At 43.2% G+C, this 144179-nt stretch overlaps 1 pseudogene across 1 annotated transcript; it reads left to right on the top strand.

The window, feature by feature from the left end:
• The first annotated feature begins 82311 nt into the window (after positions 1–82311).
• Positions 82312–142544, top strand: LOC308609642 (ubiquitin-like modifier-activating enzyme 1; annotated as a pseudogene). Its single transcript has 21 exons — positions 82312–82455; positions 92378–92597; positions 120292–120426; positions 124958–125055; positions 125142–125288; positions 125412–125587; positions 125707–125811; positions 125902–125982; positions 126313–126468; positions 128908–129074; positions 129197–129393; positions 131022–131086; positions 131308–131503; positions 132165–132226; positions 132349–132535; positions 134169–134255; positions 134671–134763; positions 134887–135068; positions 135355–135456; positions 135561–135633; positions 142444–142544. The product of its transcript is annotated as a ubiquitin-like modifier-activating enzyme 1 (transcript).
• The last annotated feature ends 1635 nt before the right edge of the window (positions 142545–144179 follow it).

Here is a 144179-nt window from a genome sequence, read left to right as displayed (position 1 = left end):
TCCACGACCCTGTCATCACAATGTTCCCTGCCCTACTCTTGACAACACAACACACACTTGTCTTCAAAGTGCTCCAACATTTGTCATCCCAAAGCTCCATGACACTTGGCATCACAATGCTCCATGCCATTGTCATCGAAACGCTCCATGAAACCTCTCATCCCATTGCTCCATGCCCTTGTCATCAAAATGCTTCATGACCCCATTCATCACAATGCACCATGACTCCAGTCAACACAATGCTTCATGACTATTGTCATCACAATGGTCCATGCCCCCATCATCACAAGGCTCTGTGACCTTTGTCACCACAATGCTCCTTGAAATTTCATCACATTGCTCTGTGACACTTGTCATCACAATGCCCCATGCATTAGTCAGCACAATGCTTCATGACCCTTGTCATCACAATATGCCATGCATTCTCATCACAAAGCTCAACAACCGTGTCATTACAAAGCTCCATATACCATCATCAAAATGCTCCATGCACTTCTCATCAAAATGCTCTCTCACCACTGATATCACAATGTTCCATCAGTAGTGATCTCAATACTCCCTCATCCCTGCCATCACAATGTTCCATAACCCCTGTCATCACATTGCTACATGCCTTTATCATCCCAATGTTCCATGATCCCTGACAACACAATGTTCCATAACCCCTCTCATCAAAATGTTCCGTGACCCTTTGCAACACAATGATCCATGACCCCTGACACAACAAAGTTCCATATCCACTGTCATCAAAATGATCCATTACACATTTCAGCAAATTGCTCAATGACCCTGTCATCACAATTCTCCCTGTCCTTCACATCACAATGCACCACACCCTAGTCATCAAATACTCCATGACCTTTTTCATCACAATGCTTTTTGACCCTTGGCATCACAATGTTCCATGCCATTGTCATCAGAATGCTCCATGAAAACTCTCATCACATTGCTCCATGCACTTGTCATCACAAAGCTCCATGACACTTGTCATCAATATGCTCGATGTCTTTCTCATCACAATGCTCCATGCCCTTGTCATTACAATCCTCCATGACCCATGTATCACAGTGTTCCTTGCCCTTGTCAACACAATGATCCATGCTCACTCTCATCACAATAACCGATGAAACTTTTCAGACAAATGACCCATGCCCTTGTCACCACAATGCTCCATTACCGCTGTTATAACAATGATCCCTGAACCCTGCCATCACAATGTTCTACGGCCTTGTCATCACAAGGCTCCATGACCCTTGTCATCACAATGATCAAAGACCCCTGTAATCACAATGTTCCATGCCCTTGTCATCACAAAGCTCCATGGCACATGTCATCATAAGGTTCCATGGCATTCTCTTCACAATGCCCCATGCCCTTGTCATCACAATGCTCTAAGACACCTCTAATCACAATGATCCATGCCCTTGTCAGCATAAAGCTCCATGACTCATGTCATCAGAATGCTCCATTTCCTTCTCATCACAATGCTCCATGCCCTTGCCATCACAATGTTCCAAGACACCTGTAAACACAATGCTCCATGCCCATTTTCATCTCAATGATCCATGAACCTTCTCATCAAAAGGTACCATGCCCATCATCATAATGCATCATCCTATTGTCATCACAATGAAATCAGTATTCTCCATGACCTCTGTCATCACAATTCGACAAAACCTTGTGATCACAATGTTCCATAACACTTGTCATTACAGCGCCCCATGACGCTCATCATCACAATTACCCATGGTCTTATCATCACAATGCTCCATGACCCTTTGCATCACAATGATCCAAGCCCTTGTCATCCCAAACCTCCATGACACCTGTAATCACACTGTTCAGTGACGCCTGTCATCACATAGCTCCATGACACTTGTCATCACGATGCTCCATGCATTTGTCAGCAAAAGGCTACATGACTTTGTCTTCTCAATGCTCCATGCACTTTTCATCACAATGCTCCATGCCATTGTCATCACAATACACCACAAGCTTCTCATCACAATGCTCCATGACACTTGTCGTCACAATGTTCCTTGCCCCTTATCATTACAGTGCTCCATGACGCTCGTCATCACAATTATCCATGGTCTGCTCATCACCATTCTCCACTGTCTTGCCATCACAATGCTCCATGCCCTGGTCATCACGATGCTCCAAGCCATTGTCATTAAAATCCTCCATGACACCTGGCATCACAATGCTCCATGCAATTGTCATCACAATGGACCATGAAATATATCATCACAATGATAACTGACACATGTCTTCACAGTACTCCATGCCCTTGTAATCCCAATGTGCAATGCCCACTGTCATCACAATAAAACATGAAACTTCTCAGACCAATGCAACATGACCCTGTCATCACAATGCTACATGCCCTTGCCATCAAAAAGCTCCATGACACCTCTCATCACAATGCTCCCTGACTCCAGTCATTACAATGCTTCATGACCTTTGTCATCACAATGGTCCATGCTGTTGTCACCACAAGGCTCTGTGACATTTGTCTCCACAATGCTCCATGAACTTTTCAGCACAATGCTCCGTGACCCCTGTCAACACAATGCTCCATGACTCCAGTCTTCACAATGCTTCCTGAACTTTGTCATCACAATGGTCCATGCCCCCGTCATCACAAGGCTTTGTGACCTTTGTCACCACAATGCTCCATGAACTTTTCATTACAATGCTCCATGACACCAGTCATCACATTGCTCCATGCCTTTGTCAGCACAATGCTCCATGTGATAGTCATCACAATACTCCTTTACCATTGCCATCACAATCCTCCATTACCATTGTCATCACAATCCTCCATGAAGCTTGGGATCACATTGCTTCATGCCCTTGTCATCACAATGCTCCATGCTCCTTGAAATCAAAATGATCCTTTACCTCTGTCATCACAATGCTCCATAAACCTTGTCATCAAAATGCTCCATGCACTTCTTTTCAAAATGCTCTCTCACCTCTGATATCACAATGTTCCATCACTAGTCATCACAATACTTCCTCACCACTGTCATCACAATGTTCCATGACCCCAGTCATCACAATGCTACATGCAATTATCATCACAATACTCCATGACCCATGACATCACAATATTCCATAACCCTGTCAACAAAATGCTCCATGACCCTTTTCATCACAATTCTGCATGACCACTGACATCACAATGTTCCATAACCACTGTCATCAAAATGTTCCATGACACTTTTCATCAACTTTCTCCATGACCCTGTGACCAAAATACTCCCTGCCCTACTCATCACAATGCACCACGCCCCTGTCATCAAAATGCTCCATGACATTTGTCATCACAAAGCTCCATGGCCTTTGGCATCACAATGATCCATGCCATTGTCATAACAGTGCTCCATGAATCCTCTCATCACATTGCTCCATGCCCTTGTCATCACAAGGCTTCATGGTCTTGTCATCACAATGTTCCATTCCCTTGGCTTCACAATGCTCCATGACAGCTGTCATCACAATACTCCATGAACAGTTTCAGCCCAATGCTCCATGACCTTCTCATCATAATGCTCCATGACACATGTTGTGACAATGCTCCATAACCACTGTCATCACAACTCCCCATGACCCCTGACAACACAATGATCCGGGACTCTTTTCATCAAAATTCTCCATGACCATTGTTATCTCAATTATCCTGGCACTTGTCAGCCCAATGCTCCATGAGCCCTATAATCACAAAGCTCCGTGATGCTTTTCATCACAGTGCTCCGTGACCACTGTCATCACACTTCTCCAAGCCTTTGTCATCAAAATGCTACATGACCTTGTCATCACAATGCTCCATGTGCTTCTCCTCACAATGCTCCAATCCTTTGTCATTACAATACTCCATGACCCATGGCATCACAATGCTCCATGCAATTGTCATCATAGTGCACCTTGACATATATCAACACAATGCTAACTGACACCTGTCTTCACCATACTCCATGACCTTGTCATCACAATGATCCATGCCCTTGTCATCAAAATGAGCCATGCCCAATGCCATCAAATAATCCATGAAACTTGTCAGAACAATGTTCCATATCCCAGTCATCACAATGCTCCATACACTTGTCATCACAATGCTTCATGACCTTTGTCATCACAATGTTCAATACAGTTCTCAACACAGTGCTCCATGACACTTGTCGTCAGAATGCTCCTTGAACCCTATCATGAAAAGGCTCCATGCCTTTTTCTTCACAATGCTCCATACACTTTTCATCACAATGCTCCATGCCATTTTTATCACAATACTCCACAAGCTTGTCATCAGAATGCTCCATTACTTTGCCATCACAATGCTACATGACCACAGTCTTCACAATTCTACATGACCACTGTCATCACAATGCTTCATGATCCCTGACAACACAATGATCTGGGACTCTGGTCATCAAAATGCTCCATGACCCTTGTCATCACAATGATCCATGCCCTTGTCATCCCAATGCTCCATGACACCTGTAATCACAATGAACCGTGATGCCTCTCGTCACAGTGTTCCATGACACTTGTCATCACGATGCTCCATGCGATTGTCATTACAATGCTCCATTATCATTGTCATCAAAATATTCCATTACCATTGTCATCACAATCCTCAATGAAACTTGGGATCACATTGCTTCATGCCCTTATCATCACAGTACTCCATGCTCCTTGAAATCAAAATCATCCATGACCTCTGTCATCACAATGCTCCAAACAATTGATCGCAATGTTCCATAACTCTTGTCATCACAACGCTCAATGATGCCTGCCATCACAATACTCCATGCACTTGTCATCAAAATGCTCCATGACTTGTCATCACAATGCTCAATACACCTCTCAGCACAATGCTCCCAGACACTTGTCGTCAGAATGCTCCTTGAATCCTGTCATGAAAAGATTCCATGTTTTTTTCATCACAATGCTCCATGCCGTTATCATCACAATGCTCCATGCCATTGTCATACAATCCTCCATCAACCTTGGGATCACATTGCTTCATGCCCTTGTCTTCACAATGTTCCATGCTCCTTGAAATCAAAATGATCCATGACCTCTGTCTTCACAATGCTCCAAAGCATTGATCGCAATGTTCCATAACACATGTCACCACAACGCTCAATGATGCCTGTCATCACAATACTCCATGCTCTTTTCCTCACAATGATCCATGACCGTAGTCATCACAATGCTCAATACACATGACATCACAATGCTCCCTGACACTTGCCGTCAAAATGCTCCATGAACCCTGTCATGAAAAGGCTCCATGCCTTTTTCATCACAATGCTCCATGCCATTGTCATAACAATACACCACAAGCTGGTCATCAGAATGTTCCATGAACCTGTCATCACAATGCACCATGACCCCTGTCATCACAGTGCTCCATGACACCTGTCATCACAATGCTCCATGTCCTTGTCATTACAGTGCTCCATGAGGCTAGTCATCACAATCATCCATGGTTTCTCATCACCATGCTCCACGGTATTGCCATCATAGTGCTCCATGTCCTGGTCATCACAAAGCTCCAAGCCCTTGTCATCACAGTCCTATATGACACTTGGCATCACAATGCTCCATGCAATTGTCATCACAATGGACCATGAAATATGTCATCACAATGCTAACTGAAACCTGTCTTCACAGTACTCCATGCCCTTGTAATCCCAATGTACCATGCCCACTGTCATCACAATAATCCATGAAACTTGTTAGAACAATGCTCCATGCCCCCGTCATCACAATGCTCCATGCGATTGTCATCACAATTCTCCATTACCACTGTCATCACAATTCTCCATGAACCTTGGGATCACATTGCTTCATGCCCTTGTCATCACAATGCTCCATTCTCCTTGAAATCAAAATGATCCTTTACCTCTGTCATCACAATGCTCCATAAACCTTGTCATCACAATGTTCCATGCACTTCTCATCAAAATGCTCTCTCACCACTGATATCACAATGTTCCATCACTAGTCATCACAATACTCCCTCATCACTGTCATCACAATATTCCATGACCCCAGTCATCACAATGCTACATGCACTTATCATCACAATACTCCATGACCAATGACATCACAATGTTCCATTACCCTGTCATCAAAATGCTCCATGACCCTTTTCATCACAATTCTGCATGACCCCTGACATCACAATGTTCCATAACCACCGTCATCAAAATGTTCCATGACTCTTTTCATCAAATTGCTCCATGACACTGTGACCACAATACTCCCTGCCCTACTCATCACAATGCACCACGCCCCTGTCATCAAAATGCTCCATGACCTTTTTCATCACAAAGCTCCATGACTCCTGTCAACAAAATGCTCCGTGACTCCAGTCAACACAATGATTCATGAACTTTGTCATCACAGTGGTCCATGCCCCCGTCATCACAAGGCTTTGTGACCTTTGTCACCACAATGCTCCATGAAATTTTCATCACAATGCTCCATGACCCCAGTCATCACAAAGCTCCATGCCTTTGTCAGCAAAATGCTCCATGAACTTGTCATCACAATGCTTCATGCTCCTTGTAATCAAAATGATCCACAACCTCTATCATCACAATGCTCCAAACCCTTGTGATCACAATGTTCCATAACACTTGTCATCACAAAGTTCCATGATGCCTGTCATCACAATACTCCATTACCTTGTCATCAAAATGTTCCATGACACTTATCATCACAATGCTCAATACACTTGTCATCACAAGGCTCCTTGATACTTTTCGTCAGTATGCTCCATGAACCCTGTCATGAAAGGCTCCATGCCTTTTCCATTACAAGGCTTCATGCACTTTTCATCAGAATGCTCCATGTCACCTGTCATCACAATGCTCCTTTCCCCTTGTCATTACAGTGCTCCATGATGCTCGTCATCACAATTTTCCATGATATTCTCATCAACATCCTCCACGGTCTTGCCATCACAATGTTCCATGCCATGGTCATCACAATGCTCCATGACACTTACTATCACAACGTTACATGCTTTTGTCATAACAATTCTCCATGCACTTGTCATCACAATGCTCCATGACACTTCTCATAGCAAACTCCATGCGACTGACATCACAATGCTTCACGACCTTGTCATCAAATTCCCAATGTCCCTTATTGTCACAATGCTGCATGCCATTGTCATCACAATGCTCCAAGCACTTGTCATCACCATCCTCCACGACACCTGGCATCACAATGTTTCATGCAATTGTCATCACAATGGACCATGACATATGTCAAAACAATGCTAACTAACACCTGTCTTCAGAATACTCCATGAACTTGTCATCACAATGCTCCATGAACCCTCTCATCACATTGCTCCATGACCTTCTCATCACAATGCTCCTTTCCTTTGGCATCACAATGCTCCAAGAACCCTGTTATCACAATACTCCATGAATATTTTCAGCCCAATGCTCCATCACCTTCTCATCATAATGCTCGTGACTCTTGTCGTCACAATGTTCCATAACCAATGTCATCACATCGCTCCATGTCCCCTGACAACACAATGATCCAGGACGATTTTCATCAAAATGTTCCAGAACGCTTGTCATCACCATGATCTTGCCCTTTTCAGCCCCATGATCCATGACACATGTATTCACAATGCCCGGTGTCGCTTGTCATCACAGTGCTCCGTGACCCTTGTCATCACAATTCTCCATTCCTTTGTCAGGAAAATGTTACATGACCTTGTCATCACAATTCTCCATGTGCTTTTCATCACAATGCTCTATGTTCCTTGGAATCAATATGATTAATGACCTCTGTCATCACAATGCTCCAAACCCTTGTGATCACAATGTTCAATAACACTTGTCATCACAATGCTGCATGATGCCTGTCATCACCATACTCCATGTCCTTATCATCAAAATGCTTCATGACCTTTTTCATCTCAATGCTCAGTACACTTGTCATCACAATTCTCACTGACACTTGTCAGAATGCTCCTTGAAACCTTTCACGAAAAGTCTCCATGCCAGTTTCTTCACAATGCTCCATGCCCTCTTCTTCACAATGCTCCATGTCATTGTCATAACAATACTCCACAAGCTTGACATCAGAATGCTCCATTACCTTTGTCATCGCAATGCTCCATGCTCCTTGAAATCAAAATGATCCATGACCTCTGTCATCACAATGCTCCAAACCCTTGTGATCACAATGTTCCATAACACTTTTCCTCACAATGCTCCATGATGCTTCTCATCACAATACACCATTAGTATTGTCATCACAAACCTCCATTACCATTGTCATCACAATCCTTCATGAATCTTGGGATCACATTTCTTCATGCACTTGTCATCACAATGCTCTATGAATTTTGTCATCACAATGCACAATACACTTGTCATCACAATGTTCCATGACACTTTTGGTCAGAATGCTCCTTGAGCCCTGTCATGACAAGGCACCATGCCTGTTTCATCACATTGATCAATGCCCTTGTCATCAAAATGCTCCATGCCATTCTCATAAAAATGCTCCATGACCACTCTCATCACATTGTTCCATGCCATTGTCATCACAAAGCTCCATGACTCTTATCACCACAATGCTCAATGCCCTCATCACAATGCTCCATGACCTGTCATTACAATGTTCCATGAACCATGTGTCAAAATGTTCCGTGCCATTCTTATCACAATGCTCCATGACCCTTTTCATCAAAATGCTCCAAGAACACTGTAATCACGATGCTCCATGCCCATCATCATAATGCTTCATGTCATTGTCATCACAATGTTCATTGCCCCTTATCATCAAAATGGTCCTCCACACCGCTGTATTCACAATGTTGCAGGACACTTGTCATCACAGTTTTCCACGCCCATGTCATCACAAGGCTCCATAATCTTTGTCATCACAGTGCTCAAAGAACCCTGTATTTACAATGCTCCAATCCCTTGTCATCACAAAGCTCCATGACACATGTCATCAGAATGATCCATGGCATTCTCAACACAATGCTCCATGTCCTTGTCATCCCAATGCTCCAAGACACCTGTAATCACAATGCTCCATGCCTTGTCATCACAAAGCTCCTTGACGCATGTCATCAGAATGATCCATCGCCTTCTCATCACAATGCTCCATGCAATTGTCATCACAATGGACCATGAAATATGTCATCAAAATGCTAACTGACACCTGTATTCACAGTACTGCATGCCCTTGTAATCCCAATGTGCCATGCCCACTGGCATCACAATAATCCATGAAACTTTTCAGAACAATGCTCTATGCCCCTGACATCACAATGCTCCATGCCCTTGTCATCAAAATGCTCCATGACCACTGTCATCACAATGCTCCGTGACTTCAGGCATCACAATGCTTCATGACCATTGTCATTTCAATGGTCCATGCCTTCGTCATCACAAGGCACTGACATTTGTCACCAAAATGCTCCATGAACTTTTCATCACAATGCTCCATGACCCTAGTCTTCACAATGCTCCATGCCTTTGTCAGCACAATGCACCTTGCACTTCTCATCACAATCCTCCATTACCATTGTCATAACAATGCTCCATGCTCCTTGAAATCAAAATCATCCATGACCTCTGTCATCACAATGCTCCAAACCCTTGTGATCACAGTGTTCCATCACACTTGTCATCACAATGCTCCGTTATGCTTGTTATCACAATACCCCATGCCCTTGTCATCACAGTGCTCCTTAACCTTTATCATCACAATGCTCAATACACTTGTCATCACAATACTCTTTGACCCTTGTAATCAGAATGCTCCATGAACTCTGTTATGAAAAGGCTCTGTGACTTTTTCATCACAATGCTCCATGCACTTTTCATCACACTGCTCCATGCCATTGTCATCACAATACTCCACAAGCTTGTAATCAGAATTCTCCATGAACCTTATCATCACAATGCTCTATGACTCCTGTCATCACAAGACTCCATGACACCTGTCATCACAATGCTCCTTGCCCCTTGTCATTACAGTGCTCCATAACGCTCGTCATCACAATTATCCATGGTATTCTCATCACCATGCTCCACGGTCTTGCCATCACAATGCTCCATGCCCTGGTCATCACAATGCTCCAAGCTCTTGTCATCACAGTCCTCCATGACACCTGACATCACAATGCTCCATGCAATTGTCATGACAATGGACCATGAAATATGTCATCACAATGGTAACTGACACCTGTCTTCTCAGTAATCCACGCCCTTGTAATCCCAATGTGCCATACCCACTGTCATCACAATAATCCATGAAACTTGTCAGACTAATGCTCCCTGTCCTTGTCATCAGGATGCTCCATGCCCTTGTCATCACAATGCTTCCTGACCTTTGTCATCACAATGTTCAATACAGTTGTCATCACAATGCTCCATGACACTTGTCATCAGAATGCTCCTAGAAACCTGGCATAAAAAGGTTCCATGCCTTTTTCATCACAATGCTCCATGCCATTGTCATTGCAACACTCCACAAGCTAGTCATCAGAATTTTCATGACCCTTGTCATCACAATGCTACATGACACCTGTCTTCACAATGCTACATGACCACTGTCATCACAACGCTTTGTGACCCCTGACAACACAATGATATGGGACTCTAGTCATCAAAATGCTCCATCACCCTTTTCATCACAATGATCCATGCCCTTGTCATCCCAATGCACCATGACATCTATAATCACAATGTTCCGTGACACCTGTCATCACAGTGCTGCATGACATTTGTTATCACGATGCTCCATGCCTTTTTCAACAAAATGCTACATGATCTTGTCATCACAATGCTCCCTGCAATTGTCATCACAATGCTCCATTTTCATTGTCATCAAAATACTCCATTACCAATGTCATCACTATCCTCCATGAAACTTGGGATCACATTGCTTCATGACCCTCTCATCACAATGCTCCATGCTCCTTGAAATCAAAATCATCCATGACCTCTGTCATCACAATGCTCCAAACCGTTGATCAAAATGTTTGATAACACTTGCCATCCCAATGCTCCATGATGCCTGTCATCACAATAATCCACGCAATTGTCATCAAAATGCTCCATGACTTTGTCATCACACTGCTCAATACACTTGCCATCACAATGCTCCCTGACACTTGTCGTCAGAATGCTCCTTGAATCCTGTAATGAATAGGCTCCATGCATTTTTCATCACAATGCTCCATGCCGTTTGTATCACAATGCTCCATGCCATTGTCATACAATCCTCCATGAAATTTGGGATCACATTGCTTCATGCCCTTCTCATAACAATGCTCCATGCTCCTTGAAATCAAAATCATCCATGACCTCTGTCATCACAATGCTTCAAACCCTTGTGATCACAATGTCCCATAACACTTGTCATCACAACGCTCCGTGATGCCTGTCATCACAGTAATCCATCCCCTTGTCATCACAATGCTCCATGACCCTTGTAATCACAATGCTCAATACACTTGTCATCAGAATATTCCCTGACATTTGTCGTCAGAATGCTCCATGAAACCTGTCAGAAAAGGCTCCATGCTTTTTTCATTACAATGCTCCATGCTCTTTTCATCACAATGCTCCATGCCATTTTCATCACAATACTCCACAAGCTTTTCATCAGAATTCTCCATGTCCCTTGTCATCACAATGCTCCATGAACCCTGTCATCACAATGCTCCATGACACCTGTCATCACAATTCTCCATGACCCTTGTCATAACAGCGCTCCATGAGGTTCCTCATCACAATCATCCTGGGTTTCTCATCACCATGCTCCACGGTATTGCCATCCCAATGCTCCATTCCCTGGTCATCACAATGCTCCAAGTCCCTTGTCATCACAATTCTCCAGGTCCTTCTCATCACAATGCTCCATGACACTTCTCATCACAATGTTACATATTCTTGTCATCACAACCTTCATGCATTTTTCATTGCAATGTCCCATGACCCTTTTCATAGCAAGCTCCATGCGCTTGGCAACAAAATGTTTCACGGTCTTCTCATCAAAATTCTCAATGGCCCTTGTCATCACAATGCTCCATGCCCTTGTCATCAAAGTGCTCCTAGCCCTTGTCATCACAATACACCATGACACCTGGCATCTTAATGCTCCTTGCAATTGTCATCACAATGGACCATGACATATGTCAAAACAATGCTAAATGACACCTGTCTTCACAATACTCCATGACCTTGTCATCACAATGCTCCATACCATTGTCATCACAATGTGCCATGCCCACTCTCATCACAATAATAAATGAAACTTCTCAGACCAATGCTCCATGCCCTTAACATCAAAATGTTCCATGCCTTTGTCATCAAAATGTTCCATGAACCCTGTCATCACAATGCTCCGTGACTCCAGTCATCACAATGATTCATGTCCTTTGTCATCACAATGGTCCATGCCCTCGTCATCACAAGGCTCTGTGACAGTTGTCACCACAATGCTCCATGAACTTTTCGTCACAATTCTTCATGACCACTATCATCGCAATGCTCTGTGACTCCAGTCAACACAATGCTTCTTGACCTTTTTCATCACAATGGTCCATGCCCTCATCAACACAAAGCTCTGTGACCTTTGTCATCACAATGCTCCATAAACTTTTCATCACAATGCTCTCTGACCCAAGTCATCACAATGCTCCATGAACCGTGTCATCACAATACTCCATGAATATTTACCGCCCAATGATCCTTGACCTTCTCATCATGATGCTCCATGACTCCTGTCGTCACAATGCTCCATAACCAATATCACCGCATCACTCCATGACCCCTGACAACACAATGATCCGGGACGCTTCTCATCAAAATGCTCCAGGACCATTGTCAGCACAATGATCTTGCCCTTGTCAGCCCAATGCTCCATGTTCCCTGTAATCACAATGTTCCGTGTCGCTTGTCATCACAGTGTTCCGTGACACTTGTCATCCCAATGCTCCATGCCTTTGTCAGGAAAATGCTACATGACCTTGTCATCACAATGTTCTAGGCACTTGTCATCACAATACTCCATTACCATTGTCAGCACAATCCTCCATGAACCTTGGGATCACATTGTTTCATGCCCTTGTCATCACAATGCTCCATGGTCCTTGAAATCAAAATGATCCATGACCTCTGTCATCACAATGCTCCAAACCCTTGTGATCACAATGTTCAATAACACTTGAAATCACAACGCTGCATGATGCCTGTCATCACCATACTCCATGACCTTGTCATCACAATCCTTCAGGACCTTTGTCATCACAATTCTCAATACACTTGTCATCACATTGCTCACAGACACTTGTCATCCGAATGCTCCTTGAACCCTGTCATGAAATGTCTCCATGCCTTTTTCTTCACAATGCTCCATTCCCTTTTCATCACAATGCTCCATGCCATTGTCATAACAATACTCCACCAGCTAGTCATCAGAATGCTCGATTAAGGTTGTCATCACAATGATCCATGACCCTTGTCATCACAATGCTCCATGACACCTGTCATCACAATGCTCCATACCCTTTGTCATTACAGTGCTCCATGACTCTCGTCATCACAATTATTCGTGGTCTCTCATCACAATGTTCCACGGTCTTGCCATCACAATGCTCCATGTCCCTTGACATCAAAATTCTCTATATCCTTGTCATCACAATGTTTCATGACACTTTTCATCACAATGTTACATGCATTTGTCATCACAATTCTCCATTCATTTGTAGTCGCAATGCTCCATGACACATGTCATAGCAAGCTCCATGCAATTGTCATCACAATGCTTCACGACATTGTCATCAAAATTCTCAATGGACCTTGTCATCACAATGCTCCATGCCCTTGTCATCACAATGCTCCCAGCCCTTGTCATCACAATGCTCCATTACCTTTGTCATTAAAATGGACCTTGACATATATCATCACAATGCTCCCTGACATCTGTCTTCACAATAAACCATGACATTGTCATCACAATCCTCCATGCCCTTCTCATCACAATGCTCCATGCCATTGCCATCACAATGGACCTTGACATATGTCATCACAATGCTCCCTGACATCTGTCTTCACAATAAACCATGACATTGCCATCACAATCCTCCATGCCCTTGTCATCACAATGATCAATGACCCCTGTCATCACAATGCTCTGTGACTCCAGTCATCACAATGCTTCATGACCTTTGTCATCACAATGGTCCATGCCCTCATCATCACAAGGCTCTGTGATCTTTGTCACCACAATGCTCCATGAACATTTCATCACACAGCTCTGTGGCACTTGTCATCAAAATGCTCCATGCCTTTGTCAACACAATGCTCCATGACCCTTGTCATCACAATGCTCCATGCGCTTGTCAGCACAATGCTCCATGAAACATGTAATCACAATGTGCCATGTGATTGTCATCACAATGCTCCACAAACTTGCCATCACAATGCTCCATAAATTTTGTCATCACAATCTCCATGCACTTCTCATCAAAATGCTCTATCACCACTGATATCACAATGTTCCATCAATAGTCATCACAATACACCCTCACCCCTGACATCACAATGTTCCATAACCCCTGTCATCAAAATGTTCCATGACTCTTTGCATCAAATTGCTCCATGACCCTGTCATCACAATGCTCCTTGCCATTCTCATCACAATGCACCACGCACTTGTCATCAAAATGCTCCATGACTTTTGTCATCAAAACGCTCCATGTCCCTTGGCAGCAAAATGTTCCATGCCATTGTCATCACAATGCTCCATGAAAACTCTCATCACATTACTCCATGTGCTTGTCATAACAAAGCTCCATGACGCTTGTCTTCACAATGATCGATGCCCTTCTGATCACAATGCTCCATGCCCTTGTCATTGCAATCATCCATAATCCTTGTATCACAGTGTTCCTTGCTCTAGTCATCACAATGCTCCATGCACACTCTCATCTCAGTAATCCATGATACTTTTCCAAACAATGTTCCATGCCCTTGTCATCACAATGCTCCATTACCCCTTTCATATCAATGCTCCATGACCCCTGCCATCACAATATTCCACGGCCTTGTCATCACAAGGCTCCATGACACTTCTCATCACAATGTTCCAAGACACTTGTAATCACAATGCTCCATGCCCCATTTCATCTCAATGCTCCATGAACCCTGTCATCACAATGCATAATGACCATTATAAAAATGCTTTATGCTATTGTCATACAATGAAATCAAAATGCTCCATGACCTCTGTCATCACAATGCCCCAAACCCTTGTGATCACAATGTTCCATAACCCTTGTCATCACAACGCTCTATGATGCTCGTCCTCACAATTATCCATGGTCTTCTTATCACAATGCTCCATAAACTTTGTCATCACAAAGCTCAATACACTTGTCGTCACAATGCTCCCTCACACTTGTCATCAGTATGCTCCTTGAACCCTGTCATGACAAGGTTCCATGCAGTTTTCGTCACAATCATCCATGCCCTTTTCATCACAATGCTCCAATACACCTCTAATCACAATGCTCCATGCCCATGTCATCACAGAGCTCCATGATGCATGTCGTCTGAATGCTCCATGGCATTTTCATCCAAATGCTCCATGCCCTTGTCATCACAATGCTCCAAGACCCCTGTAATCACAATGCTTCATGCCCCTTTTCATCAGATTTCTCCATGAGACTTGTCATCACAAGGCTCCATGGTATTCTCATCACAATGCTCCAGGACCTTGTCATCACATTGCCCCTTTCCCTTGTCATCACAGTGCTCCATGACCACAGTCATCAAAATACTCCGTGAACATTTTCAGCTCAATGATCCATGACCTTCTCATCACAATGCTCCATGACCCCTGTCATCACAATGCTCAATGAACACTGTTTTCACAACGCTCCATGACCCCTGAAAACACAATGATCCGGGACTATTGTCATCAAAAGGCTTCATGACAATTGTCATCCCAATGATCCACTCCCTTGTCATCCCAATGTTCCATGACACCTGTAATCACAATGCTACATAAAGCATGTCATCACAGTGCTCCATGACCCTTGTCATCACAATGCTCCATGCCTTTGTCAACAAAATGCTCCATTCACTTGTCATCACAATCCTCCATGAAACTTCTGATCACATCGCTTCATGCTCTTGTGATCAAAATGTTCAATGCTCCTTGATATCAAAATACTCCATGACCTCTGTCATCACAATGCTCCAAAGCCTTGTGATCACAGTGTTCCATAACACTTGTCATCACAACGCTCCATGATGCCTGTCATCACAATACTCCATGCCTTTTTCATCACAATGCTCCATGCGCTTTTCTTCACAATGTTCCATGCCATTGTCATCACAGTGTTCCATGACCCCGGTCATCACAATGTTCCATGACACCTGTCATCACAATGCTCCATGCCCCTTGTCATTACAGTGCTCCATGACGCTCGTCATCACAATACTCCATGAATATTTTCAGCCCAATGATCCATGACCTTCGTATCACAATGTTCCATGACCCCTATCATCACAATGCTCCATGACCCCTGTCATCACAACGCTCCATGAACCCTGAAAACAAAATGATCTTTGACTCTTGTAATTAAAATGCTCCATGACACTTCTCATCACAATGATCCATGCATTTGTAATCCCAATGTTCCATGACCCCTGTAATCACAATGCTCTGTGATGCTTGTCATCACAGTGCTCCATGACATTTGTCATCACAATGCTCCATGCCTTTGTCAGCAAAATTCTACATGACCTTGTCATTACAATGCTCCATGCACTGGTCATCACAATTCTCCATTACCATTGTCATCACATTCCACCATGAACCTTGGGATCACATTTCTTCATGCCCTTGTCATTACAATGTTCCATGCTCCTTGAAGTCAAAATGATACATGACTTCTGTCATCATAATGCTCCTAAACTTTGTAATCAGAGCCTTCCATAACACGTGTCATCGCAACGCTCCATGTTGACTCTCTTCACAATGCTCCATGAGCTTTGTCATAACAATGTTAAATACACTTGTCATCACAAAGCTCCGTGACGCTTGTCATCAGAATACTCCTTGAAACCTTTCATGAAAATGCTCCATGCCTTTTTCTTCACAATGATCGTTGCCCTTTTCATCACAATGCTCCAAGCCATTGTCATCACAATACTCCACAAACTTGTCATCAGAATGCTCCATGACCCTTGTCATCACAATGCTCCATGACCCCTGTCATCACAATGCTCCTTGACACCTGTCCTCACAATGCTCAATGCCCCTTTTCATTACAGTGGTCCATGAACCTCGTCATCACAATTATCCATGGTCTTCTCATCACAATGCTCCACGGTCTTGCCATCGCAATGATCCATGCCCTAGTCATCCCAATGCTGCATGTCCCTTGTCATCACATTGTTCCATGACATTTCTAATCACAATTTACATGCTCTTGTCATCACATTTCTCCATGCACTTGTCATCGCAATGCTCCTTGACAACTGTCGTAGCAAGCTCCATGTGCTTGTCATCACAATGCTTCACGAACCTGTCATTAAAATTCTCAATGACCCTTGTCATCATAATGCTCCATGACCCTTGTCATCACAATGCTCCAAGCCCTTGTCACGACAAAGGTCCATTACCTTTGTGATCATAATCCTCCATGACACATGACATCACAATGCTCCATGACATTGTCATCACCGTGGACCATGACATATGTCATCACAATGCTCCCTGACACCTGTATTCACAGTAATCCATGACCTTCTCATCACAATGCTCCATGCCCTTCTCATCACCATTCTCCATGACCCGTGCCATCACAAATCTCCATGACTTCAGTCATCAAATTGCTTCATGATCTTTGTCATCACAATGGTCCATGCCCTCTTCATCACAAGGCTCTGTGACCTTTGTCTCAACAAAGCTCCATGAACATTTCATCAAAATGCTCTCTGACCCTTGTCATCACAATGTTCCATGCCATTGTCAGCCCAACGCTCAATGCGCTTGTCGGCACAATGCTCCTTGACCCATGTCATCACAATGCACCATGCACTAGTCATCACAATGCTCCACAACCATGGCATCACAATGCTCCATAAACCTTGTCATCACAACGCTCCATCGACTTCTCATCAAAATGCTCTCTCACCACTGATATCACAATGTTCCATTACTAGTCATCAGAATACTCCCTCACCCCTGTCTTCACAATGTTCCATGACCCCTGTCATCACAATGCTACATGCACTTATGATCACAAGTCTCTGTGACCCCTGACATCACAATGACCCATGACTCCTGTCATCAAAATCTGCATGACACTTTTCTTCACAATGCTTCATGCCCCCTGACATCACACTGTTCCATAAATCCGTGATCAAAATGTTCCATGACAATTTTCATCAAATTGCTCAAAGACCTGTCATCACAATGCTCCCTGCCCTTCTCATCATAAAGCACCATGCCCTTGTCATCAAAATGCTCCATGACCTCTGTAATGACAAACTCCATGAACCTTGGCATCACAATGCTCCATGCCATTTTCATCACAATGCTCCATAAACACTCTCATCACATTGCTCCATGCACTTGTCATCGAAAAGCTCCAGAACGCTTGTCATCAGAATGTTCAATGCTCTTCTCATCACAATGCTCCCTGCCCTTGTCATTAAAATCATCCATGACCCATGTATCATAGTGTTTTGTGCCCTTGTCATCACAATGCTCCATGCCCACTCGCATCTCAATAATCCATGAAATTTTTCAGACCAATTCTCCATGTCCATGTCATTACAATGCTCCATTACCACTGTCATAACAATGCTCCATGACCCCTACCATCACAATGTTCCACGGCCTTGTCATCAAAAGGCTCAATGACCCTTGTCATCACAATGCTCCCAGACCCATGTAATCATAATGCTACATGCTCTTGTCATCATAAACCTGCAAAACCCCTGTAATCACAATGCTCCATGCCCCTTTTCTTCCCAATGCTACGTGGACCCTGTCGTCACAATGCACCACGCCCATCATTATAATGCTTCATGCTATTGTCATCACAAGGAAATCAAAATGATTCATGACCACTGTCATCACAATGCTCTAAACCCTTGTGATCACAATGTTCCATAACCCTTGTCATCACAACGTCCCTTGACAATAATCATCACAATTTTCCATGGTCTTCTCATCACAATGCTCCATGACGTTTGTCATTACAATGCTCAATGCACTTGTTATCACAATGTTCCCTGACACTTGTAATCAGTATGCTCCTTGAACCCGGTCATGACAAGGCTCCATGCCTTTTTCATCACAATGATCCATGCACTTTTCATCACAATTCTCCAAGATCCCTGTAATCACAATACTCCATGCCTTTGTCATCACAAAACTTCATGACACATGTCATTAGAATGCTCCGTGGCCTTCTCATCACAATGCTCCTTGCCCTCGTCTTCACAGTGCTCCAAGACTCCTGTAATCACAATGCTCCATTCCCCTTTTCACCTCAATGCTCCATGAGAATTGTCATCACAAGGCTCCATGGTCTCCTCATCACAATGCCCAGGACTTTGTCATCACAATGTTCCATTTCCATGTCATAAAGATGCTCCATGACCCCTCTCATCACAATACTCCATGAACATTTTCTGCCCAATGCTCCCTGACCTTTCAATCACAATGCTCCATGACACCTGTAATCGCAATGCTCCATGACCACTCTCAACACAGTGCTCCATAACCCATAACAACACAATGATCAGGGACTCTTGTCATCAATATGTTCCATGACCCCTGTCATCACAATGATCCATGCCCTTTTCATCTCATTGTTCCATGACTTTTATCATCACAGTGCTCCATGACACTTGTCGTTACCATTCTCTAAGCCTTTGTCAGCAAAATGCTACATGACCTTGTGATCACAATGCTCCATACGCTTGTCATCACAATACTCCAATACCATTATCATCACAATCCTCCATGAACCTTAGGATCACACTGCTTCATTTCCTTGTCATGATAATGCTCCATGCTCCTTGAAGTCAAAATGATCCATGACCTCTGTCATCACAATGTTCCAAAACATTGTGATCACAATGTCCCGTAAGACTTTTCATCACAATGCCCAAAGACGCTCGTCATCACAATTATCCATGGTCTTATCATCAAATTGCTCCATGACCTTTGTCATCACAATGCTCAATAAACTTGTCATCACAATGCTCCGTGACACTTGTCATCAGAATGCTCCTTGAACACTGTCATGAAAAGGACCCATGCCTTTTTCATCACAAATCTCCTTGCCTTTTTCATCACAATGCTCCATGCCATTGTCATCACAGTACTCCACAAGCTTGTCATCAGAATGCTCCATCACCCTTGTCATCACAATGCTCCATGACCCCTGCCCTCACAATGCTACATGCCCCTTGTCATTACAGTGCTCCATGACGCATGTCATCACAATTATCCATGGTTGTCTCTTCACAATGCTCCATGGTCATGCCATCACAACATTCCATGCCCTGTTCATCAAAATGATCCATGTCAATTGTCATCACAATTCTCCACGTCCTTGTCATCACAATGCTCCTGGAAACTTCTCATCACACTGTTACATGCTCTTGTCATCACAATTGTCCATGTACTTGTAATCACAATGCTCCATGACCCCTGTCATAGCAAGCTCCATGTGCTTGACATCACAAGGCTCCATTACCCCTGTCATAACAATGCTCCATAACACCTGCCATCACAATTTAGCACGGCCTTGTCATCACAAGGCTCCATGACCCTTGTCATAACAATGCTCCAAGCACCCTGTAATCACAATGCTCCATGTCCTTGTCATCACAAAGTTCCATGACGCATGTCATGAGAATGCTCCATGGCCTTCTCATCACAATGTCCCATGCCCTTGTCAACACAATGCTCCAAAACCCATGTAATCACAATGTTCCATGCCCCTTTTCAGCTCAATGCTCCATGAAGCCTGTCATCAAAATGCACCATGCCCATCATCATAATGCTTCATACTATTGTCACCACAATAAAATCAAAATCCTCCATGACTTCTGTCATCACAATGCTCCAAACCCGTGTGATCACAATGTTCCATAACACTTGTCATCACAATGCCCAATGACGCTCATCATCACTATTATCCATGGTCTTATCATCACAATGCTCCATGACTTTTGTCATCCAATGCTCAATACAACTGTCATCCGAATGCTCCATGACACTTGTCGTCACTATGCTCCTTGAACCCTGTCATGACACGGCTCCATGCATTTTTCATCACAATGATCCATGCCCTTTCCATCACAATGCTCCAAGAACCCTGTAATCGCAATGCTCCATGCCCTTGTCATCACAAAGCTCCATGACACATGTCATCAGAATGCTCCACGGACTTCTCATCACAATGCTCCATGCCTTTGTCATTACGATGCTCCAAGACCCCTGTAATCAGAATGCTCCATGCCCCGTTTCATCAGAATGCTCCATGACACTTGTCATCACAAGGCTCCGTGGACTTCTCAACACAATGCTCCAGGAACTGGTCATCACAATGCTCTATTCACTTGTCATCACAATGTTCCATTACCCCTCTCATCACAATACTCCATGAATATATTCAGCCCAATGCTCCATGACGTTCCCATTACAATGCTCCAAGACACCTGTCATCACAATGCTCCAGGACCATGGTCATCACAACGCTCGATGAACCCTGACAACACAATGATCCGGGACTCTTGTCATCAAAATGCTCCATGACACTTGGCATCACAATGATCGATGCCCTTGTCATCTCACTACTCCATGACCCCTATAATCACAATGCTTCGTGACGCTTGTCATCACAGTGCTCCATGCTTTTTTTCATCACAATGTTCCACACACTTATGATCACAATTTTCCATAACTCTTGTCATCACAATGCTCCATTATCTTTGTCATCACAATCCTCCATGACACTTGGTATCACAATGCTCCATGCCATTGTCATCACAATAGACCATGACATATGTCATCACAATTATCCCTGACAACTCTCTTCACAATAATCCATGACATTTCATCACAATGCTCCATGCCCTTTTAATCACAATGCTCCTTCACCCATGTCATCACAAGGCGCCATGTGCTTGTCCTCACAGTGCTCCACAAGGTTGTCATCACAATGCTCCATAAGCATTGTCATCACAATGCTCCATGCACTTCTCATCGAAATACACTCTCACCACTGATATCACAATGTTCCATCACTAGTCATCACAACACTCCCTCACCCCTGTCATCACAATGTTCCATGACCCCTGCCATCACAATGCTACATGCCCTTATCATCACAATGCTACATGACCCCTGACATCACAATGTTCCATAAACCCTGTAATCAATATGCTCCGTAACCCATTTCATTACAATGCTCCATGACCCTTGACCTCACAATGTTCCATTAAAACTGTCATCAAATGATCCATGACAATTTTCATCAAATTGCTCCATGACCCTCTCATCACAATGCTCCCTGCCCGTCTCATCACAATGCACCACGCCATTATCATCAAAATGCTCCATGACCTTTGTCATCACAAATTTCCATAACCCTTGGCATAACAATGCTCGATGCCCTTCTCATCACAATGCTCCACGACATTCTCATTACAATCCTCCATGACCCATGAATCACAGTGTTCCATGCCCTTGTCATCACAAAGCTCCCTGCCCACTCTCATCACAATAATCTGTCAAATATTTCAGACTAATGATCCATGCCCCCTGACAATACAATGATCTCGGCCTCCTGTCATCAAAGTGCTCCATGACCCCTGTCATCACAGTGATCCTTTTCCTTGTCATCCCAATGCTCCATGACCCCTTTAATTCCAATGTTCCGTGATGCTTTTCATGACAGTGCTCCATGAAATTGTCATCACTATGCTCCATGGCTTTGTGATCAAAATGGTACATAACATTGTCATCAAAATGCTCCATGCTCATGTCATCAGAATCCTCCATGAACCTTGGGATCACATTGCTTCATGCCCTTGTCATCACAATGCTCCATGCTCCTTGAAATCAAAATCATCCTTGACCTCTGTCATCACAATGCTCCAAACCCTTGTGATCACAATGTTCCATAACACTTGTCATCACAACACTCCATGATGCCTGTCAGCAAAATAATCCATGCCCTTGTCATCATAATGCTCCATGAACTTTGTCATCACAATGCTCAATACACTTGTCATCACAATGCTCCCTGACACTTGTCATCATAATGCTCCATGAACGCTGTCATGAAAAGGCCCCATGACGTTTTCATCACAGTGCTCCATGCTCTTTTCAGCACCATGCTCCTTGCAATTGTCATCACAATACTTCACAAGCTTGTCATCAGAAAGCTCCATGACACTTGTCATCACAGTGCTCCATGACACGTGTCATCACAATGCTCCATGATACCTGTCATCACAATGCTCCACACAGCTTGTTATTATACTACTCAATGAAGCTCCTCATCACAGTCATCCATGGTCTTCTAAACACAATGCTCCACGGTCTTGCCATCACAATGCTCCATGTCCTGTTCATCACAATGCTCCATATCCCTTGTCATCAAAATGCTCCATGACACTTCTCATCACACTGTTACATGCTCTTGTCATCACAATTCTCCATGCACTTGTTATCGCAATGCTCCATGACACCTGTCATAGCAAACTCCATCTGCTTTTCATCACAATGCTTCACGACATTCTCATCAAAATTCTCAATGGCCCTCGTCATCACAATGTTCCATGCTCTTGTCAACACAATACTCCATTACCATTGTCATCAAAATCCTCCATGACAATTGGCATCACAGTGATCCATGCCATTGTCATCCCAATGCACCATGATATATGTCGTCAAAATGCTCCCTGACCAATGTGTTCACAATAATCCATGAGCTTGTCATCACAATGTTCCATGCCCTTGTCATAAACATGTGCCATGCCCATGTCATCACAATAATCCATGAAACATGTCATACCAATGATCCATGCAGCTGTCATCGTAATGCTACATAACATTGTCATCACAATGCTCCATGACCTCTGTCATAACAATGCTCCGTGACTCCAGTCATCACAATATTTCATGACCTTTGTCATCACAGTGGTCTATGCCCTCGTCATCACAAGACTCTGTGACTCTTGTCACCACAATTCTCCATGAAATTTCCATCACAAAGCTCTGTGAACCTGCTCATCACAATGCTCCATGCCTTTGTCAACACAATGCCCCATGACCCTTGTAATCAAAATGCTCCATGCGCTTGTCAGCACAATGTTCCATGATCCGTTTCACGACAATGCTCCATGCGCTTGTCTTCACAATGTTCCACAAATTTGTCATCACAATGCTCCATAAAACTCGTCATCACAATGCTCCATGCACACCTCATCAAAATGCTCTCTCACCACTGATATCACAATGTTTCATTACTAGTCATCACAATACACCGCCACCCCTGTCATCAAAATTTTCCATGACCCCTGTCATCACAATGCTTCATACACTTATCATCACAATGCTCCATGACCCCTGACATCACAATGTCCCATAACCAATCTCAACAAAATGCTCCATGACTCTTTTCATCACAATGCTCCATGACACCTGACATCACAATTTTCCATGAACCCTTTCATCAAAATGTTCCATGACGTTTTTCATCAAATTGCTCCATGAAACGGTCATTGCAATGCTCTCTGCCCTTCTCATCTCAAAGCACCACGCCCTTGTCAACAAAATGCTCCATGACCTTTGTTATCACAATGCACCATGCCATTGTCATCCCAATGCTCCATGAAAACTCTCATCACATTGCTCCATGCCCTTGTCATCAAAAAGATCCATGACACTTGTCATCACAATGCTCAATGCCCTTCTCATCACAATGCTCCATGACCTTGTGATTACAATCCTCCATGACCCATGTATCACAGTGTACCGTGTACTTGTCATCACAATGCTCCCTGCCCACTCTCATCGCAATAATCCATGAAACTTTTCACACCAGTGCTCCATGCCCTTGTCATCACAATGTTCCATTATACCTGTCATAACAATGCTCCATGACCCCTCCCATCACAATGGTCCATGGCCTTGTCATCACAAGGCTCCATGATTCTTGTCATCACAATGCTCCAAGACCCCGGTTATCACAATGCTCCATGCACTTGTCATCAAAAAGCTCCATGATGCATGTATTCAGAATGCTCCATGGCCTTCTCATCACTATGCTCCATGCCCTAGTCATCACAATGCTCCAAGATCCCTGTAATCACAGTGCTCCTTGCCCCTTTTCATCTCTATTCTCCATGAACCCTCTAATCACAATGCACCATGCCCATCATCATAATGCTTCATGCTATTGTCATCACAATGAAATCAAAAGGCTCCATGACCTCTGTCATCACAATGTTCCAAACCCTTGTGATCACAATATTCCATAAAAATTGTCATTACAACGCCACATGACGCTCATCATCACAATTATCCATGGTCTTCTCATCACAATGCTCCATGAACTTTGTCATCACAATGCTCAATGCACTTGTTACCACAATGCTCCCTGACACTTGTCGTCAGTATGCTCCTTGAACCCTCTCATGACAAGCCTCCATGCCTTTTCCATCACAATGCTCCAAGACCCCTGTAATCACAATGATCCATGCTCTTGTCATCACAATGCTCCATGACGCATGTCATCAGAATACTCCATGACATTCTCATCACAATGTTCCACGCCCTTGTCATAACAATGCTCCAAGACCCCTCTAATCATAATGCTCCATGCCACTTTTCATCAGAATGCTCCATGACACTTGTCATCACAAGGCTCCATGGTGTTCTCAACAAAATGTTCCAGGAAATTGTCATCAGAGTGCTCCATTCCCTTGTTATCTCAATGCTCCATGAATATTTTCAGCCGAATGCTGCATGAATTTCTCATCACAATGCTCCTTCTTTGAAAACTGTCATCACAATGCCCCATGACCACAGTCATCAAAAAGCTCCATGACCCCTGACAACACAATGATCCGGGCCTCTTGTCATCAAAATGCTCCATGACCCTTGTCATCACAGTGATCCTTGTCCTTGTCATCCCAATGTTCCATGACCCATGTAATCACAATGCTCCGTGAGGCTTGTCATGACATTGCTCCATGAATTTTTCATCACTATGTTCCATGCCTTTGTGATCAAAATGGTACATGACATTGTCATCAAAATGCTCCATGCTCATGTCATCAGTATCCTCCATGAACCTTGGGATCACATTGCTTCATACTCTTGTCATCACAATGATCCCTGCTCCCTGAAATCAAAATCATCCATGACCTCTGTCATCACCATGCTCCAAACACTTGTCATCACAATGTTCCATAACACTTGTCATCACAATGATCCATGATGCCTGTCTTCACAATACTCCATGCCCTTGTAATCAAAATGCTCCATGACCTTGGTCATCACAATGCTCAATAAACTTCTCATCAAAATGATCCATGACACATCGTCAAAATGCTCCCTGAACCCTGTCATGAAAAGGATCCAAACCTTTTTCATCACAATGCTCCACACCCTTTTCATCACCATGCTCCATGCAAGTGTCATCACAATAGTTCACAAGCTTGTCATCAGAATGCTCCATGACCCCTGACATCAGAATGCTCCATGACCCCTGTCATCACAATGCTCCCTGCCCCTTGTCATTACAGTGCTCCGGGACACTCGTCATCACAATTACCTATGGACTTCTCATCACAATTCTCCATGGTCTTGCCAGTAAAATGTTCCATGCCCTGGTCATCACAATGCTCCATGCCCTTGTCATCACAATACTCCATTACATTTGTCATCACAATCCTCTATGACACTTGGCATCAAAATGCTCCATGCCATTATCATCACAATGGACCATGACATATGTCATCACAATGCTCCCTGACACCTGTCTTCACAATACTCCATGAACTTGTCATCACAATGCTCCAGGCCCTTGTCATGACAATACTTCACAAGCTTTTCATCAGAATGCTCCATGAAACTTGTCATAACACTACTTCAGGATCCCTGTCATCACAATGTTCCAATACACCTGTCTTCACAATGCTCCATTCCCCTTGTCATTACAGTGCTCCATGACGCTCATCATCACAATTATCCATGGTCTTCTCATCACAATGTTCCAAGTTCTTGCCATCACAGTGCTCCATTCCCTGGTCATCACAATGCTACATGTCCCTTATCATCACAATTCTCCACGTCCTTTTCATCACAATGCACCATGACACCACTCATCACAATGTTACATGTTCTTGTCATCACAATTCTCCATGCACATGTCATCACAATGCACATGACGCCAGTCATAGCAAGCTCCAAGTGCTTTTCATCACATTACGTCAAGATATTGTCATCAAATTTCTCAATGGCCCTTGTCATGACAATGCTCCCTGGCCTTGTCATCACAATGCTCCAAGCCCTTGTCATCACAATCCGCCATGACACCTAGCACCACAATGCTCCATGCAATTGTCATCACAATGGACCATGACATATGTCATCACAATGCTAACTGGCACATGTCTTTACAGTACTCCGTGACCTTTTCATCCACGAACCATGTAATCACAATGTTCCATGCCCTTGTCATCACAAAGCTCCATGATGCATGTCATCAGTATGCTCCATGGCTTCTCATTACAGTGCTCCATGCCCTTGTCATCACAATGCTCCAAGACCCATGAAATCACAATGCTACATGCCACTACCCATCTCAATGCTCCTTGAACCCTCTCATCACAATGCACCATGCCCATCATCATAATGCTTCATACTATTCTTATCACAATGAAATCAAAATGATCCCTGACCACTGACATCACAATGCTCCAAATCCTTCTGATCACAATGTTCCATAACACTTGTCATCACAACGTCCCATGATGTTAGTCATCACAATTATCCATGGTTTTCTCATCACAATGCTCCATGACCCTTGTCAGCACAATGTTCTTTGCCATTGTCAGCAAAATGCTACATGACCTTGTCATCACAATGCTCCATGCGCTTGTCATCACAATCCTCCATGAAGCTTGGGATCACATTGATTCATGCCTTTTTCATCACAATGCTCCATGCTCCTTGAAATCAAAATGATACATTACCTCTGTCATCACAATGCTCCAAACTCTTGTGATCAAAATGTTCCATAGCACTTGTCATCACAAGCTTCTTGATGCCTGTCATCCCAATAATCCATGCCCTTATCATCACAATGCTCCATTACCTTTGTCATCACAATGCTCAATACACTTGTCATCACAATGCTCCCTGACCCTTGTCATCAGAATGCTCCTTGAACCCTGTTATGAAAAGACTCCATGCTTTTTTCATCACAATGCTCCACACACTTGTGATCACAATTTTCAATAACACTTGTCATCAGGACGCTCCATGATGAATTTCTTCACAATAGTCCATGCCCTAGTCATCAAAATGCTCCATAACCCTTGTCACCACAATGCTCCAAGCCCTTGTCATCACAATACTCCATTCCCTAGTCATCACAATGCTCATGACCCTTGTGATCACAATGCTCCAAGCACTTGTCATCACAATGCTCCATTACCATTGTCATCACAATCCTCCATGACACTTGGCATCACAAAGCTCCATGCCATTGGCATCACAATGGACCATGACATATGTCATCACAATTCTGCCTGACACCTCTCTTCACAGTAATCCATGACCTTGTCATCACAATGCTCCATGCCCTTGTCAACACAATGCTCCAGGCCCCTGTCATCACAATGCTTCTTGCCTTTATCATCACAATGCTCCAGCACCCATGTCATCACAATGTGCCATGCACTTGTCACTACAATTCTCCGCAAGCTTGTCCTCACAATGCTCCATAAACATTGTCATTACATTTCTCCATGCACTTCTCATCAAAATACTCTCTCACCACTGATATCACAATGTTCCATCACTACTCATCACAATACTTCCTCACCCCTGTCATCACAATGTCCCATGACCCCTGCCATAACAATGCTACATGCCCTTATCCTCACAATGCTTCATGACCCCTGACATCACAATGTTCCATAAATCCTGTAATCAAAATGCTCCGTGATCCATTTCATCACAATGCTCCATTACCTTTGACCTCACAATGTTCCATTAAACCTGTCATCAAATGGTCTGGGACCCTTTTCATCAAATTGCTCCATGACCCTCTCATCGCAATGCTCCCTGCCCTTCTCATCACAATGCACCACACCCTTGTCATCAAAATGCTCCATGACCTTTGTCCTCGCTAATTTCCATGACCCTTGGCATAACAATGATCGATGCCCTTCTCATCACAATGCTCCATGACCTTCTCATTACAATCCTCCATGACCCATGAATCACAGTGTTCTATGCCATTGCCATCTCAATGCTCCCTGCAATCTCTCATCACAATAATCCGTCCAACTTTTCATACTAATGATACATGCCCCCTGACAACACAATGATCCCAGCCTCTTGTCATCAAAATGCTCCATGACACTTGTCAGCACAGTGATCCTTGTCCTTGTCTTCCCAATGTTCCATGACCCCTGTAATCACAATGTTCTGTGACGCTTGTCATGACAGTGTTCCATGAAATTGTCATCACAATGCTCCATGTATTTTTGATCAAAATGGTACATGACATTGTCATCAAAATGCTCCATGCTCATGTCATCAGAATCCTCCATTAACCTTGGGATCACATTGCTTCATGCTTTTGTCATCATAATGCTCCATGCTCCTTGAAATCAAAATCATCCATGACCTCTGTCATCACAATGCTCCAAACCCTTGTGATCACAATGTTCCATAACACTTGTCATCACAACACACCATGATGCCTGTCATCCCAATAATCCATGCCATTGTCATCACAATGCTCCATGATATTTGTCATCACAATTCTCAACACACTTGTCATCACAATGCTCCCTGACATTTGTCCTCAGAATGCTCCTTGAAGGCTGTCATGAAAAAGCCCCATGACATATTCATCACAATTCTCCAAGCTCTTTTCATCTATATGCTCCATGCCATTGTCATCAAAATACAACACAAGGTTGTCATCGGAATGCTCCATGACACTTTTCATCACACTGCTCCATGACAGGTGTCATCACAATGCTCCATGACACGTGTCATCACAATGCTCCATACCCCTTGTCATTATAGTGCTCCATGACTCTCGTCATCACAATTATCCATGGTCTTCTCATCACAATGCTCCACGGTCTTGCCATCACAATGCTCCATGCCCTGGTCATCACAATGCTCCATGTCCGTTATCATTACAATTCTTTATGTCCTTGTCATCACAATACTCCATGACACTTCTCATCAAAATGTTACATGCTCTTTTCATCACAATTCTCCATGCACCTGTCATTGCAATGCTCCATGACACCTGTCATAGCAAGTACCATGCACTTTTCATCACAATGTTTCACGACTTTCTCCTCAAAATTCTCAATGGCCGTTGTCATCATAATGCTCCATGTCCTTGTCATCACAATGCTCCATTACCATTGTCATCACAATCCTCCTTGACAATTAGCATCACAATGCTCCATGCCATGGTCATTACAATGGACCATGATATATGTCATTACAATGATCCCTGACACCTCTCTTCACAATAATCCATGATCTTGTCATCACAATGCTCTATGCCCTTGTCATCACAATGCGCCATGCCCACTGTCATTGCAGTAATTTATGAAACATGTCAGACCAATGCTCCATGAAGCAGTCATCACAATGTTTCATACCCTTTTCATCACAATGCCCCATGACCGGTGTCATCACAATGCTCCTTGACTCCAGTCATCAAAATGCTTCATGACCTTTTTCATCAGAGTGGTCAATGACCTCGTCATCACAAGACTCTGTGACTCTTGTCACCACAATGTTCCATGAAAATTTCAACACAATGCTCTGCGAACCTGGTCATCATAATGCTCCATGCCTTTGTCAGCACAATGCTCCATGACCCTTGTTCTCACAATGCTCCATGCGCTTGTCAGCACAATGTACCATGACACATGTCATTACAATGTGCCATGTCCTTGTCATTACAATGCTCCACAACCTTGTCATCAGAATGATCCATAAACCTTGTCATCAAAATGCTCCATGAACTTCTCATTAAAATTCTCTCTCACCACTGATATCACAATGTTTCGTTACTAGTCATCACAATACACCCCCACCCCCGTCATCACAATGTTCCATGGCCACTGTCATCACAATGCTACCTGTCCTTATTATCACAATGCTCCATGACATGTGACATCACAATGTTTCATAATCCCTCTCATCAAAATGCTCCATGACCCTTTTCAACACAATGCTCCATGACACCTGACATCACAATTTTCCATAAACACTTTCAACAAAATTTTCCATGACCCTTTTCATCAAATTGCTCCATGACACTGTCATCGCAATGCTCCCTGCCCTTCTCATCACAATGCACCACGCCCTTGTCAACAAAATGCTCCATGACATTTGTCATCACAATGTTCCATGCCATTGTCATCTTAATGCTCCATGAACACTCTCAACACATTGCTCCATGCCCTTGCCTTCCAAAAGCTCCATGACGCTTGTCATCACAATGCTCGATGCTCTTCTCATCACAATGCTCCATGCCCTTGTCATTATAATCCTCCTAGACCCATGTATCACAGTGTTCTGTGCCCTTGTCATCACAATGCTCCATGTCCACTCTCATCAAAATAATTCATGAATCATTTCAGACCAGTGATCCATGCCCTTGTCATCACAATGCTCCATTACCCCTGTCATAACAATGCTCCATGCCCCCTCCCATCACTACGATCAATGGCCTTTTCATCACAAGGCTCCGAGAACATTGTCATCACAATGCTCCAAGACCCTGTAATCACAATGCTCCATGCACTTGTCATCACAAAGCTCCATGACACGTATCATGAGAATGCTCCATGGTCTTCTCAACACAATGTCCCATGCCCTTGTCATCACAATGCTCCAAGACCCCTGTAATCACAATGTTCCATGCTCCTTTTCATCTCAAATCTCCATGAAACCTGTCATCACAATGCACGATGCCCGTCATCATAATGGTTCATGCTATTGTCATCACAATGAAATCAAAATGCTCCATGCCCTCTGTCATCACAATGCTCCAAAACCTTGTGATCACAACGTTCCATAACACTTGTCATCACAATGCCCCATGACGCTCGTCATCACAATTATCCATAATCTTCTCATCAGAATGCTCCGTGAACTTTGTCATCACAATGCTCAATGAACTTGTTATCAAAATGTTCCCTTAAATTTGTCGTCAGTATGCTCCTTTAACCATGTCATGACAAGGCTCCATGCCTTTTTCTTCACAATGATCCATGCCTTTTTCATCACAATGTTCAAAGAACCCTGTAATCAAATATTCCATGCTCTTGTCATCACAATGTTCCATGACGCATGTCATCAGAATGCTCCATGGCATTCTCATCACAATGCTCCCTGCCCTTGTCATCAAAATGCTCCAAGAACCCTGTAATCACAATGATCCATGCACTTTTCATCAGAATGCTCCATGACACTAGTTATCACAAGGTTCCATGGTCTTCTCAACACAAGGCTCCAGGAGCTTTTCATCATAAGGCTCCATTCCCTTGTCATCACAATGCTGCATGACCCCTGTCAACACAATACTCCATGAATATTTTCAGCCTAATGCTCCATGACTTTCTCATCACAATGCTGCATGAACCCTGTCATCACAATGCTCCATGACCACTGTCATCAGAACGCTCCATGACACATGACACAACAATGATCCAGGACTCTTGTCATCAATATGTTCCATGAAACCTGTCATTACCAAGATTCATGCCCTTGTCTTCCTAATGCTCCATGACCCCTGTAATCTCAATGCTCCATGACGCTTTTCATCACAGTGCTCCATCACCCTTGTCATAACAAGGCTCCATGCTTTTGTCAGCAAAATGCTACATGAAATTGTCATCCCAATGCTCTATGTGCATGTCATCACAATCTTCCAAGGAACTTGGGATCACATTGTTTCATACTCCTGTCATCACAATGCTCCACGCTCCTTGAAATCAACATGATCCATGACCTCTGTCATCACAATGCTCCAAACCCTTGTGATCATAATGTTCCATAACACTTGTCATCACAGCTCTCCATGATGCCTGTCATCACAATACTCCATGCCCTTGTCATCACAATCCTCCATAAATTTGTCATCACTATGCTCAATACACTTGTCATCACAATCATCCATGACACTTATAGTCAAAATGCTCCTTGAGCCATGTCATGAAAAGGATCCATGCCTTTTTCATTACAATGCTCCATGCCCTTTTCATCATAATGCTCCATGCCATTGTCATCAAAATAGTTTACAAGCTTGTCATCAGAATGTTCCATGAATCCTGTCCTCAGAATGCTCCATGACCCCTGTCATAAAAATGCTCATAACACCTGTCATCATAATGCTCCATGTCCCTTGTCATTACAGTTCTCCGTGATGCTCGTCATCACAATTATCCATGGTGTTCTCATCACAATGCTCCACGGTATTGCCATCACAAAGCTCCATGCCCTGGTCATCACAATGCTCCATGTCCCTTTTCATCAGGATTCTCCACGTCCTTGTTATCACAATTCTCCATGCACTTGTCATCACAATGCTCCAAGACCCCTGTCATAGCAAGCTACATGAAATTGTCATCACAATGCTTCCCGAACTTCTCATAAAAATTCTCAATTGCCCTTGCAATCACAATGCTCCATGCCCTTGTCATCACAATGCTCCATGACCCTTGTCATCACAATGCTCCAACCCCTTGTCATCACAATACTCCATTACATTTGTCATCACAATCCTCCATGACACTTGGCATCACAATGGACCATGACATATGTCATCACAATGCTCTCTGACACCTGTCTTCACAATACTCCATGAACTTGTCATCACAATGATCAAGATCTTGTAATGACAATACTCCACAAGCTTTTCATCAGAATGCTCCATGACCCTTGTCATCACACTACTTCATGACCCCTGTCATCACAATTCTTCATGACACCTGTCCTCACAATGCTCCATTCCCTTTGTCATTACAGTGCTCCATGACGCTCATCATCACAATTATACATGGTCTTCTCATCACAATGTTCCAAAGTCTTGCCATCACAATGCTCCATTCCCTGGTCATCACAATGCTACATGTCCCTTGTCATCACAATGCACCATGACACCTGTCATCACAATGTTACATGTTCTTGTCATCACAATTCTCCATGCATTTGTCATCAAAATGCTCCATGACCACTGTCATAGCAAGCTCCACGCGCTTGTCATCACAATGCTTCACGACCTTGCCATCGACATTCCCAGTGGCCCTTGTCATGACAATGCTCCATGCCGTTGTCATCATAATGATCCCAGAACTTGTCATCACATTCCCCATGACACCTGGCCTCACAATGTTCCATGCAATTGTCATCACAATGGACCATGACATATATCATCACAATGCTAACTGATATCTGTGTTCACAATACTCCTTGACCTTGTCATCACAAGGCTCCATGCCCTTATCATCACAATACGACATGGACACTGTCATCACAATAATCATTGAAATTTGTCAGACCGATGTTTCATGCCCCTCTCATCACAATGCTCCATTCCCTTGTCATCACAATGCACCATGACCCCTGTCATCGCAATGCTCCTTGACTCCAGTCATCACAATGCTTCATAAAATTTGTCATCACAATGGTCCATGCCCTCATCATCAGGAGGCTCTGTTAAATTTGTCACCACAATGCTCCATGAACTTTTCATCACAATGCTCCCTGGCACGTGTCATCAAAATGTTCCATGTTTTTGGAGTCACAATGCTCCATGACCCATGTCATCACAATGTGCCATGCACTTGTCCTCACAATGCTCCACAACCTTGTCATCACAATGCTCCATAAACCTTGTCATCACAATGCTCCATGCACTTCTCATCAAAATGCTCTGTCACCACTGATCTCACAATGTTCCATCACTAGTCATCACAGTACACCCTCACCCATGTCGTCACAATGTTCCATGACCACTGTCATCACAATGTTACATGCCCTTATCATCACAATGCTCCATGACCCCTAACATCAATATGTTCCATAACCCCTGTCATCAAAATTCTCTATGACCCTTTTCATCACAATGATCCATAACCCCTGTCATCAAAATGCTCTATGACCCTTTTCATCACAATGATCCTTGACACCTTACATCACAATTTTCCCTAAACACTGTCTACAATATATTCCATGTCCCTTTTCTTCAAATTGCTCCATGATCATGTCATCACAATGATCCCTGCACTTCTCATCACAATGCACCACACCCTTTTCATCAAAATGCTCCATAACATTTGTCATCACAAAACTCCATGAGACTTGGCATCAAAATGCTCCATGCCATTGTCATCACATTGCTCCATGAGCACTCTCAGCACATTGCTCAATGCCCTTGTCATCACAAAGATCTATGACTCTTATCATCAAAATGCAGGATGCCCTTCTCATCACAATGCTCCATGCCCTTTTCACTACAATCCTCCATGACCCATGTATCACAGTGTTCTGTGCCCTTGTAATCACAATGCTCCATGCCCTCTCTCATCCCAATAAGACATGAAACTTTTCAGACCAATTCTAAATGCCCTTGTTATCACAAGGCTCCATTACCCCTCTCATAACAATGCTCCATGACCCCTCCAATTACAGTGTTCCACGGCCTTGTTATCTCAATGCTCCAAACCCCATTTAATCACAATGCTCTATGCCCTTGTCATCACAAATCTCCATGATGCCTGTCATCAGAATGCTCCATGGGCTTCTCATCACAATGCTCCCTGCTCTTGTCATCACAATTCTCCATGACACATTTAATCACAATGTTCCGTGCCACTCTTCATCTGAATGCTCCATGAACCCTGTCATCAAAATGCACCAGGCCCATTATCATAATGCTTCAGGCTTTTGTCATCACAATGAAATCAAAATGCTCCATGACCACTGTCATCACAATGCTCCAAAGCCTATTGACCACAATGTCCCTTAACACTTGTAATAACAATGCACAAGGATGCTTGTCATCAAAATTATCCATGGTCTTTTCAGCACAATGATCCATGACATTTGTCATCACAATGGTCAATACACTTGTCATCACAATGCTCCCTAACACTTGTCATAATATGCTCCTTGAACGCTGTCATGACAATGCTCCATGCCTTTTTCATCACAATGATCCATGCCTTTTTCATCACAATGCTCCAAGACCCTGGTAATCACAATACTCCATGCACTTATCATCACAAATCTCCCTGACGCATGTCATCAGATGTTCCATGGCCTTCTCATCACAATGCTCCATGCCCCTGTCATCCCATTGCTCCGTGACCCCTGAAACCACAATGTTCCGTGATGCTTGTCATCACAGTGTCCCGTGACCCTTGTCATCACAATGCTCCATATCTTTGTCAGCAAAATGCTACATGAACTTGTCATCACAATGCTCCATGCTCTTTGTCATCACAATGCACAATACACTTGTCATCACAATGCTCCCAGACACTTGTCCTCAGAATGCTCCGTGAATTCTGTCATGAAAGCATCAATGAATTTTTCATCACAATGCTCCATGCCCTTTTCATCACTATGCTCCATGCCATTGTCATCACAATACCCCACAAGATTGTCATCAGAATGCTCCATGACCCTTGTCATCACAATGCTCTGTGACCCCTGTCATCACAATGCCCCATGACACTGGTCAACACAATGTTTCATGTCCCTTGTCATTACAGTGCTCCATGACGCTCGTCAGCAAAATTATCCATGGCCTTCTCTTAACAATGCTCCTCGGTCTTGCCATCACAATGCTCCTTGCCCTGGTCATCACAATTCGCCATGTCCCATGTCAGCACAAATCTCCAAGTCATTGTCATCACAATGCACCATGACACTTCTCATCACAATGTTACATGATCTTGTCATCACAATTCTCCATGCACTTGTCAACACAATGCTCCGTCACCCCTGTCATAGAAAGCTCCATGTGCTTGTCATCACAATGCTTCATGATCTTGTCATCAAAATTCTCAATGGCCCTTGTCATGACAATGCTGTATGCCCTTGTCATCACAATGCTCCAAGCCCTTGTCATCAAAATGCTCTGTTATCTTTGCCATCACAAACCTCCATGACACTTGGCATCACAATGCTCCATGTCATTGTCATCACAATGGACCGTGACACTTGTCATCACAATGCTCCATGCCTTTGTCAGCACCATGCTCCATGACCCATGTCATCACAATGCTCAATGCACTTATCATCAAATTGTTCTCTCACCACTGATATCACAATGTTCCATCACTAGTCATCACAATACACCCTCACCCCTGCCATCGCAATGTTCCATGACAGCTGTCATTACAATGCTACATTCCCATATTATCACAATGCTCCATGACCCCTGACATCACAATGTTACATAACCACTATCATCAAAACGCTCTTTGACCCTTTTCATCACAAGGCTTCATAACCCCTGACATCACAATGTTCCATAGCAAATGTCACCAAAATGTTCCATCTTCCTATTCATCAAATTGCTCCATGGCCCTGTCATCACAATTCTCCCTGCCCTTCTCATCTCAACGAACCACACCCTTTTCATTAAAATGCTCCATGACATATGTCATCACAAAGCTCCATGACCCTTGTCATCACAATATTCCATGCCATTGTCATCACATTGCTCCATGAAAACACTCAGCACATTACTCCATGCCCTTGTCATCACAAAGCACAATGACGCTTGTCACCACAATGCTTGAGGCTCTTCTCATAAAAATGTTCCATGCCCTTGTCATTACAATCCTCCATGACCCATTTATCACAGTGTCCCTTGCCCTTGTCATCACAATGCTCCATTACCCCTGTCATAACAATGCTCCATGACCCCTGCCATCACAATGTTCCACGGCCATGTCATCACAATGCTCCAAGACCCCTGTAATCACAAGTATCCATGCCCTTGTCATGACAATGATCCATGGCGCATGTCATCAGAATGGTCCATGGCCTTCTCATCACAATGCTCCAAGAACAATGTAATCACAATGCTCCATGCCCCTTATCATCTCAATGCTCCATGAACCCTGTCATCAAAATGCACCCTGCCCATCATCATAATGCTTCATGCTATTGTCATCACAATGAAATCAAAATGCTCCATGACCTCTGTCTTCACAATGCTCCAAACCCTTGTGATCACAATTTTCCATAACACTTGTGATCACAACGCCCTATGACACTCGTCATCACAATTATCCATGGTCTTCTCTTCACAATGTTCCATGACCATTTTCATCACAGTTCTCAATACACTTGTCATCACAATGCTCCCTGACACTTGTCGTCAGTATGCTCCTTGAAACTTGCCCCGAAAAGGCCCCATGCCTTTTTCATCACAATAATACATACACTTTCCATCACAATGCTCCAAGACCCCTGTAATCAAAATTCTCCATGCCCTTGTCATCACAAACCCCATGACCCATGTCATCAGACTGCTCCATGGCCTTCTCATCACAATGCTCCATGCGTTGTCATCCCAATGCTCCATGACCCATGTAATCACAATGCTCCGTGACGCTTGTCATCACAGGGCTCCATGACCTATTTCATCAAAATGCTCCATGCCTTTTTCAGAAACATGCTACATGACCTTGTCATCACAATGCTCCATGTGCTTGTCATCACAATTCTCCATTACCATTGTCATCAAAATCCTCCATGAACATTGGGATCACATTGCTTCATGCACTTGTCATCACAATGCTCCTTGCTCCTTGAAATCAAAATGATCCATGACCTCTCTCCTCACAATGCTCAGTACCCTTGTGATCACAAAGTTCCATAACCCTTGTGATCACAAAGTTCCATAACACTTGTCATCACACTGCTACATGATGCCTGTCATCACAATACTCCACTCCCTTGTCATCACAATGCTCCATGACCTTTGTCATCACAATGGTCAATACTCTTTTCATCACAATCCTCCCTGACACTTGTCATCAGAATGCTCCTTGAACCCTGTAATGACAAGGCTCCATGCCATTTTCATCACAATGCTCCATGCCCTTTTCCTCACAATGCTGCATTCCATTGTCATCACAATTCTCCACAAGCTTGTCATCAGAATGCTCCATGACCCTTGTCATCACAATGTTCCATGATACCTGTCATTACAGTGCTCCATGACGCTCGTCATCACAATTATTCATGGGCTTCTCATCACAATGCTCCATGACCCATGTCATCACAATTCTCCATTACCCCTGTTATCACAACGCTCCATGATGCCTGTTATCACAATAATCCATGCCCTTGTCATCAGAATGCTCCAAGACACCTGTAATCACAATGGTCCATGCCACTTTTCATCAGAATGCTCCATGAAACTTGTCATCAAAAGGCTCCCTGGTCTTCTCTTCTAAATGTTCCAGGACATTGTCATCACTATGCTCCATTTCCTTCTCATCACAATGCTCCATGACCACTGTCATTACAATACTCCATGAACATGTTCAGCCCTATGATTCATGACCTTCTCATCAAAATGCTCCATGAGGCTGTCATCACAATGATCCATGACCACTGTCATCACAACGCTCCATGACCCCTGACAACAAAATGATCCTGGACTCTTCTCATCAAAATGCTCCATGACACTTTTCATCAAAATGATCCATGCGCTTGTCATCCCAATGTTCCATGACCTCTGTAATCACAATGCTCCTTGATGCTTGTCATCACAGTGCACCATGACCCTTGTCATCACAATGCTCCATGCCTTTGTCAGCAAAATGCTCCATGACTATGTCAACAAAATGCTCCATGAGCTTATCATCACAATCCTCCATGAAACTTGGGATCACATTGCTTCATGCCCTCTTTCATCACAATGCTCCAAACCCTTGAGATCACAATGTTCCATAACAGTTGTCATCACAATGCCCCATGACGGTTGTCATCACAATTAAACATGGTCTTCTCATCACAATGCTCCATGACCTTTTTCATCACAATGTTCAATACACTTGTCATCACAATGCTCCCTGACACTTTTCGTCAGTATGCTTCTTGAACACTTGCATGACAAAGCTCCATGCCTTTTTCATCACAATGATACATGCCCTTTTCATCACAATGCTCCAAGCCCCCTGTAATCAAAATGCTCCATGCCCTTGTCATCACCAAGCTCCATGACACATGCCATCAGAATGCTCCATGGCCTTATCATCACAATGTTCCATGCCCTTGTAATCAAAATGCTCCAAGAACCCTGTAATCACAATGATCCATGCCCCTTTTCATGAGAATGTTCCATGAGACTTGTCATCACAAGGCTCCATGGTCTTCTCATCAAAATGCTCCAGGACCTTGTCATCACAATGCTCCATTCCCTTGTCATCACAATGCTCCATGAACATGTTCAGCCCAATGATCCATGAAATTCTCATCACAATGCTCCATTACCCTTGTCATCACAATGCTCCATGACCCTAGACAACACAATCATCCCAGACTCTTGGCATCAAAAACCTCCATGTCCCTTGTCATCCCAATGATCCATGCCCTTTTCATCCCAATGCTCCGTGACCTCTGTAATCACAATGCTCCGTGAGCTTGTCATCAGAGTGCTCCATGACGCTTGTCATCAAAATGCTCCATGCGTTTGTCACAAAAGTGCTACATGACCGTGTCATCACAATACTCCATGTGCTTGTCATCACAATACTCCATTTCCATTGTCATCAAAATCCTCCATGACCCTTGGGATCAAAATGCTACATGCCCTTTTCATCAAAATGCTCCATTATCCTTGAAATCAAAATGATCCATGAAATCTGTCATCACCATGCTCCAAACCCTTGTGATCACAATGTTCCATAACACTTGACATCACAATACTCCAGGATGCCTGCCATCACAATGCTCCATGACCTTTGTCATCACAATGCTCAATACACTTGTCATCTCAATGCTCCCTGACACTTGTCGTCACAAAGCTCCTTGAACCCTGTCATGAAAAGGCTCCATGCCTTTTTCATGACAATGCTCCATGCCCTTTCCATCACAATGCTCCATGCCATTGTCATCACAAAACTCCACAAGCTTGTCATCAGAATGCTCCAAGACCCTTGTCATCACAATTCTCCATGATACTTGTCATCACTATGTTCCAAGACAACTGTCATCACAATGCTCCATTCCCCTTGTCATTACAGTGCTCCATGAGGTTTGTCATCACAATTATCCATGGTCTTCTTATCACAATACTCCACGGTCTTGCGATCACAATGCTCCATGCAATGGTCATCACAATGCTCCATGTCCCTTTTCCTCACAATTCTCCCCGTCCTTGTCATCACAATGCTCCATGACACTTTTCATAACAATGTTACATGCTCTTGACATCACAATTCTCCATGCACTTGTCATCACAATTCTCCATCACCCCTGTCATAGAAAGCTCCATGCGCTTGTCATCACAATGCTTCATGACATTGTCATCAAAATTCTCAAAGGCCTTTGTCATCAGAATGCTCCATGCCCTTGTCATCACAATGCTCCAAGCCCTTGTCATCACAATACCCCATTACATTTGTCATCATAATCCTCCGTGAAACTTGGCATCACAATGCTCCATGCCATTGCCATCACAAAGGACCATGACATATCTCCTCACAATGTTCCATGCCCTTTTCATCACAATGCACCATGCCCCTTGTCATCCCAATAATCCATGAAACTTGTCAGACCTATGTTCCATGCCCCTGTCATCAAAATGTTCCATGCCCTTGTCATCACAATGCTCCTTGACTCCAGTCATCACCATGCTTCATGACATTTGTCATCACAATGCTCCATGCCCTTGTCATCACAAGGCTCTGTGACCTTTGTCACCACAATGCTCCATGAACTTTTCATCACAATGCCCTGTGACCATTGTAATCACAATGCTCCATGCCTTTGTCAGCACAATGCTCCGAGTTCCTTTTCATCACAATACTCCATGCGATGATCACCGCATTGATCCATGACCTTGTCATCACAATGCGCCATGCGCTTGTCATCACAGGGCTCCACTACCTTTTCAACACCATGCTCAATAAACTTTGTCTTCTCAATGCTCCATGCACTTCTTATCAAAATGCTCTCTCACCACTGATATCACAATGTTCCTTCACTAGTCATCACAATACTCCCTCACCTCTGTCATCACTATGTTCCATGACCCCAGTCAACACAATGCTACATGCGTTATCATCACAATGCTCCATGACCCCTGACATCACAATGTTCCATAACAACTCTCATCAAAATGTTCCATGACACTTTTCATCAAATTCCTCCATGACCCTGCCGTCACAATGCTCCCTGCCCTTCTCCTTACAATGCACCACACCCTTCTCATCAAAATGCTCCATGACACTCTCATCACAAAGCTCCATGACCCTTGGCATCACAGTTCTCCATGCCATTGTCCTCACAATGCTCCATGAAATCTCTCATCACATTGCTCCATGCCCTTGTCATTCCGAAGTTCCATGACACTTGTCATCACAATGTTCGATGCAATTCTCATCACATAGCTCCATGCCCTTGTCATTACAATCCTCCATAAACCATGCATCAGTGTTCCTTTCCCTTGTGATCACAATGCTCCATGCCCACCCTCATCACAATAATCCATGAACTTGTTCAGACCAATGCTCCATGCCCTTGTCATCACAATGCTCCTTTACCCCTGTCATAACAATGCTCCATGACCACTGATATCACAATGTTCTAAGGCCTTATCATCACAAAACTCCATGACGCATGTCATCAGAATGCTCCATGGACTTCTCATCACAATGCTCCATGCCCTTTTCATCACAATGCTCCAAGACCACTGTAAGAACAATGTTCCATGCCACTTTTCATCTCAATGCTGCATGAACCATGTCATCACAATGCATCATGCCCATCATCATAATGCTTCATGCTATGTCATCACAATGAAATCAGAATGCTCCATGACTTCTGTCATCACAATGCTCCAAACCTTTGTGATCAAAATGTTCCATAACACTTTTCATCACAACGTCCCATGATGCTCGTCATCACAATTATCCATGGCCTTCTCATCACAATGCTCCATGTCCTTTGTTATCACAATGCTCAATACACTTGTCATCACAATGCTCCCTGACAATTGTCATCAGTATGCTCCTTGAACCCTGTCACGACAAGGCTCCATGCCTTTTTCATCACAATGATACGAGCCCTTTTCATCACAATGCTCCAAGACCACTGAAATCACAATGCTCCATTCACTTGTCATCACAAAGCTCCAAGACGCATGTCATCAGAATGCTCCATGGTCTTCTCATCAAAATGTTCGAGGCCCTTGTCATCACAATGCTCCAAGACCCCTGTAATCACCATGGTCCATGCCGCTTTTCATCAGAATTCTCCAGGACACTTGTCATCTCAAGGCTCCATGGTCTTCTCATCAAAATGGTACAGGACCTTGTCATCACAATGCTCCAGTTCGTTGTCATCACTATACTCCATGATAGCTGTCATCACAATAGTCCATGAACATGTTCAGCACTATGTTCCGTGACCTTCTCATCACAATGCTCCATTACCCCTCTCATCACAATGCTCCATGACCAGAGTCATAACAATGCTCCATGACCCCTGACAGCACAATGATCCGGGACTCGTCTCATCAAAATGCTCCATGACACTTGTCATCACAATGACCCATGCCCTTGTCATCCCAATGCTCCATGACCCCTGTAATCACAATTCTCCGTAACGCTAGCCATCACAGTGCTCCATGCCCCTTGTCATCAAAATACTCCATGCCTTTGTCAGCAAAATGCTACATGACCTTTTCATCACAATGCTCCATGTGCTTGTCATCACAATCCTCCATTACCCTTGTCATCACAATCCTCCATGAACCTTGGGATTCCATTGCTTCATCCCAATGTCATCACAATGCTCCATGCTCCTTGAAATCAAACTGCTCCATGCACTCTATCATCACAATGCTCCAAACCCTTGTGATCACAATGTTCCATAACACTTGTCATCACAATGCTCCATGAAGCCTGTCATCACAATACTCAATGTCCTTGTCATCACAATGCTCCATGAACTTTGTCATCACAATGCTCAAAACACTTGTCATCACAATGCTCCCTGACACTTGTCATCAAAATGCTCCTTGAACATTGTCATGGAAAGGCTCCATGCCTTTTTTTATCATAATGCTCCATGTACTTTTCATCACAATGCTCCATGCCATTGTCAGCACAATACTCCACAAGCTTGTCATCAGAATGCACCATGACCCTTGGCATCACAAAGCTCCATGACCTCTGTCATCACAATGCTCCATGACACCTGTCATCAAAATGCTCCATGCCCCTTGTCTTTACAGTGCTCCATGACGCTCCTCATCACAATTATCCATGATCTTCTCATCACAATGCTCCACTGTCTTGCCATCACAATGTTCCATGCCCTGGTCATCACAATGCTCCATGTCCCTTGTCATCTTAGTTCTCCAGGTCCTTGTCATCACAATGCTCCATGACACTTCTCATCACAACGTTACATGCTCTTGTCATCATATTTCTTCATTCACTTGTCATCGCAGTGCTCCATGACCACTGTCAAAGGAACCTCCATGCGCTTGTCATGACAATGCTTCACGACCTTGTCATCCAAATTCTCAGTGGCCCTTTTCATCACAATTCACCATGCCCTTGTCATCTCAATGCTCTATGACCCTTGTCATCACAATGCTCCAAGCACTTGTCATCACAATGATCCATTATTTTTTTAAACACAATACTCCATGACATTTGGCATCACAATGCTCCACGTCATTGACATCAAAAAGGACCATGATATATGTCATCACAATGCTCCCTGACACCTGTCTTTACAAACTCCTAGACCTTGTCATCACAATGCTCCTTGCCCTTGTCATCACAATGTGCCATGCCCATTGTCATCCCAATAATCCATGAAACTTGTCAGAACTATGCTCCATGCCCCTGTGATCACAATGCTCCTTTCCCTTGTCATCACAATGCTCCATGTCCCCTGTCATCACAATGCTCCGTGACTCCAGTCATCACAATGCTTCGTGATATTTGTCACCACGAAATCCATGAACTTTTCATCACAATGCTCTTTGACCCTTGTCATCACAATGCTCCATGCACTTGTTAGCACAATGCTCCATGACCCATGTCATCACAATGTGCCATGCTCTTGTCATCACAATGCTCCACAACTTTGTCATCACAATGCTCCATAAACCTTGTCATCACAATGCTCCATGCACTTCTCATCAAAATGCTCTCTCACCAATGATATCACAATGTTCCATCACTAGTCTTCACAATTCTCCCTCACCCCTGTCATCACTATGTTCCATGACCCATCTCATCACGATGTTACCTACCCTTATCATCACAATGCTCCATGACCCCTGACATCACAATGTTCCATAACCCCTGTCTTCAATATGTTCCTTGACCCTTTTCTTCAAATTGCTCCATGAACCTGTCATCACAATGCCCCCTGCCTTGCTCATCACAATGCACCATGCCCTTCTCATCAAAATGCTCCATAACATTTGTCATCACTTAGCTACATGACCCTTGGTATCACAATGCTCCATGCTTTTGTCATCACAATGCTCCATGAACCCTATCATCACATTGCTCCATGCCATTGTCTTCACATAGTTCCATGACGCTTGTCATCACAATGCTCGATGCCCTTCTCATCACAACATTCCATGACCTTGTCATTACAATCCTCCATGACACATGTATGAGAGTGTTCCGTACCCTTTTCCTCACATGGCTCCATGACCCTTGTCATAACAATGCTCCATGACCCACAGTGACAGTAATCAATGAGAAAGTTCCCATGTGTTAGTTCTCATAATGATAGTTCTTGTAAGAGTGCTTATGTTGGCAGTGCTAGTGGTGACAGTGTTCTTGGTGACAGTGCTCATGGTGGCAGTGCCCATGGTGGGACTACCGATGGTGACACTCTCCATGGTGACAGTGCACATGGTCATGGTGCATCTGGTGGTAATGCAATATAGTGACAGTCCTCATTGTGAGATTGCTCATGGTGATAGTGCCCATGGTGTGTTCCCATGGTTACAGTGCTCACGGTGACAGTGCCCATGGTGACAGTGAACACTGTGAGACTGACCTTTGTGGTTGGGCCCTTGGTGATACTTCTTATCATGATAGTGCTCAAGGTACCAGTTTCATGTTAATAGTGCTCATGGTAGCATTGCCCACAATGAGAGTGCCAAGGGTGTGAATACAGACTTTGACAGTGCCCATGGTGACTTTTCACTCTGTGACAGTGCCCTTGGGGACAGTGAGCACGGTGAGATTTCTCAAGGTGATAGTGCCCATTGTATCAGTTTTCATAGTGACAAGATCCATGGCGTCAGTGCCCATCATGGCATTGCTCACAGTAATAGTTCTCACGATGAGAGTGTCCATGGTGATATTACCCACGGTTACAGTAATCAGTGATAAAATGCTCATGGTGACAGTGCCCATGGCGATAGTGCCCATGGTGAGAGTCTGCACATTGATAGTGCCCATGGTGGCAGTTCCTATTGTGAAAGTGCTCCTGATGACATTGTCCATGTTGGTAGTTACCATGGTGACAGTGCTCATGGTGATAGTAACCATGGTAACAGTGCACATGGTGGACGTGTCCATGGTGACAGTGCCCATGATGACAGTACTCATGGTGATAGTTCTCATGTTGAAAGTGCCCATGGTGACATTTCACATGGTGGCAGTGAAAAATGGTAACAGTGCCCATGTTGACCCTTCTCATTGTGACAGTGCTCATGGTGAAATCCCATGCAGACAGTACTAACGGTGACAGTTCTCATGGGTGCAGTGCCCATGGTGACAGTGCTCACAGTGATAATGCCCATGGTCGCAGTGCCCATGGTGACACTGCCCATGATGACAGTTCCTATGGGGACAGTGCCCATGGCACCATTGCTTATGGTGACAGTGCTCATGGTAACAGTGCCCATGGTGTCAGTGACCACGGTGAGAGTGCTCACAGTGAAAGTGCCCATGGTGAGAGAGCTCATGGTGCCAGTCCGCATTGTGCCAGTACCCATGGCGACAGTGCTCATGGAGACAGTGAGCACCGTGAGAGTGCTCACGGTGATAGAGCTCATGGTAATAATGCAAATGGTGATAGTGCAAATGTTGACAATACCCATGGTGACAGTACTAATGTTGAAAATACCCATGGTGGCAGTTCTCATAGCGACAGTTCTCATGGTGACAGTGCTCATAATAGCAGTGCCTAAGGTGGTGACAGTGCTAATGGTGACACTGCTCTTGGTGGCAGTTCCCATGGGGACAGTACTGATGGTGACACTGTGCCTAGTTACACTGCCCATGGTAACCGTGCTCACGTTGATAGTGCACATCGTGACAGTGCCCATGGTGGTAGTTCACCTGGTGACAGTGCTAAATAGTGACAGTGCACATGCTGACAGTGTTCATGGTGATAATGCCCATGGTGACAGTGCACAGGGTGATAATGGGCACTATTACAGTGTTCATGGTGACAGAACCCAAAGTGGCAGTGTCTATGGTGACAGTGCTCACAATGACAGTGCCCATGCTGACAGTGCCGACAGTAACAGTGCCCATGGTGACACTTCTCACGGTGACAGTGCCCATGGGGACAGTTAGCATGGTGAGATTTCTCACGGTGATAGTGCCTGTTGTTACAGTGCTCACAGTGACAATGCCCATTGTGCCAGTGTCCACAGAGACATTCCGCACGGTCATATTTTGCACGGTGATAGTGCCTATGGTGATATTACCCATGGTGACACTGCACATGGTTGCAGTGCAAAATGATGACAGTGCCCATGGTGACATTGCTCATGGTGACTTTGCTTACTGTGATAATCCTTACGCTGAAAGTGCCCATGATGACACTGCACATAGTGTCATTGTTCATGGTAACAGTGTTCACGGTGATAGTTCCAATGGTGAGAGTGGACATGGTGACAGTGCCCATAGTCACAATTCTCATGGTGTAGTGCTCATAGTGACACTGCCCATGGTGAAGTTATGCAGGGTGACAGTAATCAAGGTGACAGTGCTCATGGTGATAGTGCCCATGGTGACAGTGTCAATGTTCCCAATTCTCACAGTGATAATGGCTATGGTGAGAGTACCTAGGGTGACAATGCCCATGGTGACAGTGCCCAAGGGGCCATGCCCATGGTGACAATGCTCATCGTGACAGTGCTCACATTGGCAGTGCCACTAATAAACGTGCTCATTGTGGCAGTGCTCATGGTGTCAATGCTCATGGTGACAGTGCCCATGTTTTCAGTGTTTATTGTGATAGATGTCACGGTGTCAGTACCCACAAGGACAATGCCCATGCTGACAAAGCCCATGGTGATACTTCCCATTGTAAAAGTGCCCATGGTGACAGCGGCCATTGAGACAAGTCCCATGGTGACACTGCTCATGGTGACAGTGCCATTGGTGAGAGTGCCAAGAGTGACAGTGCTCATGGTGAAACTGCCCATGGACACATTGTCTATGGTGATAGTGCTCATGCTGACAACCACACGGTGACAGTGCCAATGGTGATAGTCCCAGTGGTGACAGATCTTATGTTGAATGTGACCATGGTGAGATTTCTCATGGTGACTGTGCCTATGGTGAAAATTCTCATAGTGACAGTGCTCATGGTAACAGTGCTCATGGTGATATTACCCATGGTGACAGTACTCATGGTAAAAGTGCCCATGGTGACACTGCACATTGTGGCCATGCAAAATGGTGACAGTGCCCATGGTGATATTGATCATGATGACATTGTGTGCGGTGAGAGTCCTTACGGTGATAGTGTGTATGGTGAAACTGCACACAGTTACAGTGCTCATGGTGACAGTGTTCATAGTGAGAGTGCCGATGGTGAATGTGTCCATGGTGACAGTGTCCATAGTCACAATTCACATGGTGTAGTGCTCACGGTGACAGTGCCCATGGGGAAGAAACAGAGTGTGACAGTATTCATGGGGACATTGCTCATGGTGATAGTGCCCATAGTGAAAGTGACCATGTTCACAGCTCTCACGGTGATAGTGCCCATGGTGACAATACCCAGGGTGACAGAGCACATGGTAAAAGTGTTCACGCTGACAGTGCCCATGGTGACATTACCTAAGGTGAAAATTCCCATGCTGAGAGTGCTCATGGTAACAGTGCCCATGGTGACAAAACCCAGGGTGTCCTGCCTATGTTGACAGTGATCATGGTGACATTGCTCATATGGACAGTGCTATAAGTGACAGTGCTCATTGTGGCAGTGCTCATGGTGACTGTACCCATGGTTACAGTGTTTATGGTGATCGATGTCACGGTGGCTGTGCCGATGGGGACAGTGCCCACAATGACAAAGCCCATTTTGATACTTCCCATTGTGACAGTGCCCACAGTGACAGAGCAAATGGTGACAGTGCCCGAGATAAGAGTGCCCATGGTGAGAGTGATAACAGTGACTGTGCCCATGGTGACAGCACCCAGTGTGACAACGCCCATTGTGACAGTGCTCATGGTGGCCATGCCGATGCTGACAGTGCCGATGGTGATAGTGCCAATAGTGAGACTGCTCATGGTGAAACTGCCAATGGAGATACTGCCCATGGTGATAGTGCTCAACGTGACAACCCCTCGGAGGCAGTGCCAATGGTGAGAGTTCTCGTGGTGACAGTTCTCACTGTGAAAGTGACCCTGTTGAAATTGCTCATGGTGACAGTATGCATGGTGACAGTGCTTAAGGTGATACTCTCCATTTTGACAGTGCCCATGGTGACTGTTCTCATGGTGACAGTGCCTATGGTGATAATGCTCTTAGTGACAGTGCTCATGGTGACAGTGCCCACGGTAGACAGTAACCACGGTGACTGTTCTCACTGTGATAGTGCCCATGGTGACAGTGTTCACGGTGACACTCTGCATTGAGGTTGTGTCCGTGGTGACAGTGTTCAGGGTGATAGTGCTCACAGTGATATTACTCACGTTGACAGTGCCCAAGGTCACAATACCGACGGTGACAGTAATCATGGTGAAAGTGCCCATGGTGGCAGCTCTCATAGTGACAGTTCTTGTGACAGTGCTCTTGTTGGCAGTGACTATGGTGAGACTACCGATGGTGACACTGCCCATGGTGACAGTGCACATGGTCATGCTGCATCTGGTGGCAGTGCAAAATAGTGACAGTGCCCATGGTGATATTGCTCATGGTGATAGTGCCCATGGTGAGAGTGCCCATGTTTACAGTGCTCATGTTTACAGTGCCCATGCTGACAGTGCCCCTGGTGACAGTGCAGACCGTGAGAGTGCTCATGGTGGCCATGCCCATGGTGACAGTTCTTATCATGATAATGCTCACGGTAGCAGTGTTCATGGTAATAGTGCTCACGGTGGCAGAGCCCACAATGAGAGTGCCAAACGGGAGAATACTGACTGTGACAGTCCACATGGTGACATTTCTCTCTGTGACAGTGCCCTTGGGGACAGTTAGCATGGTGAGCTTTCTCATGATAAGATCTGTCACCATGGGCACGTCCACCAAGCGCACTCTCACGGTGTACACTGTCACCAGGGGCACTGTCACTATGGGCACTGTCACCATGAGCATTGTAACCGTGGGCCCTTTACCATGGGCATTATAACTATGAGCAATATCACCATGGGCACTGTCACTATTTTGCACTGCCACCAGATGCACCATGACTATGTGCACTGTCACCATGGGCAGTGTCACCATCGGTAGTCTCACCATGGACACTACCACCATGAGCACTGTCACCCACAGCACTGTCACCACGAGCACTGCCACCATGAGCACTTTCACCATGATTACTGTCACTTTGGGCACTGTCAACTTGAGTACTATCACCGTGAACACTATCACCCTGAGCACTGTCACCACGGGCACAGTCTCAATGCGGACTGTCACCATGAAGAGTCACAATGGACACTATCACGGTGAGAACAGTCAACGTGGTTACTGGCACCAAGGGCACTGTCACTGTGAGCACTGTCAATAAGAGCATTATCACCATAGGCACTGTCACCGTGAGAACAGTCACCATGTGCAGTGTTAACATGGAGACTATCACCTTGAACACTGTCACTATGAGCAGTGTCACCATGAGCAATTACAACAGGGTCACTTTCACCGTGAGAACTGTCATCACCGGTACTGTCACTATTGGCACTGCCTCCGAAGGGTTGTCGCGATGAGCACTATCACCATGGGCAGTGTCTCCATGGGCAGTTTCACCATGAGCACCCTCACTATTGGCACTATCACCATTGGAACTGTCAACATCGGCACGGTCACTGTGAGCACTCTCACAATGGGTGCTGTCACACTGGTCGCTGTCACCATAGGCACAGTCACCATTGGCAGTTTCACCATGGACACCGTGATCTTGGGCAATGTCACCATGGGCTCTGTCACCGGGGCACTCTCACAATGGGAAATATCATTATGGGCTATGTCAGCCTGGGCACTGTCACCGTGGGCCATGCAACCCTGACATCTATCACCATAAGCTCTGTAAACATGGGCACTAACACCATGGGCACTGTCACCATGAGCACTACACCATGAGAATTGTGACTATGGGCACTGTCACCATGGGCACATTCACCATCGGCACTCTAGCCGTGAACACCGTCACCATGAGCACTGTCACTGTCTGCAGTTTCACCATACACACGATCACTGTAAGTACTATCACCATAAGCAATGTCAACATGAGCAATATCACCATGGACACTGTCACCATTTTGCACTGCAACCATGTGCAGTGTCACCATGGGCACTTTTACCATGAGTACTGTCACCATGGGTAATATCACCATGGGCACAGTCATTGTGAGCACTGTTACTATGATAATTTTCACCATAGGCACTGTCACCGTGAGAACAGTCACCATGGGCACTGTCAACATGGAGACCATCACCTTGAGCAAAGTTACCATGAGCACTGTGACCATGAGAAATGTCACCATGGTTTCATTCAACATAAGAACTGTCACCACGGGGACTATTACCATTGGCACTGTCTCCATGGGGTTGTCACCATGAACACTATCACCATGGGCAATGTCACAGAGGTGTTGTCACCATGAGCACTATCACCATGGGAAACGCCTCCATGGACAGTTTCACCATGAACACTGTCACCGTGAACACTTTCACCATGGGCCTTGTCACACTGTGTGCTGTCACCATGGGCATTCTCACCATGGGCAATGTCACAAAGGGAAGTATCACCATTGGCTTTATCTGCGTGGGCACTGTCCCCGTGGACACTGACACCTTGACATATATCACCATAAACACTGTAAACATGGTCACTGTCACCATGAGCACGGTCACCATGAGCACTGCCACACTGAGCAATGTTATTTATGGCACTGTCAACATGAGCACTGTTACCATGGGCATGACACCATGGGCTCTGTCACCATGGGCATTGTCACCCTATGTACTCTCACCATAGGCATTAGCACTGTGAGAATTGTGAACATGGGCACTGTTCCCATAGGCATTATCACAATGAGCACAGTCACCATGAGTACTGTCACCCTGGGTATTCACACCATGGGCACTGTCACTGTGAGCACTACACCATGAGAATTGTGACTATGGGCACTGTCACCATGGACACTCTCACCATGGGAACTACCACCGTGAACACTGTAACCATGAACAATGTCACTCTGTGCAGTGTCAACATGCGCACTGTCACCGTAAGGACTATCATGGTAAGCAAATTCACCATGAGGAATGTCACCATGGGCAATGTCACCATTTTGCACTCCAACCATGTGCATTGTCACCATGGGTAATATCACAATAGACACTTTCACCGTGAGAAATGTGATCATGCAGAATGTTTCTATAAACACTGGCACCATGGGCATTGTCACTGTGAGAACTGTCACAATGGGCACTATAACCATGACAAATTTCACCATGCTAAATATCCCTATGGGCATTCTCACTGTGAGAAGGGTCACCATGGGCATTGTTACTGTCGGCACTGTCACCATGGGCACTGTCATTGTGGGCACTGTCACCATGTCTACTGCCACCTTGGGCTCTGTCAACATGAACACTCTAACAATGCCCATTATCACCATGTACACTGTCACCATGGGCACTATCACCATGAGCACTGTCAGCATGTGCATTGTTACTATTTAACACTGTCACCAGGTGAACTACCACCATGGGCACTGTCACAAGGTGCACTATCACCATGAGCACAGTTACCATGGGCACTCTAACAATGCAAAGTGTCATCATTGGTACTGTCCCCATGGGAACTGCCACCAAGAGCACTGTCACCATTAGCACTGTCACCATGTGCACTCCAACTTTGGGCACTGCTAATATGAGCACTGTCACCATGAGTACTGTCGCTATGAGAACTGCCATCATGTGTATTTTCACCATTAGTACTGTCATCATGTGTATTGTCACCATTTGCACTATCACCATGAGCACTATTACCTTGAACACTATGACGGTGAGCACTCTCACTGTGGTCACTGTCACCATGGGTACTGGCACAATGTGGACTGGCACCATGAGCCCTGTCACCATGGGCACTATCACTGTGAGCACTCTAACCGTGGTCACTGTCACCATGGGCACTGTTACCATAAGCACTGTCACCATAGGAATTGCACCATGGGAACTGGCAACATGGGCACTCTCATCATGGGCATTGTCACCATGGGCACTGTTACCATGGGCACTAGCATCAATGGTGCTATCACTGTGAGCACTGTCACCATGGGTACTGCAACCATGAGAAGTGTCTCCATGAGTACTTTCTGCATGGGTTGTCACCATGTGCACTGTCACCATGAGAACTGTCAACATGGGCAGGGTTTCCATTTTTCACTGACACCATGTGCAATGTCACCATGGGCACTATCACTGTGAGAACTGTCACCGTGAGTACTGTCACCATGGGAACTACCAAAATGGGCAATGTCATCATGAGCACTTTCACAATGGGAACTGCCACCATGGGTACTGTAAACGTGCGGACTCTCACCATGGTCACTATCACCATGGGCACTGTCACTGTGAGCACTGTTACCGTCGCCACTATCAGTATGAGCACTATTACTGTGAGCACTACCAGCGTGAGCACTCTCACCGTGTTAACTGTCACCATGGACACTCTCACTGTGAGCACTGTCACCTTGAGCAATGGCACAATGTAGACTGTCACCATGAGCATTGTCATCATGGGAACTATCACTGTTAGAACTGTCACTGTGGTCACTTTCACCATGTGAACTGTCACCATGGGCAGTGTCACCATTGGTAGTCTCACCATGGTCAATGTCACAATGAGCACTGTCACCAAGAGCCCTATCACCACGAGCACTGCCACCATGAGCACTGTCAAAAGAACTGTCACTATGAGAACTGGCACCATGGGCACTTTCACCATGATTACTGTCACCGTGTGTATCATCACCTTGGGCACTGTCAACGTGAGTGCTATCACCGTGAGCACTATCACCCTGAGCACTGTCACCACAGGCACAGCCTCAATGAAGATGGTCACAAAGAACACTGTCTCCATGGGCACTATTACGGAGAGAACAGTCACCGTGTTCACTGTAACCATGGGCACTCTCACCGTGCGCAGTGTAACTAAGGGTATTATCACCATAGGCACTGTCTCCGTGAGAACAGTCACCATGGGCACTGTCAAAATGGAGAAGACTATCACCTTGAGCACTGTCATCTTGAGCACTGTCACCATGGGCACTATTACCATGGGTAATGTTTTCATGGGCAAATACCAGGTGAGCACTTTCAACATGGGCACTGTCATCATGGGCACTGTCACGAAGAGCACTGCCACAATGAGCAGTGTCACCATGTGCACTCTCACCATGTGCACTATCACCGACTGTATGTTTACCATTGGCCCTATCACAAAGTGCAGTGTCACCATCAGTTCTGTTCCCATGGAAACTCTCACCAAGTGCACTGCCACCATGAGCACTGTCAAAATGAGCACTGTCACTTTGGTCCCTGCTATAATGAGCACTGTCACCCTGAGAACTATCACTATGAAAAATGCTGCCATGGGTATTTTCACCATGAGAACTGTCACCATGGGTATTGTCACCAGTGGCACTGTCACCATGAGGACTATTACCGCGAGCACACTCACTGTGAACACTGTCACCATGGGCACTTCTACAATGTGGACTTTCACCATGAGCCCTGTCACCATGGGCACTGTCACCATGAGCACTGTCAACGTGAGCACTGTCACCGTGGGCATTGTCACCATGGGCCCTGTCATCATTGGCACTGCCACTATGGGAACTGTCACTGTGAACACTGTCACCATGGGTACTGCAATGATGAGTCCTGTCACCGTGAGCACTGTCACCATGAGCACTGTCACTGTGTGCAGTGTACCCATACACACTATCACAATGAGGACTATCACCGTAAGCAATTTCACCGTGAACAATGTCTCCATGGGCACTGTCACCATGTGCAGTATCACCATGGGCAGAGCCACCATGGGCCCGTTATCATTGAGGACTGTCAACATGGGTAATATCACCATGGGAACTGTCACCGTGAGAACTATCACCGTGAGCAATGTCGTAATGGGCCCTGTCGCCATGGGCCTTGTCACTATGAGCACTGTCAGAATTGGTATTATCACAGTGAGCAGTCTCATCATGCTAACTGTCACCATGGGCACTGTCACCATGATAACTGTCACCATGGTCACTGTGACTGTGGGCACTGCCAACGTGAGCATTATTACCATGATCAGTGCAACCCTTAGAACTATCCTCATAAGTACTCTCACCATGGGCACTGTCACGATTGGCATGGCCATCATGGGCAATCTCAAGATGTGCACTCTTACCCAGGGCACTGCCACCATGGGCACTGTCACAGTGAGCACTGTCACCGTGAGCAATGCCACAATGAGCACTGTCACTTCTGGCACTGCTTACATGAGCAGTGTCACCATGGTCATGACACCCTGCTTATTGTCACCATGGGCACTGTCACCATGCGCAACCTCAGCATGGGCATTGCACCCTAGGTAGGTACTGGGACCATGGGAACATTCACCGTGGGCATTGTGACCATGAGCTCTGTCACCCTGGGTATTGTCACCATGGGCACTATCACCGTGAGAATTATGATCATGGACACTGTCACCATAGGCACTATCACCATGAACACTGTCACCATGAGTAATGTCACCCTGGGTATTGTCACCATGGGCTCTGTCACCGTTAGTACTACAGCATGGGAATTGTGACTATGGGCACTGTCACCAGGTGAAATACCACCGTGGGCCCTCTCACCATGTGCACTATCACTGTGAGCAAGGTTACCATGGGCAATGTCACAATGTGCAGAGTCACCTTCGGTAATGTCCCCAGGGGATCTGCCACCAGGTGTACTGTCACCACTAGCAATGGCACCACGGGCACTGACACCTTGGGCACTGCTATTAGGAGCACTGTCACCATGAGAACTGTCGCTATGAGAACTGTCACCATGGGTATATTCACCATGAGTACCCTCACAATAGGTATTGTCACCATTTGCACCCTCAGCATGAGCACTATTATGGTGAGCACTATCACCGTTAGCACTTTCACCATGGGCACTGGCACAATTCGGACTCTCACCAAGAGCCCTGTCATCATGGGCACTATCACCTTGAGCACTGTCACCATAGGCAACATCAGCGTGGGCACTTTCACCATGGGCACTGTCATCATGTGCAGTGTCACCGTTGGGAAGTGTCACAATGGGCAATGTCACCATGGGCACTGCCACCATAGGCACTGTCACCATGAGCACTCTCAGTATGGTTTGTCACCGTGTGCACTTTCACCAAGAGCACTGTCATGGTGGGCAGTGTTACCTTGTGCTCTATCACCGCAAGTACTATCACGTTAAGCAATGTCACCATGAGCAATATCACCATTGGTACTGTCACCATGTTGCACTGCCATCATGTGCACTATCACCATAGGCACTGTCACCATGGGCACTTTATCATTGAGTACTCTCACCATGGGTAATATCACCATAGGCATTGTCACCATGACAACTATCACTGTGAGCAATATCATGATTGGCCCTGGCGCCATGGACCTTGTCACTATGAGCACTGTCACAATGGGCACTATCACCGTGAGCAGTCTCACTGTGGTACCTGTCACCATGGACACTGTCTCCCTTAGACCTGTCACCATGGGCACTGTCACTTTTGGCACTGTCCACGGGCACTGTCACTGTGGGCACTGCCACCATGAGCATTATTATGATGAACATTGCTACTGTGAGCATTATCATCATCAATACTGTCACATGGACACTGTCCCAACTGGCACGGTCTCCATGTGCACACTCATGGTGTGCACTGTCACCTGGGGCAGTGACATCATGGGCAGTGTCACCATGAGCACTGTAACCATGGGCACTCTCACCATCAGCACTGATATCATGGGAAGTGTCACAATGGGCACTGTCACCAGCGGCCTTGTCACATGTGTGCTGTCACCATGGGCATTCTCACCATTAGCTCTTTCAGTATGGGTACTGTACCAGGGCCACTACCAGCATGGGTATTGACACCATGGGCACATTCCAGGTGAGCATTTTCACCATGGGCACTGTCATCATGGGCACTGTCACCATGAGCACTGCCACCATGTCCATTGTCCTCGTGAGCAGTGTCAGCATTTGCACTCTCACCTTGAGCTCTCTCACCATTGCACTGTGATCGTGGACACTGTCACCATGCGTCTATCACCGGGGCATTGCCAGTTTGAGCAGTGTCACTAAGGGCACTGCCTCCATGAGCACTATCACCATGAGCACAGCCACTGTGAACTCTATCACCTTAAGCACTCTCATCATCGGCACTGTCCCCATGTGCACAGCCACAATGAGCTGTGTCACCATGGGCACTTTCACCATAAGCACTGTCACCATGAACTTTCTCACAGTGAGCCATGTCTCCATGGGCAATGTCACCATGGGCACTTTCACCATATGCCCTATCACTGTGAGCAAGTTTACCGTTGGCTCTGTCACAAAGTGCAGTATCACCTTCGGTACTGTTCCTATGGGAACTCTCAACAAGTGCACTGTCACCATGAGCACTGTCACAATGAGCACTGTCACTTTGGTCCCTACTATTATGAGCACTGTCACCCTGAGAACTGTCACTATGAAAACTGCCGCCATGGGTATTTTCACCATGAGTACTGTCACCATGGGTATTGTCACCAGTAGCACTGTCACCATGAGCACTATTACCGCGAGCACTATCACTGTGAAATCTGTCACCATGGGCACTTGTACAATGTGCACTTTCACCATGAGTCCTGTCACCATGGGCACTGTCACTGTGAGCACTGTCACCGTGAGCACTGTCACCATGTGCATTGTCACCATGGGCCCTGACATCATTGGCACTGCCACCATGGGAACTGTCACTGTGAGCACTGTCACCATGGGTACTGCAATGATGAGCACTGTCACCATGAGCAATGTCACCATGAGCACTGTCACTTTGTGCAGTGTCCCCATACACACTATCACAATAAGGACTATCACCGTAAGCAATATCACCGTGAGCAATGTCACCATGGGCACTGTCACCATGGGCAGGTTATCATTGAGGACTGTCAACATGGGTAATATCACCATGGGAACTGTCACCGTGAGAACTATCACCGTGAGCAATGTCATAATGGGCCCTGGCGCCATCGCCTTGTCACTATGAGCACTGTCAGAATTGGTATTATCACAGTGAGCAGCCTCACCATAGTAACTGTCCCCATGGGCACTGTCACCGTGATAACTGTCACCATGGGCACTGTGACTGTGGGCAATGCCACCGTGAGCATTATTACCATGAACACTGCAACCGTTAGAACTATCATCATAAGTACTGTCACCATGGGCACTGTCACGATTGGCATGGCCAACATGGGCACTCTCAAGGTGTGCACTGTTATCCAGGGCACTGCCACCATGGGCACTGTCACAGTGAGCACTGTCACCGTGAGCAATGCCTCAATGAGCACTGTGACTTCTGGCACTGCTTACATGAGCAGTGTCACCATGGGGATGACACCCTGGTTATTGTCACCATGGGCACTGTCACCATGCGCACTCTCAGCATGGGCATTACACCCTAGGTAGGTACTGGGACCATGGGAACATTCACGGTGAGCATTGTGACCATGAGCTCTGTCACCCTGGGTATTGTCACCATGGGCACTATCACCGTGAGAATTATGATCTTGGACACTGTCACCAAAGGCACTATCACCATGAGCACTGTCACCATGAGGAATGTCACCCTGGGTATTGTCACCATAGGCTCTGTCACTGTGAGGACTACACCATGGGAATTGTGACTATGGGCACTGTCACCAGTTGCAATACTATCATGGGCACTGTCACCATGTGCACTATCACTGTGAGCAAAGTTACCATGGGCAATGTCACAATGTGCAGAGTCACCTTCGGTAATGTCCCCAGGGGATCCGCCACCAGGTGTACTCCCACCACTAGCAATGGCACCACGGGCACTGCCACCTTGGGCACTGCTATTAGGAGCACTGTCACCTTGAGAACTGTCGCTATGAGAACTCTCACCATGGGTATTTTCACCATGAGTACCCTCACCATAGGTATTGTCACCGTTTACAGTGTCAGCATGAGCATTATTATGGTGAGCACTATCACCGTAAGCACTTTCACCATTGGCACTGGCACAATTCGGACTCTCACCAAGAGCCCTGTCACCATGGGCACTATCACCATGAGCACTGTCACCATAGGCAACGTCAGCGTGGGCACTTTCACGGTGGGCACTGTCATCATGTGCAGTGTCACTGTGGGGAAGTGTCACAATGGGCAATGTCACCATGGGCACTGCCACCATAGGCACTGTCACCATGAGCACTGTCAGTATGGTTTGTCACCGTGTGCGCTTTCACCAAGAGCACTGTCATGGTGGGGAGTGTTTCCATGCGCTCTATCACCGCAAGTACTATCACGTTAAGCAATGTCACCATGAGCAATGTCACCATTGGTACTGTCACCATGTTGCACTGCCATCATGTGCACTATCACCATAGGCACTGTCACCATGGGCACTTTATCATTGAGTACTCTCACCATGGGTAATATCACCATAGGCATTGTCACCATGACAACTATCACTGTGAGCAATATCATGATTGGGCCTGGCGCCATGGACCTTGTCACTATGAGCACTGTCACAATGGGCACTATCACCGTGAGCAGTCTCACTGTGGTACCTGTCACCATGGACACTGTCTCCCTTAGAACTGTCACCATGGGCACTGTCACTTTTGGCACTGTCCACGGGCACTGTTACTGTGGGCACTGCCACCGTGAGCATTATTATGATGAACATTGCTACTGTGAGCACTATCATCATAAATACTCTCACCATGGACACTGTCACAATTGGCACGGTCACCATGTGCATACTCATGGTGTGCACTGTCACCAGGGGCACTGCCACCATGGGCAATGTCACCATGAGCACTGTAACCATGGGCACTCTCACCATCGGCACTGACATCATGGGCAGTGTCACCATGGGCACTGTCACAAGCGGCCTTTTCACATGGGTGCTGTAACCATGCGCATTCTCACCATTAGCTCTTTCACTATGGATACTGTACCAGGGGCACTACCACCATGGGTATTGACATCATGGGCCCTTTCCAATTGAGCACTTGCACCATGGACACTGTCATCATGGGCACTGTCACCATGAGCACTGCCACCATGGCCATTGTCCTCGTGGGCAGTGTCAGCATTTACACTGTCACCGTGAGCTCTCTCACCATTGCACTGTGATTGTAGACACTGTCGCCATGCGTCTATCACCTGGGCATTGCCAGCTTGAGCTTTGTCACTAAGGGCACTGTCTCCATGAACACTATCACCATGAGCACAGCGACTGTGAACTCTATCACCTTAAGCACTGTCGTCATCGGCACTGTCCTCATGTGCACTGCCACAATGACCTGTGTCACCATGGGCACTTCCACCATGAGCACTGTCACCATGAACCCTGTCACAGTGAGCCATGTCTCCATGGGCAATGTCACCTTGGGCACTTTCACCATGTGCACTATCACTGCGAGCAAGGTTACCGTTGGCTCTGTCACAAATTGCAGTGTCACCATCAGTATTGTTCCTATGGATACCTTCACCAAGGGCACTGTCACCATGAGCACTGTCACCACTTCCACTGCCACCTTGTTCCATGCTATTATGAGCACAGTCACCCTGAGAACTGGCGCTATGAGAACTGCCACGATGCGTATTTTCACCATGAGTACTGTCGCCATGGGTACTGTCACCATTTGCACTGTCACCATGTGCACTATCACCGCAAGTATTATCACCTTAAGCAATGTCACCATGTGCAATGCCACCATGGACACTGTAACCATTTTGAACTGCCACCATGTGGACTATCACCTTGGGCACTGTCACCATGGGCACTTTATCATTGAGTACTGTCACCATGGGTAATATCTCCATGGGCCCTGTCTCCATGAGAACTATCACCGTGTGCAATGTTACCAAGAGCACTGTCACCATGAGCACTGCCACCTTGCACACTTCTATTATGAGCACTGTCCCCATGAGAATGGTAACTATGAGAAATGCCACAATGGGTATTTTCACCAGGAGTACTGTCACCATGGGTATTGTCACCATTTGTGATGTCACCATGAACACTGTCACCATGGGCACTATCACCATGAGAACTGTCAGCATGGGCACTGTCACTGTCAGCACTTTCACCTTAGGCACTGCTACCATGCACAATGTCACCATGGGCACTATCACTGTGAGCACTGTCAACATGAGAACGTCACCAAGGGCACTGTCAACATGTGTACTCTCTCCAAGGGCAATTTCACCATTAGCACTGTGTCACCACGGGCAGTATCACCACGAGCATTATCACTGTGGACACTGTTACCAGGGACACTGTCAGTTTCAGTACTGTCACCATGGATACTGCAACCATGAGCACTGTCACCATGAGCATTGTCACCATTGGCATTATCACCCTGTGCACTCTCACCATGGGCAGTATCACCATGAGAACTGTCAGAATGGGCACTTTATCATTGAGTACTCTCACCATGGGTAATATCACCGTGGGCACTGTCACCATGACAACTATCACCGTGAGCAATAACATGATTGGCCCTGGCGCCATGGGCCTTGTCACTCTGAGCACTGTCACAATGGGCACTATCACCATGAGCAGTCTCCCTGTGGTATGTGTCACCATGGGACCTGTCACTTTTGGCAGTGTCCATGGCCACTGTCATTGTGGGCACTGCCACCATGAGCATTATTACAATGAACACAGCTACTGTGAGCAGTATCATCATAAATACTGTCACCACGGGCACTATCACAATTAGCATGGCCATCATATGCATACTCATGGTGTGCACTGTCACCAGGGGCACTGCCACCATGACCAGTGTCACCATGAACATTGTAACCATGGGCACTGTCGCCATGGGCACTGACATCATGTGCAGTTTCATCGTAGGCACTGTCACCAGGGGCCTTGTCACATGGGTGCTGTCACCATGGTCATTCTCACAATTAGCACTGTCACTATGGGCACTGTCACAAGGGTCCCTACCACTGTCGGTATTGTTATCATGGACCCTTTCCAGGTAAGCACTTTCACCATGGGCACTGTCATCATGGGCATTGTCACCATGGGCACTGTCACTGTGGGCACTGCCACCATGAGCATTATAATGATGAACACTGCTACCGTGAGCAGCAACATCATAAATACTGTCACCAGGGGCACTGCCACCATGGGCAGTGTCACCATGAGCACTGTAACCATGGACACTGTCACCGTGGGCACTGTCACCATGGGCCTTGGCACATGGGTGCTGTCATCATGGCCATTGTCTTCTTGGACACTGTCACCAGTTTCAATGTCACCGTAAGCTCTCTCACCATTGCACTGCGATGGTGGGCACTGTCACCATACGTCTATCATCATGGGCATTGCCAGCATGAGCAGTATCACTGAGGGCACTGCCTCCGTGAGCACTATCACCATGACCACAGCCACTGTGAACTCTATCACCACAAGTACTGTCATCATCCGCACTGTCACCATTAGCACTGCCACAATGAGCAGTGTCACCATGGGCACTTCCACCATGAGCACTGTCACCATGAGCATATTCACACTGAGCTTTGTCTCCATGGGCAATGTCACCATGGGCACGCTCACCATGTGCAATATCCCCGAGACAAAGGTTACCATTGGCCCTGTCACAAAGTGCATTTTCACCATCAGTTCTGTTCCCATGGGGACTGTCACCAAGTGCACTGTCACCATGGGCACTGTCACCACGACCACTGCCACCTTGGGCCCTGCTATTATGAGCACTGTCCCTCTGAGAATTGTCATTATGAGAACTACCACCATGGTTATTTTCACCATGAGTACTGTCGCCATGGGTATTGTCACCTTTTGCACTGTCACCATGTGCACTATCACCGCAAGGACTATCACCTTGAGCAATGTCACCATGCACAATATCACCATGGACACTGTCACCATGAGAACTCTCACCGTGAACAATGTTACCAAGAGCACTGTCACTACGAGCACTGCCACCTTGGGCCCTGCTATTATGAGCACTGTTACCATGAGAACTGTCGCCATGGGAACTGCCACCATGGGTATTTTCACTATGAGTACTGTCACCATGGGTATTGACACCATTTGTTGTGTCACCATGAGCTCTGTCACTGTGACAAATGTCACTATTAGAATTGCCACATGGGAACTTTTACGATGAATACTCTCACCATGGGCATTTTCAACATGGGCACTGTCATAGTGAGCATAGTTACCTTGGGCACTGTCACAATGTGCAGTGTCACAATCGGTACTGTCCCCATGGGAACTGACACCAAGAACACTGTCACCTCGAACACTGCCACCTTGGGTAGTTTCAATATGAGTACTGTCACCATGGGTATTGGCACCATTTGCACTGTCACCATTAGCACTATTACCACAAGCACTATCACCATGAGCACTGTCACCATGGGCACTCGTACAATGCGGACTTTCACCATGAGCCCAATCACCATGGGCTCTATCACTGTGAGCACTCTCACCGTGTTCACTGTCACCATGGGCACTGTCACCATGAGCACTGTCACCGTAGGCAATGTCACCGTGGGCATTATCACCATGGGCCCTGTCATCATTGGCACTGCCACCATGGGAACTGTCACTGTGAGCACTGTCACCATGGGTACTGCAACCATGAGCACTGTCACCATGAACACTGTCACTGTGTGCAGTGTCCCCATGTGCACTATCACCCTAAGGACCATCACCGTAAGCAATGTCACCATGAGTAATATCACCATGGGCATTGTCACCATTTGGCCCTGCCACCATGTGCACTATCACCATGGGCACTGTCACCATGGGCCCTTTATCATTGAGTACTGTCACCATGGATAATATCACCATGGGAACTGTCACCATGAGAACTATCACCGTGAGCAATGTCATAATGGGCACTGGCGCCATGGGCCTTGGCACTATGAGCACTGTCAGAATTGGTATTATCACAGTGAGCAGTCTCACCATGTTAACTGTCACCATGGGCTCTGTAACCGTGATAACTGTCACCATGGACACTGTCACTGTCGGCACTCTCCATGGGCACTGTCACTGTGGGCACTGCCACTGTGAGCATTATTACCATGAACACTGTAACCGTTAGATCTATCACCATAAGTACTTTCACCATGGGCACTCTCACCATTGGCATGGCCACCAGGGGCACTCTCATGATGAGTACTATCACCATGGGTATTTTCACCATGGGCACTGTCACCGTTAGCAGTGTTACCATGAGCACTTTCTTTATGAGCACTGTCTCCATGGGCACTGGCACAATGCGGAGGCTCACCGTGAGCCATGTCACCATGGGCACTATCACCGTGAGCATTGTTCCCGTGGTCACTGTCACCATGGGCAATCTCACCGTGAACATTGTCACCATAGACAATGTCACAATGGTAACTGTCACCTTGGGCACTGTCATCATAGGCATGGTCACTGTGGACACTGTCACCATGGGCACTGTCAGCTTGAGCACTGTCACCATGGGTACTGCAACCATGGGCAATATCACCATGAGCACTGTCACCATTGGCAGTATTACCATGTGCACTTGACGGAGTCCAGCTCCATTGAGTCCAGGGATTCCCGAGGGATGGATAGTGTCGGCAAAGGAAATAATTCTATTAAAATTCTTAAAGTATCAGCATTGCATGTTTCTCTTTTTCACGTCTTTATTCTTTATTCTTCTTCTATTGTTTACAATCACAGTTTTATATATTGTTGTTTATTCCATTACCAGGTACGTGGCTAAACAGTCTTAGCACAATCAAACCTCAAAATGTTCTATAAAGATTGTTTTTTAAAAAATATCCCCTAGTTTCTAGATGTCCTACTAAGATATTTCCCCAAGTTCCCATTAATCACAGGTTATTTCTTAGTAACTAAGCCAAGCAGTTATATGATAATTTTAATTGTAAAAGTTGGAGCTATTTGTTCCTATTTCTCTTCTTGCATGGGCAGCCTTTTACATGGGTTCCATGAAAATATTTACAATATACCCGGCATGCCCTTTCTTGTTGTTTCCTCCAACTGAGACAGTGTTTTCTCCCTATCCTAACAACCAATTCTGCTCTAGTCATTTGCTTTTCTATAATTAATGTTCCTTTATAATAGAACCATACATTTCCTATGTTATCAGGAACTCTGGCCCATGGCCATAACTCCATACTAGAGGGTGTTTTTCATAAAGACATGGCTTTAGTGCCAGGCTCTTAATTATTTACCCATTTCCCCAGGGCTTTAGTGGGTACTTCCCAATCTGTTGTAGTTTCAGGAGGGGGAGTCCTAGAGGAATTTTTCTTTCACGTGGAGCAATATCCCCCAAAATTGCCCCTATATGTAAATTTATTTCCATAAAACATAACAACAGAACTGTAGTCCACCTTCCTGGCATGGCGCTGCCTTGCAGTTTCGCCTACTATTGCTCCATGACTTTGTCATGGTGCAGTGGCTCCAGGATGGCTTCCAACATCTCCCCCTTTTTCATTTTTTTTTAAAGTGCAGTATGTAGCTCCCCGAAAAGTTGTTTGACGTTTTTAATAATTATTCTGACAATGACTGGAAGTACAAATATCATAATTAGTACAACTCCTGCAATGATTCCTCCATTAATGAGCATTGAGAATAAGGTTTTATGTGACACAAATGACTTAATGCTTTCAAAAAAAATCTGAGCAGACTATCCTGGAGATAAATCTAAGTTTGTATTTCCTATGTCATGAATCTCTTGATGTAATTTAGTAAGGTCTAAATTAACATCTGTTTGGTTCCAAACTTCCATAATATGAGTACAAATTTGTTCTCAAGAATATAATGATGCATTCACTTTTAGAGGAGTAACACAAATCCATCTATATTTTTTATGACACGTCAAAGTTAATCTTATTTTGAGTGCTGTTAATTCTTGCCCTATGTGTAAAATTGCTTCTTCTAAGGCATCCACCTTTGCTTCTAACTTTCTGTCTATAACTTCCTGAGTAGCCAGAGCTAAAGATACATTTTTTGAAAGCTCTTTTACATGTTGAGCTGTATGTACTTGTTTAGCTACGGAACTTATTGAAAGAGAAAATGATGCTATTACAGCTATAAATGTAGATATTCCTAGAATTAAAGCTGAAACAAATCTTTTTGAACGTAATAAAACTTCAGTTTCATGCAAAACTTGTAAGCCATAATCATCATACCAGGCAGAGGACAATTTTACAGGCAACATAATATATGGTGGTCGTTCAAGAATCATTAAAACTTGTACATTCATAGAGGAATTTATACAACTTGTCAAAATACAATCAAAGCAATGTGTCCAAAATGTAGAATCAGAAGCATTATGATAAATATTTAGATCCACATATTTTGGGGCTACCAAGAATACATAAGGTGTTGACACACAAGCCTGCATAGAATAAATGCCCATATTTTTAAGTCTTTGAAGAATAACTGGCGATGGTGCAACAATAGCTTTCCAAAGCTGGGTCTGTGCATAATACATATTATCTTGAGCCATAGTTAGGATAGGAGGCACCCATCCTCCAGTGTGCCATCTATTAACAAGCATAGAAGCAGGAATGAATGAATTATTCCAATCATAACGTGCAAGATGTTGTAAATAAGATCTATAATCCTTACATGGATCAGGATTACTCCAATCATGCACATTTTTTGTGGTATCCTCTATGGGAATATCAATTCGTGAACAATATATACAGTAATTCCATGTAGGAAATCCTGTATTGGTACCTACAGCATCCCAGTTACTATCCAATTGGTCTTCCGGAGATTGTAATATAATTGATTGTATTCCTGTACGAATACTTTAAGGAGGATTACAAGGAGGAAATTTAAAGAATGAGAGGCAGGTTGATTCTAAGTTTGATCTTCTCCGGGTGCTAGATAAATCAAAGACCAAAGAAGTCTCTTATTAGATTGACTCGAAGGAGAAGCAGTAAGCTGTCCTTTAGGAAAAACCAGTATTCAACCATCCTTACGAGAGGCTACAGAATTATTAATTGATGGAAATATAAAACATATAGGATGGAACTCTGATTTTCCTTGAAAAATAAAATTATTCTTTGTTTAAATTTATTATATGGATAGGAGCTTATGGCTCCTCCCATTAACCTGGGCATAGTAGTAGACACTGGTATACCCTCATTATCCCAGGCTACAGTTTGTAAAATCAGTGGATCAGGGAGATAAGTCCAATAAGAATTACCCAAAACATTTCCCCTAGTTACCTGGCAGGCCAATATAGCAAGCATAGCAACAAAAAGATTTCCAGGTGTTAAGGTAGCTCCCTGGTCTATTACCACTTTCTCGGCGTCATCAGCAAGTCATTTAATCTGACCCCAAATTGATGGGTTTGAAGTTCTCGTAGAGATGGCTTGTCTCTTGTGAGGTCTCGGGCACGGACGTGGCAGACAAAGAATTGATCTCTCTCCGGTGGTGAGGTTTTGTATCTGCTGCAGCAATGGTTTCTATATGAGGAATGGTGACAGTGAACACGGTGACAACCCATGTTGACAGTGCTCATGGTAGCAGTACCCGTGGTTTCAGTGCTCACAGTGATAGTGCCCATGGTGGCAGTGCCCATGGTGACACTGCCCATGGTGACAATGCCCATAATGACGGTGCCCATGGTGAGAGTACCCATGGTGCCATTGCTAATGGTGACATTGCTCACAGTGACAGTACCCATAGTAACAGTGATCACAGTGAGAGTGCTCATGGTGACAGTGTCCATGGTGACAGGGCTCATTGTGACAGTCTGCATTGTGCCAGTAACCCTAGTGACAGTTCTCACACTGACAGTGCCCATGGTGACAGTGTCCACGGTGAGAGTGCTTACGGTGGTAGTGCTCACAATAATAGTGCTCATGGTGACAGTGCCGATGGTGTCAGTGCTCACGGTGACAGTGCCCATGGTTATATTGCCCATGGTGAGAGTCCGCACGTTAATAGTGCCCATGGTAGCAGTTCCAATTGTGAAAGTGCACAGGATGACATTGCTCATGTTGGTATTTCCCATGGTGAGAGTGCTCATGGTGATAGTGACCATGGTAACAGTGCACATGGTTGCTGTTCCCTTGGTGACAGTGCCCATGAGGACAGTACTCATGGTGACAGTTCTCATGGTGATAGTGCCAATGGTGACATTGCACATGGTGGCAGTGAAAAATGGTGACAGTGCCCATGTTGACAGTTCTCATGGTGACAGTGCACACGGTGACAACCCATGCAGACAATACACACGGTGCCAGTTCTCATGGTTGCAATACGCATGGTGACAGTGATCAAAGTGATAGTGCCGATGGTGGCAGTGCCCATGTTGACAGTGCCCATGGCGCCATTGCCTATGGTGGCAGTGCCCATGGTGACAGTTACCATAGTGAGAGTGCTCACAGTGATAGTGCCCATGGTGAAAGGGCTCATGGTGCCAGTCCGCATTGTGCCAGTACCCATGGAGACAGTGCTCATGGTGACAGTGACCACAGTGAGAGTGCTCATGGTGATAGTGCTCATGGTGACAGTTCAAATGGTGACAATACCCATGGTGAGAGTACTCATGGTGAAAATACCTATGGTGGCAGTTCTCATAGTGACAGTTCTCATGGTGACAGTGCTCATAATAGCAGTGCCCAAGGTGGCAATGCTCGTGGTGACAGTGCTAATGGTGACAGTGCTCTTGGTGGCATTTCCGATGGGGAAAATACCGATGGTGACACTGTGCATCGTTACAGTGCCCATGGTAACCATGCTCATGGTGATAGTGCACATTGTGACAGTGCCCATGGTGGTAGTTCACCTGGTGACAGTGTTAAATAGTGACAGTGCACATGCTGACAGTGCTCATGGTGATAGTGCCCATGGTGACAGTGCACAGGGTGATAATGGGCATTGTTACAGTGTTCATGGTAACAGAGCCCAAGGTAGCAGAGGCCATGGTGAGAGTGCCCACAATGACAGTGTCCTTAGTGCCAGTGCCTTCAGTGACAATGCCCATGGTGACACTTCTCACGGTGACAGTGCCCATGGGGACAGTTCGCATGGTGAGATTTCTCATGGTGATACTGCCCGTTGTGACAGTGCTCACAGTGACAATTCCCATGGTGCCAGTGCCCATAGAGACATTCCGCATGGTCACATTTCTCATGGTGAAAGTGCCTATGTTGATATTGTCCATGGTGACACTGCACATGGTGGCAGTGCAAAATGGTGACAGTGCCAATGGTGACATTGCTCAAGGTGACTCTCCTTACAGTGATATTCCTTACAGTGACCGTGTGCATGGTGACACTGCACCCAGTAACAGTGTTCATAGTGACAGTGTTCACAGTGATAGTTCCCATGCTGAGAGTTTCCATGGTGACAGTGCCCATAGTCACAATTCTTATGGTGTATTGCTCACAGTGACAGTGCCCATGGTGAAATTACCCAGGGTGACATTACTCATGGTGACAGTGCTCAGGGTGATAGTGCCCATGGTGAGAGTGCCCATGGTCACAATTTTCACAGTGATAATACCTATGCTGAGAGTACCTAGGGTGACAATGCCCATGGTGGCATGCCCATGGTGACAGTGCTCATGGTGAAAGTGTTCATGGTGACAGTGCCCAGGTTTACAGTGTTTATGGTGATAGATGTCACGGTGTCAGTGCCCACGGGGACAGTGTCCAGGCTGACAAAGCCCATGGTGATACTTCCATTGTGATAGTGCCCACGGTGACAGTGCCCATGGTGACAGCGCTCAGTGTGACAAGGCCCATGGTGACAGTGCTCATGGTGACCGTGCTCATGGTGACAGTGCCCATAGTGAAAGTGCTCACCTGGTAAGTGTCCCTGATAACATTACCCATGGTGGTAGTGCCCCTGGTGACCGTACCCATAGTGAAAGTGCTAATGGTGACCATGCCCATGGTGACAGTGCCGATGGTGAGAGTGCCAATAGTGAGAGTGCTCATGGTGAAACTGCCCATGGTAACATTGCCCATGGTGATAGTTCTCATGGTGTCAACCCCACAGTGACAGTGCCAATGGTGATAGTGCCCGTGGTGAGAGTTCTTACATTGAGTGCGACCATAATGACCATTTTCACGGTGACAGTGCCCATGATGATATTACCCATGGTGACAGTACTCTTGGTAAAAGTGCCCATGGTGACACTGCACATGGTGGCAGTGCAAAATGGTGACAGTGCCCATGGTGATGTTGATCATGGTGACATTGCTTACGGTGATAGTCCTTATAGTGATAGTGTGTATGGTGAAACTGCAACAGTGACAGTGCTCATGGTGACAGTGTTCACGGCGATAGTGCCGATGGTGAATGTGCCGTTGGTGATAGTGCCCATTGTCACAATTCTCACAGTGTAGTGCTCACGGTGACAGTGCCCATAGTGAGAATACACAAGGTGACAGTATTCATGTTGACATTGCTCATGGTGAGAGTGCCCATGTTCACAACTCTCAAGGCGATAGTGCCCATGGTGACAATACCCAGGGTGACAGAGCTCATGGTAAAAGTGCTCACGGTGACAGTGCCCGTGGTGAGAGTAACTAAGGTGATATCTCAAATGGTGAGTGTGCTCATGGTGACAGTGCCCATGGTGACAATACCCAGGGTGTCCTGCCCATGGTGACAGTGATCATGGTGACACTGCTCTTGTGGACAGTGCCATAAGTGACATTGTTCATTGTGGCAGTGCTCATGGTGACAGTGCCCATGGTTACAGTGCTTATGGTGATAGATGTCACGGTGGCCGTGCCACAGTGAAAGTGCCCACGCTGACAAAGCCTATGGTGATACTTCCCATTTTGACAGGGCTCACGGTGACAGAGCCCATGGTGACAGTGCCCAAGATCACAGTTCCCATGGTGAGAGTGCTAATGGTGACTGTGCCCATGGTGACAGTGCCCAGTGTGACCACGTCCATTGTGACAGTGCTCACGGTGACCGTGTCGATGCTGACAGTACCGATCGTGATAGTGCCAATAGTGAGAGTGCTCACGGTGATACTGCTCACAGTAATAGTGCTCATGGTTACAGTGCAAATGGTGACAATACCCATGATGACACTACTCATGTTGAAAATACCCATGTGTCAGTTCTCATAGTGACCGTTCTCATGGTGACAGTGCAAATGGTGACAATACCCATGGTGAGAGTACTCATGTTGAAAATACCCATGGTGGCAGTTCTCATAGTGACCATTCTCATGGTGACAGTGCTCATAATAGCAGTGCCCAAGGTGGCAGTGCTCGTGGTGACAGTACTCTTGGTGGCAGTTCCCATGGGGACAGTACTGATGGTGACACTGGGCATTGTTACAGTGCCTATGGTAACTGTGCTCACAGTGAGAGTGCACATCGTGACAGTGCCCATGGTGGTAGGTCACCTGGTGACAGTGCTAAATAGTGACAGCGCACTTGCTGACAGTGCTCATGGTGATAGTGCCATGGTGACAGTGCACATGGTGATAATAGGCATTGTTACCATGTTCATGGTGACAGAACTCTAGGTGGCAGTGGCCATGGTGACAGTGCCCACAATGACAGTGCCCGTGGTGAGAGTGCCGACAGTGACAATGTGCATGGTGACACTTCGCATGGTGACAGTGCCCATGGGGACACTTAGCATGGTGAGATTTCTCATGGTGATAGTGCCTGTTGGGACAGTGCTCACAGTGACAATGCCCATGGTTCCAGTGCCCATAGAGACATTCCTCACGGTCACATTTTTCACGGTGAAACTGCTTATGGTGATATTACCCATGGTGACACTGCACATGGTGGCAGTGCAAAAGGGTGATAGTGCCCATGGTGACATTGCTCATGGTGATTTTGCTTATGGTGATAGTCATTACGCTGAAAGTGCACATGATGACACTGCACGCAGTGTCAGTGTTCATGGTGACAGTGTTTATGGTGATAGCTCACATTGTGTGTACATGGTGACAGTGCCCATAGTCCCAAATCTCATGGTGTAGTGCTCATAGTGACAGTGCCCATGGTGAAAATTCCCAGGGTGACAGTACTCATGTTGACAGTGCTCAGGGTTATAGTGCCCATGGTGACAGTGCCCATGTTCACAATTCTCACAGAGATAATGCCTATGGTTTGAGTACCTAGTGTGGCAATGCCCATGGAGACAGTGCCCAAGGTGTCATGCCCATGGGGACAGTGCTCATGGTGACAGTGCTCACGTTTGCAGTGCCATAAATAACGGTGCTCATTGGGGCAGTGCTCATGGTGACCGTGCTCATGATGACAATGCCCATGTTTAGAGTGTTTATGATGATAGATGTCACGGTGTCAGTGCCCACGGGGACAGTGCCCATGCTGACAAAGCCCATGTGATACTTCCCATTGTGAAAGTGCCCATGGTGACATCGCCCTGTGTGACAAGTCCCATGGTGACACTGCTCATGGTGACAGTGCCGATGGTGAGAGTGCCAATAGTGACAGTGCTCATGGTGCAACTGCCCATGGAGACATTGCCCATGGTGATACTGCTCTTGGTAACAACCCCACAGTGACAGGGCCAATGGTGATAGTCCCCGTGGTGACAGTTCTTACATTGAATGTGACCATGGTGACAGTTCTCACGGTGAGAGAGCCTATGGTGAAAATTCTAATAGTGACCATGCTCACGGTAACAGTGCCCATGGTGATTTTACCCAGGGTGACAGAGCTCATGGTAAAAGTGCTCACGGTGGCAGTGCCCATTGTGAGAGTACTTAAGGTGACAATTCCCATGCTAGGAGTGCTCATGGTAACAGTGCCCATGGTGACAATACCAAGGGTGTCCTGCCCATGGTGACAGTGATCATGGTGACACTGCTCATGTGGACAGAGCCATAAGTGACTGTGCTCATTGTGTCAGTGCTCATGGTGACCGTGCTCATGCTGAACAGTGCCCAAGGTTACAGTGCTTATGGTGATCAATGTCACGGTGGCTGTGCCCACGGTGACAGTGTCCACGATGACAAAGCCCATGGTGATACTTCCCATTGTGACAGTGCCCACGGTGACAGAGACCATGGTGACAGTGCACAAGATAACAGTACCCAAGGTGAGAGTGATAACTGTGACTGTGCCCATGTTGACAGCACTCAGTGTGACAACACCCATTGTGAAAGTGCTCACAGCGACTGTGTCGATGCTGACAGTGCCGATGGTGATAGTGTCAATTGAGAGAGTACTCACGGTGACACTGCCCATGGAGACACTGCCCATAGTGATAGTGCTCATCGTGACAACCCCTCGGAGGCAGTGCTAATGGTGAGAGTCCTCGTGGTGACAGTTCTCACGGTGAAAATGACCCTGTTGAAATTGCTCATGGTGACAGTGCCCATGGTGACAGTACTCAAGGTGATAGTCTCCATGTTGACAGTGCCCATGGTGACTCTTCTCATGGTGACAGTGCCTATGGTGATAATGCTCTTAGTGACAGTGCTCACGGGGACAGTGCCCATGGTGACAGTGACCACGGTGACTGTTCTCACCATGATAGTGCACATGGTGACAGTGTTCGTGGTGACAGTCCGCATTGAGGCTGTGCCCATGGTGACAGTGCTCAGGGTTATAGTGCCCACAGTGATAGTACTCACATTGACAGTGTCCAAGGTGACAATACCGACGGTGACAGTAATCATGGTGAAAGTGCCCATGGTGGCAGTTCTCATAGTGACAGTTCTTGTGACCGTGCTCATGGTGGTAGTGCCCATGGTGAGACTACCAATGGTGAAAACTGACCATGGTGACAGTGCACATGGTCATGGTGCATCTGGTGGCAGTGCGCATAGTGACAGTGCCCATGGTGATATTGCTCATGGTGATAGTGCCCATGGTGAGAGTGCCCATGGTTACAGTGCTCATGGAGACAGTGCCCATGGTGACAGTGCCCCTTGTGACGGTGCACACCGTGAGAGTGCCCATGGTGGTTGTGCCCATGGTGACAGTTCTTATCATCATACTGCTCACGGTAGCAGTGTTTATGGTAAGAGTGCTCATGGTGGCAGTGCTCACAATGAGAGTGCCAAAGGGGAGAATACTGACTGTGACAGTGCCCATGGGGACTTTTCTCTGTGTGACAGTGCCCTTGGGGAGAGTTAGCAGGGTGAGATTTTTCACAATAAGATCTGTCACCATGGGCACAGACACCATGGGCACTCTAATGGTGTGCACTGTCCCCAGGGGCACTGACACTATGGGTACTGTCACCATGAGCACTGTAACCATGGGCACTCTCACCATGGGCACTATCAATATGAGCAATATCACTATGGACACTGTCACCATTTTGTACTGCCACCATGTGGAGTGTCACCATGGGCATTTTCACTATGAGTACTGTCACCATGGGTAATATCACCATGGTCACTGTCACCGTGAGCACTCTCACTATGAGAATTTTCTCCATTGGCCCTATCACCATGAGAATTGTCAGCATGGGCACTGTCAACATGGAGACTCTCATCTTGAGCACTATCACCATGAACACTGTCACCATGAGCAATTTCAACAGGGCCACTTTCACCATGAGAACGGTCATCACCGGGGCTCTCACCATTGGCACTGCCTCTGAGAGGTTGTCACGATGAGCACTATCACCATGGGCAGTGTCTCCATGGGCAGTTTCACCATGAGCACCCTCACTATTGGCACTATCACCATTGGCACTGTCAACGTCATCACGGTCACCGTGAGCACTGTCACAATGGGTGTTGTCACACTGGGTGCTGTCACAATGGGCACAGTCACCATTAGCAGTCTCACCATGGGCACTGTGACCATGGGCACTGTCACCATAAGCACGGTCACCATGAGCACTGCAACAATGAGCACTGTCACTTATGTCACTGTCCTCATGAGAAGTGTCACCGTGATCACTCTCACCATGGGCAGGACACCCTGGGTATTGCCACCATGGGCACTGTCACCATGAGCACTCTCACCATGGGAATTGTCACCTTAGGTACTGTCACCATGGGCACTGTCACCGTGAACACTTTTACCATGCGCTTTGTCACCCTGGGTATTGTCACTATGGGCACTATCACCATGAGAGTTCTAAACATGGGCACTCTCACCATGGGCACTATCACCATGAGCAATGTCACCATGAATACTGTCACAATGTGTATTGTCACCATGGGCACTGTCACCGTTAGCACTCTCACCATGGGCACTGTGATCTTGGGCACTGTCACCATGGGATCTGCCCCCATTGGCACTGTCACAATGGGAAGTATCACCATGGGCTTTGTCAGCGTGGGCAATGTCACCGTGGGCAAGGCCACCATGACATCTATCATCATAGGCACTGTAACCATGGGCACTGGCACCATGAGCATGGTCACCATGAGCACTGCCACAATGAGTAATGTCACTTATGGAACTGTCCTCATGAAAAGTGTCCCCATGGTCACTGTCACCATGGGCAGGACTTCCTGGGTATTGTCACCATGGGCACTGTCTCTATGAGCATTCTCACCATGGAAATTTTCACCGTAGGTACTGTCACCATGGACACTGTCTCCGTGAACACTTTTATCATGAGCTCTGTCACCCTGGGTATTGTCACCATGGGCACTATCACCGTGAGAGTTGTGAACTTGGGCACTCTCAACATGGGCACTATCACCTTGAGAAATGTCACCATGAATACTGTCACCCTGTGTATTTTCAGCATGGTCACTGTCACCGTAAGCAATACACCGTGAGAATTGTGACTATGGGCACAGTCACCATTGGCACATTCACCATTGGCACTATCGCCGTGAACACGGTCACCATGAGCACTATCACTGTGTGCAGTTTCACCGTACACACTCTCACTGTAAGGATTATCACCATAAGCAATGTCACCATGATCAATATCCTCATGGGCACTTTCACCATTTTGTACTGCCACCATGTGCAGTGTCACCATGGGCATTTTCACTATGAGTACTGTCACCATGGGTAATATCACCATGGTCACTGTCACCATGAGCACCCTCACTATTAGAATTTTCACCATTGGCCCTGTCACCATGAGAATTGTCACCATAGGCACTGCCAACATGGAGACTATCACCTTGAGCACTGTCACCATGGTCACATTTAATGTAAGACCTGTCACCTCGGGGACTACCAACATTGGTACTGTCACCATGGGGTTGTCACCATGAGCACTATCATCATGGGCGATGTCTCCTTGGGCAGTTTTACCATGAGCACTGTCACTATTGGCAATCTCACCACCGGCACTGTCACCATGGGCACCATCACCGTGAGCACTGTCACCATGGGCCTTGTGACACTGGGTGCTGTCACCATGGGCACTGTCACCGTAGGCACTGTCACAATGGGAAGTATCACCATGGTCTTTGTCAGCCTTGGCACTGTCCCCATGGGCACTGACACCGTGACCTCTATCACCATAAACACTGTAAACACGGGCAATGTCACCATGAGCACTGGCACAATGAGCACTGTTATTTATGGCACTGCCACCATGAGCATTGTGACCCTGAGCACTGTCACCATGGGCATGACCCCATGGGCACTGTCACCATGGGCATTGTCACCCTAGGTACTCTCACCATAGGCATTATCACTGTGAGAATTGTGAACATGGGCAATGCCAATATGAACACTGTCACCATGAGTACAGTCTTCCTGTTTATTGTCACCCTGGGCACTGTACCGTGAGCACTACACCGTGAAAATTGTGACTCTGGGCACTGTCACCATCGGCTCATTCACCATCAGCACTATCGCCGTTAACACTGCCACCATAAGCACTGTCACTGTGTGCAGTTTCACCATACACACTATCACCGTAAGCAATGTCACCATGAGCAATATCTCCATAGGCACTGCCACTATTTTGCACTGCCACCATGTGCAGTGTCACCATGGGCACATTTACCATGAGTACTGTCACCATGGGTAATATCACCATGGACACTTCACCGTGAGCACTGTCACTATGAGAATTTTCACCATAGGCACTGTCACCATGAGAAGTGTCACCATGGGCACTGTCAACATGGAGACCATCACCTTGAGCACTGTCACCATGAGCACTGTCACCATGAGCAATATCACCATGGTCACATTCAATGTAAGAACTGTCAGCACGGGGACTATCACCATTGGCACTGTCACTGAGGGGTTGTCACAATGAGCACTATCACCATGGGCATTGCCTCCATGGGCAGTTTCACCCTGAGCACTGTCACTATTTGCACTCTCACTGTTGGCACTATCACCACAGGCACGGTCACTGTGGGCCCTGTCACCATTGGCCTTCTCACACTGGGCAATGTCATCATGGGCACTGTCACAATGGGCACTGTCACAATGGGAAGTATCACCATGGGCTTTGTCAGTGTGGGCACTGTCTCCGTGGGCACTGACACCATGACATCTATCACCATAAACACTGTAAACATGGACACTGTCACCATGAGCACGGCCACCATGAGCACTGCCACAATGAGCACTGTTATTTATGGCACTGCAATCATGAGCACTGTCACCATGAGCACTGTCACCATGGGCATGACACCATGGGCACTGTCACCATGGGCATTTTCACCCTAGGTTCTCTCACCATAGGCATTATCACTGTGAGAATTGTGAACATGGGCACTGTAACCATGGACACTATCACCATGAACACTCTCACCGTGATCACTGTTACCATAGGTACTGTCACTGTGAGCACTATCACCATAGGCAATGGCAGCGTGGGCACTGTCACCATGGGCACTGTCATCATGGGTATTGTCACCGTGGGCAGTGTCACCATGGGCAAGGCCACCATGGGCAATACCACTGTGAGCACTGTCACCACGGGTACTACTATCATGTGCACTGTCACTGTGAGCAATGTCAGCATGGGTTGTCACCGTTTGCACTGTCACCATGAGAACTGTCAACATGAGCACTGTCACCATTTTCCACTGCCACAATGTGCACTACCACCATGTGCACTGTCACCATGGGCACTATCACATGAGCACTGGCACCATGAGTACTGTCATCATGGGCACTCTCACCAAGGGCACGGCCACCCTGTGCACTGTTACCATGGTCACTATCACCGTGAGCACTGTCACCATGGGAACTACCAACATGGGCACTGTCATCATGAGCACTTTCACAAAGGGCACTGCCACCATGGCACTATTCACGTGAGCACACTCACCATGGGCACTATCACCATAGGCACTGTCAGTTTCAGCACTATCACCATGGGTACTGCAACCCTGACCAATGTCACCATTAGCACTGTCACCATTCTCAGTATCACCATGTGCACTGTCACCATGGGCACTAACACCATGAGAACTGTCAGTCTGAGCAGTGTCACCATGGGTATTGTGACTTTGGGCACTGTCACCGTGAGCTCTGTCACCATGGTCACTTTGCCATGAGCACTGCCACTCTGACCACTCTCACTATAAGAACTGTCACCATGGGCACTTTCACGATGGGCACTTCCAACATTGGCACTATCACCATGAGCACTGTCAACAAAAGCACTGTCACCGTGGGCAGTGTCAGCATGCACAATGTCACTGCAAGGACTATCACATTAAGAAATGTCATGATGGGCACTGTCAACATTTTGCACTGCCACCATGTGCACTATCAACTTAGGCACTGTCACCATGAGCACTTTATCACTGAGTACTCTCACCATGGGTAATATCACCATGGGCACTCTCACCATGAGAACTATCACCATAAGCAATGTCATGATGGGCACTGGCGCAATGGGTCTTGTCACTATGAGCACTGAAACAATGGGCACTATCACCGTGAGAAATCTCACCACGCTAACTGTCCCCAAGGGCACTGTCACAGAGAGAAAAGTCATCATGGGAACTGTCCCAGTCAGTATTCTCACCATGGGTACTCTCTTTGTGGGTAATGCCTCCGTAAGCACTATTACCATGAATACTGCTACCGTGAGCACTAGCATGATAAGAACTGTCACCATGGGCACGGCCACCATGGGCACTCTCAGGGTGTGCACTGTCACCAGGGGCACTGTCACCATGAGCAATGTAACCATGGGCACTCTCACCATGAGCAATATCACCATGGGCACTGTCACTCTTTGCACTGCCACCAGATGCACCATGACCATGTACACTGTCACCATGGGCAGTGTCACCATTGGTAGTCTCACTATGGGCACTGCCACCATGAGCACTGTCACCAAGAGCACTGTCACCATGAGCACAGCCACCATGAGCACCGTCACAAGAACTGTCACTATGAGAACTGTCACCATGGGCACTTTCACATGATTACGGTCACCGTGGTTATTGTCACCTTTGGCACTGTCAACGTGAGTACTATCACCGTGAGCACAATCACCCTGAGCACTGTCACCATGGGCACAGCCTCAATGCGGACTGTCACCGTGAACACTGTCACCATGGGCACTACCATGGTGAGAACAGTCACCATGGTCACTGTCACCATGGGCACTGTCCCCGTGAGCACCGTCACTAAGGGCATAATCACCATATGCACTGTCACCGTGAGAACAGTCACCATGGGCACTGTCAACATGGAAACTATCACCATGAGCAATGTCACCATGAGCAATTACAACAGGATCACTTTCACCGTTAGAACTGTCACCGCGGGGACTCTCACTATTGGCACTGCCTCCGAGGGTTTGTCATGATGAGCACTATCACCATGGGCAGTGTCTCCATGGGCAGTGTCACCGTGAGCACTCTCAATATTGGCACTATCAACATCAGCACTGTCAGCATAGGCACGGTCACCGTGAGCACTGTCATAAAGGGCATTGTCACACTGTGTGTTGTCACCATGGGAACAGTCACCATTAGCACTCTCACCATGGGCACTGTGATCTTGGGCACTGTCACCATGGACTCTGCCCCCGTTGGCACTGTCACAATGGGAAGTATCACCATGGGCTTTGTCAGCGTGAGCAATGTCACCGTGGGCAAGGTCACCATGACATCTATCACCATAGGCACTGTAACCATGGGCACTGGCACCATGAGCACGGTCACCATGAGCACTGCCACAATGAGCAATGTCACTTATGGCACTGTCCTCATGAGAAGTGAAACCATGATCATTGTCACCATGGGCAGGACAGCCTGGGTATTGTCACCATGGGCACTGTCACCATGAGGACTCTCACCATGGGAATTGTCACCTTAGGTACTGTCACCATGGGCACTGTCACCATGATCCCTTTTCCATGAGCTCTGTCACCCTGGGTATTGTCACCATGGGCACTATCACCATGAGAGTTGTGAACATGGGCACTTTCACCATGGGCACTATCACCATGAACAATGTCACCATGAATACTGTCACCCTCTGTATTGTCACCATGGGCACTGTCACCGTAAGCACTACACCGTCAGAATTGTGACAATGGGCACAGTCACCATGGGCACATTCACCACTGGAACTATCGCCGTGAACACTGTCACCATGAGCACTGTCTCTGTGTGCAGTTTCACCATACACACTATCACTGTAAGGACTATCATCGTAAGCAATGTCACCATGAGCAATAACCCCATGGGCACTGTCACCATTTTGCACTGCCACCATGTGCAGTGTCACCATGGGCACTTTCACTATGAGTACTGTCACCATGGGTAATATCACCATGGTCACTCTCACCATGAGCACTGTCATTATGAGAATTTTCACCATAGGCCCTGTCACCATGAGAACTGTCACCATCCTCACTGTCAACATGGAGACCATCACCTTGAGCACTGTCACCATGAGCGATGTCACCATGGTCACATTCAACGTAAGAACTGTCACCACAGGGACTATCAACATTGGCACTGTCACCATGGCGTTGTCATCATGAGCACTATCACCATTAGCAATGTCTCCATGGGCAGTTTCACCGTGATCACTTTCACTATTGACACACTTACCACTGGCACTGTCACAATGGGCACTGTCACCGTGAGTACTGTCACCATGGGCCTTGTCACTCTGGGCGTTAACATCATTGGTACTGTCACCGTGGACACTGTCCCAATGGGAATTTTCACCATGGGCTTTGTCAACATAGGCAGTGTCCCCGTGGGCACTGACACCGTGACATCTATCACCATAAACCCTGTACACATGGGCACTGTCACCATGAGCACGGTCACCATAAGCACTGCCACAATGAGCACTGTTATTTATGGCACTGCCAACATAAGCACTGTCACCGTGGGCATGACACCATGGGCACTGTCACCATGGGCATTGTCACCCATGGTACTCTCACCACAGGCATTGTCACTGTGAGAATCGTGAACATGGGCACTGTCTCCATGGGCATTATCACCATGAGCACTGTCACGATGAGCACTGTCACCCTGGGTATTTTCACCATGGGCACTGTCACTGTGAGCACTACACCGTGAGAATTGTGACTATGGGCACTGTCACCATGAACACTCTCACCATGGGAACACTGTCACCATGAACACTGTCACTGTGTGCAGTGTCACCATGCGCACTGTCACCATTTTGCACTGCCACCATGTGCAGTGTCACCATGGGTAATATCACCATAGGCACATTCACCATGAGAAATGTGACCATGCGGAATGTCTCTATGGGCCCTGGCACCCTGGACATTGTCACTGTGAGTACTGTCACAACGAGCACTATAACCGTGACAAATATCACCATGCTAACTGTCCCCATGGGCACTCTCACTGTTAGAAGTGTCAGCATGGGCACTGTCACTGTCGTCACTGTCACCATGGCCACTGCCACCTTGGGCTCTGTCACCATGAACACTGTAACAATGTCCATTATCACCGTGTGCACTGTCACCATGGGCACTATCACCATGAGCACTGTCAGCATGTGCACTGTCACTATTTAGCACTGTCACCAGGTGAACTACCACCAGGGGCACTGTCACGATGTGCACTATCACCGTGAGCACGGTTACCATGGGCACTGTAACAATGCACAGTGTCACCATTGGTACTGCCCCCATGAGAACTGCCACCAAGTGCACTGTCACCATTAGCACTGTCGCAACAAGCACTGTCACCTTGGGAACTGCTATTATGAGTACTGTCACCATGAGAACTGTCACTATGAGAACTGCCACCATGGGTATTTTCAACATGAGTACCGTCACCCTGGGTATTGTCACCATTTGCACTGTCACCATAAGCACTATTACCGTCAGCACTATCACCGTGAGCACTCTCACTGTCACCACTGTCACCATGAGCACTGTTGCCCTGGGTACTGACACAATTCGGACTGTCACCATAAGCCCTGTCACCATAGGCAATATCACTGTGAGCACTCTCACCTTACTCACTGTCTCATGGGCACTGTTACCATGAGCACTGTCAACATAGACAATAGTGCTGTGGGCAGTGTCACCATGGGCACTGCCACCATGTGCACTATCACTGTGAGCACTGTCACCATGGGTACTGCAACCATGAGAAATATCACAGTGAGTACTGTCTGAATGGGTTGTCACCATGTGCACTGTCACCATGAGAACTGTCAACATGGGCACTCTCACCATTTTTCGTTGCCACCATGTGCAATGTCACCATGGGCACTATCACTATGAGAATTGTCACCAAGAGTACTGTCATCATGGGTACTGTCACCAAGGGCACTGCCACCACGTGCACTGTTATCATGGTAACCAGCATCGTGAGCACTTTCACAATGGGAACTACCACCAATGGGCATTATCAACGTAAGGACTCTCACCATGGGCACTATCACCATCGGCACTCTCACCATCGGCACTATTGCCATGAACACTGTCACCATGAACACTGTCACCGTGTGCAGTTTCACCATACACACTATCACTGTAAGGACTATCACCGTAAGCAATGTCACCATGAGCAATATCACCATGGGCACTGTCACCATTTTGCACTGCAACCATGTGCAGTGTCACCATGAGTACTGTCATCATGGGTAATATCACCATGGGCACTCTCACCATAAGCACTGTCACTATGAGAATTTTCACCAAAGGCACTGTCACCGTGAGGACTGTCACTATGGCCACATTCAATGTAAGAACTGTCACCACGGGGACTATTACCATTGGCACTGTCACTGTGGACTTGTCACCATGAACACTATCAAATGGGGAATATCTCCATGGGCTGTTTCCCCATGAGCACTGTCACTATTGACACTCTCACAATCGGCACTGTCACCATGGGCACAGTAACCATGAGCAGTGTCACCATGGGCCTTGTCACACTGGGCACTGTCACCATGGGCACTTTCACAATGGGAAGTATCACCACGGGCTTTGTCAGCGTGGGCACTGTCCCCGTTGGCACTGACACCGTGACATCTATCAGCATAAGCACTTTAAACGTGGGCACTGTCACCATGAGCACGGTCACCATGAGCACTGTCACCATGGACCTTGTCACATTGGGCGCTGTCACCATGGGCACTGTCACCATGAGCATGCTCACCTTAAGCACTGCCAGAATGAGCACTGTTATTTATGGCTCTCCCAACATGAGCACTGTTACCATGAGCACTGTCACCATGGGCATGACACCATGAGCACTGTCACCATGGGCATTGTCACCCTAGGTACTCTCACCATAGGCATTATCACCATGAGAATTGTGAACATGGACACTGTCACCATGCGCACTATCACATTGAGCACTGTCACCATGAGTACTGTCACCCTGGGTATTTTCACCATGGGCCGTGTCACTGTGAGCACTACACCATGAGAGTTGTGACTATGGGCACTGTCACCATGGACACTCTCACCATGGGAACAACCACCGTGAACACTGTCATCATGAACACTTTCACCATGTGCACTGTCACCATGAGAACTGTCAGTATGGGCACTGTCACCATTATTCACTGCAACCATGTGCACTACCACCATGGGCACTGTCACCATGGGCACTATCACGGTGAGCACTGTCACCATGAGTAGTGTCATCATGGGTACTGTCACCAAGGTCACGGCCACCATGTGCACAGTTACCATGGTCACTATCACCGTGAGCACTGTCACCATGAGAACTACCAACATGGGCACTGTCTTCATGAGCACTTTCACAATGGGAACTGCCACCATGGGCACTATTAATGTAAGCACTCTCACCAGGGGCACTATCACCAAGGGCACTGTCAGTTTCAGCACTATCACCATGGGTACTGCAACCATGACACCTGTCACCACAAACACTGTCACCATTCTCAGTATCACCATGTGCACTGTCACCATGGGCACTATCACCATGAGAACTGTCAGTCTGAGCACTGTCACCATGTGTATTGTGACTTTGGGCACTGTCACCGGGAGCACTGTCACCTTGGGCACTGGCACAATGTGAACTTTCACCATGAACATTGTCATCATGTGCACAATCACTGTTAGAACTGTCACGGTCGTCACTGTCAAAATGGGAACTGTAACCGTGAGCACTTTCACCGTGAGGGTTGTGACCATGGGCACTGTCACCATGGGCAAGGTTCCCATGGACAATTTCACTGTTAGTACTCTCACCATGGACACTATAACTATGGGCACTGTCACCGTGAGCTCTGTCACCATGGGCACTTTCACCATGAGCAGTGACACTCTGACCACTCTCACCATAAGAGAGGTCACCATGGGCACTTTCACGATGGGCACTTCCACCATTGGCACTATCACAGTGAGCACTGTCAACAAGAGCACTGTCACGGTGGGCAGTGTCACCATGTGCACTGCCACCATGTGCACTATCACCTTAGGCACTGTCACCATGAGCATTTTATCACTGAGTACTGTCACCATGGGTAATATCACCATGGGCACTGTCACTGTGAGAACTGTCACCATGAGCAATGCCATGATGGGCACTGGAGCCATGGGTCTAGTCACTATGAGCACTGAAACAATGGGCACTATCACCGTGAGAAATCTCACCATGCTAACTCTCCCCAAGGGCACTATCACAGAGAGAAAAGTCACCATCGGAACTGTCACAGTCAGTATTCTCATCTTTGGCATTCTCATTGTGGGCACTGCCTCCGTGGGCACTATTATCATGAACACTGGTACCGTGAGCTCTATCATGATAAGAACTTTGACCATGGGCACGGCCACCATGGGCATTCTCACGGTGTGCACTGTCACCAGGGGCATTGTCACCATGGACACTGTCACAATGAGCATGATAACCATGGGCACTCTCACCATGGGCACTATCACCATGAGCAATATCACCATGGGCACTGTCACTATTTTGTACTGCCACCAGAGGCACCATGACTATGTGCACTGTCACCATGTGCAGTGTCACCATTGGTATTCTCACCATGGGCACTGCCACCATGAGCACTGTCACCACGAGCACTGCCACCATGAGCACTGTCACAAGAACTGTCCCTATGAGAACTGCCACCATGGGCACTTTCACCATGATTACTGACACCGTGAGTATTGTCTCCTTGGGCAATGTCATCGTGAGTACTATCACCATGAGCACTATCACCCTGAGAACTGTCACCACGGGCACAGCCTCAATGCAGACTGTCATCATGAACACTGTCACCATGGGCACTATCACGGTGAGAAGAGTCACCGTGGTCACTGTCACCATGGGCACTGTCACTAAGAGCATTATCACCATAGGCACTGTCACCATGAGAACAGTCACCATGGGCACTGTCAACATGGAGACTATCACCTTGAGCACTGTCACCATGAGCAATTTCAACAGGGTCACTTCCACCGTGAGAACTGTGACCATGCATACTCTCACTATTGGCACTGCCTCTTAGGGGTTGTCACGATGAGCACTATCACCATTGTCAGTGGTCTCCATGGGCCGTGTCACCCTGTGCACTCTCAGTATTGGCACTATTACCATCGGCACTGTCATCATCGGCATGGTCACCGTGAACACTGTCACAATGGGTGTTGTCACAATGGGCGCTGTCACCATGGGCACAGTCACCATTAGCACTCTCACCATGAGCACTGTGATATTGGGCACTGTCACCATGGGCTCTGTCACAGTGGGCACTGTCAGAATGGGAAGTATCACCATGGGCTTTGTCAGCATGGGCACTGTCACCATAGGCATGGCCACCGTGACATCTATCACCATAAGCACTGTAACCAGGGGCACTGTCACCATAAGCATGGTCACCATGAACACTGCCACAATGAGCACTATCACCATGGGCAATCTCTCCATGGGCAGTTTCACCATGAGCACTGTCACTATTGGCACTCTCACCATCGGCATTGTCACCATTGGCACGGTCACCATTAGCCTTGTCACCATGGGCCTTGTCACTGGGCGCTGTCACCATGGGCACTGTTAGGGTGGGCTCTCTCACAATAGGAAGTATCACCATGGGCTTTGTCAGCGTGGGCACTGTCCCCGTGGACACTGACACTGTGACATCTATCACCATAAACACTGTATACAAGGGCAATGTCACCATGAGCACGGTTACCATGAGCATTGCCACAATGAGCACTGTTATTTATGGCACTGCCAACATGGCACAGTCACCATGAGTGCTCTCTACCATGGGCATGACACCATGGGCACTGTCACCATGGGCATTGTCACCCTAGGTACTCTCACCATAGGCATTATCACTGTGAGAATTGTGAACATGGGCAATGTCACCAAGGGCACTGTCACCATGGGCACTCTCACCATGCGTACTGTCACCCTGGGCATTTTCACTTTGGGCACTGTCACTGTGAGCACTACAGCATGAGATTTGTGACTATGGTCACTGTCACCATGGACACTCTCACAATGGGAACTATCACCGTGAACACTGTCACAATGAACACTGTCACTCTGTGCAGTGTCACCATGCACACTGTGACCATAAGGACTATCAATGTAAGCCAAGTCACCATGAGCAATGTCACCATGGGCACTGTCACCATTTTGCACTGCCACCATGTGCAGTGTCAAGATGGGTAATATCATTATAGGCACATGCACTCTGAGAAATGTGACCATGTGGAATGTCTCTATGGGACCTGGCACCATGGGCATTGTCACTGTGAGCACTGTCACAATGGGCACTATCACTGTGACAAATCTCACCATGCTAACTGTCTCAATGGGTACTGCCACCGTTAGAAGTGTCAGCATGGGCACTGTCACTGTTGGCACTGTCACCAAGGGCACTGTCATTGTGGGCACTGTCACCATGGCCACTGCCACCTTGGGCTCTGTCACCATGAACACTGTAACCATGTCCATTATCACCGTGTGCATTGTCACCATGGGCACTATCACCATGAGCACTGTCAGCATGTGCACTGTCACTATTTAGCACTGTCACCAGGTGAACTACCACCAGGGGCACTGTCACGATGTGCACTATCACCGTGAGCACGGTTACCATGGGCACTGTAACAATGCACAGTGTCACCATCGGTACTGTCCTCATGGGAACTGCCACCAAGTGCACTGTCACCAGTAGCACTGTCACCACGAGCACTGCCACCTTGGGAACTGCTATTATGAGCACTGTCACCATGAGAACTGTCGCTATGAGAACTGCCACCATGGGTATTTTCAACATGAGTACTCTCACCATGGGTATTGTCACCATTTGCACTGTCACCATAAGCACTATTACCGTCAGCACTATCACCGTGAGCACTCTCACTGTCGTCACTGTCCCCACGAGCACTGTTGCCCTGGGTACTGACACAATTCGGACTGTCACCATGAGCCCTGTCACCATGGGCAATATCACTGTGAGCACTCTCACCTTACTCACTGTCTCATGGGCACTGTTACCATGAGCACTGTCAACATAGACAATAGTGCTGTGGGCAGTGTCATCATGGGCACTGTCACCATGGGCACTGCCACCATGTGCACTATCACTATGAGCACTGTCACCATGGGTACTGCAACAATGAGAAATATCACCGTGAGTACTGTCTGCGTGGGTTGTCACCATGTGCACTATCACCATGAGAACTGTCAACATGGGCACTCTCACCATTTTTCAATGCCACCATGTGCAATGTCACCATGGGCACTATCACCGTGAGAATTGTCACCATGAGTACTGTCATCATGGGCACTGTCACCAAGGGCACTGCCACCACGTGCACTGTTATCATGGTCACCAGCATCGTGAGCACTTTCACAATGGGAACTACCACCATGGGCATTATCAACGTAAGGACTCTCACCATGGGCACTCTCACCATGGGCACTCTTACCATGAGCCCTGTCACTAATTGCATTATCACCATAGGCACTATCACCATGTGAACAGTCACCATGGGCACTGTCATCATGGAGACTATCACCTTGAGCATTGTCACCATGAACACAGTCAATAGGGTCACTTTCACCATGAGAACTGTCACCACGGGGACTCTCACCATTGGCACTGCCTCCGAGGGGATGTCACGATGAGCACTATCACCATGGGCAGTGTCTCCATGGGCAGTTTCACTGTGAGCACTCTCACTATTGGCACTATCACCATCGGCACTGTCAGCATCAGTACGGTCACCGTGAGCAGAGTCACAATGGGCATTGTCACAGTGGGCACTGTCACAAAGGGCACAGTCTACATTAGAATTCTCACTATGGGCACTGTGATCTTGGGCACTGTCAACGTGGGCTCTTTCACTGTGAGCACTGTCACAATGGGAGGTATCACCATGGGCTTTGTCAGCGTGGGCACTGTCACCGTGGGCACGGCCACCGTGACATCTATCACCATAAGCACTGTAACAATGGACACCGCCCCTCTGAGCACAGTCACCATGAGCACTGCCACAATGAGAACTGTCATTTATGGCACTGTCCACATGAGCAGTTTCCCCATGATCACTGTCACCATGGGCAGGACACCCTGTGTATTGTCATCATGAGCACTCTCACCATGATCACTCTCACCATGGGAATTGTCACCTTAGGTACTGTCACCATGGGCACTGTCACCATGAACACTTTTACCATGAGCTCTGTCACCCTGGTATTGTCACCATGAGTGCTATACCGTGAGAATTGTGACTATGGGCACTGTCAGCATGGGCACTTTCACCATCGGCACTATCGCTGTGAACACTGTCACCATAAGCACTGTCACTGTGTCAAGTTTCACCATACACACTATTACCATAAGAACTATCACCATAAGCAGTGTCACCATGAGCAATATCACCATGGGCACTGTCACCAAAGGCACAGCCACCATGTACACTGTTACCATGGTCACTATCACCATGAGCACTGTCACCATGGGAACTACCAACATGGGAAATGTCATCATGAGCACTTTCACAATGGGAACTGCCACCATGGGCACTATCAATGGGCGGACTCTCACCATGGGCACTATCACCATGGGCACTGTCACTGTGAGCACTGTCACCATCAGCACTGTCACCATGAGCACTATTACTGTGAGCACTACCACCGCGAGTGCTCTCACCATGGTCACTGTCACCATGGGCACTGTCACCATGAGCACTGTCACTATGGTTACTGGCACAATGCGGACTGTCACAATGAGACCTCTCACCATGGACATTATCAACATGAGCACTCTCACCGTGGTCACTGTTACCATGGGTACTGTCACTTTGAGCACTGTTACCATAGGCAATGGCACCGTGGGCACTGTCTCCATGTGCACTGTCATCATGGGCATTGTCACCGTGGGCAGTGTCACCGTGGGCACCGCCACCATTGGCACTATCACTGTGAGCTTCTTTACAAAAACAAGTTTGGGCACGTTCTTTACCTTATTATGTCGGTCATGTAAGGTCACATTCTAACTTGCCTGGAATCATATGTGAAGGTAATCGCCAAGCTGACCTTTTGACACGAATTGTCGCTTTCCCTTGTATTGAGGAGGCAGAAGCTTCACATAATTTGCATCATCAAAATTCCGTAGCTCTGTGATATCAATTTCAACTGCCCCGGGAGACAGCCAGATCTATAATTAAAAATTGTCCACGGGACTTCCCTGGTGGCGCAGTGGTTAAGAGTCCACCTGCCAATGCAGGGGACACGGGTTTGAGCCCTGGTCCTGGAAGATCCCACATGCCGCGGAGCAACTAAGCACGTGTGCCACAACTACTGAGCCTGTGCTCCAGAGCCCGCGAGCCACAACTACTGAGCCTGTTTGCCACAACTACTGAAAACTGCACGCCTAGAGCCTGTGCTCCGCAACAAGAGAAGGCACCGCAACGAGAAGCCCATGCACCGCAACAAAGAGTAGCCCCCACTTGTCGCAACTAAAGAAAAAGCCCACACGCAGCAACGAAGACCCAACACAGCCAAAAATAAATAAATAAATAAATTTAAATTAAAAAAAAATAAATTGTCCACATTGTCCAACTTATTCATCCAGTTTGCCCATGGGGGTCAACCCTAGAGGATCATTACCTAATATGTTATGGCAAATGGATGTAACTCATGTGCTAACTTTTGGAAAGCTATCTTATGTACATGGTTCTGTGGATACCTATTCTCATGTAATTCTTGCCTCAGCAAGAACCGGGAAAGCTTTTAAGGATGTTATGCAACACGTATTTTTCTGTTTTGCCTTTCTAGGCATTCCAAAAGCTCTAAAAACTGATAACGCTCCTGCCTACATTTCTAAGGCTTTTAAAGACTTTTGTGAAAAATTTAATATTTCCCATTCTATGGGAATCCCCTATAATCCTCAGGGTCATGCAATAGTGGAAAGAGCCCATCATACTTTAAAAGTTCAAATTACAAATTTACAGCAAGGGGAATTCAAATACACTTCTCCACATCACATCTTCAACACACACTATTTGTATTAAATAATTTGAATACTGATTCACAAGGTAATACTGCCATGATGAGGCATTGGAATCCCGATATTAATAAACCTAAACATAGGGTGAAATGGAAGGATCTGCTCACTCGTCAATGGAAAGGACCTGATATTTTCTAACCAGCGGCTGAGGGTATGCTTGTGTATTTCCACAGGACGCTGACTCGCCGTTGTGGGTGCCTGACCGTCTCATCAGACATGTCGGGCCCTCCGACCCCGCCTTACCACTTCCCAGTCAGGCACAAGGCACCACAGCCGGAGACGTCAGCTAATGAATCACCATCAGCTAAAGAACCGCTGCTGCAGCAGATACAAAAGCTCACCATTGGAGAGAGACCAATTCTTTGTCTTCCGCGTCCGCACCCAAGACCTCGCAAGACACAAGCCATCTCTACAAGAACTTCGAATCCACCAACGTGGGGTCAGATTAAACGCTTGCTGATGACGCCGATAAAGTGGTAACAGACCAGGGAGCTACCTTAACACCTGGAAATCTTTTTGTTCCTATGCTTGCTATATTGGCCTGCCAGGTAACTAGGGGAAATGCTTTGGATAAATCTTATTGGACATATCTCCCTGATCCACCGATTTTACAAACTGTAGCCTGGGATAATGAGGGTATACCAGTGTCTACTACTATGCCCAGGTTAATGGGAGGAGCCATAAGCTCCTATCCATATAATAAATTTAAAACAAATAATAATTTTACATTTCATGGAAAATCAGGGTTCCATACTATATGTTTTATATTTCCATCAATTAATAACTCTGTAGCCTCTCGTAAGGATGGATGTATACCGGTTTTTCTTAAAGGACAGCTTACTGCTTCTCCTTTGAGTCAATCTAATAAGAGACTTCTTTGGTCTTTGATTTACCTAGCACCTGGAGAAGATCCAACTTATAATCAACCTTCCTCTCATCTTTAAAATTTCTTCCTTGTAATCCTCCTTATGGTATCCATACAGGAGTACAATCATCTATATTACAATCTCCGGAAGACCAATTGGATAGTAACTGGGACGCTGTAGATACCAATACCAGATTTCCTACATGGAATTATTGTATATATTCTTCAAGAATTGATATTCCCATAGAGGATACCACAAAAAATGTGCATGATTGGAGTAATCCTGATCCATGTAAGGATTATAGATCTTATTTACAACATCATGCACATTATGATTGGAATAATACACTCATTCCTGCTTCTATGCTTGTTAATAGATGGCACACTGGAGGATGTGTGCCTCCTATACTAACTATGGCTCAAGAGAGTATGTATTATGCACAGACCCAGCTTTGGAAAGCTATTGCTGCACCACCACCAGTTATTCTTCATAGACCTAAAAATATGGGCATTTATTCTATGCAGGCTTGTGTGTCAGCACCTTATGTATTCTTGGTAGCCCCAAAATATGTGGATCTAAATATTTATTATAATACTTCTGATTCTACTATTTGGACACATTGCTATGATTGTATTTCGACAAGTTGTATAAATCCCTCTATGAATGTACAAGTTTTAATGATTCTTAAATGACCGCCATACATTATGTTGCTTGTAAAATTATCCTCTGCCTCGTATGATGATTATGGCTTACAAGTTTTGCATGAAACTGAACTTTTATTACATTCAAAGAGACTTGTTGCAGCTTTAATTCTAGCAATATCTACATTTATAGCTGTAATAGCATCACTTTCTCTTTCAATAAGTTCCTTAGCTCAACATGTACATACAGCTCAACATGTAAATGAGCTTTCAAAAAATGTATCTTTAGCTCTGGCTACTCAGGAAGTTATAGACAGAAAGTTAGAAGCAAAGGTGGATGCCTTAGAAGAAGCAATTTTACACATAGGGCATGAATTAACAGCGCTCAAAGTAAGATTAGCTTTGAGGTGTCATAAAAAATATAGATGGATTTGTGTTACTCCTCTAAAAGTGAATGAATCATTATATTCTTGGGAATAAATTCGTACTCATATTATGGGAGTTTGGAACCAAACAGATGCTAGTTTAGACCCTACTAAATTACATCAAGAGATTCATGACATAGGAAATACAAACTTAGGTTTATCTCCGGCAGAGTCTGCTCAGAAATTTTTTGAAAGTATTAAGTCATTTGTGTCACATAAAACCTTATTCTCAATGCCCATTAATGGAGGAATCATGGCAGTTGTTGTACTAATTCTGATATTTTTACTGCCAGTCATCATTAGAATAATTATTAAAAGCATCAAACAACTTTCTGTGGAGCTACATACTGCACTTTTAAAAAATAAAAAAGGGGGTGATGTCGGAAGCCATCCTGGAGGGATTGCACCATGACAAAGTCATGAGCAACGGAAGGCACGGCAAGGCAGTGCCGTGTCAGTAAGGTGGACTACAGCTCCGTTGTTATGTTTTATGATAATCACTTTACATACAGGGGCAATTTTGGGGGGATGTTGCTCCAGGTGAAAAAAAAATTCCTCTAGGACTCTCCCTCCTGAAACTATCATAGGATGGGAAGTACCCACTAAAGCCCTATGTAAATGGTAAAGAATTAAGAGCCTGGAGCTAAGGGGATGTTTTTGTGAAAAACACCCTCTAGTATGGAGTTATGGCCATGGGCTGGAGTTCCTGATGATGACATAGGAAATGTATGGTTCTATTATAAAGGAAAATTAATTATAGAAAAACAAATGACTAGAGCACAATTCGTTGCCCGGATAGGGAGAAAACGCTGTCTCAGTTGAAGGAAACAACGAGAAAGAGCATGCAGGTACATTGTAAATATTTTCCTGGAACCATTGTAAAAGGATGCACATGCAAGAAGAAAAATAGGAACAAGTAGCTCCAAATTTTACAATTGAAATAATCATAGAACTGCTTGCCTTGGTTACTAAGAAACAACCTGTGATTAATGGGAACTTGGGGAAATATTTTAATAGGACATCTAGAAACTAGGGGATGTTTGTTTTAAAAAATCTTTATAGAATATTTTCAGGTTTGATTGTGCTAAGATTGTTTGGCCACGTACCTGGTAATGTAATCAACTATGATATATAAACCTGTGATTGTAAACAATAGAGGAAGAATGAAGAATAAAGACATGAGAAAGAGAAACATGCAATGCTGATACTTTAAGAAGTGTAATAGAATTATTTCCTTTGCCGACGCTATCCATCCCTCGGGTATCCCGAGACTCACTAGAGCTGGACTCTGGCAATATATGGCCTTTATTATGTTGTGGAATCTTCCTTCGATGTCTACTGTGTGGAGGGTTTTTATCATAACCTGGTGTTGAATTTTTTCTAAAGCTTTCTCTGCTTCTATTGAGATGATCACATGTGTTTTCTCTTTCAATTTTTTAATATTGTGTATCACATTGATTGATTTGCATATATTGAAGAATCCTTTTATTCCTGCAATAAACCCCACTTGATCATGGTGTATTTTCCTTTTAATGTGCTGTTGGCTTCTGTTTGCTACTATTTTGTTGAGGATTTTTGCATCTATATTCATCAGTGATATTGACCTGCAGTTTTCTTTTTTTGTGATATCTTTGTCTGGTTGTGGTATCAGTGATGGTGTCTCCATAGAATTAGTTTTGGACTTTTCCTCCCTCTGCCATATTTTGGAAGAGTTTGAGAAAGACAGATGTTAAACTCTTTAAGCCAGAAAGGACTGGCAGGACATCTTAAGTGATGAAGGAGAAAAACCTGCAACTAAGATTAATTTTTTTTGAAATATGTGAGATCACACCATGTTTGTTTTTATATGCCTGACTTACTTCTTAAGTACTTCTCACTTCGTCGTACTTCTGCTCAACATCTCTTACTATTAGAGATGTTGACTTAACATAGTGCCCTCAAGGTGCACCCATTTTGTTACAAAAGGCAGCATTTTCCTTCTACTATGCCTGAATATATTTTTATTGTGACACATTTTTTTCCTGCCACACAAAATACTTTTCTGTGCCACATTTTCTTTTTCCATCTATTTCGCCTAAGTGTGTTGTTTTCCTGTTATGGCATTTGAGAATGATGGTGCAGTGTACATGGGATGCAGGTATCTTTATGACTCGGTGATTTTCCTTCCTCTATAAAAATATCCAAAGATTTTTTCTGGATGATTTAGTAGTTCTACTTTTTTAGCTTTTTGAGGAATCTTCCAACTGTTTTCTAGAGCAGCTACACCAATCAGCATTCCCAACAAGAATGTAGGAGGGTTCCCTTTTGTCATGCCTGCTATCTTCTCTTTTTCTTTTATAATAGACAATCTAATAGATATGAGGTGATATTCCACTACAGAGGTTTTGCACTTTCCTAATGTATGTTTGTTATTAGCTGCTTATCTCGTATGTGTTTCTAATATTTTCTGCAATTCTGTAGATTGCCTGTTAATTCTGTTGATTGTTTCCTTTATTATATAGGAATGTTTCAGTTCAATTTCACTTCACTTAACTTTTGATTTTGTTGCCTGCTCTACTGCTGTCATAGCCAAGGAATTATTGCCAAGGCCAATCTTGAGAAGTTTGTTCCTTATCTTTTCTCAATGGATTTGAAACATTTTGGTCTTATCTTTAAAGCAATTTCCCCAACATTTCTGAGATACAATTGACATATAACGTTGGCAGTTTTAAGGTACACAGCATGATGGTTAGATGTACATCTATGCTGTGAAATAATGTGATAATAATGTTAGTTAATACTTCTATCACCTCACATGGTTACCAAATTTGTGTGTGTGCTGTAAGAACATTTAAGATCTACTTTCCGAGTAACTTTTAAACATGCAATAACGTATTGGTAACTAACTCACTATCCTGTAATTTAGATCCCAAGAAGTTACACATTTTATAACATGAAATTTATGCTCTTTGACTATCATCTCCCTATTTCTCCGAACCTCACACCTATTAAATACGTATACACTCTTTTTTTTTGAAGATCTCAGCCATTTAGATTTCATAAATAAGTGGGATCACACAGTTTGTCTTTATGTCTCTGATTGTTTCACTAAGAATAATGCCTGCAAGTTGATTATATGTGGTCACAAATTGCAGGAATTTCATTATATGACTGTATAATATCCACTGTCGTAATATATACATTTCTTAATCCATTTAATCATTGATAAACGGTTAGTGACTATGCCTGGCATATTTTAGATAAATATTTACACAGTGAACATGGGAGTGCAAATATCTCTGTAAGTTAACTGATTTCATTTCTTTCAATTATGTATATTCAGAAATGGAATTGCTAGGTTATATGGTGGTATTATTTTTAGAATTTTGAGGAACATCCATATTATTTTCCATAGTGGTTGTACTAAGTTACATTACCACCAAAAGTCTGTAAGTGTTCCCTGTTTTCTACATGCTTGACTACACTTTTATGTCTTTTCTTTTTCATAATAACCACTATGAAATGCGTGAGTTGCTATCTCATTGTGGTTTTATTTTGCTTTTCTCTTACTATTAAAGAGGTTGAACAAATGTTCATGTGTCAGTTGGTCATTTGTACGTCTCCTATGGGGGGAATATATCTGCTAAGATCTTCAGCCCACCTTTTAATTAGATTATTCAACTTTTCTAAAAAAAACTAAGTCTTTTTTATGTTTCAACATTAGTCCTGTAGCTGGCATGTTGTTGGCAAATATTTTCTCCCATTACATAGGAGAATTCCTATGCCTCCTGTTCCACTGCCTCTTCACTCTGTTCAAGTTTCTTTTTGTGCAGAGGCTTTTAAATTTGATGTTTTCACACATGTTGAATTTTCTTTTTGTTCCTTCTACTTTTGGTATCATATACAAAAGAATCATTGCTGACACAAATGCCTTGGAGATTTTTTTCTGTTTAATTCTAAGGATTTTGTGATTTCTGTTCACGTTGTGTTAATTTTTGAGTCCTCTAAGATGGGTGTTCAATTTTATTCTTTTCCATGTGGATATCCAGCTTTTCCAACACTACTTAGTGTAAAGTCTATTTTTACTCCATTGTTTATTCTTGTCTTCTTTGTCATGTGTTAGTTGACTGGACATGGCTGAGTTTATTTCTGGGCTCTCAGTCCTATTCTATTGGTATTTTGTCTGTTTTTATTCTAATTTCACATTATTTTGGTTACCGTAACTTTGTATAATAGTTTGAAACCAGGAAGTGAGTTGCACCCAGCTTTGTTTATCTTGCTGAAAATTGCCTTGTCTATTTTCAGTGTCCTTTGTTGTTTCGTACAATTTTTAGGATTATTATTCTATTTCTGGGAAAATTGCCATTGAAATGTTGATTGGGATTCCATTGAAACTATAGATAGCTTGAGGTAGCGTGAACATTTTAACAGTATTCATTCTTTCAATTTAGAAATATGGGATACTTTTCTATTTACATATATCTTCTTCAGTTTTTGTAAATGTTATATTTTTAGGTGTACAGATGGTTTTGTCTCCTTGCTTAAATGTATTCCTAACATTTTATTGTTTTAGGTGCTGCGGTAAATGGAAGTGTTTTTTTTTTTTTTTTCTGTCAGGTATTTTCTTGTTAGTGTATAGAAATGCAACTAATTTTGTATTCTTATTTCTAATCCTACAAAATTATTGATTTCATGTATTAGTTCTAACAGTTTCATGGGGTTTTGGTGGAGTCTTTAGGATTTCCTGCATACAGAATATGTCATCTTCAAACAGAGACATTTTAAATTCTTCCTTTCCACTTTGGATCCCTTTCATTTCTTTTCCGTGCCTAATGGTTCTGGCTAGGGATTCTACTATTATGTTGAAGAGAAGTGGTGATAGTGAGCATTTTTTATTTGTTCCTGTCTTAGAGGAAAAGTTTTCCGCTTTTCATCTTGAATATGATGTTAGCTGTGGGCTTGATAATATATGATCTTTATTACATTTAAAATGTTTCTTCTCTCCCCAGGTTGTTGAAAGCTTTAATCAAGAAAATTTAGAAAATTCTTTCAAACATTTCTTCTGCATGCTATTCGTGTCGTAAATTAAAATTTTTGATTTAAAAATGTTAACTGCCCTTGCATCACCAGGAATTATTTCACCTTAGCATGTTGAACATTTTAGTGTGTTTTTGAATTTGGTTTGCTAGAATTTTGTTGAGAATTTTTGCATCTATATGTACAAGGATATTAGCTTGTAAGTTCTGTGCTTTTTGTTTTGTTTTGTTTTGTTTTGTGTTTCCTTCTATTTCCTTATGTGGCTTTGTTAATCAAGAAAATCCTGGTTTTATAAAATGAGTTTGGAAATGTTTCCTCTTTTGTAGTTATTTGGGAGAGTTTGGGAAGGACTGGCAATAAATCTTCATTAAATGTTCAGTAGAATTCACCAGTGAAACTAACTGATCCTGGGCTTCTCTTTGCTGGGAGAGTTTTGAATAGTGCTTCAATTTCCTAAGTCATTATTTGTATGATCAAGATATTTTTTGTTTGTTTGTTTTTTGCTTCTTCGTGATTGTCTTGCTATGTTTTATATAGGAGTTTTTGGAGATTTATCCATTTTTGTAACCCAGTTTTTTAGCATTCTTTATAACTATTTGTATGCTATGGTGTCAGCTGCAATTTCTCCTCTTTCGGTTAAAGTTTTATTTATTAAGCTCTTTTTTTCTCTTCGTTAGTCTTGCTAAATCTTGTCAATTTTAAGATCCTTTCCAAATTCCAACACTTGGATTCCGTTTTTCCTAATTATCTGATATTTGTTTTATTAATTTCCATTTGAATCTTTCTTATTTTTTTCCTTTTATTCCTGGTGCTTAATTTGTTCATTTTTCCTAGTCCTTCATGTATATGCACAAGTGGTTTATTTTAGATTATTCTTTTCTCTTTTAGAAGAATCTATGATTGCTAAAATTAATTCATCCATTGACTGATTTTTCTATATTCCAAACGTTTTGGTATGTTGTCATTTTCGTTTATCTGAAGGTAGTTTCAGATTTCCCTTTTGACTTCTTCCTTGACCCATATATATTTCCAGTGTGTGTTGTATAAGTTTACATATAAGGGATTTTTCTTTTTCTCTTGTTATTGATTTCTAGCTTCATAACATTATGATCAAAAAAGATGCTTAATGTGACTCTGATCTTCTTAAATTTGTTAACGCTTGCTTTATGTTTCAAGACAGTGTCCATTCTGGGAAATGCTCCTTCAGCACTTAAGCAGAATATGAATTTTGGTACTGTTGAATGGAAGTTTTCTATAAGTTTATTAGGTACATTCTGTTTCTTTATTAATTTTCTAAGGTAGAATGTGGGATAATACAGTCACTTACTATTATTTGTTTTATTGTTGATTTATCCTCTCAGATCTTTTTTTTTTTTTTTTTTTTTTTGTGGAGGGTTGTGGGTATACGGGTCTCTCACTGTTGTGGCATCTCCCGCTGCAGAGCACAGGCTCCGGACGTGCAGGCTCAGCGGCCATGGCTCACGGGCCCAGCCGCTCCACGGCATGTGGGTTCTTCCCAGACCGGGGCATGAAGGCATGCCCCCTGCACGGCAGGTGGACTCTCAAGCACTGCGCCACCAGGGAAGCCCTCTATCAGAACTCTTAATGGTTGATTTAAATATATGTTTAATCCCGCAACGTTCAGTACATATATATTTACAATTATTATTTTCTCTTGATAAATTGATCCATTATCATTGTATACTGACCTTATTTATCACTTGTGACCTACTTTGACTGAAAGTCTGTATTACCTGAGATTGGGAGATCAAGTCCTGCACTTGTTTGGAAACTGTTTGGACTATCAATTTCTATTCCCTCACCTTCAGCTTATGTGTGTCCTTAATGATAAAATGGTTCTTTTAAACAGCATATTTTTTTTTTATCATTTATATGGCAATATAATTGTTTTACACTGTTGTGTTAGTTTCTGCTGTATAGTAAAGTGAATCAGCTATAGGTATATTCCCATATCCACTCCCTCTTGCATCTCCCTCCCACCCTCCCTATCCCACCAAGCTAGGTGGTCACAAAGCACTGAACGTATCTCCCTGTGCTATGCAGCTGCTTTCCACTAGCTATCTATTTTACATTTCGTAGTGTATATATGTACAGACGACTCTCTAACTTCATGCCAGCTTACCCTTTCCACTCACTATATTCTCAAATCAATTCTCTATATCAACATCTTTATTGCTGTCCTACACCTACATTCATCAGAATGTTTTTTTAATTCCATATATATATATATATATTAGCAAAAAGTTTGTCTTTTGTTTCTTTCTGACTCATTTCACACAGTATGACAGACTCTAAGTCTATCCACCTAACTGCAAATAGCTCAATTTTTATTTCTATTTATGGCTCAGTGATATTCCATTGTATATATATGACACACCTTCTTTATCCATTCTTCTGTCATTTGATACTTAGGTGTTTACCTGTCCTGGCTATTGTAATTACACCTGTAATGAACTTTGTGGTCCATGACCCTTTTGGAATTATGCTTTTCTCGGGGTATATACAAAGAAGCGGGATTGTGGGGTCATATATTAGTTCAAGTTTTAGGTTCTTAATGACCTCCATATTGTTCACCATAGTGGCTGTATCAATTTACATTCCCACTAACAGTGCAAGAGGGTACTGTTTTCCATACACCACTCCAGAATTTAGAGTTTGTAGAATTTTGAATTTGATGGCTATTCTGACTAGTGTGAGGTGACACCTCATTGTAGTTTGATTTATATTTCTTTAATGATTCATGATATTGAGCAAACTTCTATGTGTTTTATTGCAATCTGTGTATCATCTTTGGAGAAATGTCTATTTAGGTCTTCTGCCCACTTTTGGATTGTTGTTTGTATTTTTTGGTTTAGAGCTGCATGAGCTGCTGGTAAATTTTGAAGATTAATCGTTTGTCAGTTGCTTCATTTGCAAATATTTTCTGATTCTGAGGGTTGTCATTTGGTCTTGTTTGTGGTTCCCTTTGTTGTGAAAAATGTTTTAAGTTTCATTAGTTCCCATTTGTTTAATTTTGTTTTTATTTCCATTTCTTTAGGAAGTGGGTCAAAAAGAATCTTGCCGTGATTTATGTCATAGAGTGTTCTGCCTATGTGTTCCTCTAAGTGTATGATAGTGTGGAAACTTACTTTTAGGACTCTAATCCATTTGTGTTTATTTTTGTGTATGGTGTTAGGGAGTGTTCTGATTTCATTCTTGTACATGTAGCTGTTCAGTTTTCCCAGCACAACTTGTTGAATAGGATGTCTTATCTCCATTGTATATTCTTGCAACCTTTATCAAAAAGTAGGTGACCATATGTGCATGGGTTTACCTCTGGGCTTTCTATCCTGTTCCGTTGATCTATATTTCGGTTTTTGTGCCAGTATCATACTATCTTGATTATTGTAGATTTGTAGTATAGTCTGAAATCCTGGAGCCTGATTCATCCAGCTGCGTTTTTCTTTCTCAAGAGTTCTTTTGGTATTTAGTGTCTTTTTTTGTTTCCATACACACTGTGTAATTTTTCTCCTAGTTCCCTGGAATATGCCATTGGTAATTTGATAATGATTGCATTGACTCTGTAGATTGCGTTAGGTCATATAGTCATTTTCACTATGTGGATTCCTACAACCCAAGAACATAATATATCTCTCCATCTCTTTGTATCCTCTTTCATTTCTTTCATCAGCGTCTTATAGGTTTCTGCATACAGGTCTTCTGTCTACCTTGGTATATTCGTTCCTATTCTATTTGTTGCAATGGTAAATGAGAGTGTTTCCTTAATTTCTCTTTCAGATTTTTCATCATTAGCCTATAGGAATCCCAGAGATTTCTGTGCATTAAATTTGTATCCTGCTACTTTCCCAAAATCATTGATTAGCGCTAGGCATTTTCTGGTAACATCTTTAGGATTCTCTCTGTGTAGTATCAGGTCATCTGCAAAGAGTGACAACTTTAGAGTACCTCCCAGAACTTCTGCTGGCAGTGTCCTTGTCCCTATGGTGAGCCACAACAGCCCCCCGCCTCTGCAGGAGACCCTCCAACATTAGCAGGGAAGTGTGGCCACGGCTGCCTTACCGGAGAGCGGGTCTTCCCTTGCCTTGCGAGCCCTGGGGTGGGGCTCACTTTACGCCTGGTGTGGGGTTGGTGTGATCAGCTTCGCAGTCTGGAAGGCTTTAGGAGTTCACAGTATAAAAGACTTTCGAAGTAAAATGCAATCAATATTTCCAGCAATTCCCAAGAACTCTGAATCGGCTGTTGAATGGGAGGAAGCATTGAAATCCAAATGAGATGAGCATGGTGGGTGAAGTCCAGAATGATTGATACGGGAAAAGCTGACTTTGGAGATGTCACAACAGCAAAGGGACTCGATGGATTTCTCCTCAGGAACACATGCAGATTGTTGAGTGAACCTGTGGGATGGATGGCATTCAGTGTCCTCATAAGAGGCCGACAGTCATTTCTGTGTGCTGTACTTTATTACAACTGATTTGGTTATGTTCATGTGGGGTGGGTGTTGGAGGGAGGGCAACGTTTTCCCAAAGTTAGGAAGACTATTTAAAAATATATGGGTACCTTCTCGATGTGAAGGAAATCCCAGGGGAAATACTTTTATGCCTGTAACAGTTGGAACCAAGTTTTTTACCTGAAAAAAAATTATAACGTATGATTAAAAATCTTTATAAACAGACTCCTAACAGCAGTAGTACCTCTAAGTCTAATTAAATAAGTTTCAGCAGCCTTTCTTGTCCGTATGTGGCTGTCAGAACTCGTAGGACTTGCTCCTGTTAGGCAGACTCCAAAGTGACGGGTTAATGGGTGAATCCTGTCCATCAGGCACTGGGTGTGGCTCTCTTGTCCTGAACACAGTCTTTGATTTGTATATGCCAGTCATTTACCTGACAGCCTCACCTTAGGCCTGTAAATTCTTAGACAAGAAGCCAGTAACAGATTATGATAACTTGAAAGGATAATCATGTGAAAATGATGATATTATGGGTATAAAATGTACTTTTTTGACAAGTAGTTTCTGGGTCCCTAAACACTGACTGACAGTTTATAGCTTTATTTCAGTTGTCAATATAAAAATAGTCCAATTATCACCTATCTTAACAAATATTTTTAACCAAAAAGATACCTGAGAACTCAGTCTCAGGTAAATTAAATTTTAAGAAAAGTACTTTAACATGTCAGTATGACCAGAAAATTAACCTCTGGTTGAATATCATTGTGTATTTTCTTTATAATTGCTTAGGCTTTAATTAACAATCAGTTTTAAAAAGTACATTGAAATTTATCTGTTAAAATGAAACCTTTTAGTTTTAAGAAAAAAATTTAAATGAGATGTCAAGTGCCTAATGTAACATTTTTCTCTGGACTGTTACCCTATTAAAGCTGCTGTATTGTTAATTTAAAAAAAAAGAGTGACAACTTTAATTCTTCTTTTCCAATTTGGATTCCTTTTATTTCCTTGTCTTCTCGGATTGCTGTGGCTGAGACATCCAAAACTATGTTGAATAAGAGTTGAGAGGGTGGGCAACCTTGCCTTGTTCCTGATCTTAGTGAAAATACTTTCAGTTGTTCACCATTGAGGACTATGTTTGCTGTGGGTTTGTCATATAAGTCCTTTATTATGTTCAGGAATCTTCCCTCTATGCCTACTATGTGGAGGGTTTTTATCATAAACTGGTGTTGATTTTTTTCGAAAGCTTTCTCTGCATCTATTGAGATGATCATATGTGTTTTCTACTTCAATTTGTTAATATGGTGTATGACATTGGTTGCTTTGCATATATTGGAGAATCCTTGTATTCCTGGAATAAATCCCACTTGATCATGGTGTATTTTCCTTTTAATGTGCTGTTGGATTCTGTTTGCTACTATTTTGTTGAGAATTTTTGTATCTATATTCATCAGTAATATTGGCCTTCAGTTTTATTTATTCATTTATTTTTTTGATATTTTGTCTGCTTTTGGTATTAGTGATGGTGTCTCCATAGAATTAGTTTTTGATTTTTCCTCCCTCTGCTACATTTTGGAAGAGTTTTAGAAAGACAGGTGTTAAACACTCCAAGCCAGGAAGGACTGGCAGGACATCTTAAGTGATGAAGGAGAAAAACCTGCAAAGAAGATATATTTTTTTTAAATATGTGAGATCACACCATGTTTGTTTTTATATGTCTGACTTACTTCTTAAGTGCTTCTTTCTTCGTCGTACTTCTTCTCAAAATCTCTTACTATTAGAGATGTTGATTTAACATAGTGCTCTCAAGGTGCAGCCATTTTGTTACAAAAGGCAGCATTTTCCTTCTACTATGCCTGAATATATTTTTATTGTGACACATTTTTTTCCGGCCACACAAAATACTTTTCTGTGCCACATTTTCTTTACCCATCTATTTAGCCTAAGTTTGTTGTTTCCTGTTATGGCATTTGAGAATGATGGTGCAGTGTACATGGGATGCAGGTGTCTTTATGATTTTGTGTGTTTCTTTCCTTTATAAAAATACCCAAAGAGTTTTTTTCTGGATGATTTAGTAGTTCTAATTTTTAGCTTTTTGAGGAATCTTCAAACTGGTTTCTAGAGCGGCTATACCATTCAGCATTCCTAACAAGAATGTAGGAGGGTTCCCTTTTGTCATGCCTGCTATCTTCTCTTCTTTGATATTAGACAATCTAATAGATATGAGGTGATAATCCACTACAGATGTTTAGCACTTTCCTAATATATGTTCGTCATTAACCACTTATCAGGTACTTGTTTCTAATATTGTATGCTATTCTGTAGATTGCCTCTTAATTCTATTGATTGTTTCCTTTATTATATAGGAATGTTTCAGTTCAATTTCAATTCACTTAACTTTGGTTTTGTTGCCTGCTCTACTGCTGTCATAGCCAAGGAATTATTGCCAAGGCCAATCTCGAGAAGTTTGTTCCTTATCTTTTCTCAATGGATTTGAAAATTTTTGGTCTTATCTTTAAAGCAATTTCCCCAACACTTTTGAGATATAATTGACATATAACGTTGGTAGTTTTATGGTACACAGCATGATGGTTAGATTTACATCTATGCTGTGAAATAATGTGATAATAATGTTAGTTAATACTTCTATCACCTCACATGGTTACCAATTGTGTGTGTGTTCTGTAAGAAAACTGAAGATATGCATTCCCAGTAACTTTTAAACATGCAATAAAGTATTGGTAACGAAGTCACTATCCTTTAATTTAGATCCCAAGAATTTACACATTTTATAACAGGAAATTTGTGCTCTTTGACAATCATCTCCCTGTTTCTCCCCACCTCACACCTATTAAATATGTATAAACTCTCTTTGTGATGAACTCACCATTTAGATTTCATAAATAAGTGGGACCACACAGTTTGTCTTAATGTCTGATTGTTTCACTAAGCATAATGCCTGCAAGTTGATTTCATGTGGTCACAAATTGCGGGAATTTCTTTATATGACTGTATAATACCCATTGTGGTAACATATACATTTCTTAAGCCTTTTTATCATTGATAAACAGTTAGTGACAATGCCGTGCACATTTTAGATAAATATTTATACAGTGAACATGGGAGTGCAAATATCTCTGTAAGTTAACTGATTTCATTTCCTTCAAATATGTGTATTCAGAAATGGAATTGCTAGGTTATATGGTGGTATTATTTTTAGTATTTTGAGGAACATCCGTATCATTTTCCATAGTGGTTGTACTAAGTTACATTCCCACCAAAAGTCTGTGAGTGTTCCCTGTGTTTTACATGTTTGACTACACTTTTCTCTCTTTTCCTTTTCATAAAAACCACCAGGAAATGTGTGAGTTGATATCTCATTGTGGTTTTATTTTGCATTTCTCTTACTATTACAGATATTGAGCCAATATTCATGTGTTGCTTGGTCATTTGTATGTCTCCTGTGGGGGGAATATATCTGCTAACATCTTCAGTCCACGTTTTAATTAGATTTTTCGCTTTTTTTTAACTGATAGTGTTTATATTTCTACATTCTCCTGTAGCTTGCATCCTGTTGGCAAATATTTTCTCCCATTTCACAGGACAATTCCTATGTCTCCTGTTCAGTGCCTCTTCACTCTGTTCAAGTTTCTTTTAGTGCAGAGGCTTTTAAATTTAATGTTGTCACACATGTTGAATTTTCTTTTAGTTCCTTCTACTTTTGGTATCATACCCAAAAGAATCATTGCTGAGACAAATGTCTTGGAGATTTTTTTTCTGTTTAATTCTAGGGATTTTGTGATTTCTGCTCATGTTGTGTTAATTTTTGAATTGTCTAAGATGCATGTTCAATTTTATTGTTTTCCATGTGGATATCCAGTTTTTCCAACACCACTCACTGTAAAGCCTATTTTTACTCCATTATTTATTCTTGTCATCCTTGTCAAATGTTAGTTGACTGGACATGGCTGAGTTTATTTCTGTGCTCTCAGTCCTATGCTATTTGTCTATTGTCTGTTTTTATGCTAGTCTCACACTATTTTGATTTCTGTAACTTTGTATTATGGTTTGAAACCACGAAGTGAGTTTCATCCAGCTTTGTTTATCTTGCTGAAAATTGCTTTGTCTATTTTCAGGGTCCTTTCTTGTTTTGTACAATTTTTAGGACTGTTATTCTATTCTAGGAAAATTGCCATTGAAAAGTTGATTGGGATTCCATTGAAACTATAGACAGCTTGAGGTAGCATGAACATTTTAACAGTATACATTCTTTCAATTCAGAAACATGGGATAAGTTTCTATTCACTTGTTTCTTCTTCAGTTTTTGTGAATATCATATTTTTAGGTGTACACATGTTTTTGTCTTCTTGCTTAAATGTATTCCTAAGATTTTATTGTTTTTGGTGCTGCTGTAAATGGAAGTGTTTTCTTTATTTTTCTGTCAGCTATTTTCTAGTTAGTGTATAGAAATGCAGCTAATTTTGTATTTTTATTTCATATCCAACAACATTACTGAATTCATTTATTAGTTCTAACAGTTTCACGGGGTTTTTGGTGGAGTCTTTAGGATTTCCTGCATACGTAATATGTCATCTTCAAACAGCGACATTTCTAATTCTTCCATTCCACTTTTGATCCCTTTTATTTCTTTTGCTTGCCTAAAGGTTCTGACTAGTGTTTCTAGTATTATGTTGAATAGTGGTGGTGAGAGTGGGCATTTTTTATTTGTTCCTGTCTTAGAGGAAAGATTTTCAGCTTTACACCATGAATATGATGTTAGCTGGGACCTTGATAATATATGACCTTTATTACATTTAAAATGTTTCTTCTCTCCCCAGGTAGTTGAAAGCTTTAATCAAGAAAATTTAGAAAATTCTTTCAAACATATCTTCTGCATGCTATTCGTGTCATAAATTAAATTTATTGATTTAAAAACATTAACTGCCCTTGCATCCCCAGGAATTATCCCACCTTATCACGTTGAACATTTTATTGTGCTATTGAATTAGGTTTGCTAGAATTTTGTTGAGAATTTTTGCATCTATATATAAAAGGATATTAGCCTGTATGTTCTGTGGTTTTCGCTTGTTTGTTTGTATGTTTGTTTTGTTTTCTTTTGTTTTGTGTTTCCCTTGTTATTTCCTTATCTGGCTTTGTTATTCAGGAAAATGTTGGTTATGTAAAATGAGTTTGGAAATGTTTCCTCTTTTGTAGTGATTTGGGAGAGTTTGGGAAGGACGGGCAATAAATCTTCATTAAATGTTCAGTAGAATTCACCAGTGAAACTAACTGATCCTGTGCTTCTCTTTGATGGGAGAGTTTTGAATACTGCTTCAATTTCCTAAGTCATTATTTGTATGATCAAGATATTTTTTGTTTGTTTGTTTTTTTTGCTTCTTCATGATTGTCTTGCTTCATTTTATATAGGAGTTGTTGGAGATTTATCCATTTGTGTGACCCGGTTTTTTTTTTTTTTTTTTTTTTTTTTTTTCTTTTTGCGGTATGTGGGCCTCTCACTGCTGTGGCCTCTCCCGTTGCGGAGCACAGGGTCTAGACGCGCAGGCCCAGCGGCCATGGCTCACGGGCCCAGCCGCTCCGCGGCATGTGGGATCCTCTCAGACCGGGGCACGAACCCGTATCCCCTGCATCGGCAGGCGGACTCTCAACCACTGCGCCACCAGGGAGGCCCTGTGACCCGGTTTTTTATCATCCTTTATAATGATTTGTGTGCTATGATGTCAGTTGCAATTTCTCCTCTTTCAGTTAAAGTTTTATTTATTAAGCTCTTTTTTGCTCTTTGTTAGTCTAGCTAAAGCTTGTCAATTTTATTATCCTTTCCAAATGCCATCACTTGGATTCATTTTCTCCTAATTATCTGATATTCATTTTATTCATTTCCATTTGAATCTTTCTTACTTTCTCCTTTTATTCCTCGTGCTTAATTTGTTCATTTTTCCTAATCCTTCAGGCATAAGTTTAAGTTGTTTATTTAAATCATTCCTTTCTCTTAATATAAGAATTTATGATTGCTAAAAAAAATTCATTCTTTAGACTGATTTTTCTACATTCCCAAAGTTTGGGTATATTGTAATTTTTGTTTATCTGAAGGTAGTTTCATGTTTCCCTTTTGAGTTCTTTCCTGACCCATAGGTTTTTCCAGTGTGTGCTGTATAATTCTACATATTAGTTTCTTTCACTTTTTCTATTGTTATTGATTTCTATCTTCATAACATTATGATCAAAAATGTTGCTTAATGTGCTTTTGATCTTCTTAAATTTGTTAACGCTTGCTTTATATTCCACGACAGCATCTATCCTAGGGAATGCTCTATCTGAACTTAAGAATAATATGGAATCTGATTCTGTTGGATGGAACTTCTATATAATTTTATTGGGTACATTCAGTGTCTTTATCAATATCCTAAGGTATAAAGTGAGAGAATATAGTCCCTTACCATTATTAGTTTTACTGTTGATTTCTCCTATCAGATCTGTTGATGGGTAATTTATATATTTGTTTAATCCTGCAACGTTCAGTACATATATATTTACAATTATTATAATCTCTTGATAAATTCATCTATTATCATTGTATACTGACCTTCTTTATCAATTGTGAACTATTTTGACTGAAAGTCTGTATTACCTGTGATTGGGGGAGTCAGTCCTGCTCTTGTTTGGAAACTGTTTGGACTATCAGTTTCTATTCCCTCACCTTCAGCTTATGTGTGTCCTTAAAGTTAAAATTGCTCTTGTAGACAACATATTGTGTTTTTTTTATCATTTATATGGTAATTTAATTGTTTTACAATGTTGTGTTAGTTTCTGTTGTATAACAAAATGAATCAGCTATAGGTATACATATATTCCCATATCCACTCCCTCTTGCATCTCCCTCCCACCCTCCCTATCCCACCAAGCTAGGTGGTCACAAAGCACTGAACGTATCTCCCTGTGCTATGCAGCTGCTTTCCACTAGCTATCTATTTTACATTTCGTAGTGTATATATGTACATACCACTCGCACACTTCGTGCCAGCTTACACTTTCCACACCCCATGTTCTCAAGTCGATTCTCTACATCTGCATCTTTTTTCCTGTGCTGCTCCTACCTTCATCGAAACTTTTTTTTAGATTCCATATATATGTGTTAGCAAAGTGTTTTTTCTTTTTCTCTTTCTGACTTCACACAGTATGACAGACTCTAAGTCTATCCACCTAACTGCAAATAGCTCAATTTAATTTCTCTTTATCTCTGAGTAATATTCCATTGTATATATATGCCACACCTTCTTTATTCATTCATGTGTCGATTGACACTTAGCTTTTTCCCTGTCCCGGCTATTGTAATTACACCTGTAATGAACTGTGTGGTCCATGACTCTTTTTGAATTATAGTTTTCTCAGGGTATATGCACAGTTGTGGTATTGTGGGGTCATATATTAGTTCTAGTTTTAGTTTCTTAATGACCACCATACTGTTCTCTATAGTGACTGTAACAATTTACATTCCCATTAACAGTGCTGGAGGGTTTCCTATTCCCTACACTCTCTCAAGAATGTATAGTATATTGATTTTTTGATGACGGCTCCTCTGACTAGTGTGAGGTAATACCTCATTGTAGATTTGATTTATATTTCTATAATGATTCATGCTCAACATGAAAGGTTGAGCAAACTTTCATGTGTTTTATTGCAATCTGGGTATCATCTTTGGAGAAATGTCTATTTAGGTCTTCTGCCCATTTTTGGATGGTTTGTGTTTTTTTGTTTACAGCTGCATGAGCTGTTGGTAAATTTTGGAGATTAATCCTATTTCAGTTGCTTCATTTGCAAATATTTTCTCCCATTCTGAGGGTTGTCGTTTCGTGTTGTTTATAGTTTCCTTTCCTGTGAAAAATTTTTGTTTCACTATGTCCCATTACTTTAATTTTGTTTTTATTTCCATTTTTCTAGGAAGTGGGTCAAAAAGAATCTTGCTGTTATTTATGTCATAGAGTGTTCTGCCTATGTTTTCCTCTAAGTGTTTGATAGAGTCTCACCTTACATTTAGTCCTTTAATCGATTTGTGTTTATTTTTGTGTATGGCGTTAGGGAGTGTTCTAATTTCATTCTTGTACATGTAGCCATTCAGTTTTCCCAGCACCACTTGTTGAAGAGGATGTCTTATTTCCATTGTATATTCTTCCCTCCTTTATCAAAAATAAGGTGACCATATATCTGTGGGTTTACCCCTGGGCTTTCTACCGTGCTCCATTGATCTATATTTCTGTTTTTGTGCCAGTACCATACTGTCTTGATTACTGTAGCTTTTAGTATAGTCTGAAGTCCAGGAGCCCGATTCATCTAGCTCTGTTTTTCTTTCTCAAGATTGTTTTGGCTATTCGGCATGTGTTTTTTTTTTTTGTTTTTTTTTTTCCATACACACTGTGAATTTTTTTCTTCTAGTTCCCTCGAAAATGCCATTGGTATTTTTATATGGATTGCATTGACTCTGTAGATTGCGTTATGTCATACAGTCATTTTCACTCTGTTGATTCTTCAAACCCAAGAACATGGTATATATCTCCATCTCTTTGTATCCTCCTTCATTTCTTTCATCAGCATCTTATAGGTTTCTGCATACAGGTCTTTTGTCTACCTGGGTATGTTTCCTTCTATTCTATTTGTTGCAATGGTAAATGAGAGTGTTTCCTTAATTTCTCTTTCAGATTTTCCATCATTAACCTATTGGAATCCCAGAGATTTCTGTGCATTAATTTTGTATTGTGCTACTTTACCAAATTTATCGGTTAGCTCTATTCATCTTCTGGTAGCATCCTTAGGATACTCTATGTGTAGTATCAAGTCATCTGCAAAGAGTGACAGCTTTACTTCTTCTTTTCTGATTTGGATTCCTTTTATTTCCTTTTCTTCTCTGATTGCTGTGTCTGAAACGCCCAAATCTATGTGGAGAAAGAGCTGTGAGGGTGGACAACCTTGTCTTGTTCCTGATCTTAATGAAAATACTTTCGGTTTTTCACCATTGAGGATGATGTTTGCTGTTGGTTTGTCATATATGGCCTTTATTATGTTGAGGAAACTCCCCTCTATGCTTACTATGTGGAGGGTTTTTATCATATATTGGGTTTGAATTTTTTCGAAAGTTTCCCTGCATCCATTGAGATGATCATATTGTTTTTCTCCTTCAATTGGTTAATATGAAGTATCACGTTGATTGATTTGCATATATTGAAGAATCCTTGTATTCTTGGAATAAACTCCACTTGATCATGGTGTATTATCCTTTTAATGTGCTGTTGGCTTCTGTTTGCTACCATTTTGTTGAGGATTTTTGCATCTATATTCATCAGTGATATTGGCCTGTAGTTTTCCTTTTTTTATTATATCTTTGCCTGGTTTTGGTATCAGGGTGATTGTGGCGCCATAGAATTAGTTTTGGAGTGTTCCTCCCTCTGCTATATTTTGGAAGAGATTGTGAAGGACAGTTGTTAAATTCTCCAAGCCAGAAGGGACTGGCAGGATATATTTAAAGTGATGAAGTAGAAAAACCTGCAACGAAGATTAATTTTTTTCCTATAAGTGAGATTACACCATTTTTGTTTTTATTTGTCTGATTTACTTCTTAAGTACTTCTTACTTCTTCTTTCATCATACTTCTTCTCAACATCTCTTACTCTTAGAGATGTTGACTTGACATAGTGCCCTTAAGGTGCACCCATTTTGCTACAAAGGCACCATTTTATTTCTAGTATGCCTGAATATATTTTTATTGTGCCACTTTTTTTTCCTGCCACACAAAATAACTTGCTGGGGCACCTTTCCTTTATCCATCTATTCAGGCTAAGTGTGTAGTTATCCTGGTATGGCATTTGAGAATGATGGTGCAGTGTACATGGTATTCAGGTGTTTTTTAGAGTCGGCATTTTTCCTTCCATTTTATAAATAACCAAAGATTTTGTTCTGGATGATTTGGTAGTTCTAATTTTTGGTTTTATGAGGAACCTCCAAACTCTTTTCTAGAGTGGCTACACCAATCAGCATTCCCAACAAGAGTGTAAGGTGGTTCCCTTTTGTCATGCCTGCTGTCTTCTCTTTTTTGATAATAGCCAATCTAACAGATATGAGGTGATATCCCACTACTGAGGTTTTGCACTTTCCTTATGTATGTTGGATATTAGCCACTTCTAAGGTACGTGTTTGTAAATATTTTATACTATTCTATAGATTGCCTGTTAATTCTGTTGATTGTTTCCTTTATTATGTAGGAATGTTTCAGGTCAATTTCACTTCACTTAACTTTTGATTTTGTTGCCTTCTCTCCTGCTGTCATTGTCAAGAAATTATTGCCAAGGCCAATCTTGAGAAGTTTTTTCCTTATCTTTACTCAAAGGCTTTGAAACATTTAGGTCCTATCTTTAATACATTTTCCCCAACATTATTGAGATATAATTGACATATAACCTTGGTAATTATAAGGTACACAGCATGATGATTAGACTTACATCTATGTTGTGAAATAATGTGATAATAATGTTAGTTAATACTTCTATCACCTCACATAGTTACCATTTTTGTGTGTGTGCTGTAAGAACATTTAAGATCTCCTTTCCTAGTAACCTTGAAATATGCAATAAAGTGTTGGTAACTAAGTCACTATTTTGTAACTTAGATCCCAAGAATCTACATATTTTATACCAGGACATTTGTACTCTTTGACTCTCATCTCCTTATTTTTCCCAAACCCACACCTATTAAATACATATCAACTCTCTGTTTTGATGACCTCTGCCATTTAGATTTAATAAATAAGTGGGACCACACAGTTTGTCTTTATGTCTCTGATTGTTTCACTAAGCATAATGCCCACAAGTTGATTTCATGTGGTCACAAATTGCAGGATTTTCTTTATATGGCTGTATAATATCCATTGTGGTAATATATACAGTTCTTAATCCGTTTATTCATTGATAAACAGTTAGTGTCTATGCCTTGCATATTTTGGTAAATATTAATACAGTGAACATGGGAGTTCAAATATCTCAGTAAAGTAACTGATTTCATTTCCTTCAAATATGTATATTCAGAAATGGAATTGCTAGGTTATATGGTGGTATTATTTTTAGTACTTTGAGGAACATCCTAATTATTTTATGTAGTGGTTGTACTAAGGTATATTCCCACCAACAGTCTGTAAGTTTTCCCAGTTTTCTACATGCTTGACTACACTTTTCTGTCTTTTCTTTTTCATAATAACCACTAGGAAATGTGTGAGTTGACATCTCTTTGGGGTTTTATTTTGCATTTCTCTTACTATTACAGATGTTGAGCAAATGTTCATGTGTCTCTTGGTCATTTGTAGGTCTCCTATGAAGGTAGTATATCTGCTAAGGTGTTCAGCCCACGTTTTAATTAGATTATTCAGCTTTTTTTTTAATTGAATCCTTTTATGTTTGGACATTAGTCCCGTAGCAGGCATGTTGTTGGCAAATCTTTTCTCCCATTCCATAGGAGAATTCTTATGCCTCCTGTTCAATGTCTCTTCACTCTGTTCAAGTTTCTTTTTGTGCAGAGGCTTTTAAATTTGATGTTGTCACACATGTTGAATTTTCCTTTTGTTCCTTCTACTTTTGGTATCATACCCAAAAGAATCATTGCTGAGACAAATGCCTTGGAGATTATTTTCTGTTTAATTCTAGGCATGTTGTGATTTCTGTTCATGTTGTGTTAATTTTTGAATCGTCTAAGATGGGTGTTCAATTTTATTCTTTTCTGTGTGGATATCCCGTTTTTCCAACACCACTCAGTGTAAAGTCTATTTTTACTCCATTGTTTATTCTTGTCGTCCTTGTCAAAGGTTAGTTGACTGGACATGGCTGAGTTTATTTCTGGGCTGTCAGTCCTATTCTATTGGTCTATTGTCTTTTTTATGCTAATTTCACACAATTTAGATTACCATAACTTTGTATAATAGTTTGAAACCAGAAAGTGAGTTGCAACCAGCTTTGTTTATCTTGCTGAAAATTGTTTTGGCTATTTTCAGGTTCCTTTGTTGTTTTGTACAATTTTTAGGATTGTTATTCTATTTCTAGGAAATTTGCCATTGAAAATTTATTGGGTTTCAAATGAAACTATAGATGGCTTTAGGTAGCGTGAACATTTGTACAGTATTCATTGTTTCAATTCAGAAATATGGGATAAGTTTCTATTCACTTGTGTCTTCTTCAGTTTTTGTAAATGTCATATTTTTAGGTGTACAGATGTTTTTGTCTCCTTGCTTAAATGTAGTCCTAACATTTTATTGTTTTTGGTACTGCCGTAAATGGAAGTGTTTTATTTATTTTTGTGTCAGCTATTTTCTTGTTAGTGTATACACATGCAACTAATTTGGTATTTTTGTTTCACAGCCAACAACATTACTGAATTTGTTTATTAGTTCTAACAATTTCATGCGGTTTTTGGTGGAGACTTTAGGATTTCCTTCATACAGCATATTTTATCTTCCAACCGAGGCATTTTTACTTCTTCCTTTCCACTTTTGATCCCTTTCTTTTCTTTTTCTTGCTTAATGCTTCTGGCTAGGTATTCTAATATTATGTTGAATAGGAGTGGTGATAGTGGGCATTTTTTATTTCTTCCTGTCTGAGAGGAAAAGTTTTCAGCTCTTCACCATGAATATGATGTTAGCTGTGGGCTTGTTAATATATGACCTTTATTACATTTAAAATGTTTCTTTGCTACACAGTTAGTTGAGAGCTTTAATCAAGAAAGTCTAAAAAATACTTTCAAACATTTCTTCTGCATGCTGTTCCTGTGGTTAATTAAAAGTATTGATTTTAATATGTTAACTACCCTTACATCCTTAGGAGTTATCCCACCTTATCATGTTGATCCTTTTAGTGTGCTATTGAATTTGGTTTGCTAGAATTTTCTTGAGAATTTTTCGATCAATATGTACAAGTATATTGGCCTGTAAGTTCTGCGTTTTTTGTTTGTTTTGTTTTGTGATTCCCTTGTTATATCTTTATCTGGCTTTGTTAATCAGATAAATGCTGGTTTTATAAAATGAGTTTGGAAATGTTTCCTCTTTTTTAGTTATTTGGTAGGGTTGGGAAGGCCTGGCAATAAATCTTCATTAAATGTTCAGTAGAATTCACCCATGAAATGATCTGATCCTCCACTTCTCTTTGTTTGGAGAGTTTTGAATACTGAATCAATTTTCTAATTCATCATTTGTATGATCAAGACATACTTTTTTTTTGTCTTCTTCGTGATGGTCTTGCAACATGGTACATTAGAGTTAGTGGAGATTTATGCATTTGTGTGACCCTGTTTTTTAGCTTTCTTTATTATTATTTGTATGCTATGGTGTCAGTCACAATTTCTCCTCTTTCAATTAAAGTTTTATTTATTAAGTTCTTTTTTATCTTCATTAGTCTAGCTAAAGTTTGTCAATTTTATTATGCTTTACAAATACCAGCTCTTGGATTCAGTTTTTAAATAATTATGTGATTATTGTTTTATTGATTTCCATTTGAAAATTTCATATTTCTTCCTTTTATTCTTGGAAATTAATTTGTTCCTTTTCCCTAGGCCTTCATGTATAAGGATATGTCGTTTATTTAAGATCATTCTTTTCTCTTAATAAAAGAAGTTATGAATGCTAAAACTTCACTCTTTAGATTGATTATGCTACATCCCCAAAGTTTTGGTATGTTGTCATTTTTGTTTATGTGAAGGTAGTTTCAGATTTCCCTTTTGACTTCTTCCTTGACCCATAGATTTTTCAAGTGTGTGCTGTATAATTTTACATATTAGGAATTTTTCACTTTTTCTCTTGTTACTGATTTCTAGCTTCATAACGTTATGATAAAACAGGATGCTCAATGTGGTTTTGATGTTTTTAAATTTGTTAAGGCTTGCTTTATGTACCAAGGCAGTGACTATCAGGGGGAATGTTCCATCAGCACTTAAGAAGCATGTGGATTCTGGTTCTGATGAATGGAAGTTCTCTATAAGTTTATTAGGTACCTTCTGTGTCTTTATTAATTTTCTAAGGTAGAAAGTGGGATAATATAGTTCCTTAGTATTATTATTTTTACTGTTGTTTTCTCCTATCAGATCTCTTAATGGTTGATTTAAATATTTGTTTAATCATGCAACATTCAGTACATATATATTTACAATTATTATAACCTCTTGATAAATTGATCCATTATTATTTTATACTGACCTTATTTACTGTGACTGAAAGTCTGTATTACATGAGATTGGGAGAGCCAGTCCTGCTCTTGTTTGCAAAGTGTTTGCACTATCAGTTTGTATTCCCACACCTTTAGCTTATGTGTGTCCTTAAAGTTAAAATGGCTCTTATAGACAGCATATTCCTTTTTTTTAACACCTATATCGGAGTATAATTGCTTTACAATATTGCATTAGGTTCTGCTGTATATCAAAGTGAATCAGCTATAGATATACATATATTACCTTATCCACTCCCTATTGCATTTTCCTCACACCATCCCTATCTCACCCAGCTAGGTGGTCACAAAGCACTGAACTTATCTCCCTGTGTTATGCAGCTGCTTTCCACTAGCTATCCATTTTACATTTGGTAGTGTATGTACGTCTATATGACTATCTCACTTCGTGCCAGCTTATCCTTGCCCCTGCAAGTGTTATCAAGTCGATTCTCTACATCTGCATCTTTATTCCTCTCCTGCCCCTACGTTCATCAGAACCTTTTTATTTTCTGATATCGTACATAAGTCTTAGCAAACAGTTTTTTCTTTTTTCTTTCTGATTTACTTCACGAAATATGGCAGACTCTAAGTCCATCCAACTAACCACAAAGAGCTCAAATTCATTTCTATTTATGTCTGAGTAATATTCCATTTTATATATATATATGCCACACATTCTTTATCCATTCTTCTGTCCATGGACACTTAAGTTGCTTCCATGTCCTGGCTATTGTAAATAGACCTGTAATGAACTTTGTGTTCCATGACTCCTTTTGAATTATGGTTTTCTCAGGGTATAAGCACAGTAGTGGGATTGCTGGGTCATATGCTATTTCTAGTAGTAGTTTCTTATGACCTCCATACTTTTCTCCGTAGTGACTGTAACAATTTACATTCCAAACAACAGTGCCAGAAGTTTCCCTTTTCTTCACACCCTCTACAGAATTTATTGTTTGTACCGTTTTTGTTGATGGTCATTCTGACTAATGTGAGGTGATACCTCAGTGTAGATTTGATTTACATTTCTTTAATGATTCATGATATTGGGCAACCTTTCATGTGTTTTATGGCAATCTGTATATCATCCTTGGAGAACTGTATAGTTAGATCTTCTGCTCATTTTTGGATTGTTGTTTGTGTTTTTGGTTTGGAGCTGCATGACCTGTTGGTAAAATTTGGAGATTAATCATTTTTCAGTTGCTTCATTTGCATATATTTTCTCCTATTCTCAGCGTTGTCTTTTGGTCTTGTTTATGGTTTCCTTTGCTGTGCTAAAGCTTTTAAATTTCACTAGGTCCCATTTGTTTATTTTTGTTTTTACTTCCATTTCTCTAGGAGGTGGGTCAAAAAGAATGTTGCTGTGATTTATGTCATAGAGTGTTCTGCCTAAGTTTTCCTCTAATTGTTTGGTCATGTCTGACTTTACATTTAGGACTTTAATCCATTTGTGTTTATTTTTGTGTATGGTGTTAGTGAGTGTTTTAATTTCATTCTTGGACATGTATCCGTCCAGTTTTCCCAGCACCACTTGTTGAAGAGGATGTCTTATCTCCATTGTATATGCTTGCCTGCTTTGTCAAAAATAAGATGACTATATGTGAGTGGGTTTATCTCTGGGCTTTCTATACTGTTACATTGATGTATATTTCTGTTTTTCTGTCAGTACCATACTGTGTTGAGGACTGTAACTTTGTAGTATAGTCTGAAGTGCAGGAGCCTGATTCATCCAGATCCGTTTTTCTTTCTCAAGTTTGTTTTCGTTATTCGGTGTCTTTTTTTTCCATACACATTGTGCAATATTTTCTTCTGATTCCCTGGAAAATGCGATTGCTAGTTTGATAGGCATTGCATTGAATCTGTAGATTGATTTGGGTAATATAGTCATTTTTACAATGTTGATTCTTCCAACCCAAGGACATGGCATATCTCTCCATCTGTATCACCTTTCATTTCTTTCATCAGCATCTTATAGTGTTCTGCATACAACTCTTTTCTCTCCCCGGGTATGTTTATTCCTATTCTTTTTGTTGCAATGGTAAATAAGAGTGTTTCATGAGTCAAGAGGAGTTCAAGTTGTCTAAAAGCCTACATGTCATTTGTAGAAAGGATCTAAACTTCAGGTATACCCTGAGGTATGTCTTTGCATCTATGGCCCATGGTGCCATTTAGGGGATGTCTATTCTGGAGGGGACCTATAGAGGTGGTGTTTAGGGACTGAGGGGAGGGATTTGGATGTCTCTTTGGGGGCATATCATTTTGCTCCAGGGCTTAGGAATATTTGGCAGATGGTCATTGGTGGTCATGTTTCGATAGCACATGGTATTTGCAATGTTCTCCAAAGGGAGGTGGATTTGGGTAAAATTGGAGATTTCTAATCAAGGCAGGATTTGAGGAATATTGTTTAAGTAAGGGTCCTAGTACAAGTGTTGGGATCTTGCCAGAATGACTTTTGTGACCCAAGTTCCATTATAGGGTCCTCCAAGCATTTGGAGATCTGTGTCAATAAGATTCGATTCATCGGAAATCACTTTTCTCGTAAAGATAGTCTTCAAATCAGGCTAAGAAAGGATACTGGAGATAGTCAACTGGGATCTGGAGAGAAACAGGGTACCATTAGGACTTCATTTTCTATAGTTTTACTACCATTCATGAACATATGGCGCCCTTCTTGTCAGGAATGGAGAAAGAACAGTTGTGCTGCTGGGACACAGATATTATCATGCAAAATTACATGCATTGGTTATTCATGAGGGAAAGTATAGTCCCAATTTAGAGAGGCTCTACTTAGGACAGATGTACATCTATCATGAAGAGTATGGCCTTTGCTCATTCATGTACATAAACTATGTATAATTTTCCCTAACGGGTTACAGAGTTGTGAGCCTTGTGTCTAGCGAAGAAGTACATACTTCTGTATATGAGGAAGGGAAAGCCTTCTGGTCCAGTATGTCAGTTACCTGCAAAGTTTCTAAATGAAAAATCCAGCATTGTTCTCTCCCAGCTGTGTGATCACAGGCAATTTCTTTTCAGCATCCATTGGTGGTATGAAGGTGATGATAAGAAGAACAGCAAATACTTACATGATCTTTACAGTGTGGTGAATGTAAGTCTTTATCAGGTGTCATAATACACCAGGTAATTTAATAGTATTCCAGCTACTAATGTTAATTAGGTAGGATGTACTGTGTGTCACACTCTTTTTTATGCCCTTTATTCATATTTAGTCCTTTAAACTCTACCAATGGGGAAAGTTACAATCATTATCCTCATTTTATAGATGGCCCAGAGAAGTGAGGTCCCTGTCTTCAGGTCACACAGCTGATAATCATGGAAAGAATTACTGTAAGGGTCCAACACTTCTCTTGTGCCAACTGCGGGCTGGAACACGAAAGGATCATTGTTTCTTCCTCAGAAAGGACAGCTAATGAGTTATGTCAGAAGATGATAGTGTAAGGCCCTCCAAAAATTCTTTACATTACAAACCTACAAAGTTGTCAGACTCAACTTTTTCAGAACTCTGGAAATTGACAAAATTTCACGGGAACTAGGGAAGTATTTACGTGTTTAAAAATGACTGAATCTTGGTAAGATCAGCAAGCTCTAGAGACTTTAAATGGTCACAATCCCATCCTCCTTTTTTCCAGCATAATAATAGTACATATTGAAAGAGTATGCATTCCTTTTGCATCCGAGTAGCCACCAGAAGGAGAAGAACAAAGTGAGAATTCTTTCAGAACCTCATCTCCAAAGATTTATCATTATCTGATGTGACTGAGATGTTCCTTGGAATTCTGCGTTTGCAAGACTGTCTATATTTGACATAATTTGGAGGTCACCCAGTGCAGATGTACTTTAACCTGGGGAGTTGTCAAAATAATTATGGGGGCAGAAAGAAAGTTTTAAGAATTAATGCCAAGAAACATCCCAAATTTGATGCAAAACATCATTATACAGATTCGCTCAGCTAAACAAACTCAAGGCAGGTTAAACTCAAAGAGATCCATAGCAACACATATCATAAACTACTGAAAGCCAAAAACCAAGAGAGAATTGTGAAAGCACTGTGTAGCAACCCATGACATGTAAGAGATTCTCAATTAAGCCAAAAAAAAAAAAAGACTACTTATCAGACAACATGCAGGGCAGAAAACACTTCGATACATTCATAGTGCTAAAAGAAAAAAAAACAAAAACTGTCAACCAAGAATTTTATATGCAGCAAGACCATCTTTTGAAACTGAGGACAGGATTAGGACAATTCCAGATAAGCACAAAACGGAGAGGATTTATTGCTAACTATCTGCCCTACAAGATGAGATAATTCTTGGAGAGAGTACAAACTAAAATGAAAGACACTTTGATGATAACTCAAATCCAGAGAAAGAAAGAACATCAGTAAAAGTAATTATATAGGTAAATATAGAGGATAATTTAAACGATTTTTTTGTTTGTATGATTGTAGTCTGAATAATAGTCCCCCAATATGCCCACATTTTAATCCCCAGGACATGTATGTTATTTTATGCAGAAAACTTTGCATATATGATTATATTAGAGTCTTCAGATGGGAAATTTTCTTGGGTTACCTTGGGTGGATCTAATCAAAATGCTTCTTATAAGAGGAATGAAGGAGATGTCGGTGACAGAGGACAAGTTAATGTGATGACAGAAGTAGATAATGAACTGATGTATTTGAAGGTAGTAGAAGGGGTTACTAGACTAGGAATACTAGCAACCACTAAGCAAAAAAAAAAAAAAAAAAAAAAAGGGCAAGGAAATACATTCTCCCAGCAGAGTCTCCAGATGGACCCAATCCTGCCAACATATTGACTTTAGCCCAGTAAAATGGATTTGGGACTTGTAACATGTAGTATTTTAAGAGAACAATTTGTAAAGTTTTAAGCAATTGAATTCCTGAAAATGTGTTAAAGCAACAATAGTAAACAAATGCAGTTACTTTTTTCTCTTACCTGATTTAAAGCATTACTCCACAGGAAAAAAAAATTAATTGGTGCTGATGTAAAAAGTGTATAAAGATGTAATTTATGATAAGAACAACACAAGAAAAAGGATAAACTAGATAAAAGAAAAAATTCATATTTTGAAATTAAGTTGGTATTAATGTGAACTTGGTTGGTAGAAACTGTCAGTTTACTTTATAACAACCTAATTCCAGAGCAACAACTAATAAAATGGCTCTAAAATGTATATAGTAAAAGAAATAACAAATAACCATAAAAGTGGTACACTAGAAGATGTCCAATTAAAAAGCAGATTGTCAGTATGGATTTTTTAAAAACATGACCACCTATATGTTGTTAAAGAGACAAATCTTAGTGTGAAACAAATAGATTTTAAGTAAAATGTTGCAAAGATAAGTCTCATGCCAAGAAAACTCGAAAGAGAGTTATAGTGACTATACTAACAACAGACAAAAAAGATTTTAAATAAAAAAATGAGACAAAGGACAGTATATATTACTGTATTATTATATTAGATTAATAATATATTATTGATAAAAGGGTAAATCTGTTGAAATACACAAGAATTATAAACAAATGCTCACCTAACAAAAAAGTTCCAGATACCTGAATCAAAAACTTACAAAATTTGAGAGAGAGATAAATAGGTTCAACAGCATATCCAAATGAATGACAAAACATATGATCACCAAGGGAAGAGAAGACCTAAACAAAACTATGATATAAACCGAGTGCACTTAACAGACATGTACACAACATTCGTCCCAAGAACAGAAGAATACAATTTCCTTTCACTTGAACTAGGAATGTTCTCCAGGATAGACTTCACGTTAGGCCATAAAACAAGTGTCAATAATTTAAATCACACCAAATTGTTCTCTGACCACAAAGGAAAGAATAATGGGCATCAGTAATAGGAGGAACTTGTGAAAACTTGTAAATATGTGGAAATTAAACAATGCATTCCTAAGTAATAAAAGAGTCAAACAGTGTCCAAGAGATATTAGAAAATACTCTGAAGTGAATGAAAATGTAAACACAACATACCAAAACATGGGATTCGGCAAAAACAGAGCACAGAGGAATATATATATATATAATACATTATAGACATTTGTATAGTTTTCTCCATGTCTCTTCTGCAGTTTATTAAATATTTATTAAATATAGGTTTATAGTTTTATGAAATTGGGAAAATTTCTGCCCACATGTTTTTTGAAAATATTACTTTCGGAGCTCACTGCCATATCATTATCTCTTTCCAGAACTCCAATTACATGAGTATTAAGGCACTTGACTTGTTTGACTTTCCCCACACACACACACCTTTTGTATTTTGCATAGTTTCTTCTACTTTGTTAAACTTCCTAATTTTTTCTTCTGTGTTAATTTGTTAATCACATCTGTTATGTAAAATCACAGGTCAAGAACATTAAAACATCTATTATAAATGTATTTCACATGTCAAAGAAATTCCCAAGAAAGGGGTGGGCCAAAAGAGTTTTTGAAGAAATAATGGACAAAAAATTTACAAATTTAATGAAAACTAAAGCCACAGATGTTGCTGGTAAGTTTCTGGTAAGTGTTGATGGATGGAAGGTAATTGTGAATGTTAGCGTTTTGGAGTTGTGTTTTGTGTTCCTTTAATATATTTGAGTCTGTTCTAGAGAAATTATGTAGTTGCCATCTGATCCTTTCAGGCCTTACTTCTTTTTCTCTAGACTGGCATTTAGGCATAGAATACCTGTGTTGTCTGAAGAAATCAGCATTGTGTTTTCGTTTTTGATTTTGTTTTATGATGTACGATACATAATTTTTATTTCTTAATTGAAGTATAGTTGATTTAAAATTAGTTACTTTTTGCTTTACAGCAAAGTAACTCAGTTATCTATATATACATTCTTTTTCATATACTATTCCATGATGGTTTATCTCAGGATACTGAATAGATTTCTGTGTGCTCTACAGTAGGACCCTGTTGTTTACCCATTCTATATATAATAGCTTATATCTGTTAACTCCAAACTCCCACTGTATGGGGGAGGGTGTTAGGTGAGGAAGAAGGTGGGAGGTTTTCATATTCCTGTTTTGATAGTGCTGTTGATCTTGGGAGGGAATGAATTGACAGATAACCCTTCATTCTTTTCATCCCCCAGGTCCCTACACCTTTAGTATCTGTGATACCTCCAATTTCTCTGACTACATCTGTGGAGGCATTGTCAGTCAAGTCAAAGTAACTAAGAGGATAAGCTTTGTGACTATGAGCAGGAGGGTGTGTTGTAGGGTTCCAGGCATCTCCACGATTTTACTTTTTTGGTTCTGATATCTTGTTCTTCACAGAAAACCTTGCCTACTTCACAGGCAGAGCCGGACTTTGTGATAACAAATTTTGTCAAGTATTCTCGCCCTCCTCAGCTACAAATTGGCTTCCAGGTCCTGCACCAGTTCCGTGCCCAGCATGGTCAGCCCTCTCGGCCCCACAATGAGGTAGATGGGTGGGCAAGCCAACCAGGTCCTTGAACCAAATCTGCTCTATGCCTTTTCATCTACTTAGTTTTTCTACCTCTCCCTCTCCCCACAGTGGTGTGATTGTTCTTTTACTCCTTCCAGGAGGATGCAACAGAACTGGTGACCCTAGCACAGGCTTGAATTCTCAAGCTCTGCCAGCAGTGCAGCAAAACAGTCTGGATGAAGACCTCATCCAGAAGCCGGCTTATATGGCCCCTGGGGATCTGGCACCCATCAACTCCTTCACTGGTTGTGTGGCTGCCCAGGAGTTTATGAAGGTCAGCGTGAGTGGAGACGGACAGTGCTGGGCCTGGGCCAGGTTCCTTTCCAGCCCTGCTGCTTGCTTTCCAGCTCTGATTAACCAGCGATCACATTCTCTTTCTAACCGACTCCTCAGGGCTGCTCTGGAAAGTTTATGCCTGTTATACAGTAGCTGTACTTTGATGCCATTGAGTGTCTCCCTGTGGAAAAAGAGGCCTTTACAGAGGACACGTGCCTTCCAGTATGTGATTTGGGCCCATGGAGAAGACATTATTGTGGATCTTTTTAACGTGGCTTTTCCCTAACCCTCTCTTCCCTTCACATGACTCAGTGCCAGAACCATTATGATGGGCAGGTGGCTGTATTTGGCTCTGACCTGCAAGAGAAGCTGGGTAAGCAGAGATACTTCTTGGTGAGAGAACCTTGTGGTCAAAAGCTACCTTTAGGTCCCCTAGGCTCTGGCCACCTCTTCTGGAGTCTCCTCGTGGTGTACAAGGGATGGTGTTGGCTTGTACCCTCATCTCATCCCTCTTCCATTTTCTTCGCACCAGGTCCTTTATATCCCGGTCTTGTGCCTCTTTCCTTAGAGGACCATGGATTTTTATGGCACTGTGACTTAAATATGCAGTCATAGATCCTCTTACACTCTCTTGCCATCTGCAGGGGTAGTGAGGACTGAGGAGTGGTTTTGTTACCCAGTGACCCTAACCATCTTGTGTCTCTCTTCTTGGCCACCTCCCAGGTGGGTGCAGGGGCCGTTGGCTGTGAGCTACTCAAGACCTTTGCCATGACTGGGCTAGGCTGTGGGGAGGGTGTGGCAATCACCATTACAGACATGGACACCATAGTAAAATCCAATCTGAATCGACAGTTTCTCTTCCAACCTTGGGATATCAAGGTGAGTGGAATGGATATGGTATGTGGTTCAGCTTTGTTTTTCACTTTTCTCCTGTCTTTTTCTGGTTATCTGTCTTATTGCCTTTGGACTTTTTTTTTTTTTTTTTTGGTATGCGGGCCTCACACTGTTGTGGCCTCTGCCATTGTGGAGCGCAGGCTCTGGACCTTCAGGACCAGCGGCCATCGATCATGGGCACAGACGCTCCACGGAATGTGGGATCTTCCTGGATGAGGGAACGAACCCATGTCCCCGAAACGGCAGGTGGACTCTCAAGCACTGTGTCACCAGGGAAGCCCACCTTAGGACTTTTTTGTTTGTCTCTTTCCTTCAGTTCTTACCTTATTTCTTTTCTCTACCACTCACTCTTTCTTCCAGGAGATATTTATTGAAAACTTATTACATCTTTCTTTTGTGAGTTTAAACCTGTCCTCAGCCATCTTTTTTTTTTTCTTTGGTTTTTGGTTACGGCTAATGTTGAAGTCTGGAAGCTAGATTATAGAGGGATCTATCTGGGGCGTCTCTGTAAAGTTCAGTGTTATTTTGCCTGCCCAGTGTTTATCTTTCCTTTCAATTTATCATGCAAATACTAGGTACTACTTAAGTAGTTAGAATATATAAGATAGCAAATGAAAGGTTTCTGCTTTTGTCTAGTGAGAAGACATAGTAAATGAGAGATTCTCTAATGCAGTGGAGGTTGGCAGCACTCTTTCCTCAAGTCCAAAAGATCACAACTCTTTTAAGAATACTAAGACATTATGTCCTTTTTATCCTCATTTTATCAGGTGAAAGGGTAATTTTCCACTCTGTTCTAGGAGGCTGTCCATAACCCAAAAACACAGTATTTTCCAAATGACCAGACCAATTCATGATGATACAGAACTGTGCATTAACTAAAGAGCCATTCAAAATACAGAGAAAGACAGTGGGTATTGATGTGGATCAGTATTTTACCTTTCAACTAAACTTTAAAGAAATATCGCTTGTCAAGTTTTGATATATATATAATTTTAAATATCAACAGTCATCTGAAAATGTTATTGATTTTTTTTTTTCTGTGAGGCTGGATATCCCTGACATCTTTCAAGCAAAACATGTAATACATTAAAGTCAGTAAATAACGAAAATTCAGCTATCTTCTAAGACATTATATAAGTAAAATTTGTAAAACTGTAAATACAGATTGACTCCTGTCATTAACGCTTTGTATTGGAGTTTCTTTCATAGTGTTTGTAGTATATAATGGAATTATTCCATATATATTAATTAATTAATTTATTTATTTTTGGCTGTGTTGGGGCTTCCTTTCTATGTGAGGTCTTTCTCTAGTTGTGGTAAGCGGGGACCATGCTTCATCGCAGTGCACGGGCCTCTCACTAGTGCAGCCTGTCTTTTTGTGGAGCACAGGTTCCAGACGCGCAGGCTCAGTAGTTGTGGCTCTGGCCTAGTTGCTCCGTTGCATGTGGGATCTTCCAAGACCAGGGCTCAAAAACATTTCCTCTGCATTAGCAGGGAGATTCTAAACCACTGTGCCACCAGGGAAGCCCCTCCAATTTTAAATGGAGTAATAATATTTTAAAATGTTCTCAGATTAAATATCAAACGTAGGAAATCCTGATAGCTGTGCATCAGATAAAAAAGAAACCACAAACTTTGTTTTAACTTCATTTTGGACAACTGCTAGAGCAAATAATAAATACAATAGCACTGTATGTGGTTAGAACATAACAAGGTGAAACATACTGTGTAGGGGCAAGAATGAAAATCAAGATATAGAACTGGAAGTGCCATGAGAGGGTGGTTTGCAGTGTGGTAAAGGAAATCCACATTGGAAAGGTGGTATAACCGCAGAGAATTAAAGATGGTATACGAGAACAGGAAGAAATCTCAGGGAAGAGTATGCCAGGTGAAGTTAACAGTGTGAGCAAAACCCTGAGTTTGGAATATGACTGCTATGTTTAAGGAGTAGAGACAGAGATAGATCATGGTAAGAGAGAAGGTTGTCAAAGGAATAGGGACCAGCTCATTTCACCCTTAGTGAAAGTGGGAATCAATAGAGGGCTTTGCGGAGAGGAATGTGATCTGACTTGGACTTTCAGAGGATCCTTTTTGTTTTTGTAAGTTCAGAGGACCTTGGTTTTCTTTGCGTGAATGCATTCCAACTCGGGGTGCTAGTAACGAAAAACAGTGGATGTTCGGTAGACAAAAGAACAGATACTCAACCCATTGTCTCCTATTGTATCACTGTTTTCCTTTTTTATTCACGCCATTCCTCATTTGTCCCAGCCCAAGCTGTGTGGCATTTGTCATAGACCACAGAGCCTCCTGACCTCAGAGCCTAGGTCTTGTGCATCATTACTTAAATCAGTTTTCAGAACAGCTCTGTAAAGTTTTGTTGGGTGATTATGTGAATGACAGTTCTGTTTCTCCATCACTACCCAGAAATTGAAGTCTGATACAGATGCTGCAGCTGTGAACCAGATAAAAGCACACATCCGTGTGATGAGCCATCAGAACTGTGTGGGCCCTCACACAGAGCATGTGTATGATTGATAAATTCCTCCAAAACCTGGATGGTGTGGACAATGCCTCGGACAATGTGGATGCCCGTGAGTTTTGGGGATGGGTGAGGACGAGGCGAGAGTAATGTGTGTGTTTTAGGGAGTGTGTGTCACCGTGTCCTATCCTGATGTTATTTTCCCCACCCTCACCTGCTGCAACTTTCTCACAGGCACGTATATGGACTGCTGCTGTGTGTTGTACCGAAAGCCTCTTCTGGAGTCAGGCACACTGGGTACCAAGGGTAATGTGTAAGGGTTTATCCCCTTCCTGACAGAGTCATACAGCTCCAGCCAGGACCCTCCTGACAAGTCCATCCCCAGGTGCACACTGAAGAACTTCCCGAATGTCATCGAGCACACTTTGCAGGTGATCAGCCTTGCAGGGAGAAAGAGGTGGAACAGATATGTACTGGGACAGTGTCTCAGTTGCCAAACTCTTGTTATTCCGATGATGAAGCCTCAGTGTATGTAATATCTGCCCTCTCTTTAACTCTCCTTCACTCACTTTAAACCTAGGAGCCTAACGCTTTTCATAATGATTTCTTTAACTTGAAATTTTTATTTAGCAAGCATACAGGGAAGTATTATTTATACCATGTGAAATACTTTATGTGAGAAGTGTATATCTAAACGGTGAGGATATGTTTCTTTGTGTACAGGATACTATTTTGTCGTTGAACAAAATTAACTTAATATCATCTCTGCTAGTTATTTAGATATCTCTAATATTAAGTCCATATTTAGGAATAATTTTCTAATTGTTTCCCAAAATATGTTTAATAGTTTGTCAGCATAGTTGGGTTTATATAGTACACATACATACAAAAGAGCATAACTCTCATGTACATTGACAAAGTAAAAGCACCCCATTAACTGGTCCTCAGAACTTGGCCCTAATTACAGTCCCCTTTCAAACCACAAATAACCATCCTTTTATCAAAATGATTCTTAACCCAGTCTTTGAGGCTATGTTTAGGAAGTATGGGAACAGGAAGAAAATGAGCAGTAACAGTTCAGTCTGTCACTTTTCCTTCCAGAAGGGAAGAGTTTATACTTGTGGAGTCAGTTCAGTATGTGTCTTTCTCCCTTTCCATGCATCCCATGTTGGTGTGTGTGTGTGTGTGTGTGTGTGTAGATACAGAGAGACGGAGAAAGAGATGTGTTTGTGTGTGTGTGTTCATTTCTATACATATAAATCCTCTCCTAGGTTATGGTTCTATTATTGTGTTTCTCTCTACCCAGTATGCAGAAAGGCCAATAAAAAGGATTTTAAAACTAATATACTATGTGCCCTTGGACTTAACCACTTCATGCTTCAGATTCCTTATCTGTAAAATTGGAATGACTGTAGTAACTCTCACAGGAATTCAGAAAAACATGTATACTTAATATGCCCTTGTGACTTTCAAACTAAGCTTTAAATGTGTACATGTTTGCTTATTTCTTATTAACTCCCTGAGGTGTAGTTTTACTGTTACAGTGTTTGTCTTTAAAATGAGGAAACACAAGTAAAGATATACCTGATTGTCACAAGACTGTGGCACAGCTGGCCTTGAACCTGGATTTCGAGCATCAAGGTGCTCCAGATCACTTCACCAGTGACTATTTATCGACCTCCGAATTCACAGGGGTCAAACCTCTATCTTACTTTCTTCCCAGTCCCCAGAACCTGCATAGAGATCGTTCATGTTTTATTCTTGGTGTGAAATTTTTCTTGAATTGATGCATGACATACCTAGGGTAATGTGTACATCTTAATAAATTCTGCATGAATGTACACTTGTGTGTAAACCTCTTCCCAGATTAAGATCATAGGTTTTTACATTGAAGTGGTGAGGGCTTGACAAGTTTGACGAGACAGATTGGGAGGGTTTTCTTCCTCTGTTCTGCCATAACAGCCATGCTCTTCCTATTTGCTGTATTTCCTGATGGTGGTCCTAAGGCCTTCAGAAACTTATTTGTTTCCCATAACCCACGTAGTGTTGATTTGCTCTGTCTGCCGTGGATGAGTTTGAAGGTCTCTTCAAGCAGCCAGCAGAAAACGTCAACCAGTACCTAATGTGAGTAATTCTGTCCAAATCCTCGCTCACCGTGTCTGCTGCCTGTCAGTCAAAGCATTCTGTAACCAGTGTAACACTTAGGACCTGGTCTACTTTTCAAATAATCTAATGATTCCTTGGGCCTTATACATTTGGGAGTCAGCACTGACTTTTCATGCTGTTAAGCTCCCTCTGGGATCACTGTGTAACTCTGAGTTTGTGTCCTCTCTAATTCTTGATAGGGATTCAAAGTTTGTGGAGCAAACACTGCACCTGGCAGGCATCCAAACCCTAGAGGTGCTGCAGGCTGTGCAGCTCAGCCTGGTGCTTCAGCGGCCACATACATGGGCTGACTGTGTGACGTGGGCTTACTAGCACTGGCACAACCAGTGCTCCAACAACATCAGACAGCTGCTGCACAGCTTTCCTCCGAACCAGGTATTACACTCTTCTGGGCTCCATTTGTCAGAATAGGCTTACTGGAAGCAGTTTGTTACACGCTTTTGACATGGTTCATTGCAGTTCATCCATTTGTGGCAAGACCACCAAGTCCCAGAGATCTCATTAAATGATTAAGTGAGTGATTTTTGAAGTCAAAGACCTGTTCCTCCCAACCTCTCTCCTCTACCTGCCCAGCCCTGTTCTCTCAAGCAACATACTTGGTACCTATTTCCCTTAGATATGACATGAGTCATTCCAGATTCCCTGTCAGGGCTATAGAGATTGTAGAAGAGAAATTTTTGTGTTAAGAGCACAGGACCTAGGTGGCTTCAAGTCTCAACTGCATTTGATATTGGGACTAATCATGTATTTTCTCTCTGTGCCTTAGTAGCCTCATGTAGGAAGTTGGAATAATGGTGACCTAATTTCATGAGAGTTCTATGAGGGTTGATTTATATTTACTAAGTTAATAAGTTAAATATGTTACTACACGACTGGCAATCCATAAAAGTTTCATAAATAGCTCTGTGTCTGGCACAAAGGGAGTGCCCAGCGATATACTAATTTGGGACTTCCGGGCTTGAAAATGAGGAGTCACAATTATGAGAAAGACCTCTCCTCTCAGGTCCCACTCTCCCACATCTTTCTGTTTTCCTAGCTTACAAGCTCAGGAGCCCCTTTCTGGTCTGTGCACAGCCGCTCATCTTTGATGTCAGCAATGAAGTCTCCTCCCTCAGGTCTCCTACAGTCGGGTCAAATGTGGGTACGTGGATGGGAAGGAGGCTGCAGCTCCTTAGGTGAGTACTGATATGCTTACCCCTCCATACCTTGCCTTCTCTTAGCCCCTGCATCTGGACTAGGTGATAGCTGCTGCCAACCTGTTTGCCCAGGCCTATGGGCTGAGGGGCTCTCAGGACCGAGCTTCTGTGATCATACTCATTCAGTCTGTGCAGGCCCTTGAGTTCACCCCGAAGTCTGGTGTCAAGATCCATGTTTCTGACCAGGAGCTGCAGACCACTTCGTGTGTTGGTGAGGATGTTTATCTAGTTGGCCTAGAGCTAGCATCCTACTTATCACCTACCTATGCAAGCCTCCCCTGTACTTGTGTTTTGCCACTGGCTCTGCTCTGAGATCTCAGGCCTGAGATTAATCCACACTGTCCTTTGGTCCTTGCTTCTTCCAATTTAAAATAAGGTTGGTTGGTTGAGGCAAGTTCTCTGATGCCCTACTACTTTGTTCTTCCCACTGTTTCTCCCTCAGGTGCACCAGTTGTCCAGCTCTTTTCTGTGTGTATGTTTGCTTTGTTTTGTTCTTTCTCTGTTTCTTTTTGTGTCCATATGCAGGGACAAATGGATATGATCTTTACCAGTAGGCTCTCTGCCTTGATTTCTTCCTTGATTCATTTCATTATAGATCTCCTCATCCACCTCCCCCCTTCTTTGGTATGCCTGTTTACCCTATTGTTATTTATTTATTTACTGATTTATTTATTTATTTAGGCTGTGTTGGGTCTTCGTTTCTGTGTGAGGGCTTTCACTTCTTGTGGCTCACGGGCCTACTTGCTCTGTGGCATGTGGGATCTTCCCAGACCAGGGCTCGAACCCCTGTCCCCTGCCCTGGCAGGCATATTTTCAACCACTGGGCCACCAGGGAAGGCCTAACCTATTTTTAACCTCCATATATCTTTCCTCATCTCCCTATCTAGATAGCCCTCCTCATCTCCCCATCTCTAACTACCCCCCAACTCAAATTTCCCCCCCTCTACCGTATTCTGTCTCATGCTCTGTAAGTCTTCCTCTACATTTCATCTTCTTTGTATATATCCTTCAATTTCTTCCTCTGTATATCTCTCCCCTCCTGATGTATGCCCCGCATTTCCCTTCCTAAATAACTACTCTCTTTATTTATCTCCCTACGTGTCTCCCTTTCAGGTGTTTTGAACTTTCCCATTCTCTGAACGTTCTCATAATCTTCACATTTATCCTCCTTGGTCTCCCTCTTCAGATTTTTTTCACGTCTCTCCCATTTCATATTACTCTCTTCTTTGCTGTCTGTACACTTTCCCCCTATGTTCCTTTCTGTATCTCTTATCCCTCTGTCTCTTGTTTTCCCTCGTATCTTCCTTCATGTCTCCCCATCTCTCTCTATGTCTTTCTCTTGAAGTATGTTCTCATTGACTCCCTTTTTTTTTTTTAATTGTGGTAAGAAACACAAAGGATTTACCATCTTTAAATATAGTAGACTTCCAGTTTGGAAGGCTTACTATTTAATGGAATGGATTTTAAGGCTTAATATTTCATTGGATGGATAGATCACATTTTTCTGTCCACTCATTCAGCAGTGAACAACTTCTGTGCTTTCACCTCTTATCTGTCATGATTAATGCTGCTGTCTATATCCTTTCTTAGTGGCTTTACCTGTTGCCCTCAGTGTCTCTACATATCTCCATGTCCCACACACCTGTCTACCATTTTCTTTTCTGACATGTTTTCTGCCCTATCTTTCCCCCTTCTTTTCTCTTTCCCATGATGTCTCTCCTTTTCAAATCCTTTATCTGCCTGAACATCTCTGCCCCACCCTGGATTCCTGCTGGCACCTCAGACCGTGAACAGGGATTTAACATGTATCTAAGGACTAACGTGTACTTCCTCCCTTTCCGCAGTGGATAATCACCTGCAGGAGCTCAAGCCATGCTGACCAACCAGAGAGCCTCCCTGGGTTCAAGATCTACCCCATCAACTTTCAGAAGGTGCTGTGATGGGGACCTCAACCGTGTATGAGAAATGGCTGAGCCACCCTAAGCTTTTTTGGGGATTACAGGCCTGACTCTAATTATGTTGTTGTTGTTGTTGTTGTTGTTTTCGGTACGTGGCTTTCTCTCTCTTGTGGGCTCTCCCATTACTGAGCACAGGCGCCGGATGTGAAGGCTCAGCAAACATGGCTCCTGTGCCCAGCCGCTCCCTGGCATGTGGGATCTTCCCCGACTGGTGCACGGACCCGTTTCTCCTGCATCGGATGACCCAAGTATCTTTTGTGGTCTGGGATAGTATTTGGCTGGTCTGGCAGGTAACTGAGGTGAATATACCTCAGTTCCCAGTATCCAGGAAAACTTTTTCTCCTTAACTCTGTCTCTCCTGTTCTTCCTCTGTCTCCACTCACAACAGGATGATGACAGCAACTTTCATATGCATTTCATTGTGGCTGTATCGAGTCTCCGGGCAGAGAGCTATAACATTCCCCCTGCTGACCGGCATAAGATTACAATAGTCTATACCTAACCTTGCATCCTTTTCCAAGTTTAACTCTGCCACATTTGAAGTCTTCTGTAGACCTTGAACGTCTCTAACAACTACGTCTTCTCATCACCTTCTGTATTACAGATCAAGCTGATTGCAGGGAAGATCATTCCAGCCATAGCAGCTATAGTTGGCCTTGCAGGTCTGGAGCTGTACAAGGTAGTTCAGGGACACCAACAGCTTGAGTCCTATAAGAACAGCTTCATCAACTTGGCCCTTCCTTTTTTTTCCGTTTCTCTGAGCCCCTTGCCCCACACCATCACCAGGTAAGGGCTTGCTTTTATAGAAACCTTTGGTGTTGCCCATCAGTGATTGATGCTATGTGTGTGTGTGCATGCGTAGAAGTTGTGTGTATCTTATTTCGGTAGAACAGGCTCTAGTTTTCATCATACCTGGTGAGAGGCTTTTTTAATTTTGTGTATCCTTTGTTCATTGTTTGAACCTGTGCAAAGTAGGAATGGAACTGGCATGTTTGTGAAATAAAGAGGAGCGTATGATTAGGGCTTGCTCCCATTTTACTCTTTGTGCTTTACTCTGTGCTTTGTCCCATAATACTACAACCAGCAGTGGTCACTGTGGGATTGCTTTGAGGTACAGTGGCTGCAGCCTAATGGTGAAGAGATGCCCCTCAAGCAGTTCCTTGACTATTTTAAGGTAAGACCCTTTCACTCACTGCACCTGTGGTGGTGGTTGACCAGGTTACTGGTACTGTCCATCCCAGTGACCCTGTTGCCCATCCTCGTTTCCACCCTCTTCAGACAGAGTACAAGTTAGAGATCATCATGCTGTTCCAGGGTGTATCTATGTTCTACTCCTTTATCAAGACAGCAAGTAAGATCAAAGATCAACTCAGGCTTGAGTTGGGTCAGTGTGCAAACAGAAACAGGTCCTGCCTGGGTTGGGAAACATCAGCTAGCTATGCAACTCATCTTCACTGTTCTCTTAACTTTGTCTCTGTAAGTCTTTCCTCTCTGTTTACTTCACAGACTCTCTTTCTCCTCACCCCAGGATGTCAGCAATAGTGAAACGAGTATCAAAGCAAAAGCTGGGACACCACATTCAAGCACTGTTTCTTGAGCTGTGCTGCAACTAGAGCGGCAATGATTTGGATGTCCCCTATGTACGATACACCATTCGCTATTCCCTCTACACCCATCTACCTCATTCTCAGTCAAATCAATCTATTTCCATTTCTCTTATAGTTGTCGCAAATGCTGAGCCTTAAGTTCTTCTGAGGACTTTTTGTTGTTGCTGCTGCTTTCTACTGTTTGGAGATGGAATTCTTAATAAAGAGTTATTAATCCAAGTGTGTCATATCCTTCTTTTGTCAAAGGCCCATACCCTGTTGTCTGTGGGAAAGACCAGCCTTTCTTTAGCTCTGCAGGTTCAGGTGATAGTATGAAAGTCTCAGCCCCTCCCACCAGCATGGAATTTGCCTCACATCCAAGCTTATGAGAAAAGATTAAATCCACCTGTTCTGGTAAACCATTGGTTTGCTATATTTTCCTTTGTCCTCTCTGTTTAAAAAAGAAATAGAGGGGGAGTTCAGGAAGATGGCAGAAGAGTAAGTCACGGAGATCACCTTCCTCCCCACAGATACATCAGAAATACATCTACACGTGGAGCAACTCCTACAGAATACCTACTGAACGCTGGCAGAAGGCCTCAGGCCTCTCAAAAGGCCAGAAACTCCCCACGTACCTGTGTAGGGCAAAAGAAAAAAAAGAAAAAAACAGAGACAAAAGAATAGGGATGGGACCTGCACCAGTGGGAGGGAGCTGTGAAGGAGGAAAGGCTTCCATACACTAGGAGCCCCTTTGTGGGCGGAGACTGCTGGTGGTTGAGGGGTGTAGCTTTGCAACCACATAGGAGAGCACAGCAACGGGTGCGGAGGGCAAAGCAGAGAGGTTCCCACACAGAGTATCGGTGATGACTGGCACTCACCAGCCCAAGAGGCTGGTCTGCTCAATGGCCGGGGCATGCAGGAGCTGGGAGCTGAGACTCGGGCTTGGGTCAGAGCGCAAGGAGAGGACTGGAGTTGGCGGTGTGAGCACAGCTTGAAGGGGTTAGTGCAGCACGGCTAGCCGGGAGGGAGTCCGGGAAGAAGTCTGGAGCTTCCAGAGAGGCAAGAGACATTTTCTTCCCTCTTTGATTCCTGGTGCGCGAGGAGAGCGCTACTTAAAGGAGCTCCAGAGAAGGGTGCGAGTTGTGGCTATCAGCGTGACCCCAGAGATGGGCATGAGATGCTAAGGCTGCTGCTGCCACCACCTAGAATCCTGTGTAGAAGCACAGGTCCCTCCTCATGCCTCCGTGAACAGGAAGCAGAGCAGCCCGCCAGTGTCAGGGTCCCGAGATCCAGGGACAACTTCCCCAGGAGAATTAATTGTGCACCTCAGGCTGCTGCAAAGTCACGCCAGATTTGGACACCACAGGCCAGACCTGCATCCATATGCCTCCATCCCCACGGCCTGAGAGAGGCAGAGCCACTGAATCAGTGGCTCCTTTAACCCTGTCCTGTCTGAGCGAAGAACAGACACCCTCAGGCAAGCTACATGCAGAGGCAGGGCCAAATTCATAGCGGAAACACAGGAGCTGTGCGAGCAAAGAAGAGAAAGGGGGGCTTCTCTGGTGGCACAATCATTGAGAATCCGCCTGCTAATGCAGGTAACACGGGTTAGAGCCCTGGTCTGGGAAGATCACACATGCCACGTGGAGCAACTAGGCCCGTGAGCCACAACTACTGACCCTGCACGTCTGGAGCCTATGCTCCACAACAAGAGAGGCCACGACAGTGAGAGGCCTGCACACTGTAATGAAGAGTGGCCACTGCTTGCCAAAACTAGATAAAGCCCTCACACAGAAATGAAAACCCAGTACAGTTAAAAATAAATAAATAAATGAAAGTACACTTAATTAAAAAATATATTTTTAAAAGATATTTCACACCAGGGTCAAAAACAAAAACAAACAACAAAACACAGACAACAAAAACAAAAAAAAGATAAAGGGAGATCTCTCCCAGCAGCCTCAGGAGCAGCGGACTAATTCTCCACAATCAACTTCATGTACCCTGCATCAGTGGAATACCTGAATAGACAATGGTTCATCCCATATTGACGGGTGGACTTTGTGAGCAAGATATATTATTTATTCCTCTTTTCCTCTTTTTGTGAGTGTGTATGTGTATGCTTCTGTGTGAGATTTTGTTTGTATAGCTTTGCTTTCACAATTTGTCGTATGGTTCTGTCTGTCAATTTTTTTTTACTTATAAAATATTTCTTTCCTTAATAATTATTTTTTATTTTTATTTTAATAACTTTTTAAATTTTATCTATCTTTTCTTTTTTCTTGCTTTCTTTCCTTCCTTCCTTCTTTCTTTCCTTCTTTCTACTTTTTCTCCCTTTTATTCTGAGCCATGTGGATGAAAGGCTCTTGGTGCTCCAGCCAGGAGTCTGTGCTGTGCCTCTGAGGTGGGGAAGCCAAATTCAGGACACTGGCCCACAAGAGACCTCCCAGCTGCACATAATATCAAATGGTGAAAATCTCCCAGAGATCTCCGTCTCAATGTCAAGACCCAGCTTCACTCAACAACCAACAAGCTATGGTGCTGGACACCATATGCCAAACAACTAGCAAGACAGGAACACAACACCACCCATTAGCAGAGAGGCTGCCTGAAATCATAATAAGGCCACAGACACCCTAGAACACAACACTAGACCTGGAAATTTTCACCAGAAAGACAAGATCCAACTGCATCCACCAGAACACAGGCACCAGAGTCCCCTCCACCAGGAAGCCTACACAACCCATTGAATGAACTTTAGCCACTGCAGACAGACACCAAAAACAATGGGAACTACGGACCTGCAGCCTGCAAAAAGGAGACCCCAAACACAGAAAGATGAGCAAAATGAGAAGACAGAAAAACACACAGCAGATGACGGAGCAAGGTAAAAACCCACCAGACCTAATAAATGAAGAGCAAATAGGCAGTCTACCTGAAAAAGAATTCAGAATAATGATAGTGAAGATGATCCAAAATCTGTGAAATAGAATAGAGAAAATGCAAGAAACATTTCACAAGACCTAGAACAAGTAAAGAAGAAACAAGTAATGATGAACAGCACAATAAATGAAACTAAAAATACTGTAGAATGGATCAGTAGCAGAATAACTGAGGCAGAAAAAATGGATAAGTGACCTGGAAGTAAAATAATGGAAATAAAACTGCAGAGCAGAATAAGGAGAAAAGAATGAAAAGAACTGCAGACAGTCTCACAGACCTCTTGGACAATATTAAATGCACCACATTCGAATCATATGTGTCCCAGAAGAAGAAGAGAAAACGAAAGGGACTGAGAAAATATTTGAAGAGATTATAGTTCAAAATATCCGTAATATGGGAAAGGAAAAATTTAATCAAATCCAGGAAGCACAGAGTCCCATGCAGGATAAATCCAAGGAGAAACACGCCAAGACACATATTAATCAAACTCTCAAAAATTAAATACAAAGAAAACATATTAAAAGCAGCAGGGGAAAACAAACAAACAAACAAACAACACAAAAGAGATTCCCCATAAGGTTAACAGTGGATCTTTCAGCAGAAACCCTGCAAGCCAGAAGGGAGTGGCAGGACATATTTAAAGTGATGAAGGAGAAAAATCTACAACCCAGATTACACTACCCAACAAGGATCTCATTCACATTTGATGGGGAAATTAAAAACTTTAACGACAAGCAAAAGCTGAGAGACTTCAGCACCACCAAACTAACTTTACAGCAAATGCTAAAGGAACTTTTCTAGGCAAGAAACACAAGAGAAGAAAAAGATCTACAAAAACAAATACAAAATAATTAAGAAGTGGGAAGGGGAACATACATATTGATAATTACTTTAAAGGTAAATGGGTTAAATGCTCCGACCAAAAGACACAGACAAGCTGAATGGATACAAATCCAAGACCCATATATATGCTGTGTACAAGAGACCCACTTCAGACCGAGGGACACATACAGAATGAAAGTGAGGGGATGGAAAATGGTATTCCATGCAAATGGAATTCAGAAGAAAGCTGGGGTAGCAATTCTCATATCAGAAAAAAATAGAATTTAAAATAAAGACTATTACAAGAGACAAAGAAGGACACTACATAATGATCAAGGGATCGATCCAAGAGGAAGATATGACAATTGTAAATATTTATGCACCCAACATAGGGGCACCTCAGTACATAAAACAAATACTAACAGCCATAAAAGGGGAAATCGACAATAACATATTCATAGTAGGGGACTTTAACACCCCACTTTCACCAATGGACAGATCATCCAAAATGAAAATAAATAAGGAAACACAAGCTTTATGTGATACATTAAAAAAGGTGGACCTAATTGATATTTATAGGGCATTCCATCCAAAAACAACAGAATACACATTTTTCTCAAATGCACATGGAACGTTCTCCAAGATAGATCATATCTTGGGTCACAAATCAAGCCTTGGTAAATTTAAGAAAATTGAAACTCTATCAAGTATCTTTTCCGACCACAATGCTATGAGACTAGATAGCAATTTCAGGAAAAGATCTGTAAAAAAATACAAACGCATGGAGGCTAAACAATACACTACTTAATAACGAAGTGATCACTGAAGAAATCAAAGAGGAAATCAAAAAATACCTAGCAACACATGACAATGGAGACATGACGACCAAAAACCTATGGGATGTAGCAAAAGCAGTTCTAAGAGGGAAGTTTATAGCAATACAATCCTACCTTAAGGAACAGGAAACATCTCAAATAAACAACCTAACCTTGCACCTAAAGCAATAAGAGAAAGAAGAACAAAAAACCCCCAAGGTTCGCAGAAGGAAAGATATCAAAAACATCAGATGAGTAATAAATGAAAAAGAAATGAAGGAAACAACAGCAAATATCAAGAAAACCAAAAGCTGGTTCTTTGTGAAGATAAACAAAATTGATAAACCATTAGCCAGATTCATCAAGAAAAAAAGGGAGAAGACTCAAATCAATAGAATTAGAAATGAAAAAGGAGAAGTAACAACTGACACTGCAGAAATACAAAAGATCATGAGAGATTGCTACAAGCAACTCTATGCCAATAAATTGGACAATCTGGAAGAAATGGAAAACTTCTTAGAAATGCACAACCTGCCAAGACTGAATCAGGAAGAAATAGAAAATATGAACAGACCAGTCACAAGCACTGAAATCGAAACTGTGATTAAACATCTTCCAACAAACAAAGCCCAAGACGAGACGGCTTCACAGGCGAACTCTATCAAACAACTAGTGAAGAGCTAACACCTATTCTTTTCAAAGTCTTCCAAAATATAGCAGAGGGAGGAACACTCCCAAACACATTTTAGGAGGCCAACATCACCGTGATACCAAAACCAGACAAGGATGTCACAAAGAAAGAAAACTACAGGCCAATGTCACTGATGAACATAGATGCAAAAATCCTCCACAAAATACTAGCAAAGAGAATGCAACAGCACATTAAAAGGATTCATTTAACCATTGATAAACAATGACATAGTTAATGACTATGCCTTGCATATTTTAGGTAAATATTAATACAGTGAACAAGGGAGTGCAAATATCTCAGTAAAGTAACTAATTTCATTTCCTTCAAATATGTATATTCAGAAATGGAATTGCTAGGTTATATGGTGGTACTGTTTTTACTATTTTGAGGAACATCCGAATTATTTTCCATAGTGGTTGTACTAAGTTACATTCCCACCAACAGTCTGTAAGTGTTCTCTTTTTTTCTACATGCTTGACTACACTTTTATGTCTTGTCTTTTTCATAATGACCACTATAAAATGTGTGAGTCGATATCTTTTTGTGGTTTTATGTTGCATTTCTCTTACTAGTGCAGAACTTGAGCAAATTTTCATGTGTCTGTTGGTCATTCATAGGTCTCCTATGAGAGGAATATATCTGCTAAAGTGTTCAGCCCACTTTTTAATTAGATTATTCAGCTTTTGTTTTAATTGTGTCCTTTTATGTTTGGACATTAGTCCCTTAGCTGTCATGTAGTTGGCAAATCTTTTCTCCCATTCCATAGAATTCCTATGCTTCCTGTTCCATTGCCTCTTTACTCTGTTCAAATATATGCACACACACACACATATATACACGTATACAGAAAAAAAAAAACTATAACCCCCACCTAACCATAACATTGTGGACAGTTCCCAGCTACCGGGATCTATTTACATCTGGCGCTGAAACTCTGCCCCAGAGAGGTGGGTGTAACTCCAACATCGCTAGGACCACAGGATGTGTCTCTAGACCCCTAACTACCTTAGATTGCTAGGTAAGGAGTACTCCAATCAAGGCACTTATGTTACTAAGAATGGAACCCACAAAGTCTGGCTCCTGTGACCAAGGGGTTTACTGGTGGGATAAGGGGATTATGATGCAAAGGGCGGGGCTCCAATCAGTCCCCATCTGGCATGCAGTACTCCTGGCTTGCTTCCTGGGGAAGGGAGCATCTGACCGTGCTGCTGTCTGGAGCTCTGATGTCACAGCCTCAAGCCCAGAAACATCCACGTCTGGGTGCTCTGGAGTGCCTTCCTGTCCTGTGTCCCTATGTGACAAAGGTCTGAGCACTGCCTGGGAAAACTCTTCTACGTGGGTACCAGAGGAATGTGACAGGAAAAGCAGTAACAACCCCAAAGTCCATCAGAGTAGAACGGGCTAACTGGGGTGTGTTCCTAAAAGGGAATACTACCCTCCACCCAAAAAGAGTGGATAACGGCTAGTCATCTCAGAAATATAAGGATGAGGGGGAGAAAAGTCAGCTCCAGAATACCCATTGTATATAACACATAAACTTCAAAATTAAGTAAGTATAATTTGGGGGTGTGCAGTGAAACTTTATACAAACTACAGAATTCAGAATTCGGGTTACAACTAGGTGGAAGGGGGTGGTGGGGCGGAGTGTCTGGAAGAAACATGGAGTGACCTTTCCAGGTGTCAGCAGTGCCGTTACTTACGATGGGGTGTGGGGTACACGAGTGTCTATTTTATTATGTCTTTCCTTTTACATCACTTATATACACTCTGATGTGTATGATTTATTTCACAAAAGTTTTAAGAGCCAGGTCTGTGCCAATCAGTGGTCTGAGAATCACTGTGGACATACACCATTCCCAGGTCACATATTTGTTTTTTAACTTGCTTGGGATGCCAACCTTAATTCACGCAGGAAGATAAAAACTTCCCTTAGTGGCTGCTTTCTAACTTTGTAAAGACTGAAAATTAAATCTGAGATGATGTAGTAAATTAAAACGATAGTGATGTTTTTAGATCAAATTGTATGTGTTAAAGTGTATTTGATGGCTCGTTTTTAACATTGAAGAGAATTTGGCATATTCATCTCAGATTAGTTTTGTTATTTCAATTAGAAACCTACTAAATAACTCAGTTTAGGATTAAATGGAAAATTTAAGAACATTGTATTAAATGATATTTATTTGTTTTATTATTATTATTTTTTGATGTGAGGAAAAGAAACCTCAGGTTTTCTGGTTTCTTTTTTTATATTGTGAATTTTATTTTACTTTTTTATACAGCAGGTTCTTATTAGTTATCCATTTTATACATATTAGTGTACGTATGTAAATGGTATTTTTAAAAGAACTAGAGATTCACCGTGTTTATGAGTTTATTAGATTCACTAGATCAGGTTAAATACTAGAAGAGGTGGCAATTAAAGGGCTTAAAAAGAAAATTAGGGAACAGTTCTCAGAGCTTTCTGAGATGCTCTTCCTGGGTTAGAATCCTCAAATTCGGCTCAAATAAAATTTTCCAATTTTTTCTTTAAAAAAGTTTAATTTAAAAAAATAAGATTTAATTTATAAATGCACTTAAAAAAAACAGTGATGCCCTTATGCCTTTTTATGGCAGTAGACTATAAAAAAAAGATCAGAATTAACTATTTCAGATACTTGCAATGACCAGGGTGGGTATTTGGTAAAGGAAGCAGCAGCAATGTTTTGTAGTTTTCTGGAGGACCAGGAAAAGAGGCCCGTGTGAGCGGGGACTGTGGGAAAATCCTCACAGAAAACCCATCCCTCTGACCAGAGGAACCCAAATAAGATGTCCCTGTGACCTGAATGGTGGCAGTGTGGTTTTTGTTTTGTGTTTTTTTAAATAATTTTTATGGGAGTATAGTTGATTTTAAATGTTGTGTTAGTTTTTGCTGTACAGCAAAACAAATCAGTTATACATCCACATTTATCCATTCTTTTTTAGATTCTTTTCCCATAGAGGCCGTTACAGACTAACAAGAAGCGTTCCCTGTGCTATACAGTAGGTCCTTACTAGTTACCTA

Source organism: Mesoplodon bidens, assembly GCF_964165515.1.
Source record: "Mesoplodon bidens genome assembly, chromosome: Y".
In the NCBI taxonomy this organism is placed as follows: Eukaryota; Metazoa; Chordata; class Mammalia; order Artiodactyla; family Ziphiidae; genus Mesoplodon; species Mesoplodon bidens.
The sequence above is the reverse complement of the archived record's forward strand: the minus strand, read 5'-3'. Positions and strand labels throughout refer to the sequence as shown.